This window comes from Hemitrygon akajei, chromosome 12, assembly GCF_048418815.1.
Source record: "Hemitrygon akajei chromosome 12, sHemAka1.3, whole genome shotgun sequence".
Taxonomy (NCBI): Eukaryota; Metazoa; Chordata; class Chondrichthyes; order Myliobatiformes; family Dasyatidae; genus Hemitrygon; species Hemitrygon akajei.
Genome location: NC_133135.1, coordinates 72986079 through 73109862, shown reverse-complemented (window position 1 = coordinate 73109862; position 123784 = coordinate 72986079). Strand labels below are relative to the sequence as shown.

Here is a 123784-nt window from a genome sequence, read left to right as displayed (position 1 = left end):
AAAATGCTATGCTCTAACTAAAAAAGTAAGAATATATATGTAAAATTGATACATCAATCTGTAATATTTCATTTAATTAATCTGAAGTGTTTTCATGAGTACATATTCACAAATCAAATGTCTAATATCCTTTACCTTTCACTTTTTCAAAGCTATTTCATAATAATACAGTAATGTTATTTTCTTCATCTGTCTTTACATTCGTTTCAAACCAAGTTCACATTTCCTGGACATGTTTTCTATTCTGTCCTTACTTTGCTTTCCTTTCTTGTATATCATCATTTATTGCAGCCCCTATTTATTCCATGACTAATTACGCATTTTTGTTAGACTGAAGCTAACGGAAAAATCTATATGCTAACAGGGTACATGCAGAGTTACAGAAATATGTGCATGCCTTAACAACAATAAAACCATTCGTACAATTAAATTAGTTTTTAGTTAGTTAAACCAAAAATTTAGGTCTGTCATAAAACAACAAAGTCAATTACATATCACTTATCAAGGCTTTAAAGAGAATACAGAGTGATCCGAGTACATACAGTTGGCCCTCCTTATCCGTGAATTCAACCAACCACGAATCGCGAAAACCCAGAAGTGCTCTTCAGCACTTGTTGTCTGAGCACGTACAGACTTTTTTTCTTGTCATTATTCCCTAAACAATGCAGTATAACAACTATTTTACATAGCATTTACATTGTATTAGGTATTATAAGTAATCTAAAGATGATTTGAAGTATACAGGAGGATGTGCGTGGATTATCGTGGATTGGGATCGAAAAAAATCGGAAGTTCTCTTATTGAGTAAGTTGGAACAGGTACATCCCGTATTATTCAGTGTCAGTTAGTCAAACGTTTGCATTTGTATATAGTACATATTTTATCTTTCTATGCATATAAAATACTTAAGAATGTATGTTCCAGTGCTGGGCTCGGGATATTCCCGAGTTCAATCTAGTGACAGACCACTACGGAGTGCGCTCTCCACCGTGCTGGGTTGATGTGGAGGATCAAAAACCCAAAACCCCAAAACCCAATAATTAAACCACTGCGTTGCTTAGTAATAATTGTAGTTTTCATTGGGGCACAGCCTTTCTCACTTTATGCTTTAAAATTGTTGCGATCATTGACCGACGTAGCCTAACACTTTTCCAATGACCGATGGCATTTTACCTCTTTTCGATCGCTTTGTTATTTCCACTTTATTTTCAATCGTGATTGTGATTATTTTCGTAAACAGAAACACTGCGGATTCAGATCTCTACTGCTGGGTCCTAATGTCCACCACCCTGAGACAGGTTAAATAAGGTCTTGGGTTCCGCTGGGTCCTAAGATCCACCATTTTTAGACAGGTTGAATAAGGTACTTGAGCATCTGCGAATTTTGGTATCCGCGAGGGGTCCCGGAACCAATCCCTCGCAGATAAGGAGGGCCGACTGTATAAGTACATATGAGAAACGCAGGCGATATTTCAGGTTGAAGACCCTTTATCGGAACTTCCAATGAAGCATTAACTATTTCTTTTTTTCAAGGATGCTGCCAACCTGTTGAGGTTTTCTGGCATTATTGTTTCTGCTTTTATTTCTGATTTCCAACTTCTACAGCGTTTTCAATTTCATTTACTATAACACTTAGGGTTTATAAATAGAGGCAAAGACCATGAAAGTTTGTAGGACCTATAGTCTGGACATAAGGGATACTAGAATTTGGAGAATTAAGAATGAGAGCTCCTAGTCCCCTGTGTCCCTAATCCAGTACACATGGTGCTGTTTTGGCCTGTTTGTAATACAGCAATGGTAACTGGATAAGATTAAAAGTGCCTACTTGGGCAAGGAATATCTGCTAAACACATGGCTCTTCACATCAGTCCAGAGCTTTTTCATCAGTGAAGACACAAATAACCAGGCTCATTAGCAACAACTTTATAGAAACCAGTGATGAGCCTTAAGCATTACATTCATTGAATGAAACTCTCTAGGTGCCATAGTATGGTATTAGTTTCCAGTTTGTAATAGCCTGTAGCATTCTCATCAAGCTGGGAAATATCTGTAACCGGTAGTAGGAAGCAATACAGCTGGTTCGGGTAGAGGATCAGAAAAATAATGCAAGGTAGAGAAGAGGTGTTGTCGGAGGTTCATTTTCTAGGTGAAAATTCAGGGCACTATCAATGAAGAGCAGTCTGAGCCTAATAACTGCTTCTCATAGAATTAAGTAGTCTACGAATGCAATCAGAAAGATTGAGATAACATTCAATAGACAATAGGTGCAGAAGTAGACCATTCGGCCCTTCGAGCCTGCACCGCCATTCTGAGATCATGGCTGATCATCTACTATCAATACCCGGTTCCTGCCTTGTCCCCATATCCCTTGATTCCCCTATCCATAAGATACCTATCTAGCTCCTTCTTGAAAGCATCCAGAGAATTGGCCTCCACTGCCTTCCGAGGCAGTGCATTCCAGACCCCCACAACTCTCTGGGAGAAGAAGTTTTTCCTTAACCCTGTCCTAAATGACCTACCCCTTATTCTCAAACCATGCCCTCTGGTACTGGACTCTCCCAGCATCTGGAACATATTTCCTGCCTCTATCTTGTCCAATCCCTTAATAATCTTATATGCTGCAATCAGATCCCCTCTCAATCTCCTTAATTCCAACGTGTACAAGCCCAGTCTCTGTAACCTCTCTGCGTAAGACAGTCCAGACATCCCAGGAATTAACCTCGTGAATCTACGCTGCACTCCCTCTATAGCCAGGATGTCCTTCCTTAACCCTGGAGACCAAAACTGTACACAATACTCCAGGTGTGGTCTCATCAGGGCTCTGTACAAATGCAAAAGGATTTCCTTGCTCTTGTACTCAATTCCCTTTGTAATAAAGGACAACATTCCATTAGCCTTCTTCACTGCCTGCTGCACTTGCTCATTCACCTTCAGTGACTGATGAACAAGGACTCCTAGATCTCTTTGTATTTCTCCCTTACCTAACTCTACACCGTTCAGATAATAATCTGCCTTCCTGTTCTTACTCCCAATGTGGATAACCTCACACTTATTCACATTAAACGTCATCTGCCAAGTATCTGCCCACTCACCCAGCCTATCCAAGTCACCCTGAATTCTCCTAACATCCTCATCACATGTCACACTGCCACCCAGTTTAGTATCAACAGCAAACTTGCTGATGTTATTCTCAATGCCTTCATCTAAATCATTGATGTAAATCATAAACAGCTGTGGTCCCAATACTAAGCCCTGTGGCACCCCACTAGTCACCACCTGCCATTTCGAGAAACACCCATTCACCATTACCCTTTGCTTTCTATCTGCCAACCAGTTTTCTATCCATGCCAATATCTTCCCCCCAATGCCATGAGCTCTGATTTTACCCACCAATCTCCTACGTGGGACCTTATCAAATGCCTTCTGAAAATCGAGGTACACTACATCCACTGGATCTCCCTTGTCTAACTTCCTGGTTACATCCTCGAAAAACTCCAATAGATTAGTCAAGCATGATTTGCCCTTGGTAAATCCATGCTGGCTCGGCCCAATCCTATCACTGCTATCTAGATATGCCACTATTTCATCTTTAATAATGGACTCTAGCATCTTCCCCACTGCTGATGTTAGGCTGACAGGATGATAGTTCCCTGCTCTCCCTCCCTCCTTTCTTAAAAAGTGGGATAACATTAGCCATTCTCCAATCCTCAGGAACTGATCCTGAATCTAAGGAACATTGGAAAATGATTACCAATGCATCCGCAATTTCCAGGGCCACCTCCTTTAGTACCCTAGGATACAGACCATCTGGACCTGGGGATTTGTCAGCCTTCAGTCCCATCAGTCTATTCATCACCGTTTCCTTCCTAATGTCAATCTGTTTCATTTCCTCTGTTACCCTATGTCCTTGGCCCATCCATACATCTGGGAGATTGCTTGTGTCTTCCCTAGTGAAGACAGATCTAAAGTACTTATTAAATTCTTCTGCCATTTCTCTGTTTCCCATAACAATTTCACCCAATTCATTCTTCAAGGGCCCAACATTGTTTTTAACTATCTTCTTTCTCTTCACATACCTAAGAAGCTTTTGCTATCTCCTTTATATTCCTGGCTAGCTCACGTTCGTACCTCTTTTTTTCTCCCCGTATTGCCTTTTTAGTTAAGTTCTGTTGTTCCTTAAAAATTTCCCAATCATCTGTCCTCCCACTCACCTTAGCTCTGTCATATTTCCTTTTTTTTAATGCTATGCAATCTCTGACTTCCTTTGTCAACCACTGTGGCCCCTTCCCCCCTTTGAATCCTTCCTTCTCCGGGGGATGAACTGATTTTGCACCTTGTGCATTATTCCCAAGAATTCCTGCCATTGCTGTTCCACTGTCTTTTCTGCTAGGATATCCATCCAGATAACTTTGGCCAGCTCCTCCCTCATGGCTCCATAGTCTCCTTTGTTCAACTGCAACACTGACACCTCCGACCTGCCCTTATCCTTCTCAAATTGCAGATAAAAACTTATCATATTATGGTCACTACCTCCTAATGGCTCCTTTACTTCAAGATCGCTTATCAAATCTTGTTCATTACACAAGACTAAATCCAGAATAGCCTTGTCCCTGGTCGGCTCTCGTACAAGCTGTTCCAAGAATGCATCCTGTAGGCACTCTACAAACTCCCTATCCTTGGGTCCAGCACCAACCTGATTCTCCCAGTTCACCTGCATGTTGAAATCCCCCATAACTACTGCGACATTACCTTTGCCACATGCCAATGTTAACTCCCTATTCAACTTGCACCCAATATCCATGCTACTGTTTGGTGGCCTGTAGACAACACCCATTAGGGTCTTTTTGCCCTTACTGTTCCTCAGTTCTATCCACACAGACTCTATTTCTCCTGACCCTATGTCCCCCCTTGCAAAGGACTGAATCTCATTCCTCACCAACAAGGCCACCCCACCCCCTCTGCCCACATTTCTGTCCCTACGATAGCACGTATACCCTTGTATGTTCATTTCCCAGGTCTGATCTCCCTGCAGCCATGTCTCCGTTATCCCAACAACATCATAGTTACCCATTCGCACCTGAGCTTCAAGCTCATCCGCCTTATTTCTGACACTTCATGCATTCAGATATAGAATTTTTAGCTCATTTCTCCTCTCTCTGTTTAAATCGCTGCCTATTGTGCTTAACCCAGCTCCCCGAACTCCCATCGGGCTATACGCTCCTTGAATTTTGTTGTCCTTCCTAAATTTACTTATTCTTTCTGCACATTTAATTCCATGTTCCGTCAGACCATCCCTCTGTACATGTGTCCTCCTTATCACTTGTTCCGCCTCACCTTTCTCTACTACACACTTAATATTCCAGAACCGTGTAGTCCCCACCTGTCCTTTATTCTTCATCTCGCTATCCTCTCTCGCATTCTGGATCCCTGCCCCCTGCAAATTTAGTTTAAACTCCCCCGAGAAGCACTAGCAACCTTTCCTGCAAGAACGTTAGTACCGCTCCAGTTCAGGGATAGGATGATCAATAACAGGGGACACTTGCATCACACAAAGGTCAAACAATGATACCTTCAACAAGATGGAGCTTAATCATCTCCCTCCGATTCTCTACAGTGTCATATTAATGGAAATCCTCACCACACCATTTGGGGGGGGGGGGGGGCAGGAATGACTGAAAACATAATTAGAGTAGTCACAAAATTTTTGCCAGGGTGTTAAGAGTCAAGGGGATCAGACAGGAAAATGGAAGAGAAGCCAATGGTCTGATCAGCCCTGATCTTTTTAACTGACAGAATAGAGAAGAAGAGCTCCTGCTTTTGTTCTGTAGTGTTCTGATATTTTTAAAAAATGAATGGAATAATATTCTATGTATTAATAACCCTATTTTGTTTCATTATATACTGTATGTCTAGTTAAGGATCATGCAATGCTAATACAATTGGCACCTGCAAAGAGAAATTTGATTTCAGAGTTGCTAAACTACCGCATTGTGTTAGTATGAGAGCTACAGTACTCCTTTGGTAAAGTTGATCTTTGCAGTTACATAGCAACACAACCAGCAACAGGCATGTACTTTTCATTGGGATATAGATGGCAATTATATAAAACAAAATGACCTCTATGATGAGTCAAAATGCCATGTTAATAAAGGGAATAAGGAAATTGTCCCTCAGCACAAGAACAATAGGGGTACTCTTTATGCTGATTAACTCTGACATTGGAGGTCATTGGTAGCTGTTATGTTAATTAAGCTGACATAAGATTAATATGTACATAAAGCTATTATGTCATTAAAGTAAAAAAAATAGATCAATTAAGCCAGTTATCTGGAGTGGCTACACTCAGGTTCAGGAATACTTGCAATGCCAATGATTTATATTGTACTGTCACTTAAGTACATGGTGGGAGTTGTGGACTACATTATTGTGCTGTTGAGTGTGATCATTTCAATTTCCAGTGTTGCTTTCGGTGACTAGATAGTGTATTGAAAATGAGCAGAATAACAGTGCTGTCTCTCTCTGTATACTGTATGTGAATGAATCATATATGTGAAAGGATGTTGCAGCAGTATCAGTGCCATCAGCATGTGTTAGTTGTTAGTTTACTCATTTGTTTTTGTCACACATTCTAAAGCATGGCACCCAGAACTGGACACAATACTCTAGTTGTGGTTAAATCAGTGTTTAATAAAAATTAATTAGAACTTCTGTAATATTAATACTATGTCTCAATTTAGAAACCATGCATTCTTGTTTTTATGGAACCATTTTCTTGACTTACCCTGCCACTTCCATTGAATTACAAATTGATCCCTGTTCATATATCCACATTAGAATTGAGACCTGTCAGTTGTATTGCCTCTTCTTCCTCTTCCATCCAAATATATCACTGCTTTTCCTTGAACTAAATTATAACTGCCATATATTTGACCGTTCTACCAACCTGCTTGTTTCCACCCTCTTCCTTGTCCACTGTACTGTACCTACACATTTTGTGCCATCTACAAATCTGGAAACTGCCCTATACATTGATTAATATAAAGAAAAACAATTTCTATTCCTAGTACTGACCTCTGAGGAACTCTAGTGTTGACTTGCATCCATACCTCAAAAATTGCCCTGGATTCTCTGTGTCCTGCTATTTGGTAAATTTTGAATGCATGCTGCTCAGTCCCATGTATTTCACCACCTTCAGAATGTGGCACTTTATCAAATGCCTTTTGGAAGTGTATTTGCCTTAATCACCCTTTCAATTACTTCAAAAATCTCTAACAGTTTAAAAATTATTTTCCTTTAAGAAAAGCCATGTTGTCTTTCTCTTATCAATCAAACCTTCAGCTGTAAATGGACCTTCAATATTGCTTGAATTCTACTACGTTCTACTTATAACAGTTACTAAACTCAGAAATTTCAAAAAAAATGGTGCTGACTGTGTTTAGCTGTGACAGCAAGGAATATGTGTGACTCGTAATGTGTAACTACATATTTATCTCAAATGATGATGCTAAGACATACTATAATCACATGACATATCTATATAATCATATATAACTATATCATAGATATCTCCTCGAGATTAATTCTTTCTATAAGTTCACTATTTACAAGAAGAATCTGTTATTTGAAATGCCATTTGTCTTAAATATCAGTGACTGCATAGAGAGAAAATCCTGCAAAACAATTACTTAAGATAGGCAATGTTATATGAAAAGAACAACCGTATCAGAAACTTAGTGTAACACATTTATTTATATACAAACATTTGTACTTACATTACATTTTGAAGAAATTTCAAGATCTTTAAGCATGCAAATCAGAAGTTCACCAATCTTGCTACACCCTAGGTATACCCTATATGTTTCTATACCCTGGGTTATTTCTAAAGTAAGTACACAGTTCGGCACAGCATTGTGGGCCGAAGTGCCTGTATTTTGCTGTAGGTTTTCTATGTTTATTGCAGTCCTACTGAAAAAGACAGATTAACAGCAATCATAATATTTGTTATTTATATAGTAAATACTTACGTAGTACATAGTAGTACTTACAGGGCTGGTAGATGCTGTCGATGTGGTTTGAGTGAGTAAACTACAGTAAACTTTGTTGGTTACACACACAGCAACCAAGGTGTAAAGGAGATGAAGAGAATTAATACCAATCAAATGGGCTGCTTTATCCTGGGTGAGGCTGAGCTGCTTAAGGGTTGTTGGAGTTGCACTCTTCTAAGAAAGTAAAGAGTATTCCAAGAATTTTACCTTCTTGTTAATGGAAAGGCTTTGGGATTGCAAGAGCATTCTTGACATGAACAGATACTAAAGCATGGCGTGTAGGGTATTAACTTTGTAAACCTTATAAGGGATTTTAAAATTGGTTACATTTCAGATCCAGACATTTAACACTTTTTAACTGGAAGCAAAACCAGATTTAAAGTAGTTCTAGAAAATATTTCATTTTCTTTCGAATAGAAGTACTGACATCTTGTGGTTATTATGGTACATCATCTTATGTAGAAAATTCTTTTATCTACTTAGCAAAAGCCATTGCTCATTCTTTGAGACAATTCATACAGTTCCATATATATGAGTCCTAGAGACCATGGAGGGTCACAACAACAAAGGAAAGTTTAAATGCAAGCAACACACACAAAATGCTGGTGGAACACAGCAGGCCAGGCAGCATCTAGAAGGAGAAGCACTGTCAACATTTCAGGCCAAGACCCTTCGTCAGGACTACTTTTTTAAAGATAGTAAGAGATTTGAAAGTAGGAGGGGGAGGGGAAAATGCGAAATGATAGTAGAAGACTGGAGGGGGTGGGGTGAAGCTGAGAGCCAGAAAGGTGATTGGCAAAAGGGATACAGAGCTAAAGAAGGGAAAGGATCATGGGACGGGAGGCCTAGGGAGTAAGAAAGGGGGAGGGGAGCACCAGAGGGAGATGGAGAACAGGCAGAGTGATGGGCAGAGACAGAAAGAAAAAAAAGGAGGGGGAAAAAAAACAAAAACAAAAAAAACTAAATATATCAGGGATGGGGTAAGAAGGGGAGGAGGAGCATTAACGGAAGTTAGAGACATCATTGTTCATGCCATACAGAAGCATTGTGTTTATGAAAAGGTATTGACTATAAGTACAAGTTATTTATGAATGTTTTGTTACATTGATTTCAGATGTATTGATCTTACATACACTCACCACTGTTGACCTAAAGATGTTCTCCCCTGAACACAGTAGTCTATGAGATTAAGTTCTTGTATCATCTGATTCCTACATTATAAAATCTCAAAGCTATCAATCAAATGCAGTTCATGTAACTTCATTGTAGGTGTGCCAACTGGCTTAAATCAGCTACTTCAATGCCCACCAGAACTTAGTTTGAGACCTTTAACTTAAAAGTATAGTTCAGTGTGTGAACTAAAACAGTAAGAACTGAAAATCCTCAAGAAGTCCAATAGCATCAATAGCAAGAGAACACAATTAAAGTTTCAGGTCAGTGACCAACATACTGGACCAAAATTTGTGATTCTTATGCTCTGAATTTTATTATAAAATATCTTATTTTGCTAAAAGGTATTTCAAATTTATGCCATTACAGTCAAATCTCTTCTTGGATTCCAGTACAATTTTTATCCACAAATGAGTGAGGAGCTGTAATCAGGAAAACTTCATACAACTTGTCGTTGGCACTAAGGCACATTAAGCTAGAGAAAATGAGGTTAATGGAGTTAAAGAGAAAACCATCCATCCAGAGGGTAGAAATATTTTTACTACAATGAGAGAAGGCTGTGGTTGTCAGAGACTAGTCATCCTACCGAAACAAAACTCTCACCATCAACATTTTTGGAGTCACTGTTAACAAAGCATTGCTAGACTGGCAATATTGGTACATCAGGCCTAACACTGAGTAATATGTGATAAATATTTCAGCTAATTATCCTCCAAAAACACACTATCCCCTGTGGATCTCAAATTAGTGAAGAGAATCTGCTGCTGTGGCTAAGGGGTCAAGTACCAAAGGACATTTGGTGAAGAATATTGACAGAAGAGCCCAAAGTACTATGAGGATATTTTCTTTGGCTTGTTTAGTGGTTTTGGTTTAGGATGCACTGCAGAAGTGATAGTGGGGGCAGATTCAACTGTAAAGTTCAAAAGGAAGGAGGGTGCTATTTGAAAAGAGAGATTTTGTAGGGCAATGGGATGAGAGCAAAGAATTGGAACTTACTGGATTGCTCTTCCATGGAGATATTATGAACGATGGTAAAATATCATCTTTTCATGTTGTAGCCATTCCCATTCTATGAAAAAGTAATTTTCTGTTTTATAATTCTGAATTTTATTTTAAAATATCTTATTTATCTAAAGGTATTTCAAATTTACATCATTACAATAAATTCTCTATTGGATCTCAGTACAGTCTTTATCCACAAATGGGTCAGCAGCTGAAACTCAGAAAAGATTCAAGACACTGGAGGCTAGAGAAACAGAAAAGGTCATTCTTCTGGCTAGTTAATGTGATGTCAAGCTACAATGTCCATCAATGTTGTGGCTCAGATTTAGTTGATTTATAGGTTCGTAGGGATGGTTTTGGGGATAGTGTAGGGAGTTAGGGGTCAGTTTAGGGTTTAGGGACAGGAATAAGGGAGAGCTTAAGGTCAACAGCAGTTAGAGAAGAGTCAGGGGCAGGAACTGATATTTGGAGTCCAGGTCAGAGCTCTCTGTTGTCAAAAGTCAGACGTCTCGAAAGTTGGGGCAGCAGGTGCTAAGGAGACCAATGATACCCAGGTTGGCGAGTCCCGTGTCGGTGGTCAGTACAGACGGAAGTCACAAGGGCTGTTGAACCTCTTCCCCCCAGGTCTCCAGGGTCAGTCCTCAAGAGTCCAAAAGTCGAGGTCTGAAGGTCAAACTTATGTTTGGCCAGTCCTGGGATCAATACCTAAAGGTCAACAATGTCCAGAGGACAAAGCTAAAGGTCAAAGTCTAGAGCTCAATCAGTTCAGAGATAGTAGTATAAAGGTCAATGACTGAAATCAGCAAATCTGGGGTAGAGTCCCTGTGTCAGCTCGTTCAGAAGTCAAAGGCTCAATGTCTGCATGCCTAAGCCAGGAAATGGAGGTCGGAGGACTGATGTCTGCAAGTCTGAGAATCTTGGACCAAGGACTGGAAGCCCAGAGGTAGCTTATCTGTGTGTGAGTGGGTGGCTGGGTGGTAGGTTGGAAAAGGAGCTTGTTTTGTTGTTGTTGTTGTTGCTGCTGCTTGTGTTATTCTGCTAAACATCTTGGGCATGCTATGTTGGCACTGGAATGTGTGATGTCACTTGTGAGCGACCCCCAGCACATCCTTAAGTGTATTGGTTGTTATCTCAAACAATGCCTTTCACTAGATGTTTTATTGTACATGTAATATTTGAATCTGAATCTGAGTGAAGCCATAATAGTACTCAACTAGTTCAACTCCAGCCAGGAAAAGCAGCTTGCTTGATCAGCACTCACACCACTGCAACCAATAAATAAGCCTTGCAACATAAACTTGCTATAACTTCAAAATGTACGATTTGCAATGGTCAGTGAAGGAACTTATCAAGTGTACTTCAACAGCAATTCTCTCTCTGAAGTAACAAGGCAGGGATACAATATCTATGAATGCTACCATCTTCAAGTTCCTCTCTAAGTCATTCACCATTATTGCATTAGACTGTATATTCTTTGCAATTTAACATTTATGCCTGCCTGTATTTTATAAAGCTACCTATATACTGTACATGTACATCTTTAACTTGTTCCCCAGTTATCACGGTATGTACCGCATAAGCAAATGATCAGTGTGTCCCCTAGTGAATACAGTTCATTATATCATTCTGGATGCTTCTCTGGTGTCACATTACTTGAATAGGGGTTAGCTGATTGGTTATCTCTTACCTAAAAATTTGAATAGAATATCTTTCATCTATGGGCTATAAGAAGGGCAGAGCCTGGAGGCTTTCCATCTTTATTCTTGTCCTTCCTTTCTCCTTTGGTCTTAGGCTCATGTTATTCCCCATTTCCAATTCACTTTGTTCTATTAGTAGTTAATAAAATGATTGTGAAACAACAAGCTTAAATCACTTTCTTGACTACTGAAAGAACCTTGGCTCAAAAACACCAGAATCCAACAATTTGGCATAGTCAACAAGGATGGTTGCAAAGATTTAAAGACCCAGAACAATCCCAGGTGAAGTGGAAATTTTGGGCACCTAAATTTAAAAGGAGTTAAGAGCTTCCTCAATTTGAAATTGACGAGAGAATTGACTAGTTCCGCTTCAATACACCACCTGGTGGAAGTGTTAGAGTGAGGAAACTACTTTACATTGCTACTTTGCAAAAACATATCTGTAAAAACAGTTGAACCTGAAATTAATATTGTACCTCACTGTACAAACAAGTGGGGTATGGAGAAATAATTAAATATGTACATTCCAGTGGGGTGCAGAGAAATACTTAAAAACATACAATCCAGTAGGATGCAGAGAAATGCTTATACAAGTACCAGCTCATGGGGTACGGAGAAAATTTTCAGTTGCAATTTTATAGTATTTTGAGATCATAGTCAAAGCAATATAAAGCTTAGAAATAAAGTGAGGCAATATTAGAAAGCTCTGTGGGGTCTTCAAGGAGGTGGTTCTGCTATTGATGCTTCTTTTGAAACTTCTCCTTGGGAAACACAACCCTTCTTCTACCAATGTGTATGGCCATACATTTCCTATCACCGTATTCCATCTGCCACCCCTTTGACCATTCTCCTAGTCTGTCTAAGTCCTTTTGTAGCCTCTCTACTTCCTCAAATCTAGCCACCCCTCCACCTATCTTCATATCATCTGAAAGCTTTGTGATAAAGCCATTCTGCCATTCAAGTTATTAACATATAATGTTAAAAGAAGTGGTCCAAACACAGACTCATGTGGAACACCACCAGTCACCGACAGCCAACCAGGAAAGATTCTCTTGATTCCCACTCTTTTCCTCCTGCCAATTAGCCACTGCTTTATCCTTGCTAGTACCTTTCTTGTAATACCATGGGCTCTTAACTTGTTAAACAGCCTCATATGTGGCAACTTTTCTGAAAATCCAAGTACACACAATTCGCCAATTCTCCTTTTTCTATCCTGCTTGTTATTTCTTCAAAGAATTTCAACAGATTTGTCAGGCAAGATTTTCCCTTGAGGAAGCCATGCTGGCCACAACTTATTTATCTGTAACTCCAGGTACCCCAAAACCATATCCTTAACAATCGACTCCAACACTTTCCCAACCACTGAGGTCGGACTAACTGCCCTATATACCCTTTCTTCTGCCTCTCTCCTTATTGAAGAGTGGAGTGACATTTATAATTTTCCAGTCTTCCAGAACCATCCCAGAATCTAGTAATTCTTGAAAGATCATTGCTGATTCCTCCACAATCTCTTAAGCCACCTCTTTCAGAACCCTGGGGTGTGGTACATCTGGTCCAGGTGACTTATCTGCCCTCAGACCCTTTCAGTTTCACAAGAATCCTTTTCCCTAGTGATGGCAACTTAATGTTCTTCTGACCCCTGACACTCTCGAACTTCCAGCATACAGCTAGTGTCTTCCACAGTGCAGACTGGTGCAAAATATTTATTTAGTTTGTCTCCTATTATTGCCTCTCCAGCATTATATTCCAGTGGTCCAATATCTTTTACACTTTATGTATCTGAATAAATTATTGGTATCCTCTTTAATATTATTGGCTAACTTACTTTTGTATTTCATCTTTTCCTTCTTAATTACTTTTTTAGTTGCTTTCTGATAGTTTTTAAAACTTTCCCAATCCTCTAACTTCCCACTGATTTTTGCAATATTATATGTCTTCTCTTTGGCATTTATATTGACATTGACTTCTCTTGTTAGCCATGGATGAGTCTTCTTGTCTTTAGAATACTTCTTCCTCTTTGGAATGTATATATCCTGTGCCTTCCGAATTGCTGTTGGAAATTCAAGCCATTGTTATTTTACTGGTATCCCTGCCAGTGTCCTATTCCAATCAATTTTAGCCAGCTCCTCTCTCGTGCTTCTGTAATTCCCTTTACTCTACTGTAATACTGATACATCTGACTTTAGCTCTCCTCAAATTTCAGAGTGAATTCTATCATATTCTGATCACTTGACTCTAAGGGTTATTTTACCTTAAGCTCTGTAATCAATTCTGAGTCATTGCACAACACACAATCTAGAATAGCTGATCCCCTAATGGGCTCAACCACGACCTGCTCTAAAAGGCCCTCTCATAGGTATTCTAGAAATTCCCCTTCTTGGGATTCATCACCAACCTGATTTTCCCAATCTACCTGTATATACCTTCTGGCATGTAATTTCTATCTCCCATTGTAATTTATAAATCACATCCTTACTACTGATTGGGGGTCTGTATGTAATTCCCACCAGGGTCTTTTTACCCTTGCAGTTCTTTAGTTCTACTCACAATGATTCAACACCTTCCAACCTTATGTCACCTCTTTCTAATGATTTGATTTCATCTTTTACCAACGGAGCCACACCTCCCACGCCTCCTACCTGCCTGTCCTTTCGATATAATGTGTATCCTTCGACATTCAGCTCCCAACTATAATCTTCTTTCAGCCATGATTCAGGATGCCTACAAAATCATACATGCCAATCTATGACTCAGCTATAATACATCTACCTTATTCTGTGTACTATGCACATTTAAGTACACCTTCAGTCCTGTATTCACCCTTCCCAATTTTGTCCACAATTTAAGCTGCAACTCATCATGTTGAATGTAATTTTGCCTTATCATCAGCCTTTGATTGCTAGGAGTCTCACTACACACCGCGTCTGTTTGTAAATCAACTACCTCACCCTCAGCACTATCACTCCCCTGACAAATTAGTTTAACCCCTCCCAACAGATCTAGCAGACCTACCTACAAGGATATTGGACCCCCTCAGGTTCAGGTGTAACCCATCCCTTTTGTACAGGTTGTACCTTCCCTAGAAGAGCTCCCAATGATCCATAAATATGAACCCCTGTCCCCTGCACCTTTTCCTCAGACACGCATTCACCTGCCAAATCATTCTATTCTTATCCTTACTGGTGCGTGGCATGGGCGGCAATCCAGAGATGACTACCCTGGTGGTCCTGTTTTTCAGCTTTCTACCTAGCTCTCTCTTCAGGACCTCCTCACCTTGTTTACGTCTGTCATTGGTGCTAATATGTACCAAGACTTGTTGCTGCTCACCCTCCCCCTTGACAAAGCCATGCACCCGATCCAAGACATTCCTGACCCTGGCACCTGGGAGGCAACATACCATCTGAGTGACTCTATCACACTTTCAGTTTCTCTTCTCTGCTTCTCTGACAATGGAATCTCCAATCACCATTGCAGAGCTTTAAAGGACAGGAACCATTGGAGTTGTTCATTTACTGACTCACACTGGTTCCAATACCTTACTCTGGACCAGTCTTTCCAATTCAACCTCTACCTTTGGTTTGAGGTCATATAGAACAGGTCTTGCCTTCAGGCATTTATGTGTTGTGTCAAGCTTAAAGCCAGCTTAACAGTGATTCCTTTCAAACTGCACGGTTCTCTTTTGAATACTTCTGTGTGTTTCTTCAATACTTCTTGTAGGCCAGTGCTCCCACCAATCAAGTCAACTTCGGACCAGTTGAGTTTGAGGTGCTGCAAACACAAGGGTCCCAGAAGCACTGCAGAACTACCTGTAACAATGTACAGTGGAAGTTAATCGCCACAGTAACATGTACTCCTCTGCTTAATGGATCAATCTCACCGGTATTCTTTAAAATCAACCTTGTCCCTTTTGAGGTGAGATGCTGTAATTTCTCCTTGTAACCTGTCTCTGACACCACCGATACTGCAGGACCCTGCATTCTCACTGTGGCCCCATGCAACCACAGGGTCACCAAATAGCCACCTTTGTGTCATGAAATAGATAAAGCATGCAAAGCTTCTTCCACCACAGAGTGAGAGTCACTCAGTCCATTCCTCAGTTTGCTCCATCTTGTTCACATTTCCTTTTGTTTTTCCAAAGGTCTTTTCTTTATTACAGTATATTTAGTCTTTTTACTTTTACTGTCATGTTCAATATGTCCTTTTTTGCCACAGCTTTGGTGGTCTAAATCCTTGTACCTGTACCTGCGTTCATTGCTGCATGCCCAGTTTTGCCACAGTGGTAATATAGATCACAATAGGTGTCATATTCTTAAAGTTAGTAGAAACTTAATGAATTTTGGAAGATGTGCTTAATAGCTGTGCTTTCTAGCCACCGTCTCCATAAATGGTCTAATCTCAATTGCTTTCTGTAATGTTAATCAGTATTCTGTAAGCAAACATTATTGAATTGCCTCACTACACAGACCACATTTGAGTCTATCATTGAAACCTATCGAGTGTTGAAAAGCTTCGATAGAGTGGATATAGACAAGATGTTTCCTCTGGTAGGACAGTCTAAGACCAGAGGACACAGCCTCAGAATAGAGCGACTTCTGTTTAAAATGAAGATGAGGAGGAATTTTTTTAGCAAGAGAGTGGTGAATCTGTGGAATTGGTTACAATAGGTGGCTATGGAGGGCAGGTCATTGAGTATATTTAAGGCAGAGGTTAATAGATTTTTGATTAGACAGGGCATAAAGGGATACGGTGAAAAGGCAGGAGATTGGGGGTGAAAGGGAAATGGACCAGCCATGATGAAATGGCAGAAAAGACTCGATGGGCTAAATGGCCTAATTCGGCTCCTGTATCTTATGGTCTTATCATGAATTGCGTCATCAGCGACAGCCCAAAAGCTGCCATACAATTGCTTCTGCACTGCCACCAACTGTGAAATAGACTTGCCTTCCTCTTGATTCCTTTTGTGAAATCTAAACCTCTCAGCAATAAGGTTTAAGTGAATAGTGGTCCTGTAAGACTTTACAAACAAGAGAAAATCTGCAGATGCTGGAAATCCGAGCAGCACACACAAGATGCTGGAGGAACTCAGTAGGCTAGCAGCATCTATGGAAAAGAATATAGTCAAAATTTTGGGCTGAAATATCAACTGTACTCTTTTCCATAGATGCTGCCTGGCCTGCTGAGTTCCTCCAGCATCTTGTGTGTGTTCCTTTAAGTCTTTAACTATGTCATCATAAGGCTTAGTGCCGGGCTTAGCAGCTTTCACTGGACTGCGTAATAAATTAAATGTTTTTGCACCCATCACACTCAAAAAAGTTGGAACATGAATTTCATCTGAAATTTCATTTCCCAGTGCAAAATATTCAAAAACTTTCAGTATATGAACTCCATTACTCTGTCATTTCAGTGTACAGCCCCATACTTCCAAACATGGTCGTCATTTTCAAATACAGTCACGTTCCAGAAAAGTTAATAGGTCTTATCCAACTCTCTCTCCTTCTCTTATTTGTTTTATTTAACTGTCCTTTTCTTGTTCTCTCACCTCAGATCCTACAATTGCCACACTTCCTGTGGCTGCATATGTTGTGGTGTGCACTCTGACATTTTTTGCCAAGAGGAACAAAACAATAAATATCATGTTGATATTTTTGTGGCCAGTTGATATGTTTGTGGTACTGGGAAGCAGGGCAACCGTGAGTAACACACTGAGAGACAGAGAGGTGAGGAACAAACTTGTCCCTGTTTATTTTACTTTATCTACCCAGAATGCCCTCTCATATTACATTCAGTATGTAACACACAGGGAAGCTTGACAGCACCCCTTAAGGGTCAAAGTATACATGCGTAGATAACAATAATAATAATAACAATAATTAAGCAATAAGTATTGAGAACATGAAAAGAGTCCATAGTTGTGGAAGCAGCTCAGAAACCTCGAAAGGAAGGTTCTAATCAAGTGCTGTTAATTACTGACTCAGTGGCAAAGGCAGAAGGAAAAAATAAGTGGGTACATGCTAGCCACTGCAAGCAAGCGGACACGGTACCCCATGAGGATAACAACAGCTGTGGCTAGTCATTTCTGACTCAGTGTCTATGCTGCTCAGCTACAGTGAGCAAATCACTAACCAGCCAGAAGACTTCAAATGATGTTAACAACTATGGACATTATGAAGTTTGTTTTAATATTACTCATTGTTGTCATATTTTTACCAATTTTCCCTACTCACAATGTGACAGTTGAGGTGATACAGAATGTATACTTGTGAGTATCGCATGAATTTGCTGATTCTGTTCATGCCTCCAGCTGTAGGTTTCTCAATATATACAGCAGAGGCAGCAAGACACTGGTCCACGGTGAGACTCCCCATTCCATCAATCAGGTGAGTTTACAGCGGAAAAAGGAGGCTGTTTAAAGCATTATTATTATAAATGGGAGAGTTAGCATATCACAGAAGCATGAAGTAGCTTCCTGGGGGTTTCAAGGTATCAGGAGATGCATCCCGTTCCAAAGTGGCAGGGTCATGAACACAGACAGCTTGTATGACCACTGCCTACAGGGAGTGCTCGGCTCCATCAGCCTGACCAGTCCACAAATCAGCCAGGACCAATGGGTCCAGTGTTGATGACCCTAAATGAATCAATTAATGTACATCATAAAAACAGTTGAGAGACTCCTAAATTCCATAGGCAGGTGAGCCAGCTGGGCGAGGATTCCCCTAGCCACTGACACAGCTGCTGAGCTAAATCGTTTGACTCCTTGGTAGTGCAGCTACAGAGAGTGATCTCAGTGGTATTGGGGACAGCTCTGCAACATGATTTTGTTCATCAGCATTCTGGTTTACCTCATTAATTTTTACATGTCTGTGGGGGTGTGCCTCAGAGACATTGTTCTCGTCCCTGTCTGAATCATCATGATACCAGATATCCCCGTCCCAAGAATCTGGGTCCCATTCCTCCTACAGGACCATAGATTGGGCCCTTACAGGATCCACTGTCATACAGCTGTGTTGCATGATGCTTTTTGCAATACAGTGGCCATTTATGCTGAATCCCAGTAAACACTGCCCCTTTAACCCATGCAATCCCAGGCATACAGATGCCAGGTAGTGACGTTTAAAAATATCATTACCCTCAGAATTACATGCCTCTCATTATCCTGGTCCATGGGAAGAACACAGGCCGGGTTTGATCAGCCCTGGCTGGGTCACCTCAGGGAGGATGTCTAATGATTAAAGGATCTCTATGCCACAGCAACTTGTTTAACGTCAGTGCACTCAGCATGTTTTTGCGCTGTACGTGCCATTTCGCTTAAATAGTTCTGAGAACTCAAAGAGGCCAAGTCATACTGCAGATGTTCGTTTTCCTCAGAAATTTCAGCTGTTTCAATATTTAACTGCTCCAATGCAGTTACAAAAATCCATCCTACCTGAGTCAGAGAATCCTTTCTAGAGGGAAAAGCTATATGCTTAAGGCATGGTGAAACTACACATGGAAGTTTAAGGTCAGACAATTCAATAAGTTCCTTCTCCCAGCATCTGAGAGGACCATACTTACTCAGAGCAACAGCCTGCAATCCAAAACCCTCAGAGTTATTCGTCCATGCGGGGACCTCTGTATGGTATCACTCGACTTGCTTGTCCACCTCCACATTTTCCTTGGATCCTGTTCACGGTGCCAACATGTAATGGGTTGGGTTGAACTGACCCAAACAAATCAAATGACCTCGAGATGTGGTGGTAAGTGTACAAGCACAACAAAGTAACTTAAGCCTAATTTATTATTATAAACAGAAAACACAAATAAGCCACACAAAAGACCACGTAGCAAGTCACAAAGATTTCCACAAATGTTTCTGCAAGGCACAAAGATTTCGAGGCTCATGATTCTTAGTCACCATTCGTTTATTGTGTACTCCAAATTCCAAATCACTCTTGAAACCGCCCCTGGGTCTTAGGCGTTGATCGCAATCTCTGGCCCTTGGTGAAATCCATCAAAGTCAAAGTATATTTATTATCAAAGTATATATATTTTATACAACCTTGAGATTCATCAGGCAGCTACAAAACAAAGAGACCCAATAGAACCTATTAAAATAAAAGAAGACCATCAAACACCCAATGAGAAAAAAAAGAGAAAAAACATGCAAACAATAAAAGTAAGCAAATAGCATTGAGAACTGAAGTTTCCAGAAGAGACTCCACAATGTGATAGTTACAGGCCACAGCCACAGTTTGGCGCAGAGATGAGTAAACCTCACCTAGCAGTGATTTGAACTGGCCCTGACATCCTGTTCTTTTCAATTTGGCCCGATGGTTAAATCATCCAGACCTTGCTCTCCAACCTGGATCCTACCACTTTGGTATGCTCTTGGGCTGTTGCTCCGCCACCTCAATACAGCCCATACCCAACTTTTCCAATTCGGCTTGGTGTTTAAATCAATCAAACCTCAGGTTGTTCCCTGCACTCTGGCACGGACCCCGCTGCCTCGATTACGTACGTGCACATCACTGAGCAACCATCCTGAACCTTTGAGACCTCAGTTCTGACCACAGAAATGGCAGGTCGTACAGGTGGTTCAAAAGTTCAGCTCCAACGGGGAAGTTACAGTCTATTGTTTGCCAGGATCGCTTAGCAGAAAAAGTGCAATTAATGAAGTATTTCAATCACAAACAAGGGAAAATCTGCAGATGCTGGAAATCCAAGTAACATACACAAAATGTTGACTGTACTCCTTAACATAGATGCTGCCTGGCCTGCTGAGTTCCTCCAGCATTTTGCGTTTAAAGAAGTTTTTGTTGTTTTCTTTGTTCTATTTGCCACCAGAAAGCAGTCACTGAGGTTCACCAGTGCTATCTTAAACCAAAAGTCTAAGAGGTGTTTTAAGGCAAAACGGGAAAGCACCCCCAATATATTCACAAGACTCACAAGGCAAAGACACACAGAGATATACAAACTCTTTGATCTCTTGTCTCAACACAGCTTGCTTTTTTTTTCAAACACATTCTGTTGTCATTAATCAATTAGCCACTCTAATGGTCACTCCCCATTATATTGCAGCACACAACATTCCTTTGGACTTACATAAGTGGGTTAATGTTTACATATAAATGATAAGCTTGAATCCAAATGAATCTACCAAGCCAACTATCAAAATTCTTGGCAGACATTTGAATTTTAATGGTGCCTGAAACTAAGAAAGAATCCAGCTACTGGTGCCCCCCCTTTACAAAGGTAGAGCGTTCCTATGAAACCTTTCTTAAGCCGAAGTGGTGTACAGCGAAGAACCATTAATTTATATGGGAAAAATTTTCGTAAAAGCGAAAATCCTCTTTGTAATGCGAAAACAGGTTACTAATGTAGGTCTTTTGTAAAAGCAAAGTGGCGTAAAGCGAACATTTGTAAAGTAGGGGAAGCCTGTACTACCAACAAATACACTAGAGACATAAGCACACCCTATATGCTACAAGATCAGAAAGAATTATATTGGCATTTTGATCTTACAGACATTTATCAATGTTTTACAAAATCTAATATAACACAATATACCATCTTGAATTATATCATTTATGTAAATATAATCAGCATGATTTTAGGTATCATATAATATCTGACCCAACTCATGTCTTATCCTAAGATAACTCTATATCTGCACCTAATGTTTATTACAAAGCAATTAAATCTATTAATGTGTTCACTGTAAAAGCTATATTTTGCCTGAGTTCAAAAGGTGCCATTCTTATTTAGGGCATAGTTTATGCAATTATAGTTTATATTGTCCTAAATGGCTAATGACTGGAATTTTCAGTGATGGTATCTATCAGAAAAATATTACAATTCAACAAGGTCCTTGTCAAGTAATAAGAAATGGATGAAGTTCATGTAACAATACATACCTCATGTGCAAAAATGGAGCCTACACCTCTCTTTCATGTAATTGATTAGGATTTTGTTATTTGGGGAATGTCTTTCTGGCCATGAGACACATGAAGAACTGAAGTTTACCTCCTATGTCTAAAAGTGAATGAGACATTTTGGAAGAAGCATGTTTTGTATCAAACTGATTGCATCAGAAAGTATAAGGGAGATTGAAAATGTTGCTGCGGCTTTAGAAAGTGTAGGTAAGACACTGATAGTGCCTTGGAAAAAGTAACAATAGAAATAGTTGCCATGCATAAAAAGGTTCTTCAGAATCATATAGCATTAGATCTTCTCAGCAGTTGGAGGGGAGGGGGTTACATGTGCAGTTATGGGGAAGAAGTGTACTTACATACCCGATGAGACTGAAAGCATAACTGATGTGGTGATCATGTTCATAAAGAAACAACTAAAATACATTAATCTGATGAATGGTATTTTTATAGGATTCAATTAAGTCTCAGAAGCTGGGTCATAATATTTATCCTAATATGCTTAATCATAATTTACATCATATTTACTTGGATAAGAGTGATCATTAATAGAGTAGTTCAAACTCATGTCAGTGCACCTGTTAATCTTCTTAACTATGACATAGTCCTGTTAATACCTTTGATATTTTCATAACTTATGAAGTTTTTTTTCATCATTTTATTCTTTACATAGATACCACAAGTTTTACTCTGAATTTTCCAATGTACTGGATTCTAAAAGTGTGATCAAAGGAGGAAATATTGTATTAGACTGTATAATAGTTATTATCTTTACAGTTTAACATATATGACTGCCTTATTTTATATAACTACCTATAGACATATAAGTCTTTAGTATGTTTCCTAGTGGTCACAATATGTAATTACATTTGTTCAATGTGTCCCTTAATGGTTACAGTTCTTTGTATCATCCTGGAAGTTTCCCTTGTGTTGTATTATTAGAAGGAGCTATCTGACTGGTTAACTCTTATCTACAAATTTGAATGAAATAGCTCTTACTTATGGGGTATACGAGGAGCAGAGCACATAGGTTTGCCATCTTTATTCTTTTCCTTCCATTCTTCTCTGTTTTTAGATTCTCGCATTTCCCCATTTCCAATTCTCTTGGTTCTACTGAAGCTTAATAAAGCAATCCTGAAGCATTAAGTTTTATGCCTAATTTTTGACTTCTGTAGGAATCTTGGATCAAAAATATCTGAATCCAACACCATCTTAAATTGAAACACTATGTCTCCAAGCCATAATCTTCAATATATCCAGCATGATCTTTACTAAATCCAATGTGCAGCTACAGAAGTTCAAAGGAAAGGTTTATTGCCATCTCAGAACAATTTGAACTTGGGAGTAAGTACACCTTTATCAGTTAGATCAGATTCAAATAAAAAGAGCATGTATTTGAAACATGATAATCCAAATTTAATTAACTGTTTTTATAAAACAATTAAAATGAATGCATCCACTATGAAATTATGCATGTGTCGAAAGTGCAATTTATTTCATTTACCAATATTTGGAATCATATTGTTGACATAATTTTAAGTTCATTCAACTAAAATGTTGATATTCAAACAGACAAGGAGTTAGATATTTACATTTGCAGTAAAACTTTAACAGATCAGTTTCAGTCTGTATTTCGCTAGTTCATCACAAGGCTACAAGTCTAAAACTTCCAATTTATCTTTCAAAATGAAACTAACATATTTTGTTATTCTTCTAGGCATGTTTGACAGTTCCTTTGCTCTTCAACCCATGGGTGAGTACCTCTAATTTTTCACAATGATATCCTTTAAAACTGGTACAAAAATAAGTACTTAGTAATTATTCAAGTATCGAACTACATGCTAATGTGCTTAGTATAAATTGTATAGTGCATTGCAATTCCTGTTCATACTTCATTGATTTCATCTCCCCAATTTTTCACTTAACAGTGAATATACCTTTAAAGTACCTAATGTCTCTGTAAAGTACTTTGTGACATGCTGAGGTTATGGAATGCCCTATGAAAATCTAAGTTTTAAATATAGAAATGAGTGGGCATAACTTGCATTGTGTGTTGTGTAATCTTGGTGCACTACAATAGTACAAATGGACAAAAAAAATTTTTTAGAATTAACCTTGTGCAAAGCTATTACCCTGAATGATAAAAAAATATTTATGGAACAGGAGCAAAATTTGGAACAAGACGTAAGTCCCACCAGTAGTACATGGTAAACACTGAAAATAAAGTAGCATTACTTTCATGAAGACCATTAAATTAACAATTAAAAGCATTAATGGTTCAATGGTTCCACTTCATCATAAAAGGAACTTCAGGATAGTTGAGTGTATTTAATTTCCAGGAACTGCAGATTTTCTCTTGTTTAGGATTGTTGTGATGATTTTAACAGAATTTCCAGGAAAATAGAATGATTGACCGTTTGAGGGTTGATCTCTTATCACACAGTTTTAGAATGCCCGATTGATATTGCCAGCATTTGCAAAACCTTTATACTTAACAGAGAAATGTGTTTGAGGTATAGTGATGATATCACGTCTGTAAGGAATGTATTTACAGTAAAAGAAACATTGTCATGTGCTCTTTTCAATCAGGAAAGGGACATTTAGCAACATGAAGATTTAGCAAATTTCCGTGTTAAGACCGTATCCTGGAAAGGTGTGATGAACTGTTGAGAAAAGCGTATTGGCAAGAAAGCTGGCAGAAATAGAAATGAATTCAGAGGATGGTATTTTGAATAAAATCAGATCAGACGCATTGATCTTGTGGATAGTCAGAGGCTTGTTTCCAGGGCTAAAATGGCAAACACAAGAGGGCGCAGTTTTAAGGCGCTTGGAAGTAGGTATGGAGGAGATGTTATGGGTAAGTTTTTTACACAAAGAGTGGTAAGTGAGTGGAATGGGCTGCTGGCGATAGTGGTGGAGGCGGATACGATAGAGTCTTTTAAGAGACTCCTGGATAGGTACATGGAGCTCAGAAAAATAGAGGGCTATGGGTAACCAAAGGTAATTTCTAAAGTAAGAACATATTTGGCACAGCATTGTGGGCTGAAGGGCCTGTATTGTGCTGTAGGTTTTCTATGTTTCTATATTTCTAATATAAAAAAGACACCAAAAACATGGGTATACCAGCAGACAAATGATTAAGAGGCTTGTTCTGATTACCAGCTTTGCTGTATCAATGCAGTAAATAATTTTGGTTGGAATGAATAAAAAGAGACAGATATTTAGTGAGACAATCAAGTGAAGGGGACTGCTTATATCAGTGGCTCAAATCTGTAAATAATATCTTGTGCAATATCTCCATCTGCTGGATAAACAGTAGCAACATCTATTAAAATACTGGGACCAGGAACAAGAAAATGGCAGATACTAGAATTAAAAAACAAAAAAATAAAAATTCTTGAAATTCTCAGCAGGTCTGGCTGCTTCTGTGAGAAGAGAAACAGCTTCAACATTTCAAGCCAAAGATCCCCTAAACAGGGCTCCCTGAATCAAAATGATGGCCTTTCTCATACCACAGATGCAGCCTGATCTGCTACTTCCAGCATTTTTCCTTCTTATTAAAGAAGTACATCTCAGCTGAGCAAATGTTTAGAATAGGCAACAAGTTCCTGAAATATGCACAAAATTCTATGATCTCTGCAGGCCAAAAACGTAATTACACCAACCATCAGAATTTTCATGGACAATCAGTAATAAAACATTTTTTGATATTTTCATTCTATTTTCTAAAAGACTTTGGTATATCTGAGTCATATGTTTTGTTACATAGAGTGTGGGTGTTAGAGAAGGTGATGGAATCAGATACAGTTACTACAATTAAGAGGTATTTAGATGGACACTTAAATAAGCAAGACGGAAGTATGTGGTGCTAATAGCGGCAAATGGGATTAGTGCAGATAGATGAGAGTCAGCACAAATATGCTGCAGCAAAAAGGGTATTTCTCTGCTTTCTAACTCCTTGATTCCATGACAGTGGGTTATTTCTAAAAAGTGACAAGTGAATTTAAAATTGAGGTGCAGAAGCCGTTATTGCAATTAACAAGATAGCAATCAACTTTAGTTGAAGAAGCACTGCCTCAACAATCATTAAAGAATATGGACATTATTTGGCAGTCTTAATGCACAGAGTTGGCTAACCAACATTGTAAAAATCTTTAGGTCGGAAAGTTGATCAGAAAGATTTACATGCAATAGATAAGATGAAAGTTAGGCCCTGTATGTTACCTCAACCTGAAAATAGAACTAAACTTCACTATCATTCAGCCAAGATGGTGCCAGTGAACCACGGTGACATGCTGCAGGCTGCTTTCAAAATTTCTAAATATACCTCTTCTGAATTGCATTCACTGCAATCTGGAAGCTTGTAATTTTTCTTCAAGCATGTATTTTTGATCTACCTTAATGAACTAGTAATTTTGCAATCTTCTGAAGGACTCAGCAGACTTAACTCTCTAGCATGCAGGTACAGCACCTTGCTAACTGGGCAGATAAATAGGTGAAGGTACATTGCCATAGCCAGAAGAGAGAGTGGAGGGGAGGACTCCAAGCCAGGCTTCAAACACTAAACAATGAATGTTCATCCACTAAGAATCTTGTTACCAAATGTACAATTGTGGGAGAAGAAGACTGAGGATCTACGGGCAAGGTTGCTGTATCAGAGGGAATTGAGGCATTGCTGTGTTCCATGTTTCATGGAGACATAGCTCTCTCCAAGCACAGAGGAATTGGTAATCAGACCCGAGAGTTTCTCGATATACCGGACAGACCAAATTGCTGATTTGAGGAAGGCAAAAGTGCGGGTCTGTGTTTCATGATAAACTCTGTGGTGGTCAAATGCAGCAGACTTGGTCTTGTTAAACTTTTGTTCCCTCATTCTGAAAGATCTAATGATTAAGTGCTGACTATTCTACCTATCAAGAGAATTCCTGTCCGCGATCCTGACTGCAGTTTATATACTGTCAAAAGCCAATGTTAATAAGGCACTAAAGTTATTGAATTCTGCCATCACCAAACAAGAAACTGTCCATCCCAAAGCATTTCAAATCATAGTCAAGGACTTCAATCAGGCTTGTTTGAAGAAATCTCTGACCAATTTGCAGCAGCATAAAACCTGCAGAACCAGGGTTCCTGTCACGGTAGATCTCTAGTTTGCTATCATTAGGAATGCCTACTCTTCCATGCCCAGACCCACATTTTGGGAAATCTGATTACTTGGCTGTCCTTCTCCTAGCTGAATACAGGCAGAGGCTAAAGAGAAAGGCACCATAAATAAGCACAACAAAGAAGTGGGTTGTGGGAGGCAGAGGAGCAGCACCAGGATTGCTTTGATTCGCTGGAGTAGGTCATGTTCAAGCACTTTTCAGAAGATCTGAATGAATACACTGTGGTTGTCGCTGACTTTATTAAAGCAGTTGTGGACAAGTACATCCCCACGAAGTCATTCACAGTCTTCCCCAGTCAGACGCTCTGGATGAACCACAAGATCCACAATCTGCTGAAGGCCAGATCAGTGCATTCAGCGTCTGGTAACCAAGTAAAATACAAGAGGTCCAAGTACTATCTCTGGCAAGCCAGCTCACATGCAAAGTGGCAATTCCAGACTAAACTTGAGTGGCAACTCGACAGCTGTGTCAGGGCTTGAATGCCATTACTTCTTACAAAGTGAAACCAAATGACATAGGTGACAACAAGTCTTCACTCCCAGATGAGCTCAATGCCTTCCATGGTCACTTTGACCATTGAAACATGGAAGAACCTTTGCAAACTCTTACAGCCCTCAATGACCCTCTGAGACTGATGTGAGATCATCCTTCAGGAGGGTAAACCCACAGAAATCAGTCTGCCCAGATGGGGTATCTGGCCGAGTACTAAAGACATATCAACTGGCTAGAGTGTTCACCAATATTTTTAACCTCTTGCTCCAGCGATCTAAGATGCCCACCTGGTTCAAGTAAGCTTCAGTTATATCACTGCCAAAGAAGAAAGTGGTAACCTGCTTCAATGATTATTGTCCAGTAGCACTTACATCCACTGTGATGAAGTGCTTTGAGAGGCTGGTGATGAAAGATATCAACTCCTGCCTGAGAAGCGATTTGGATCCACTCCAATTTGCCTATCAGTACAATAGCTCTACAGCAGATGCTAATTCATTGGCTCTTCACTCAAGCCTGGAACACCTAGACAGCAAAGATACATATATCAGGATGCTCTTTATCAACTACAGCTCAGCATTCAACGTGATTATCCCCTCAAACCTAATCAATAAGCTTCAAGATCTTGGCCTCAATATTTCCTTGTGCAACTGGATCCTTGACTTCCTCACTTGTAGACCCCAGTCAGTTTAGATTGGCAACAACATCTCCATTAGAATTTCCATCATCACAGGTGAACCACAAGGCTATGTGCTTAGACCCTGCTCTACTAACTTTATATTTATGACTGTGAGGCTAAGCACAGCTCCAATACCATATTTAAGTTTTCTGATGATGCCACTGTCATTGACCGAATCAACGATGGTGATGAATCAAAGGAGGGGATTGAAAATCTGGCTGAATAGTGCCACAACAACAGCCTCTCTCTCAAAGCATCATAACACAAAATGCTGGAGGAACTCAGCAGGTCAGGCAGCAGCCATGGAAATAGGAACTAACAGTAGATATTTTGAGCCATTTCTTCAGGACACACTTAATGTCAGCAAAGAGATAATTATTAACTTCAGGAGGAGGAAACCAAAGGTCCATGAACCAGTCCTCAACAGGGCATCAGCGGCCGAGAGGGTCAGCAACTTTAAATTCCTCAGTGCTATCATACCAGAGGAACTGTGCTGGGCCCAGCACATAAGTGCAGTTACAAAGAAAGCATGGCAGTGCCTCTATTTCCTTAGAAGTTTGCAAAGATTTGGCATGACATCTGAAACTTTGACAGCTATCTATAGATGTGTGGTGGAGAGTTTATTGACTGGTTGCATCATGGCCTGGTATGGAAACACCAATGCCCTTGAATGGAAAATCCTACAAAACATAGTGGATACAGTCCAGTCCATCACAGGTTAAGCCCTCCCCACCATTGAGCACATCTACATGGAACACATTCGCTAGGAAAGCAGCATCCATCATCAATAAACCCCACAACCCAGGCTATGCTCTCTTAATGCTGCCATCAGGAAGAAAGCACAGGAGCCTCAGGTCTCACACCAACAGGTTCAGAAACAGTCAATACCCCTCAAATATCAGGCTCTTGAACCGGGGGGGGGGGGATATAACTTCACTCAACTTCACTCACTGCATCAGTGAACTGTTCCCCCAACCTATACACTCATTTTCAAATTCTCTTCCTTTTATGTTCTCAATATTTATTGCTTTATTAATTTATTATTATATTATTCTTCTCTTTCACATTTGCACAGTTTACACATTGTTTTCTTTTGTCTGTCCTGCCAGGTGTGTCTTTCATTGATTCTATTGTGCTTCGTCGATTTATTGTGTATGCCGGCAAGAAAGCAAATCTCAGGGTTGTATGTGCTGACATACTGTATATGCAATTTTATAATAAATTTACTTTGAAATTTGAAACTGTCATTAATTACCAACTAAGTATTTTCAGTTAAATAAACTTTGGGGCCCAATCAGTTTATAAGATCTCTTGGGGGGCAGGGGGAGGAACAAGAATTTTCCAACGATTTATCAAAATACTGAATACATACCGGCTCATAATAATGTGTTATCTTGTTTTAAGTTTGGCAATAAAAGAGGAGAAATGTAAAATTCTACACGTAATTTAAAATTTTGGCTACAATAAAAACAAAGCAAATGCATATGTATATTTGCAAGTTTAAAAATAAACCTTTACAGAAAGAAGTCTTTACAAAAGTAGTCATAAGAAAGAAAGATTCAATTAATTGAAAGTATCAAACAGAATTTTTTTCAGAGGAAAATAAAATTAAGGGTTAAAATAAGGAGAACCATGTGGTTTAAAGGGAAGAAATATAGAATGAGTAAATTCTCTGTTCGAATAATGTTCAGGAAATATAAGAAATTGTTGAATCTGTGCAGATCTTGTGTGGTTTTGGCTGCTTAGGTGAGCATAAAACCCAAATATTTTTTATAATACTTGCACGTAATATTTTTGCTATTACCTAGTCAATTATACATAAGCTTTATATAATCATAACTAATATTGAACTTAACCTTTTTCTTACATTAGAATGCAGCCAACCTGAACGAATTAAAAATGCAGCGCCTAGATTGAGCACCAGAAATAATCGTTATCCTCATAATTCTTTCGTAACTTATCAATGTGATTCAGGATATGTGGGTATTTTACGATTCATGTGTGTGGATGGACAATGGATCAAAGACAATCCAGACCTTGTTTGCAGTTGTAAGTGAGACTAAGACATAGATATTTATTTGATTTCATTATTCTACTTAAAAATAATTTGTTAATTCAATATGTAATACAAGGTAGTGGCCTAAGCTGCATAGATGCAATGCATCCTCTGGTGGTTTCATGCTGTTTAAGATAAAACTTGGGAAAAATAAAAAAAATCCTGTCCTGTTTCCAAGAACTAATTTTGCTAGTTAACAAGATCATGGCTAATCTGAATGTACACTCAACACTGAATCTCATTTATCAAACAATCAACTGAGAATGATATGTTAATTTTTTTGTATTTAGCAGTAAACAAGATAATTCTAAATTTCTACTTGTAATTTAATATTTTAGTTACAATAAAAACAAAGCAAAATGCTAAATGTATACATAAGCTTAAAAATTAATCTTTACAGAAGTAAGTTTTTATAAAAAGCTGTCGGGATTAGAAAGGATCAATTAATTGAAAGTGTAAAATAGACATTTTTCACAGTAAAAATATTTATTAAATACCTATCGACTTCTGTCCTAAAAGTACTCAAAGACTCTGCTTCCACAGCTCTTTGTGGACAATAGTTCCAAAGACTAAAAGAATTTCACTTGAGCTCTATCTTAAAGTGATGACCACTTGTTCTGGATTCTTCCTCAAAGGGAAATCATTGTCTCCACATCCTCTCCATCAAGACCCCTTATGCTCTTATCATCCCCTACCATTTTCCTAAACTCCAACAGATATGAAGACTAAGCTGCACAGTCTTCCTCACAAGGCGGTTAACTCATTCCCAGTGCAACCTTTTCCAAACTGTTTCCAATATACTAACACTCTTCCTGATGTAAGAAGACTGATACTGTACATTCTGCACCAGATTTGGTATCACCAGAGACTTATGCAATTGAAGGAAATCATCACCACTTTTGTATTAAATTCTCTTAGCAATAAACCATTAGAACTCTCTTAGCTTTCTTAATTAACTTCTGCACTTGCATACAAGCCTGCTGAGAATCACATCTACAGTAAGACGGACTGATCCCTATGCAAGTCAGATTTCTGAAATCTCTCATTATTTAGAAATTTTTCATATATTTTGGCTTTCTTGTCAAAATGTAGCATTTCACATTTTCTCATACTCCATTTTCAAAATTGTTGCAGACTGTATAACCTCTCTATAGCTTCATTTTGTCCTCTTCACAACTTACTTTCCCAACCGTGTTTGAAGTCAGCACATTTTTCTTTGGACCTTTCATCCAATTCTTTCATATAAATTATAAAATGTGGAGACCCCAGGAATAAGTCCTGCTGCACATACAGTAACTCATTACATCTCACCAACCAGAAGGTGGTTCATTAATGGCTACTCTGTGTTTCCTCTTAACCACTCAGTCTTCTTTCCACAGCTCTATGTTACATCCTATCCCTCCAACTTCCTTTCCTACAGCACCTTCAAATGTGTTCTTGAATCCTCTGGGATAGAACAGTGATGCTGCAGATGGTGCATCTTCCTCACGCATCCAACTGCAATCACTTGATAATATGCACCAGTATTGTCTGCTGTTTAAGATTACCTTGAGGGCCAGCATGGGTACCTTGGCTAAATGGCATCATTTAATGTCATAAGGAAAAATGGAAATTAAAAGCTGTGAAGAGGACTCTGGTTAATTTTTCTTGCCGTAATATATATCCCCTTTAAAGGACTTTAATTAGTACTGGACAATTTCAATAATAGACCTCTGCATGTTCATATTATGTTTTTTTCAATACTAATATATTGATCATTTATTTAATAAATAGCTAAGAAACTTAACATAAGAACATAAGAACATAAGAGATAGGAGCAGGAGTAGGCCAATCGGCCCCTCAAGCCTGCTCCGCCATTCAACAAGATCATGGCTGATCTAGTGAAAACTCTAGTTTTCACCGAATCCCACAAGGCAACAGTGCCAACCAACAGGGCACCATGCCGCCCATTTTATTTTATTATTCATCCCGCCCAAACCCATGTGATCACCCGGGGGGAAAAAACCGAGTTACCAATTGAGGAGAAAAAATCTGGAAAATTCCTCTCCGACCCATCCAGGCTATCGAAAACTGGTCCAGGAGATCACATGGCTGATCTAAACCTAGCCTCATGTCCACTTACCTGCTCGCTCACCGTATCCCCTAATGCCATTTTTATCCAGGAAAGTGTCTATCTCTGTTTTGAATTTATTGAGTGTAGTAGCTTCCACAGCTCTCTGGGGCAGTAAATTCCACAGCCCCACTACCCTCTGAGTGAAGAAATTTCTCCGCATCTCAGTCCTGGAACGGCATCCCCTTATTTTAAGATTATGCCCCCTAGTCCTAGTTTCACCCATCATTGGGAACATTCTCCCCGCATCCACCCGATCAAATGATTTTTGATTAATGATTAATCATTTTAACTTAAATGATTTTTTTTATTTAGAAGACTGGGGGTAATCCTATTGAATATAAGATCCTTGGTGGGTAGGTGGGGATGGTGCTGACTGCTGCTGTGATGTTTCCACTAGGAGAATCTTGAACTAGGCGACAGAACATTGAACCAAGAGTTAGGGGTAACATAAAGGAGGTGATAAATATTTGAAAAAACAGCAAATTGAAAGGTATGGAAAAATTGGCACAAAAGAGGCCTAGAATGGATTAGCCATAAGCTTATTGAACAGGGCAGGTTTGACGGACTGGTGGCCTACTCCTGCTCCTATTACCTTGTGTTCTTTTGGTACTCATTGCAATATTTTAATATGCATGATATTAGATAATAAATATCAAATTCTATTGACTATTCTGTACTGATAAAACTGCCAATTAATGTTCACGACTATTTCAAACCCAATGTCAAACATTAGTAAAGCGTTGTGGAACTCCAGAAGATGTTTTACATGGATCATTTAAACTGATACAAGGTGAAGATTTGGTGTTTGGCGCACGCATTGAATACATGTGCGATGAAGGGTAAGGAGTAAATTTTAACAATCTGATTTTATTGCTTTCTAGGAGAAAGAATGGGTACACGTGACAACGTAATTTCTATGAAGGGAATTTCAATAATACTGGCCAAATATTGAAGGGCCTAGGTAGATGGACATAAGAGGATATTTCCATTTCTGGGGCAGTCAAGGACCAGAGGGCACAGCCTCAGAATACAAGGGCAGACATCCCACCTCTCCCAGAAGTTCCGGGACTCTCCCGCAAATTGATAGTAGCTCCCTGACACCCACAAATGATATACAAAATCCCGGAAATCGATTTTTGGGAGAGCGAGAGTGAGGAAGCAGGGGAGCAGAGGAGTGGGAGAGGGAGAGGTGAGTTTAACAGGCGTCATTCGTTCATTAGCATAGCTAACGTTATTTAAACTAGCTGGTTAGCTGCTAAGGAGCCACTCTGTTGCAGACATCTCACCTCTCCCGGGAGTCTCCCACAAATTGATGGCACTACCTCCCTGAAATGAGTTTTTGCAGGGTGGGATGTCTGCAAGGGCGTCTATTAGGACAGAGGTGAGGAAAAATTTCTTGAGCTAGAGGGTGGTAAATCATTGTCAAAGACGGTTGTGGAGTCTAGATCATTTGATACAGTTAAAGCAGAGGTAGGTAGGTTCTTGATGAGGAGGAAAGTCAAAGGTTATGGGGAAAAGTCAGGAGAATAGGGTTGACTGGGAAATTACCAAATGGCAAAGTAGACTCAATGGGCTGATGCCCTAATTCTGCTCCTGTTTTATAGTCTTTTAGACCTATGGTCTCTTATTACTATTTTGATGAATTGGTCAATGAATGTAATATTATCCATTCTATTGTACATAGAACATAGACTATTACAGCACTGAACAGGCCCTTTGGTACACGATGTTGTGTTGACTTTTTAATCTACTCTAAAATCGTTCTAACCTTTCCTTCTTCCAACACTGTCCTCCATTTTTCTGTCATCCATGTATCTATCTATAAGTTTCTTAAATGTCCCTAATATATCTGGCTGTACCACCAGCCCTAGCAGAGCTTTCCACACACCCTCCATTCTCTGTGTGAACAACTTACCTCTGACACCTCCTTATACTTTCGTCCAGTCACTGTAAAATTATGCCTCTTTCTATTAGACATTTCTGCCCCGGGGAAAAAAAGTCTCTTGCTATCAACTCTATCTATTGCCTCTTTTCACCTCTATCAAGTCACCATCAGGTCACTTTGTGCCAAAGAGCAAATCCCAAGCTCGCTCAACCTATCTTCATAAGACATTCCCTCTAGTCCCTCTGGTCTAAATCTCCTCTGCATCCTCTCTAAAGTCTCCACATCCTTCCTATTATAAAATGAGCACAATATTCCAAGAGTTGTCTAACCAGGGATTTATGGAGTAGAAACATTATCTCCTGGCTCTTGAACCTAAGTGACAGCTAGCAGCTTTGAGGGATTTATGGACATGGATCTCAAGATCCCGCTGCTCTCCCACACTGCCAAGAAACCTGACATTAATCCTGTTTTCTGGCTTCAAGATCGAGCTTCCAAAATTAATCAATTCATTTTTTTTTCAGGGTGAATTGTATCTGTGATTTATCAGCCAACTCTGCATCCTGCCAATGTCCAATTGCAACCTACAACAACTCTCCACACTATCTACAACTCCACCAAATTTTGTGTCATCTGCAACCTTATTAACCCACCCTTTTACTTCCTCATCCAAGTCATTTATAAAAATTACAAAGAGCAGGGGTCCAAAAACAGATTCCTGCAGAACACCTCTGGCCATTGACCTCCAGGCAGAATACACTCCATCTACCACCCTGTGCTTTCTATGGACAGCTGTGTCCATGCAGTTTCCTTGTATCCCATGGCTTCTGACATTCTCAATAAGCCTACCATGGCAAACCTTACTAAAATCCATATACATCACATCTACTGCTCAATCTTCATCAATGTGCTTTGTCAAAGAATTCAATCAGGCTCGTGATTGTCCCTCTTTCAAAGCCATGCTGACTGTCCTTAATCAGGCTATCTTTCTCCATATTCTCATAAATCCTGTCTCTAAGAATCTTCTCCAATAATTTGCCCTCCTCTGATATAAAACTCATTGGTCCATTACTCCCAGGGTTATCCCTAACTCCCTTTATTGGACAAAGGAATAATATTGGCCACCCTCTAGTCATCTGGTGCTACTCCTGTGGCCAGTGAGGATGCAAAGATCATCACCAGAAATGCAGCAATCTCTTTCCCTACAACCAGTAGTAATCTGGGATATATCCCGACTGGTCCCAGGGACTTATTTATCCTAATGATTTTCAAAAGTTCTATCACATCCGTTTTCTAAACATCAATATGTTCAAGCACATCAGCCTCTTTTACAATGTATTCACAAAGCTACAGGCTCCATCTCACTGGTGGATACTGATGCAAAGTATTCATTAAGGACATCTTCTATCTCCTCCAACTCCATGCACATGTTTCCTCAACTATACCTGATCGGACCTACCCTCAATCTGGACACCCTTGAGTGCTTCACATACATGTAGAGCACCTTGGGATTTTCCTTAATTCCACTTGCCATGGCCTTCACATCTCTTCTAGCTTTCTTGTCCATTCTTCAGTTCCTCCCTGGCTGCCTAGAGCCTCAGAGCCCTATCTGATCCTTGCTTTCTGAACCCTAAGTAAGCTGCTTACTCTCTCTTGTCTAGATGTTCCACATCTCTTGTCAACCACTATTTCTTCACCCTACCATCTGTTCCCTGCCTCAATGTGACAAACCTATCCAGAACCCCCAGCAATAGCTCCCTAAACAACCTCCACATTTCTGGTACACTTATTCTCAATTTATGCTCCCCAGATCCTGCCTAAAAGCAATATGCTTCCAACTCCCTCAAATAAGTACTTTCCCATACTATCTGCTTCTATCCATCTCCAAGGTGAAACTAAAGGCCAGGGAGTTGTAGGCACTAAACAAAAATGTTCAACTGACGACCAACTTGGTTCATTGTCCATCACCAAATCCAATATGTGTTTCCTCTAGTCGGCCTGTCTACATATTGAGTCAGGGATCTTTCATGGACACAACTAACAAATTCCATCCAATCCAAAACTTTTGCACTGAGGAGGTACCAATTAATATGAGGGAAGTTAAAGTCTCCTGTGACAACAGCCCTCTTATTTTTTGCATCTTTCCAAAATCTGCCTTCTGATCTGTTCCTCAGTGCCTCTGTTGCTATTAGGGAGTCTATAGAATACCCCCAATAGAGTGATTGCTCCTCTCCTCTTTCTCACTTCCACCCATTCTGTTTCAGTAAATAATCCCTAGTAAAGTCCTTCCTTTCTGCAGCTGTGATCCTATGAACGAGGCACTGCACAAGATCAGGAAAAGCTGCAGAAAGTATATCTAACACAAGAGGGCACAGTTTTAAGGTGGTTGGAAGTAGGTACAGAGGAGATGTCAGGGGTAAGTTTTTTACACAGAGAGTGGTAAGTGCGTGGAATGGACTGCCGGTGACGGTGGAGGAGGCAGATATGATAGGGTCTTTTAAGAGACTCCTAGATAGGTACATGGAGCTTAGAAAATTAGAGGGCTATGGTATCCTTAGGTAATTTCTAAGTAAGTACATGTTCAGCACAGCATAGTGGGTCGAAGGGCCTGTAATGTGCTGTAGATTTTCTATGTTTCTATATTTCTAAAGCAGTAAACTCAGCCAGCTCCACCATGGGCACTACCTCACTATTTTTCTTCTACCTTTTCTCCTACTTATTTTATTTAATTTTTTACAGTATATGTATATATATATGTGTGTGTGCGTTTTTATATATATACGTTTATATATGTTATGGTAATTTATAGTCTTCATTTAATTATGTATAGCAATAGCAATGTATTACTGCTGCAAAACAATAGATTTCATGATACATGCCAGTGACATTAAACCTAATTCTGATTCTGATCTACCTGTACGTCAACTGCTCCATCCTCTAAACTGTCACTTTGGATCCTATACCCTTGCCAAACTAGTTTGAGCCTTCCCCATTAGCTCTAAAAAATCTGCCACAAGGATTTTGCACCTCCCCCACAAGTTCAGGTGTAACAATTCCATATTTTTAAAAAGCCATACCTTCCCCAGAAACCTTGCCCCTATGCACCAATTCCTCAGCCACGCATGTATCTGCCAAGTCATCCTATTCTTACCCTCACTGGGAGGTAGCAAAGGCAGAAATCCAAAGATGACTCCCCTTGAGATCCTGCTTTTCAGCTTCCAACAAAACTCCCTATATTCTCTCTTCAAGACCTCATCCTTTTCCTGCCTATGTCATTAACACCAATATGTACTATGACTTCTGGCTGCTCAACCTCCCCTTTTAGAATGTTGTGACCCTGATCTGAGATGTCCCTAACTCTGGCACCTAGGAAGCAATATACCATCTAGGTGTCTTTTTCATATCCACAGAATCTCCTGTCTGCTCTCCTAACTACTGAATCTCCTATCATCACAGCACTCCCCTTCTCCCTCATTCCTTTCTGAACTACAGAACCAAAGGACCTGGTGTCTGTGGTTTTCCCTGGTAGGTCACCCCCTCTCCACAAGATTAATATCCAAAGTGGTATACTTGTAATTGAAGGGAATGGCCACAGGGATCCTCTGCACTGTCTGCCTCTTCTCTTTCCCTCTCCTGACAGTCACCCAGCTACCTGCTTCCTGCAATTTAGGGGTGACCATCTTCCTGTAGAGCTTATCTATCTCTTCCTCCTTCTCCTGTATGAGCCATGGGTCATACACCTGTAGCTCCAGTTCCTTAACACAGTCTGTAAGAAGCTACAGCTGAGTGCATTTCACACAGATGTGGTTATCAGAAAGACTGGGGACTCTCCCAGAATTCCCACATCTGACACGAAGAACACTAAACCTGAACCCATTTTCACTGCACTAGCTATACTCTAGTATACTCAAAGAAAGATAAATTCAAAACAATCATGTAATTAATCACAAACATCTGCAGAAATCTGCAGATGCTGCAAATTCACAGATTTCTCTAACTTCCGTTAATACCCCCCTCCCCTTCTTACCCCAACCCTTATTTATTTATTGATTATTTTCCCCATTTTTTCTTTTCTCTCTTTTGTCTCTCTCTGTCCCTCTCACAATCACTCCTTGCTTGCTCTCCATCTCCCTCTGGTGCTCCCCTCCACCTTGCTTTCTCTCTAAGACTCCCATCCCATGATCCTGTCCCTTCTCCAGCTGTGTATCCCTTTTGCCAATCAGCTTTCCAGCTTTTAGCTTCATCCCTACCCCTCCTGTCTTCTCCTATCATTTCCAATCTCCCCCTCCCCCTCCTACTTTCAAATCTCTTACTCTCTCTTCTTTCAGTTAGTCCTGACGAAGGGTCTCGGCCCGAAACGTTGACTGTACTTCTTCCTATTGATGCTGCCTGGCCTGCTGCATTCCACCAGCACTTTGTGTGTGTTATGTAATTAATCATTTTGTTTTACACTGAGATGCAGATTGTGTTCTGTCTGAATCATAATTTTGAGTATACTTTTACATTGGCATTTATCATGGAGATAACCTATGTAATTTTTTGTTGTAATACCATATATGTAAATCAAATAACAATGAAAGTTGATTCTGATATTTACAATGAATGTAATACATCAGCAGTTTTGTCTTCATAAATCATACTTGAATAATCAATTTGGTGCTATTTGAAAGAAAAATCCTGCCTTTTCTCAGTAATTACAATGCATAATCCCAGAACAAGCTTTAAATATGCTTATGAAAAAGGGCTATATATTTCACAGTAACCTTTTATTTATTTCACCATTTTCAGTGAGGTTTTTGATGTTTTAATGACTGAATTGCCAGTGTCAATGTTTGGTCTTGATGTTCCTGCTGAGTTATAACTTTTAGTTGAAGCTACATCCTGGAATTGAACATATAGTATGTATCTGAAAACCACTGGCCCTATTATGCTAGTTCTACCAACACCTTTTCCTAGAATGTTTTTCAAAATCACATGGACAAAAAGGTGAATTTTTTTCAAAATTGCAAAAAACTGGGAGATATATAAGAATGAAATTGACTCATTGAGGTCTTTTATTTATTCTGTATGTTTGAAGCTGAGAGATCATTACTCCAGTGCAGTCAAATCCAGTGAATTCTTTCTTGTTTCTTTAAAGTCCAACAAGACTTTCTTCAAGTGCTTGTCAAACACATTGCCAACCACAGTTCTTCCAAGGGCAATGGCAATTAACTCTCCAAAGTTGTTAATCATGGCACCAAAGGCTATTCTGTATCATCTGGTGATCATCTATGTACTTGATCATTCAACATTACACTTTACATGAAAGGAAAGGGAGTCCACACTCTCAGTGTTCAGCTAGTAATGATCACTTAAGTTGAAGCCTACTATTCTGGAGGCTTCATGCTACTATGCAGCATCCTGGTTTGATAAGTCAGTTTCATCCATCAATGCAATGAAATGAAAGTCCACTAAAGGCTCATTACTCGACTTCCCAAGTTATGTACACTTGCCAAGCACCACCAACTACAATTTCTTTCCTCCCAAAGATGCTGATCAAGCTGCTAAATTCCTCCAGCAGATTGCCTGTACCTCCAATGTCTGAATACATGAAGTTGCGATCTTTCCCAGCTTTCTCTTTCTTGCTTTATAATGGTTATAAATATAATGGTTGCATAACAAACAAAAATCAGCCACAATTCATCTTCTCTATATGGGGAATAATATACCTTAATTTCTTTGAAGTCACTTTAAGCCACACAAGACAGAAGTGTTCTTTTGCTCAGTACAGTTGAGTATTGAAAGCTAATGCATGTAAAAATCAATGAGCTAGAAAGCTAGTCAATGATTTGATAATGTAAAGTCAATAGTAAAAGTCTTGAACTTCTCACTTAAAGTTGTAGACTTGTCCTTTCCAACTGTACTCAATTATAGTTCTATCTTGCAAAGGAATTAAATCTCTGACCCTGTGTCAGTTTAGTCCTGGTGCAGAATCTATGAGCCCATTGACTTCAAAGGAAAGTGGTGAGAAAAGGGTAAGAGAAGATATTAGACAAGAAGATGAATTTCTATACAAGAAAGTTCCTTAGACTAAAAAATATGGATAACAAATTTCATTCAATTAATCTTACATTCTTAATGTTGAAATGACTACTTTCAAGCTCAGACAATTAGTTGCTGGTTTATTTAATGGAGAAAGAAGAATTGATTTCAAAATCCTAAGAAAACCAGATACATTGCTGGAAATTTTAGCTTTTGCACATCACTGCTTTTGTTACATCTTAAGAAGATAATTTCTATGAAAAATGATATTGGGGATTTGTAGTTGAAAATGGCACCTGTAGCCAGCCAGTCCATTGCAATACAATTTGCAGCTCGAGTAAGGTTGAATAATTGCCCTTTCTGTGTTTCTCTGTTGATACCTTATAATGACATCCATCCACTTTTAAAGAATGAAATATACTCACTATTTATATCTGTCCTTTTAAAGGTATCAGCTGGTGGGTACAAGAAATTACAGTGATTGTGAGCTATCTGGCTGGAGTGGTCATGCCCCATATTGTGAAGGTAAAGAAAAGATAAATATTAAATAATGTCACCAATAATTTGTAATGGATTATTACTATGAGATAAAACACTGAATAAAATATAGCAATCTCAAAACACAGAGCTTGCAAATTCAGTCCTTTATAGAGTGGAATGTGACTAACATAATTTCTTTGTGAAATTACACCACTCTAGAAGTGTGGGTATTTTCAGTAGTAAATTCCTTAAGAATGGATGTATAGTTTCCATGTCATGTATAAACATTCAGGTCTATCTTTCCATGCAGACTAACAATCATTTTGCATTTTCAAATTTCCTCTTCAAACCTTGATGAGCAATGGAAAAGGAAACAGTCGACACTCTTGGAATATTTTGCATTTGATGTGAAAATAGTAGTAACGTTGCCTGTGTTTTACAGTAAAGACCTGTCCACCGGTGAATAACCCTGAAAATGGAAGGATTGCAGAACCAGGCTTTTTTGACAATGATCATGATTATCCTTTTGGCTCCTTCCTGAGATTTGAGTGCAATTCTCCTGATCTGGAAATTCATGGGGCTAGCCAAATTTATTGTTTACAAAATGGAACATGGAGTAATCCTGTACCCAAATGCAAAGGTAAGATTCAGTGTTCATCTGTTGACTAAACTTCACTAAAGCTTCTTATCTGACATTCACAAAAAGGAACCAAACCTCAGAAATGCAAGCAAGATGAATTTATACTATTATTCAAGCTTGCTCTACCATTCCATGAGATCATAGATGATCTTTAATCATGCCCTATTTTCCTTTCTATATATCTTGATTCTTAACAGGGTAAAACATTTTGATGATGCACTGCCACCTGAAACTGGAATCTCATTTATCTAAGTTCTAAATGCTAATCTTTTCTTCCTCAACCTCTCAATAATCCAGCAAGAGAAAACAAGTTTGAATCATCTCCCCAAAAAATCCATTCATAATAATGTATTCATATTTTTTCCAAACCACAGCAAGAGTAGATGAACTTTTCCTTACAAAAAATCCTTCATCCCAGAAATCAATCTATCCAATCAAAACTGCAACACATCAAAATCTTCTATAACTATAGAAACCAAAATTAGTGTTGGATGCTGATGTGAGCCTTCCTGTAGGAGAAAATCAAATTCAGAACAACTCAGTTTTCAAATCATGATCTGTCCTCATCAGTATATTACTAGCCATTTCTTATGGGAAAATATCAGAAATCCTGCTTGGAGATATTTCTCTCCATACTCATCATTCACGTTTAAGACTCCCACACAAGCATGGAAGTTCCAGATTTACTGGCCACATCATTGGCAGAATTTACAAAGCTGATTCTAGGGATGTCAGATACAAAGAGAAATTGATTAGACTAGCCCTTTATTTTCTACAATTTTGAGAAATGAAGGAATGTCTTCTTGAAGCGTTAAGATTTTTTACTGAACTTGACAGGCTATATAAGCACAGAGATTCCCCTATTTGAGGAATCTAAAACCACAGTCTCAGAATACGGGAATGTCAGTTTGCACTGAGATGAAGAGGAATCTCTTCACTTAGAAGATGGCAAATACTTGGAATTTTCTATCCTAGAAGACTACGAAGGTTCAGTTGTTGAGTTCATTCAAAACCAAGATCAATAGATTTCTCCATTATATAGAAAAACAAAAGATCTAACATTTAGAATTGGGATGAATTTGAGCAGCATGTTGACAATGGTAGGTCTGTAAAAGCCAAGTTAAGACTGAGGTAAATTATCAGCAAATAAAGGCAGTTTTCCACTAGCAAGAAGTTCTCTATGATTCTATTTTATCCTGTACACACAGAGTTGAGGACCTTAAACATTTCTATGCCTAAATTATTCCCTCTCATGCAGCAATGGATCTTGGTAACTTAACCAACAATTTTCATTTAGAGATAGCCCAATCAATGTAATGCAATTTTTCTTTCCCAGATATAGCATAAGCCTATTAAAAATAAAATTGGTATTTCATGGATGTTTCCAAGTCATTTTGCAGCAGACATTTGTTCGATTTAACAAAAGAAACTCATAACTAGGTTAAGGAGAAGAATAAGGTCAAACTTTCTTAATTACTTGGAAAAGTTTTGTACAAGGAAATTGTAATTCAACATGAAGACGTAATAGAACCAAAACATTATTCATTCCAAACAAGAGCGACAATGTTTTAACAATACCACTTTTGCTGTTTAAACTACACACATTTTGATCTTTTCTATTGAATAATCTTATGAAGTATTCTTGTTCAAAGTGCAATCATTCTGTAAAGTCACGTGGATCTGCTCAGTATACTTTTCATACATGTCAAAATCCAATTCACACCAGATTTTTGTAACCAGGTTAGTGCAAGAGCAATGGCAAAGCTTTTTCAGGTTAATACATTTAATAGTCTGGACTTATGAAGGGTTATATGAAGAACAGAATTGTATTTCAATTTAAAAATCTATTTGCATACTGTTCTTGTTGCCCCATTATAGGAAGGATGTCAAAGCTTTGGACAGGGTGCAGAGCTTTACGAGAATGTTGTGTGCTATAACAAGAAGTTGGACAAACTTGGGTTGTTTTCTATGGAGGCTGTGGGGATATCTGGTAGAGGTTTACAAGATTATGATAGGCATAGGTGGAATTGACAAGGAGTATCTTTTTCCCAGGGTTGAAATATCTAATTCCCGAGGGTATGCATTTAAGGTGATGGGGGTAATTTTAAAGGAGATGTGTAGAGCAAGTTTTTTTACACAGAGAGTATTGGATGCCTGAATTGCATTGCCTGGGGCAGAGGAAGAGGCAGAAACATTAGGGACTGTTAAGAGTCATTTAGATAGGCATGTGAATGGGAGGAAAATGGAAGGATATGGACCTTATGTAGGCAGAAGAGATTAGTTTAGTTGGTCATTTGGTGACCAATTTACTTGGTCTGGCACAATACTATGGGCCGAAGCACCTGTTCTTGTGCTGTACTGTTCTATGTTCTATGTGCTATGTGCTAAGGTTAGTATTTATGGTAGAACTATTTCGGTTGGAATGCGACTTTGCTTTGTGCATTGGAAATGTGGAAACTGTTCAACAAGGACAGACCTGAAGGAGTAATACCCTGCAGCTGATCTTCAGCAAGGTTAGAAGCACAATGAAACTAGTAAAAGTTGTTGCCCTATTTCATGAAATACCTGGCTGAAGCAACCTTTAGCTATCATGCATATGTAAATAAGGAACCTAAATTTTCAGGAACCTTACAGTAGTTGGATCCTTGCCCCACTAGATCCCCTCCCCCTCCTAGCTGCCCATTCCACCTCCCCTATTTGGTTCAATGATCGATTTTCTTTCTTTCATCAGATTCTATCATCCATAGCACTTTGTTACCACCACACATCACCTTCAACCTCTGTTGCTACTTCCAACAACAGAGTTGTTCCCTCCTCCACCTGTCCATCACCCTTCCTCACCTGGATCAATCAATCACTTGCCAGCTCTGCTCCACCCCTTCGCCTCATCGCATTTCCCCCTACTCTTTCAGTTCAGTTGAAGGATCTTGGCCAAGCATGTCAACTGTCCATTTCTCTCCGCAGATGCTGCCTGAACTCCTGTGTTTGTCCAGCTGAGCTTTTTTTTTTAGGTTGGACTTAGAGGCTGGCTTCACTCTCAATTTTTCAACTGTACCTTTGGCTTTTACAGCAGTTGCAAGAAGAATGACTGTTTTTATGACTATAACACAGTTTCTGTGAGGGCGATGATACTGTGGTGAATCTGCAACTCTTTCTAAGGGTAACTGCCAGCTTGCGTTTGACCCTTTTCCATCACAGTGTTTATATTTCATATTTCCTCACTGCACTGTATTCCCATCAGCCCATCAGGTCCATGACAGTGCTCAGACTGATCTCATTCTCATTTCCCTTACACATGCTCTTTCATAGCTGCCTGGTTTCACTTTTACTCATCTATAAAATGGTCATTTTCAGTGGCCAATTAACCTAACAACCATCACCTGTTTAAGTTAGAAGCATGGAAAACAGTAGCAGGCCATTCAGCCCAGCTGGCCTACTGCACCATTCAACATAATTAGGTTGATTATCCACTTGAGCTCCCTGTTCTTGCTTTCTTCTGTATTCATTGATCTATTCAGCATTAAGAAATATATCAATGGTTCAATTTAATATCGGAGAATGTAAACAATATATAACCTGAAATTCTTACTCTCCACTGACATCCTCAAACAGAAGAAAAAAACCCAAAGAATGAATGAACGACAGAAACAAGATGTAAGAACCCCAGAGCCCCCGCCCCCCCACCATGTACAAGCAGCATCAGCTCCACCCCCCCACCCCCGGCTTATTCCAGCATAAAGCATCAGCATTTTCACCACCCAACATGCCCCCAAAAAGAGACCATGGTTCTACAGTCCATCAAAAACTAGTTGTTCACTGCAACATTTCAACATCCCACAGGCTTTCTCTCTCTCACTAACAAGGGAGAGGCAGATATCGTTGTTTCCACAGTCGACAGTCGCTATTTTGATGTTAGACAGTTTGAAGCGTTGCTTTTTATTTCAAGTTCTCCAACTTGAGAATCAGCAAATCAATTACTAAGTGCAGAGCCCTCTGACATCCACTCTCACTGTCTTCAATGTTATGGCTCCCACTACATTTCAGTTTATGACACCAGTGAGAATTCGTGTCCACAGAGCCACTCAGGTCCTGAAGTTGTCTGACTTCAGGCCAAACCTGGATATATCGAAAAGCGGCCAGTTGGCGAGCTCCAAGAACAGGAATAGGCCGTCGTGCAAAACCACTGTTTTTGAGTGTGACTGTAGATCAAAGATTCCGATAAGACCCTGACAACCTTGAAAAGGAAAATAGAGACATTACAACAGGAAGAATGTAACTGCTTCGCTGATGAGCTGGGAGAAGTTGCCTGCTGGCACCATCTTTAGCTCTGCCCTCACATGATATCAACCTGATCCTTAAAGATACATGATGAATTGCTGAGCACTAAACTCTGTCAAAGATCTCTACAGGTTTACCATCCTCTAGGTGAAAAAACTTCTCCTGACTTCAGTCCTAAATAGCTTTCATTGTATGCTGAGGCATGAACCCAGGATATGGACTCTCCAGCTGTAAGGCACTTTCTCCCTGTCTTTCTTGTCCTGTCAGAATTTGACAAGTTTATATTAGATTCTTCTGATTCTTCTACCGTCTAAAAAACACAGGATTGACTAACTCACTCTCTCTCATTGTCAGTCCTGCCATCCCAGGAGTCAGTGTAGCAAATCTGTGTTGTACCGTTCTACCCACTCCCCAAGGAATATGCATTCTTCCACAGATCAGGAGCTTGTGTGAAGAGGGGTGGAAGGGAAGCTTTGGGGTTTCGATGTTTCTATCATTCATTCAATTGGGTTTCTTGTTTCATGGATATCTGTGAAGAGTATGAATTTCAGGTTGTATACCATATACATTCTCTGATATGAGATGGACATTGAGACTTTGAAAAACTATACAGATGGGTCTCACCAATGTCCTCTGCAGCTGTAGCAAGGCATTCTTGTACCTACACTCAAATTCTCTTACAATGTAGGCAAATATACAGTACCGTACTGCCTGTCTACATTCTCAGTCCTGATGGAGGGTCTCAAGCCAAAACAGCAACTATCCCTTTGCCTCCCCAGATACTTCCTAACCATTGGGTGTCTTTTCTTGCTTCAGATTCCACTATCTGCATTCTCTGGGAAACCTCTTGATTTCCTAACTAGTCACTGCACCTCAACATGTGGTCGCAGTTGTTGGTATGCAAAGACACCAAGAGCTCATCATGTCTGCCATTTCCCCCATGTTATTACCTTTCAGATCATCTGCCTTTCTCTTCTAAGAGTGATAACCCCATACTTATTCACATTTAACTACATCTTCCCACTATTTCAACTTTTCTAATTCACATTCAAGATAACTTGCACTCTCCTCACATCTCAACCTCTCCTCAACTCCATGTCACCTGCAGAACTGGGAGATCGTGCATTTAGTTCCATCATCCAAATTATTAACATCTGTTGTGAGTAGAACAGCATCAGTGCTTGGCACTTGAAAATTCACCCATTTTTCTTGTCAATCAGTTAAATGTCAATGAATTCAATTTAATGCATCAATTCCATGTGCTTTAGTAACTTCTTTTGAGGAAACTTATCAAAAACTTTTTGAAAATCCAAACACACCACATCTTCTTGCTTTAACTTATCTATTTTATTAATTCCATCCTTAAAATAACACAGCAGACTGATTAAGCAGGAATTCTATTCCAGAAATCCATGGTGATTTTTGTCCAATTCAATTAAAATCTTTCTAATTGTTCTTTTAATTGTGTGTGTTTCTTTAACAGATTGTAGCATTTTCTACTATTTGCAGAACCACTTGATTTAGAAATCTGGAACAAAGGATATGAGGTTTTCGGGATATGCAACTTCCATTAATTACTTAACACTATTTCTTTGGTAATAATTATTGGCTTCATTTTCTCCCTGCCTCTAAATCCTTTGTTCCATGACATACTGTACCTAGGAGAGTACTTATCTTCTAGGTGAAGACAGAACTAAAGTATAAAGAACTAAAGAACTGTTCTGCCATTTTTTTATTTTCCCTGTTTCTTATTGTTTGAGACTCGTAGGGCATTTTGCTAACTTCAGGAGAAAATTTGCAAACTTTGCTTTGCCCTTTCCTCCTGCCATTGCCTCACTTTTTCTCTAACGACTCTTCATCCCATTGTGCATCGTGCAAAAATGAAACCCAAATTGTGGGCAAGCGAACATTGGAATAATGAGAAATGCTCATCCAAAAAATCAAGAACAAAGTTTAAATCAGTCTTGCACCTCACAGCTGGTCACATTGAAATGCCAAAAACAGTATGTGATAAAATTTTAGTTCTTTGCCTTTTTTTGTGGATAGATTGATCAGAGATTGTTATAATATAACAAAGAGGGTACTCCTCCCCCTTTCCTTTCTTCCATGGCCTTCTGTCCTTTCCTATCAGATTCCTCCTTCTTCAGCCCTTTATCTCTTTCACCAATCAAATTCTCAGCTCTTTACTTCACCTCTACCCCCTCCCTCCCCCCCCCAGTTTCACCTATCACCTACTACCTTGTATTTCTACTTCTCCTCTCCCCATCTTCTTACTCTGACCCCATCTTTTTTCTCCAGTTCTGATAAATGGTTTTGGCCTGAAATGTTGACTGTTCACCCTTTTCCATAGATACAGACTGGCCAGCTGATTTCCTCCAGCATGTTGTGTGTGATGTTATAATGGAAACTTTTTTCAACTTTACACGATTCATATTGTTATTGCAAACCCATTATGTTTTTGGAATCAAAGGGAATGATATGAGTAAAATGGATACATTCATCACTGACATGCCCATTCCCTTTTTTAACATACAATATAGTTATTACTTTGGTTATAATATTTTCAAGAAATTGCAATAAAAACCAGAACAAAATACTTTTAGTACTTTTGAATTTTTAGAATTAAAATGTAAGAGACCAGATATACCCAATGCAAATGTGATGACTAAGCATGAGGAATTTAGACATCTCGAGCAGTTATCGTACACCTGCAATCGCAATTATAAGCCTTCTGGTCTTCGATCAACCACGTGTACCCAGAACGGATGGAGTCCACCACCATTATGTACACGTAAGTAGATTCGGTTTTATAATTGTGTGCTTATTTCAATTAATTTATTTGTCAGAAGACATCATTTCTTGGACTATAGATAATATGGCACTTGGCCCTGAACTGTACAAAGGCTCAAAGAAAATGTAAGTTTTATTCTGCACCTGGATACAGTACTGATCCTAGTCCTTCACCATCCTGTCCTCAGTCCCACAGAGCCTTATGATGCAAATGAAACAAAGTGGTGACTTTACATTTAATGCCAATATTGCCTTAACAAAGACAGCAAGTTATGGCCTTTAGCAGAAGTTGCTTAACTTTTGTTTTCAGTTGTTCCAATAGTGAAACAGACCATGTAGAAGGTAATTTTTTCTTGGGATCTGGTTCTTAAACTGTAATTGAATTGCAACACAGATTGGGTGGCAAAATAATTATAGGTAGGTCAGAGAAGAGTATGGCTTTGCTTGTCTATCTGAACCATCCATAGACACCACCTGCTTACATACACCTGGTTTGCCAGTGATAAGTGGCAAATGACACCACTGCTGACATGGGTAACACCCAGAGTTGGGGCCAAAACATTCACTGTGAATGTCATGGCAGAGAGCCCAATATTGGAGTACTTGCATTGCTTCCATAGATCTGAGTGATACATAGATTTATAGAACATTACAGCACTGATAAAAGCCCTTCAACCCATCTAGTCCATGCCAAACAATTCATCTGCCCAGTCCCATCAAACTGCACACAAACCATAGTCCTGCATACCCCTCCCTTCCATGTACCTATCCAAATTGCTTTTAAATGTTGAAATTGAACCTATACTCACCACCTCCACTGGCAACTCATTCCACACTCTCTTCACCCTCTGAATGAAGAAGCTCCTCCTCACGTTCTCCTTAACCGTTTCAAAACATGACATCCAGTTGTAGTCTCACCAAACCTCAGTGGAAAAAGCCTGCTTGCATTTACCTATATCTATACCTCTCAGAAACTTGTATACCTCTATCAAATCCCCCCTTGTTCTCCTATGCTCTAGGGAATAAAATCCAAACCTATTCAACCTTCCCTATAACTCAGGTCCTTAAGTCTTGGCAATATCCTTGTAAATTTTCTCTGCACACTTTCAGTCTTATTGACATTGTGGTGAACTACATATACCTGTCTGGACTGCTCCTGTGGCTCCTCCCACAGACCCCTGCTGACTGCTCCTGTGGCTTCTCCCACAGACCCCTGTATAAAGGCGATTGAGGCCTGAGCCCGGCCTCATTCTCCAGGATGTAGTGTTGTTCATTCTTCCAGTCAATAAAAGCCGATACCTCGCTTCTTACGTCTCAGAGTGAGTTATTGATGGTGCATCAGACATCTTTCCTGTAGGCACTGATTGCAAATTCTGGTCCTTTGTTGACATCTGATGAACCCAGTGTCCAGATCTTTCCTTCTCCATAACTACCTTGAAACTAAAGCCATTATGATCACTTGATGTAAAATGTCCCCTACACAAACTTCTATCACCTGCCTTGTCTCATTCCCTTACAGGAAGTCTAGTATTGCATTCTCTCTAGTTGGTACCTCTGTATATTGATTAAGGAAACATTCCTGAACACACTTGACAAACTTTATCCCATCCAGCCCCTTTACAGAATGGGAATTCCAGTCAATATACAGAAAGTTAAAATCATCTACTATCACAACCTTGTTTCTGGCAACAGTCTCCAATCTCTCTACAAACTTGCTCCCCTAAATCTCTCTGACTGTTGGATGGTCTTTAATATAATCCCATTAATATGGTCATACTTTCTTATTCCTCAGTTTTCCCCCTCAGTAGACAAGTAGTCAAGCCTTTCCTGCCGGAGCACTGCCGTGTCATTTTCCCTGTCTGGTTATGCCATGCCTCCCCTTTAACATCTCTCACTCTATCATGTCTAAAACATCGGATCCCAGGAATACTGAGCTCCAGTTCTGACCCTCCTGCAACCATTTCCCACAAATAGCTACAATGTCCACTTGCTGATCAATGCCCTAAGCTCATTCTCTGTAATTCTTGCATTGAAATATACACAGTTCAGAACATTAGCCCCACAGTGCTTAACCTTTTGATTCCTAACTTTGCATGGAGGCTTCACAACATCATTGTTCACAACCACTCCACTATCTGCTCTACTGCTCTGGTTCCCATATTTTATCATTCCGTGTATTTTCTCTGTGTATGTGCCTAGTATAACCTATTTAATTTTAAATGTTTACAGTTGTTTTCTTCATAAAAGCTTCCTGTGAAGTAAAATCTAAATTTATCAGTGAAAATTCCTAGTAGGCATCAGTCGGGCAATGGGGGGGGGAATAAGAGCCAAATCAAATCCTTTGACACTAGTTAGCCAATATCAAAATATTACTGTAGCTATTTGACTGAATCATTGTAATTATTGTCACATTATTAAATAAACTGCTGACTTCAACTAGAACTTAAATCTAGACCAGTGTAAAAAAGATTGCTGATTTCCTTGCATTCATTTTACACAAAGTTTTAGTTCCTCCCTCAGTGTTCTATCACAATATCTTCTAAATAATAGCAGTGGTAACTGAAAATTATTGTAGTCAATTATTTTACGTATTTGTCCTATTGATTTAATGAACATCCATCAGAGCAATTTTTATTGCCTTTAATCAAGATGATCAAAAGAAATGCAAATGTTCAGATACTACTGCCAGTTTCCAGTTCAAACCCTGACATTCTTGTATTTCAGCGATAGTATGTTCAAGACCACCATTAGAAAATGGTCATTTTGAAACCACCAAGTGGATATTTTCTCATAAAGAAGAAGTGCAATATGTTTGTGATGAGAATTATAAACCTCTACAATCAAATAGAGTTCGGTGTGAAGATCAAGGATTGACACCAAATCCAACCTGTGTAGGTAATTAACTTTTAACTTTTATTTATTAATACATCACTAAATAGTCAAAATTAACACAGGTCATGTGGCTTGCCCACATTCCATAAAATACATTACATTATTACATCAATTTATCAAGATGTGTATTTCATCAGATTAACTTAAAAATAAATATCTTCCACAATATGCAATGATATATTATGCTAAAATATTTGGTGTAATATGCTGAAGAAAGTTATTTTAATGTAAAAATGGTAAAAACAGACTCTTCTGAGCGTTGTCCACCCTGTACCATTTACATCAATTGACATCTATTTATCTTGGCTTTGGATTTATCCAGGTGACAAGATAATTGATGATTTCATATTCTGTAAGAATGCTTTAATCAGTTATCTGAAAATAATTCTCAAGATTTGAGTAAATCTGCACAAAGATATGCACAAGAGAAAACTGTTGTGGTTGTTGAAGGTCAATCAAGACCTAAGACTTGCTCCCGGACATTACTGCAAGACAGTCTCATTGGGCCATCAATCTTTAGCCAAAATGTCAATGGCTTTCATTACAACATAATGTCAGAAGTGAGAATGCCCATTGATGTTTGCACTCCTTTCCTAGATTGCTGTATTAAATTTGGTTGTATTTATAATTATGTACAAATGGAAGTGCTGAATAAATGACCCAACTTAGCTTGCTCCTGAGATTTCATCAATGCAGTCTTCTGCTGTCTTGAGTTATTCACCTGTGCACTTCCCAAGTCCTTGGCCTTTACCATAAGAAAGAACAAGAACTGCAGCTGCATATCATCACCACCATGTGCAGGTTATCCTACATTTTTAATGCATTGGGAATAACCCTTCATTTATTGTGCATTCTGCTGTCTAAATCCTGAACTCCCTCCACAAAAGGACTACTGAAGTATCTTCCCCAGAAGACCAGTGCAGTTTGAGAATGCAGCTCAACCACCATCTTTTCATTGGCAATAAAGACTGACCTTTCTAAACATGAATTGATTTCAAACTTGAATAAATGTCAAAATAATTAGGTAGGCACCAACCTAATAAATTGGTTGAAAGATTAATTAGATTGCATAATTGGAATCAGTATCCAAACAATATGTCACAGTATCTGCAGGTTTAAGGTGAGTAGCATTTAATTTATTTGCATCTCAAAATAAAAGTTACAGAATATCATTCATGCTGTTATCGCACAAAGCCTTGAGAATTGTAACACTTTGTGCATGGAACAATCAGACCATAATCTGAAGGTTCGTGCAGAAGAACCATATGCAGTAATTAAAAGGCTATCCATCCATATCTGGCACTAGAAAATATCGCTTAGTGCCATCCAAAGTTTCACTACCAGAAAGGATTTGTTTGATCATAGAGCATTTTAATAGCACAAAAGACCACTGTTTCTTTGCCAAGTAAACTAACCAAATCTTCTTATGTGGTGTGATGAAGGGCTTACTTCTGTTCTGCACAACTACGTGCCTTCTTTTTTGATCTAACCGTTTGTCTTAGACATAGACGTCTTTGTTCCTCCTCAATATTCAATGTCCTCTCTTGTATTTCTTTATCTGATTACACCTTCTCAAATGTATTAGTAACTTCCATTCTTCTTTAGCCACTTTTCTGCCTAATTGACTGAACCATCAATATTTTCTTACAACCTCAGGCATTTCTGCTCACTTTCAAGCACGGCACATTTTTTTGCATCATCTGCAAATTGTTTTATCATTCCCATTAAAACATCAGCATATATTTAAAAGTGCAATGGAACTCCATTGTCAACAACTTTCCACTCACAAAACATTTGCTCCTTGCAATGAATCGTTTTTGGATCTAATTTGTCACTTTCCTTGGATCCTATTTTAACAATCTTCAATGTGGCCATTTCTCAAAAGCCTTGGTAAAAATCCATGTGCATTATTTCAAAATCATTACTCTCACCTACACAACTTGTGAACTCCTCAAAGGGTATATGAACCACTTCTCCTTAATAAGTCCATGCATGATATGTATTTCCTTAAATGAATCGCACAGTGCTTGAGAATTAACTGTAACCATTTGCACCAATGAAGTGAAACTGACCTGTGATCTATTCCTTTTTATTTTTGTACACCAGCATATTTGCATGTCTCGCATCACTGCTGCAGCCTGCCATGATTGAAAATCTATAATCGGTGTCTAGATAATTTTGTCCATTTCATATGGATTTATTCACAATCAGATATCATAAATAACTTAATAATTTGTTTTTTCATGAGCACATTGCGGAACTTCCAGGCTCATTATCGGATTCTCCAACTTCCAATAATTTGCTTCCTTTATCTGTATCAAAGTGGCTATTTCATCATATCAGCTCAGATTTCTTCCCCTCTCTATTTGACATTCTGAACTGCTATTTGCATAAAACAAGACAGATACTTGTCACCCTCCAACTGCCCCATTTGCAACTCATTCTCATTCCTATCCTGGCCCTGACAAGTCACAGATCAGCCCTCTCCTTTATCTGTCATTCCTCCCTATCAACCTTGTCTCTGCAACGTAAATTTTTTTTCTCCTCCTAGTCCCAGTTCTCATGATGGGTCTTGGACGTGAAATGTTATATCTGTCTCCCTTTTCACAGATGCAGAGTGTTTTCAGCATTTCCTAGTTTTGGTTCAGATTTACGGACCAACAGATTTTTATGTTTTCAGTTTGTCAGCTATCATTTTTATCCCATGTAGTGCTTTATCGTTGTTCAACATAACTGGTACATTGATATCATTCACCCTTCTGTGCAGAAGGATACAAAATGTGCAATGACAATCTTGCGTACATCCAGTGCCTTCATATGCATGTCCCTTATAACTTACAAGTTTTCAAATGCTCCATCACTGACAGTCATGACGAGACCCAGAGCTCTTGAAATCCTTTCCAACTCTTCTCTTCATTTCTTAAGATTATTTTTGACACTATGATCTGATCAAAAATTTCCCATTACCTTCTTGTATGACTTGGTATCAAATGGTGATAGTGACTTTTCAAATGTTTTATTGAATTAGAAACATAGAGGGTTATGGGCTGAGTGCAGGTCGGTGGGACTAGGTGAGAGTAAGCATTCGGCACAGACTAGAAGGGCCGAGATGGCCTGTTTCTGTGCTGTAATTGTTATATAGTTATATGGTTATGGAGAAACATAGAAACCTACAGCACAATACAGGCCCTTCGGCCCACAAAGTTGTACCGAACATGTCCCAACCTTAGAAATTACTAGGCTTACCCATAGCCCTCTATTCTTCTAAGCTCCATGTACCTATCCAAAAGTCTCTTAAAAGACCCTATCATATCCAACTCCACCACCGTTGCCGGCAGCCCATTCTATGCACTCACCACTTTCTGAGTAAAAAACTTACCCCTGACATCTTCTCTGTACCTACTCCCCAGCACCTTAAACCTGTGTCCTCTTGTGACAACCATTTCAGCCCTGGGAAAAATCCTCTGACTATCCACATGATCAATGCCTCTCATCATCTTATACCCCTCTATCAGGACACCTCTCATCCTCCATCGCCCCAAGGAGAAAAGGCCAAGTTCACTCAACCTGTTCTCATAAGGCATGCTCCTCAGTTCAGGCAACATCCTTGTAAATCTCCTCTGCACCGCTCCTATGGCTTCCATATCCTTCCTGTAGTGAGGCGACCAGAAATGAACACAGTACTCCAAGTAGGGTCTGACCAGTGTCGTATATAGCTGCAACATTACCTCTCAGCTCCTAAATTCAATTCCACGATTGATGAAGGCCAATACACCCTATGCCTTCTTAACCACAGAGTCAACCTGCACAGCAGCTTTGAGCGTCCTACGGACTCGGACCCAAGATCCCTCTGATCCTCCACACTGCCAAGAGTCTTACCATTAATACTATATTCTACCATCATATTTGACCTACCAAAATGAACCACTTCACACTTAGCTGGGCTGAACTCCATCTGTCACTTCTCAGCCCGATTTTGCATCCTATCAATGTCCCGCTGTAACCTCTGACAGCCCTCCACACTATCCACAACACCTCCAACCTTTGTGTCATCAGCAAACTTGCTAACCACTCCTTCCACTTCCTCATCCAGGCCATTTATAAAAATCATGAAGAGTAAGGGTCCCAGAACAGATCCCTGAGGCACTCCACTGGTGACCAACCTCCATGCAGAATATGACCCATCTACAACCACTCTTTGCCTTCTGTGGGCAAGCCAGTTCTGTATCCACAAAGTAATGTCCCCTTGGATCCCATGCCTCCTTACTTTCTCAATAAGCCTTGCATGGGGTGCCTTATCAAATGCCTTGCTGAAATCCATATGCACTACATCTACTGCTCTTCCTTCATCAATGTGTTTAGTCACATCCTCAAAAAATTCAATCAGGCTCATAAAGCAGGACCTGCCCTTGACAAAGCCATGCTGACAATTCCTAATCATATTATACCTCTCCTAAATGTTTATAAATCCTGCCTTTCAGGATCTTCTCCATCAACTTACCAACCACTGAGGTAAGACTCACTGGCCTGTAATTTCCTGGGCTATCTCTACTCCCTTTCTTGAGTAAAGGAACAATATCTATAACCCTCCAATCCTCCGGAACCTCTCTCTTCCCCATTGATGATGCAAAGATCATCACCAGAGGCTGAGCAATCTCCTCCCTCGCCTCCCACAGTAGCCTGGGGTACATCTCATTCAGTCCCGGTGACTTATCCAACTTGATACTTTCCAAAAGCTCCAGAGCATCCTCTTTCTTAATATCTACATGCTCAAGCTTTTCAGTCTGCTGCAAGTCATCACTACAATCACCAAGACCCTTTTCCATAGTGAATACTGAAGTAAAGTGTTCATTACGTACCTCTGCTATTTACTCTGGTTCCATACACACTTTCCCACTGCCACACTTGATAGATCTTATTCTTTCACGTCTTATCCTCTTGCTCTTTATCAACAAACCATGATGAAAGATTCTGGAAATTAGTACATGAATGATTTTTTTTAATTGAAATTCTATTTTTAATGGTGAACATAAATTAAGATTGGAAATTGCATCTCATCTCTCTCTCTCTCAGTACCAAAGAGCCTATGTTTTGGGCATACACTTCTACCATTGTCAAGTACTATGTGGATGGTCTGCAGTGCAGGTCACTGAATGAGCAATGATACATGTCCTTACGCTTATACTAATCCAGAAAATTTTGCTTGTTGTGCTTTTGATATTTCTCTGTTGTTTAAATATACCCTTCTTATTTTTACTGCCTCCCTTTAGATCCATTCCAAACCAAATTTTGTCTAATTTACCACCTTTCTTTAAGATGGGCAGCCTGTTTGAAGGCGTTAAGTGTTACACCCTCAGGTTATTAATCATGTTTTTTGAAGCTTCATGTTTTTTTAACAGTTTCATTGTTTTTATTTCTTGATTAGAGTATTAATGATTATTTTGCTTCAGACTGTTGCTGTTGTAATGGTTTCTGATTTTGTTTTCCATAAACTCTTGCCATGACCTTGCAGGTGTTAAATTTAATAGCTTCGGGTTTTTTTTGGCTGATGTTTTGTCTTTGTATAATTGTCATTTAGTTGGGGGCTTGTTGGCCTGGTATTGGGCCTTCATTAACTTGTACTCTTGTTTGACTTTTAGGGTTTATTGCTTTGTCTGATGTTTGCGGGTTAGTTAGTAGGGCATAAATTTTTTCCCTCTCCCCTCAGTGCTCAGCCAATGTTGACTCTAGTTTGGAGCTTTCCTGATTGAGGTTTTCTGTTCTCTGTGTCCTTGCTTCATTTGTTTAATTAAACACTGAATTGAATTTCAGTTAGTCTGAATCTCTGTGTTTTCCTGCGGCTGAATACAGGCATGAACCCTAACACTCAAGCGCCGGAAATTTGCTGATTCCACTTGGCGAGTTCCAGTTATTATTAAAATTCCCTTTCATATATATTTAGAAGACTGGTTACCTTAGTACAAAATCTGTGCCCATGGAGTGCCATGGTTTCCTACAACCTCTTCCTAAATACCATTAGCACTTCTTGTGTCATATCCCATGCTAGCATTCTCCCTCATCTCAAAGAAAGTAAAAGGCAGAGCAAGAAGAAAATAGCAAATAGAAAACAGAGAAGTAGAATGAGATGGTTAAGAAAACAAACTCATACACATTACACACCATGAGCAAGTGGCCATATTTTTAATTTCAACTTACAAAATAAAATCCCCCAGGAAAGAATGGTAATTACACCATTATCAAATGATGCTTATGACTGGGTTTGTTCATTTCTGTTTTTATTTTACTCTGTATTCTAGACATATGGAATTTCTGGAGTATTTATAGGAGAAGTTTGAAGATATTCTTAAGCATAATCTCATTCAGAGAATAGAAGTTGTGTTTTTGACAATGGGAGGATCATTCAATTATTAGACTTGTTCTGGTTGCAATGCCACAAACAATTTCAACAATAACATTTGATAATGTCATATGACTGTCCTCAGAAATCAGATGCAACATACAAATAGCTGCAACTGTTTACCCGAATCCATGGACAAAACGAGTTGGAGATACAATAACGTATTATTGCAATTCTGACAGAAGGAGACACGATTCTTCATGTACAGCAACTGGATGGAATCCCCCTCTAAAATGCACTGGTATGTGTCCTCTTTTTTTCATTGGTCCATGGGAAATGATAAGATAAAATAAATGATTTTTGAATCTGGTATAAACAAATGTATGATATTTCACTGAATAAAATCTTAATCTTCATTTCTTTATCAATCTTTTTATTAATTAAAAAAGTACATATATATAAACAAGAGGAGAATTATCTCAAATATCTATATTGATAACAATTCATATAAAACATTCATATAAAAGGTAAAATAAACATTAGCATAAGTATTAATCTAATAGTATACAATAAAAAATAAGATAATCAATTCTCTTATCATTCCATAAAAAGAAGAAAAAAGATGAAGAAACTTTTATAATTTTTATATACATAAAAAAACCCACTAAACAAAAAAACAAAAAAAAACAAAAAGAGAAAAAAAAAGGGACTGGGCAGCCCATGCTGAGAGTAAAAGCAAGAAAAAAGAGAAACTTTCTGAGTAAATCCAAAGTTTCGAGAAAGTGACTGGAAGAGCAATAAATCAAACCATATGAAAATATTAAATAAAAGGTCACCAGGTTTCTTCAAATTTAAAGGATGTATCAAATGTCCGACTTCTTATTTTCTCTAAACTTAGACAGGACATAATGGAGGTAAGCCAATAAAAAACAGTAGGTGGATTCGAGTCCTTTCATTTAAGCAAAATGGCTCTCTTAGGCAATAAAGTTGTAAAAGCTATCATCTGTTGAGCGGAAACAGGAATATATCCTGCTTTCGGTGGAGTGATCCCAAAAATTGCTGTAAATAAATTTGGTTGTAGGTTCAAATTCAAGACTTTTGATTAAGTTTTAAAGGCATCTTTCCAAAAATTAGCTATCTTGATACAAGACCAAAACATATGAGTTAAAGTAGCCACCTCAGTATTACATCTGTCGCAAATAGAATTGATATTGGGAAAGATACGGGCTAATTTATCCTTTGACGTATGTGCCCAATGTATTACCTTGTACTGTATCAAGGAATGACGGGCACAAATAGATGAAGTATTTCCCAAATGAAAAATTTTATCCCATTGATTATCTGAAAATGACACTCGAAATTCCAATTCCCATGCACCTTTAATTTTATCATTAGGTACCTTTCACAAATTCAATAACCATTTATAAATTATAGCTATCAGTCCTTTTTGAAATGGTTTAAGCTGAAAAATGGTATCTATCTTATTGGGTGAATAAGCAAAGGGAAAATCTGGAAGTAAACTACGTAAAAAATTCCTCATTTGTAAATATCTAAGGAAGTGTGCATTAGATAAGTCATATTTCTCCACTAACTGAGTGAAAGACATTAAACAATCCCCCAAAAGCAAGTCTAAAAAAGTTATTATTCCTTTGGTTTTCCAAATTAAAAAGGTCTGATCAGAAATTGATGGTTTAAAAAAATAATTAAGATGGATTTTACTAGAAAGAACAAAGTTATTAAACTCAAAAACTCTATGAAACTGAAACCAAATTCTTAATGTATGTTTAACAGTGGGATTGAGGTCTCGACTACCAATCTTAGAAAGTAAAAAAAGAAGAGGAGCTCCCAGTAAAGAGGCCAATGAATACCCCTTCACAAAGTTTTTCTGCAAATCCACCCATAAATGACAGTCATGTATGTCTGAATAATGAATCCAAAACAAAATATATCAAATATTAATTGCTCAGTAATACGTTCTAAAATTTGGCAAAGCCATACCACCATGCTCTTTTAATTTCTGCAATAGAGGTTTACTCAATCTGGGATTTTTATTATTCCAAATATAAGATAAATGTTAGAGTCTATTCTATCAAAAAAACAGTTTAGGAACAAAGGAATGAATTGCTTGGAATACATAGAAGAACTTCGGTAACACTATCATTTTAATAGCATTAATTTGATCAATTAATGATAATGTCATAGGAGATCATTTAGAAAGTATTTGTTGCGTGTATTCAATTAATGGAAAAAAGTTGTATTTATACAGGTCCTTAAAATTTTTGGTAATTTTAATACCAAGATAAGTAAAGTTATTTTTAGCTGAATACTAAAAGGAATTTGATCATATTGATCCAAGTAGTTATTAATAGGAAATAACTCATCTCCATGTAAATTTAATTTATATCCAGAAAAACTGCTAAATTCAGAAAATATAGATAACATAGAAGGAATAGATTTCTTAGGATCTGAAATATAAATTAACAAGTCATCTGCATACAGCGAAACCTTATGCACTTTATCTCATCTCTTAATACCTTGAACATTGTTGGAGTCGTGAAGAGTAATAGCAAGAGGTTCTAAAGCCAGGTTGAATAACAGAAGACTAAAAGGACAACCCTGACAGATACCTCTGCATAGCCTAAAATAAGGAAATTTTTGATTGTTAATTATATTTGTCGCCATAGGAACTTGATATATCAGCTTAATCCAGGAAATAAAACCTGGACCAAAATTAAATCATTCTAAAACCTCGAATAAATAAGACCATTCTACCCTACCAAAGGCTTTCTCTGCATCAAGGGAAACAACACATTCAGATTCTTTAGATGGAGAAGAATGAACAATGTTCAATAATCTCTGAATATTAAATTATGAATATCTATTCTTAATAAATCCAGTTTGATCCTTAGAAATAACCTTAGGCAAAATATTCTCGCGCCTGTTAGCCAATATCTTAGAAAGAATTTTAGAATCCACATTTAATAAGGAAATTGGTCTGTAAGAGGCACATTCAGATAAATCTTATTCTTTTTTGGGAATTAATGAAATTGATGCCTCATAAAAAGTTTTTGGGAGGGTCCCGGAGGATATAGAATCAGTGAAAATCTGGCATAAATGAGGTGTAAGTATTTCAATAAACGTCTTAAAAAATTCTACCATAAATCCATCCAGTCCAGGAGCTTTACCTGATTGATAAAAGGATATAATGCTTGCTATTTCCTCTCATTTTATAGGGGCATCTAATGTATTCATATCCTGAATAGAAATTTTGAGTATATTCAATCTTTGCAAGAATCTATTCATAAAAGTATTGTTATCTGGAAAATCAGATTTATAAAGGTTAGAGTAAAAATCCAAAAATACCTTATTAATTTCCTGACAATCTGATGTTTCAGTTCTATCAGTTCTTCGTATTTTCAAAATCTGCCTTCTAGCCATAGTTGCTTTAAGTTGACCAGCCAACAATTTACCTGACTTATCCCCATGTATATAAAATTGACTTTTAGATTTCAAAAGTTGCTACTCAATGGGAAAAGTCAAAATCAGATCATGCTGTGTTTGAAGTTCCACCCTTTCCTTATATAGATCTTTACTAGGTGTTACTGAATAAACTTTATCTATTTCTTTAATCCTGTTAATAACCACTAAAAGCTCCACTTTAGTTTTCCTTCTTAAAGCTACTGAATATGAGATTATCTGTCCCCTAAGAAAAGATTTCATCGCATCCCAAATAACCAAATCTGACATACCCTCAGATGTATTTAATTCAAAAAATAAAGAAATCTGCTATTTAATAAAACTTATAAATGCTAAATCACGCAGCAGTTTAGCATTAAATTTCCACTGAGATGCATTCCGTATATTATCAGGGAACTTCAGTATTAGTTTCGTGGGTGCATGACCCGACAATGTAAAAACGTCATACGCACAGTCAGCAACAAAAGGCACCAACCGTGTATCGAACAAAAAATAATCAATTCTTGAATATTTATGATGTTTATGTGAAAAAAAATTCCTTATCTTTAGGATGTAGAAATCTCCAAATATCGACCAAACTGTATTCTAATAAAAAAGAATTAATACACGATTCAGCCTTATTAGGAAGCCACGGATTAGTTGATGATCTATCAATTGAAGGATTGAGACAACAGTTAAAGTCACCGCCCATGATCAACTTATATTCATTTAAATTCAGCAATGCAGAAAACAACCTCTTAAATGATTCAGCACTATCTACATTAGGTGCATACACACACACCAAAGGCCCCTTCTGACCACATAACAAACCAGTAATGATTAAGTATCTTCCAATTGAATAAGTGACAGTATTAAAATGTAAAAGAATTTTAAAATTAATAAAAATAGATACCCCTCTAATTTTAGCTACTGATGAAGAGTGAAATGGAGAGCCCCTCCAAAATTTAAAAAACGGTTTTCATCCTCACTACGGATATGGGTCTCTTGCACAAAAGTAATATCAGCTTGGAGTGTTTTTAATTTCTTAAAGATCTTTCTACACTTAATAGGTTGGTTCAAGCCATTCAGGTTCCAAGAGATTATAATACTTTTATTAACATCCATAATAAGGTTTTAATTTAAGATTTTATAAAATAAGTTAGTGCACCATCACAGACCAAACCCGCAGAGAAGAACAAATTATGGATTTGATCAGAGAGAGAAAAAACAACATGATCGACAGAAAAAACTCTCAGGACTGCCCAGTTGAAAAAGCCTAAACTAATAGCCCCACCCCTCTCCCCGCAAAGCCCGAAAACCATCCAATAGGCGGACAGCATGCTCAACTAAAATCCCTAAATCCCTGTCTCCAATAAGCAGACTCTTTTTAAAAAGTTATATGCTAACACCGCTAACTGAAGACACAACAACAGATACATAAAGAAATAAACAAGTTCCAAATATTTAGATATTATGTCTAACAGAGGTTAGAACATAGTTAACAGTGGCCATCTTAAATTCATTTAATAAAAATTGATCATAAAGATAGATCCAACCAAATAATATGTTACGACTAGTGTTAAACTCTTACAAATCCTAAAGGAAAAAATAAGCCAGCAAAAACAATGTCTGGGCGAACATAAAACGTAGGTTGAACTTTCAACGATCCAGCTACAAATGACCCCCAGCTAAGGATTAAGTGTTTAAGTTGCTTTCAAGACAGGCTTAAACTCCTTTATAAATTTCCAAGCCTCTTCTGGGGAGTCAAACCATTTTGGGCGAGTGTTAGGCGGGGAGATTCTCAAACGAGCTGGATTACGCAAAGAGGGACGACAGTTCTTCTTATAAAGTTCAGCCATCACTTCCCAATATTTAATTCATTCTGCATAAACCTCTGGGGCAAAATCTTCAACTATACGAATCTCTACTCTGTTATAAATTAGCTTCCCCTGCTTCCTACCAGCTTGAAGAATTGCTTCTTTAGTAGCAAAGTAATGGAAACATAAAATCACCGGGTGGGGTTTCATCTCTACCGACGGCTTCGGGTGGAGGATTTGGTGAGCTCTGTCTATCATTGGAGGATCTTCAAATATCTCACTAAAAAGTGAGTGTAGCATATTCATAAAAAACTTTAGTGGCTCACTGGTTTCCATGTTTTCAGACAAATCCAGTATGCGTAAATTCATCCTACGACTTCTGCTTTCCGGATCAATCATTTTCTTCTAAATTCTTGATAATTCCAAAGAAACCTCAACAATTTTCTTTTCCATAGTAGATATCTTTAATTCTTGTTCTTTAATCACTTGATTCACTGTCTCCTGTTCTCTTCCGATTCTATTAGTGTCCTTTTTAAGCGTCTGATATTGAAATTCCAGATTCCTCAAAGATTCCTGGACAGCAGGGACGGTTTTCTCAAGCTTTTCATTAGCATTCGTCAGTTTATCAATCTTAGTGCCCACCATTCCGATCTTGGTGTTAATATCTTGCATCAAAGAAAACATTCTTTCTGAAGTAGAGACTTTCTCTGCCTCCTTTGTTTGTTCAGCTTTGGAAACAATTTTGCCACCTCTTAAATCGATTCCATTTCAGGTTCCATCCACCATAATTAAATCGTAAATCCTTCACTAAAAGTAATAAATCTTCAAAGTTTAAACAAAACTAGCAGTGGAAAGTAAGTTGTAGAAGGAAAGAGTAGTGCCAACACGTATCTTACTCCATTAGCTGCCGAGAGGAGACTCCTGAATAAAATCTTAATCAGTCCACTTGCATAAAACTGTTGGAGTCCTTCAAATGAGGGAGTAATTGGCACATTGTCAATTAAAAGAAGATGTATAACTTAAGTTATCCCTAATAATATATACGTAGGAAATAAAAATATCTACAGAATCTTATTTTTTAATTTCTAGTTATAGAGTCATAGAAATGTTCAGCACAGAAATAGGCCCTTCAGCTCACATAGTCCACACTGAACTATTTAAAGTGCCTACCCCATTAATCTGCATCAGGACCATAGCCCTCCCTACCCCTATCATCCATATCACCCTATCTAAACTTGTCTTAAAAGTACAATTGAACTTTCATGCACGACTTGTGCTGGCAACTTGTTCCACACTCTCACAAACCCTGACTGAAGAAGTTTCAAATGGTTCCATTTCAACTTAATATCAGAGAATGTATGCAGCAGACAGTATACCCCGAAGAATGAATAACAGGAACATCAGAACCCCAAAGCCTCTTTCGGCCCTCCACGCTCAATCAGCAGCAGAAGTATCGACCATACCCCTCTCGCCTTCCCCTCATATTCCCTTTAAACTTATCACCTTTCACCCTTAACCTATGACCTCTAGTTGCGGTCACACCCACCCTCAGTGGAAAAAGTCTGCTTGCATTTCCTCCAGCCATACCTCTCAAAATTGTGTATACCTCTATCAAGTCTCTCCTCAATCTACTCTGCTCTAAGGAATAAACTCCAATTGTTTCTTATAACCCAGGGCCTCCAGTCCCGGCAACCACCATTCTCTGGCTCCTTCCACGAAGTCAAGATCTAATCCAATTTCCCTACATCATCTTGAATGCTGAGTGACAGAACCTTCTTGACTAACCTCCCGTGGGAAGCTTGTCAAATACCTTATTAAAGTCCATACAGACAGCATCCACTGCTTTGCCTTCATCAACTTTTCTGGTAACTTCCTCAAAAAACTCTACAAGATCGGTTAGACATGATCTAACACACACAAAGTAATGCAGACTATACCTAATCAGTCTTTCTCTATCCAAATACTTGAATATTGGATCCCTTAGAATATCTTCCAGTAACTTTACCATCATTGGCCTAAATTTCCTGGTTTATTTTTAGAGCCTCTCTTAAACAGCATAACAACATTAGCTATCCTCTGATCTTCCAGTACCTCAACTATCAGTAATGATGATTTAAATATCTTTGCTAGGGCCCCTGCAATTTCTTCACTAGCCTCCCACTAGTCTGAGGGAACATCTTATCAGGCCCTGTGGATTTATCTATCCTAATTTGCCACAGGACAACAAACACCTCTTCCTCTGTAACACATTTGAGAAACTCTATCCCATATAGTTCTTTTACAGTACAAGAGTCCCAGTCAATATGTTGGAATTTCAAATAACCTACTATAACAACCTATATTTCATGCAACAGTCTGCATCTCTCTACAGATGTGTTCCTCGAAATCCTGTGGACTGTTGAGTGGTCAATAATATAACCCCATTAATGTAGTCATATCTTTTTATTGCTCAGTTACACCCATGAAGACTTACTAGACAAGCTCTCCAGTCTGTCTGGACTGAACACTGAGTCGTTTTCCCTGACTGGTAATGCCACCTCTCCGCCCTTTAATCCCTCCTGCTCTGTTGCACCTAAAACAATGGAACCCCAGAATATTGAGCTGCCGGTCCTGCCCCACCTGGAACCAAGACTCACAAATGGCTACTAATTCAATGGGTCGGTCCCTGAGCTCATCTGCCTTTCCTACAATATGTCCTGTATTGAAATGTATGCAGCTCAGGACATCAGTCACACCACGCTCAACCTTTTGATCCTTGACTTTGTCTGAGGTCTTAACAACATCTGTCTCCACAATCTCTCCACTATCTGTTCTGATACTTGGCTCCCATCCCCCTACAACTCTAGTTTAACCCCCTCCCTCCAGCCCCCCATCATCATCAGCAAACCTTCTTGCTAGGATATTAGTATCCTTCCAGTCCAGGTGCAAGCCATCTCTTATGAACAGGTTGCACCTTCCCTGGAAAAGAGCCCAATGGTTCAAAAATCTGATGCCCTCTCTCCTACACCTACTCATGCACCACATGTTAAACTGTATAATCTTCCTATTTCTGGCCTCACTACCACGTGGCATGGAAGCAGTCTTGAGATCAGAACCCTGGAGGTCCTGTCCTTTAACTTTGAATTCACTTTGCAGAACTTCATCTCGCTTCCCATCCACATAATTTGTATTTACATGGACTGGCATTTGCTTTTATAAATTATTCCCAATTGCTGAGAGTTTCATAATGCAGTACTTAAGGAAATGCACTTGGAAATTTTCACGAACACAGCATTCAACAATTTTTAGGCACTCTCCGAGAGCTTCAATGTCCATGGCTAATGAGGCTGAACTTAGTGCAAGAAATATGCTCACTCTAGCCCTTTCTTGATTTGAACCATAACTATTACTCTTTCACAGAAATGATAATGGATTATAATGATGTTGAAAATTCAAAATGAGAATTATTAAAGAGGTCTGTTACACCTGCTGCATTAGGCAGTGTGCTATGTCAGTGGAACAGTGACATTTATGAAACATAAGCTGGATAGCAGATTGTCGATATGTAGGTTGCACTGTCAAGCAGAAGTTCCACAAGACAAGACTTCTGATGTTCAAGTACAGACTGATAGGCTGGTCACTATCTAGGTTGAATTTGTCCTGCTTTTTGAGATGAGAACACCTGAAAAATTTGCCACATCTTTTGAACTAGAACAACTTGGCTAAATGTACATGTAGTTCTTCAGTTTTATGGTGAGTTGTTGTCTGTTATGGGTGTGTTTGATGCATCTGAACTCTTGCCTACATTTTGATATCTCTTGGATTGGAGACTGTCTTTGGCACTATCTGCAGAAATGTGAAATGGATTAGCCGTTCGGCACTCCTGGATGAACGGAAATGGGATGATTGATCCTTTGCTTTGGCACTTGCAATGCTGGGTCTCACTTCATTGAAGAAAGCAATATACCAGGAGCCTCCTTCTCCTGTTGACTATTGTTTATCACCATTCATGAGAAGATGTTCTGCAGAACTTTGATCTGGTCATTTGGTTGTGAGATTATACGGTTCTGTCAATGTTCTCCTGTTCCTACAGTTTAGTCTACAAATCTCTAACATGACGGATTCACAAGGCTGGTATCTCATCTTTAGTTCTGCATAGTGCTGCTCCCAGTAAACCTTTCTGCACTCCTAGATTGATCTTCTGGCTGGATAACAATGATAGAGTGTGGGATACAGCAGTTGTAGATTGTGTTAATGTATTTCTCTGCAGTGACAGATGGTCTGCAGTGTTTTGTGGATCTCCAGTTTAAGATGGCAAATCCATTCTAATTCTATGCCCTTTAGCACTTATGGTATGCCACAACACAATGGAAGGTGTCTTTGGAGTGAAGATGGGATCTTATCTCTACAAGTGCTGCACAACTTGTCATTTTTACCAAAGCTCTCATGGACAACTGCACCTTCCCCAGATAGACTGTTGAAGAACAAGACAACTGTTTTACCCCTTGGTGTTGGTCGAGACACACTCAAGAAGCTACGTCTTTCAGCACTTGGCTAAGTTAGACTGGTGTTCCTGCCTAGTCACTCTTGGTGATGAACATTAAACACCCCATCCTTGGTACCATCTGAATCCTTGCATGTTCAGTGCTCCTTCCAGTGTTGTTCAGCTAAGAGAAGTATTGATTCATCAGCAGTTGGAGGAGGAGGTTGGCTTGATCATGTTTAACCCAGTGGCGCAAGATGTCATGGAGCTACCATCAACACTAATGACTTAAAGCGTTCTCCCTCATACCTGTACACCACACAGATAATTATAAAGCATAATTAGTCCCAACAGAATCATTGACTGTCCATTTCACTCCATAGATTATTCTTAGAGTCCTAAAGTCTTAGAACACTACAGAACAGTAACAGGCATTCTGGCCCATCTAGTCTATGTCCAACTATTATTCTGCCTAGTCACATTGACTTGCATCTGGACCATAGCCCCCCCCCCCCACAGTATATCTCTTTTATCCATGTACCTGTCCAAATTTATCTTAAGTGTTGAAATCAAACCCACATCCACCACTTCTGCTGGCAGCCCGCTCCACATGCTCACCACCCTCTGAGTGAAGAAGTTCCCCTTCATTTTCCCCTTAAACATTTCACCTTTCACCATTAACTCATGGCCTGTAGTTTTAGCCTCACCCAACCTCAGTGGAACAAGCATTTACCCTATCTATATCCCTCATAACTTTGTATATCTCTATCAAATATCCTCTCATTCTCCTATGCTCAGGGGAATAAAATCCTAACCTATTCAACATTTCCTTATAACTTATGTCCTCAAGTCCTGACATCTTATAAATTTTCTCTGCACTCTTCCTATCTTATTGATATCTTCTCTGTTGGTAGGTGACCAAAACTGCACACAATACTCCAAATTAGGTCTCACCAGTGTCTTATTCTTGACATGCTGAATTGGTCTATCAGCTTGTTTTCTGCTCCCCATTCCAGCAGCCGCAGTCTCTTGTGTCTCCATGATATTGAGATGACTCCATAGAAACATAGAACAGGCTCTTTGGCTCACACGTTGTGCTGACTTTTAACCTACTCTAAATCAATCTAACCCTTCCCTCCTACATAGCCTTCCATGCTTTTTTATCATCCATGTGCCTATCTAAGAGTTTCTTAAATGTCCTTGTACCCACCATGCACTGTATATAAAAACATACCTCTGACTTTGCTCCTATACTCTCCTCTAATCACCTTAAGTTTATTCCCCTTCGTAGTAGCCTTTACCAGCCTGGGGTTGGGGGGTGGGGTGTGGGTGGAAAGAGTCTCTGGCTAACCACCTGATCTATACCTCTTTTCATCTTGTACACATCCATCAAGTCTCTTCTGATAATCCTTCACACATAAAGGAAAAGCCCTACCTTGCTCAGCCAATCTTCATAAGACATGCTCTCTAATCCAGGCAATATCCTGGTAAGTGTGAAGTCTTATGCTGGATGTTCCAACTATAAGTCTGATTGAACAAAGATATGTGCAATTTGCTGAGGGCTAGATCAGTGGCATTTAGGTCTGGCAATCAAGGAAGATACAAGAGGTCCAGGTATGACCTCCGGAAAGTAATTCCAAATGTGAAATTGCAATTCCAGATAAAATATGAAACACAGAAAACTACTCAACAGCTGTGCCAGGGCTTGAATGCTATTTGAAAATTCAAAGTACATTTATTATCAAAGTATGCAGGCAGAATACAACTCTGAGATTTGCCTTCCTCACAGACAGTCACGAAACAAAGAAGAACCATGGAACCCACTGAAAGAAAAAAAATCCACCCACCAACTCCCCCTATGTGCAAAAGAAACAGAACACACAGACTGCAGCAAAACAGGAGCAAAAACACAGAATATAAAACATAACATTAAAAGGCATATTCAGTTCAGCTCAGTGTTCATTATCTGCACTGATAATAACTCCCTAATTCAAAATCACCCAAACTAGCAACAAAAATAGGAGCGACCTGTAAAACTAGAAACACATCATACATGAATTCAAGTCCACAATCCACAAACCATGCTGATTAAACCTTGCTCCAGCATCAACCTCCAACAGTATCGAGGAGAGAAAGACCATTTGAATGGAAGGACGTTCCCTCGGGAGCAGCAAGAGGAACAGAGAGACCGTCACACACAGACACCGTCCTCCAACAGCAGCAAGCGAGAAGCTGACAGATGCCACTGAACATCTGCTCGCCCTTCGCACCCACTTCGATTACCTCAATCTTCCTTGTTGCTTTAATCGGTGAGAGACAGAGTTGAAAGTGGGCTCATCCCTGCCTCTTGGCTTCCTGGCCTCCAGGCCGCATGCTTTGGTCACAACCTCGTGGAACCCTTTCAGAGACAGCGAAGCACCAGGTCACCCGATTGTTCCGAAAACTCAACACCAGAATGTAGATAACAGGCTTCAACAGTAGCAGAACCACATCTGAAGTAAAAAGAAGAGAGAAAGGAAGCCTCCTGTGAAGCAAAACCAAGCAACATATGTGACAACAAGATTTCGCTCCCAGACGGGCTCAATGCCTTTATGCTTGCTTTGACCAACAAAACATGGACACACCTTCAATAACTGTGATTTCAGTCTGTGAGGCCAATGTGAAAGCATCCCTCAGGAATGTGGAGCCAGACTACATACCTGATCGAGTACTGAAGACCTGACCTAATTAACTGGCTGGAATGTTTTCACTTCAACATTTTATTTTGGCAGTTTTTAAAGCAGGCTTCAATCATGCCCAAGAAGAGCGTGGAAACCTGACTCAATGACTATCAACCAGTAGCACTTACACCCACTGTGATGAAGTACTTTGAGAGGTTGGTCATGATGTATGTCAGATCCAGCCAGAGGAGTGACTTCAATCCTTTCCAACTTGCCTACCATCATAACAGGTCAATATCAGATGTTATTTTGTTCAATCTTCACTCAGCTCTGAAACATCTGGCCAATGAAGGTGTATACATTAAGCTGCTCTTCATTGGTTACAGCTTTGTATTCAACACTATCATCCCCTTGACACTAATCACTAGGCTCCTAGACCTCGGCCTCCATACCTCCTTATGCAATTGGATCATCAATTTCCTTACTTGTAGACCACAGTCATGTTGCATTGGCATCAACATCTCCTCCACTATCATCATCAACACAGGTGCACCACAAGGCTGTGTGCTTAGCCCCCTGCTCTATCTGCTTTACAATTATAACTGTGAGACTAAGTACAGTTCCAGTGCCATTTGTTGACATCACCAGTGTAGTTGGGCAAGTCAAAGGTGGTGATGAATTGGCATATAGGAAGGAAGATGAAAATATGGTTGAATGGTGCCACAACAAAAATTTCTCACTCAAAATCAGCAAAACTGAAGAGTTCATTATTGACTACAGGAGAAAGAAATGGGAGGTAAACGAGCCAGTCCTCATTAGGGGACCAAAGGTGGAGAGTGTCAGTAACTTTAAATTTCTTGGTGTTATCATCTCAGAGGATCTGTCCTGGGATTGGCACATAAGTGCTAATACAAAGAAGGCACGGCAGCAGCTCTACTTTCAGAATCAGGTTTATTATGTTGTGAAATTTGTTAACTTAGCAGCAGCAGTACAATGCAATAGGTGATAATATTGAACAAAATAAAAGTAAAATAAATAAATAGACCAATTACAGTAAGTACGTAAAATCTGCAGATGCTGGAAATCTGAGCAACACACACAAAATGCTGGAGGAACTCAGTAGACCAGGTTGTAACCAAGAAGAGAGTACAGTTGATGTTTTGAGCCGAAACCATTTGGTAGGTCTGGAGAAAAAAGCTGAGGAGTAGATTTAAAAGGTGGGGACAGGGGAGAGCGAAACACAGGTGATAGGTGAAACCCAGAGGGCAAAGGATGAAGTAAAGAGCAGGGAAGTTGGTTGGTGAAAGAGACAGAAGCCTTGGAAGAAAGAAAAGGGGGGGAGAAGCACCAGAGTGAGGCTATGGGCAGGCAGGCAAGAAGATAAGGTATAAAAGGGAAAATGGGATGGGAAATGGTGAAGGTGGTGGGGAATGGGGGGCATTACTGGAAGTTTGAGAAATTGGTGTTCATGCCATCAGGTTGGAAGCTACCCAAATGGAATACAAGGTGTTGTTCCTCCAATCTGAGTGTGGCTCATCACGATAGTGGAGGAGGCCATGGATGGGCATATTGGAATGGGAATGGGGTGGAATTAAAATGGGTGGCTACTGGGAGACCCCACTTTTACTGATGGATGTAACAAAGGTGCTTGGTGAAGTGGTCTCCCAATCTGTGTCACGTTTCACTGATATACAAGAGGCCTCACTGGGAGCACCAACAGCACAGTATATAACTCCAACAGACTCACAGGTGAAGTGTCACCTCACCTGGAAGGACTGTTTAGGGCCCTGAATAGTAGTGAAGGAGGAGGTGTAGGGGCAGATGTAGTACTTATTCCGCTTGCAAGGATAAGTGCTCAGAGGGAGATCGGTGAGGAGGGACAAATGGACAAGGGAACGATCTCTGTGGAAAGCCAGGAGTGGGGGGGGTGGGGGGTGGGAGGGAAAGATGTGCTTGGTAGTGGGATCCCGTTGGAGGTGGCGGAAGTTTTGGAGAATTATGTGCTGGATGTGGAGTCTGGTGGGGTGGTAGGTGAGGACAAGAGGAACCCTATCTCTCGTAGAGTGGCAAGAGGATGGGGTAAGAGCAGATGTGCATGAAGTGGAAGAGATACGGTTGAGGGCAGTGTTTTTGGTGGAGGAAGAGAAGCCCCATTCTTTGAAAAAAGAGGACATCTCCTTTGTTCTAGAATGAAAATCCTCATCCTGGGAGCAGATGTGGTAGAGACGGTGGAGTTGAGAGAAGAGGATGGCGTTTTTACAAGTAACAGGGTGGGACGAGGTACAGCCCAGGTAGCTGTGAGAGTAAGTATATATATGTACATTAGATAAATTAAAACGGTGCAAAAACAGAAATAATATATATGAAAGAAAGTAAGGTAGTGCTCATGAGTTTAATATCCATTTAGGAATTGTATGGCAGAGCAAAAGAAGCTGTTTCTGAATCACTGAGTGTGTGCCTTCTGGCTTTTGAACTTCCTTCCGAATGGTAACAATGAGAAGAGGGCATGTCCTGGGTGATGGAGGTCCTTAAAAATTGATGTTGCCTTCTGAGGCACCACTCCTTGAAGATGTCTTAGATACTATGGAGGCTAGTACCCAAGATGGAGATGACTACTTTTAGAAATTTCTGTAGATTCTTTTGGTCTTCTGTGGTACCAACTCCTCCATATCAGATAGTGATGCAGCCAGTCAGAATGCTCTCCACAGTACATCTGTAGAAGTTTTCAAATGTTATAGGTGACAAATCAAATCTCCTCAACTCCTAATGAAATATAGCCACTGCCTTGCCTTCTTTATGGCTGCATCAATATGTTGAGACCAGGTTAGATCCTCAGAGATCTTGACACCCAGCAACTTGAAATTGCTCACTCTCTCCACTTCTGATTCTTCTGTGAGGATTGGTTCACATTCCCTCGTCTTACCCTTCCTGAAGTCCACAATCAGCTCTTTGGAATTATTGACATTGAGTGCAAAGTTATTGCTGTGACACTACTCAACTAGTTGGTATATCTCACTCCTGTACACCCTCTCATCTCCATTTGATATTCTACCAACAATGGTTGTATCATCAGCAAATTTATAGATGGTTTTGAGCTATACCTAGCCACGTATTAATGGGTATAGTAGGCTATGCACACACCTCTGGGGTGCGCCAGTGTTGGTATTCAGCAAGGAGGAGGTATTATCACCAGTCCGCACAGATTGTGGTCTTACAGTTAGGAAATTGAGGATCTGATTGCAGAAGGAGGTACAGAGGCCCAGGTTCTGTCGCATCAATCAGGACTGTGGGAATGATGGTGTTAAATGCTGAACTATCATTAACAAACAGCATCCTGACTTAAGTGTTTGTATTATCCAGGTGATCTAAGGCCATGTAAAGAGTCATTAAGATTGCATCTGCCATAGGCCAATTGTGGCAATGAGCAAGCTGCAGAATTGCAGTGGGTCCAGGTCCTGACTGAGGCAAGAGTTTATTCTCACCATGACCAACCTCTCAAAGCATTTCATCACTGTAGATTGATCACAACCTCTCAAAGCATTTCATCACTGTAGAGTGCTACTGGGTGATAGTCATTAAGGCAGCTCATACTACTCTTCTTAGGTACTGGTACAATTGTTGCCTTTTTGAAGCAGGTGGGAACTTCTGACCATAGCAGTGAGAGATTGAAAATGTCCTTGAGTGATCCTGCCAGTTGGTTGGCACAAGTTTTCTGAGCCTTATCAGGTATTCCATCGGGGTCTGACACCTTGCAAAGTGGGTGTCCTTAAAAACAGCCTAATATTGACCTCCGAGACAGAGATCACAAGATCACCAGGTGCAGCAGGGATCTTCACAGCTGTAGTTACAGTATATGCTCTCTTTCAAAGTGGGCATAGAAGGCATTGAGCTTATCTGGTAGTGAAACATCACTGCCATTCATGTCATTGGGATTTGCTTTGTAGGAAGTAATGTCCTGCAAACCCTGCCAGAGTTGACGTGCATCTGATGTTGCCTCCAACATCACTTGGAACTGTTTTTCATTCTTGAAATTGTCCTTGAAAAGTCATGTACAGACCTGGGTAACCGGACTTAAATGCCACCAACTTAGAGGTTTGCGTAAATTCGGCATTGTCTTCAAAATCTTTGACAAACTTCCATAGATGCACACTGCAGAGTATCCTGACTGGTTGCATCATGGCCTGGTGTGAAAACACCAATGCCCAAGAATGGAAAGTGGTGGATACAGCCCAGTGCATCAAAGGAAAAACCTTCTCTGCCATTGAGCACATCTACAAGGAGCACTGTCACCTGAAGGACACCCCCACCACCCAGGCCATGCTCTCTTCTTACTGCTACCATTAGGAAGGAAGTACAGGAGCCTTAGGTCCCACACCACTAGGTTCAGGAACCATTAGGCTTCTGAACCAGTGTGGCTAACAACTCTACAACTCGTGTACTCAATATTATATATTTACTTACGTAATTTTTTTTTGTATTTGCACAGTTGGTCATCTTTTGCATACTGTTTGTTTGTTAGTCTTTGTGTTTAGTTTTTCATTGAATATATAGTATTTCTTTGCTCTACTGTGAATGCCTGCAAGCATCAAACCTCAGAGGAATATATGGTGACGTATACCTACATGTATAGTAAATTTACTTTGAACTTTGAAGTGTGCTCTAAACAGGGTTTTATTGAGCTGCAACATGCCCATTGGAAAATTCAACAAAAAAACTGCTTGCAACAGGTTAGGCAACTTTCAGCGAGTTCTCTTCCCTGGTATTAATTGAAAGTGATGGATGTAGAGATTAAGGTAAATATTTATATCTTACAATCTTTTTTTAAAGCATTTGAACATTTTTGAATGCTGTTCAATTTTTTTAATATTTAAATATTATCTCTTTATCGAAATTATATAGGCTTGTTTTATACATGTTATTAAATTTTTGTAGCATAGGAAAGTTTTTCAAAATGTCAGAAACAGCACTATACTTTGACAAATTTACTGTATAAGCCCATTTGCTCAGTGAGCATAACTAAGCCAGTTGTCAAAGTCTGGTCAACATTTTGCTGAGCAGAGCCTATTATGTCCCACACCTTGTTTACACTGGGAAGGTTCTGTCACCATGCAGACCCTTGTTGTTGCTTTTGGAGCTTGCTTTTTCCAGAAAATGCTCATTGGGGTCTGCTAAGAGTTAAAAGAGAACTATCATCAAAAAATAACAATATGTTTATAATCTTGCCTAATGAAAATTAAATCAACTATTGTTTCATCAGGTCCATGTTCAAACCCAAATATTCCCAACACGATAACTGTCAGAAAAATTTCATACAGAGATGGAGAACAACTGACTATTAAATGTGCTTATGGGTTCAGATTGCAAGGAGATGATGTAATCACATGCAAGGATGGAGAATGGTTTGTCGACCGATCTTTTCCAACTTGTATTGGTAACTTGTCTATATTTATTACTAAACTTAAATGAAAATGATGAAAGAAATATGTCAATTGGCAAAATTACTAACATTTACTGTAGACACAGGTGCAACATGTTGTAGGTACTCCACTAATTATAACGCTTTCAAACAGTCTAAGTGTTTTATTCAAAAAGTTTGGGTTCACAATATTTGGTTTTACATATTTGTTGGGCAATATTACTTAGAAAGACAAGATGACCTGATATAATATAATCTCACATATCAGGAGTGGCCATTTTTAGCTCTGCTTCTATGTTTTTGGGTTTATGCTCATTCCTGAGTAGATTCTTGTTAAATCTGTTTGTGAATCACATATAGTCCAGTTATTACCTCTGAACAATTGCAATACTCCAGGCCATCACAATGCAGAGAATGAATCCACCACCAACAAGACAAAAGTCCCATTTTATACTATTCAGCTATTCTCAGTTAGGACAATTCTTGCAGAAATTGAGGTGTTTGTGCTTGTTGGATATCAACCATCTCAACAGGAAGACATTTCTATGGCAATTTCATCAACCAAAACAGTCACTCCTCCCATCAGCAGCTCAGTTTTTCTGTAATGTGTACCATCTCCAAAATGCACTGCAGTAATTAATCCAAAGCTTGTTCATCAGCTCCTCTCGAACTCTATGGTTGATCTTTTATTGTCTTGAACTGTTATACTTCAGATAATGACTCAGAATTTCTCAAGGGAATTCAGCCTCATTGGCTCATTGATCCATTCATGACTTATGAAAACAACAGTATTTTGGGATCAAGCACCAAGTTCTAACTGTTAACCTTTTCTCCAAGCAAACAGCTCTACTCTTCCCACAATGCAATGTTCATTCAATCAAGCCACAGCTTAATGCTCAGTTCGTCAGACCACCTATGTATCTGCTTCAGATATCAATTCAATTGCCCCCTCCCCCCCTCAGGGATCAATGTGTCTCCTCATGGAACATGGGGCATACACTAAGAGTGTCTTTTTAACTTACACTAAAGCATTTGCTACTTTTGTCCAAGACAGTTTGAGGAGGACAATAATTTTATTTATACAATTATTTTTATGGCACTGAATATCCCCCTAAAAAACCTCAGAACCAAGAACATTTGGGATGTCATACTGTAAGTGCCAAGGCCCTCTCTGCCTGTGGTTTCTGTGGTTCTGGCGAGTACCTCCTTGTCAGCAAAGTTCATGAGCTGGAAAATACAATATTTTGCTGATATGATGATGTTGTAGGTGAGAACACACATAATTATGTGATCTCATGATCTGGTGGAAAGTGAGATAATAAAAGTGACAAAGAGGGAAATATTAAGATTTGATCATTCATGATGTTGTCCAGTTTTCAATGTGAAAATTTAAATGGTCTAATTTAAATGACTACTCTGCAGAACAGGGATGTGCGCCACCACCAAGGATAACAAATGGAAAATATACTCCTCCTCGTCGTAGTTATGCTGAAGATGAAGTTGTGACTTACTCTTGTAGTAAAGGCTATGAACTTTTTGGAGTAAGTCAGTTGCGATGTATTTCCAATAGATGGACACGAGTACCTATTTGTGTTGGTAAGCAAAGTTTTTTATTCTTCAGTCACAAAGCCCATTTAAAACAATACCAAAGCAACACACACAAGGGAAGTAGCTGGAAGCCAGAATAAGATGGTGGGAGGGGGGGGCAGTGGAAGATGTGACAAAGTGGGCAAGAGTGGTCAGGGAAATGACAAAGGGAATACAGTGTCAGGAAATGGTTATGCACTTTGGTGGAAGGAATAAAAGCAAATAACATTTTCTAAGCAGGGAGCAAATTCGGAAATCAGAGGTGCAAAGAGACTTGGGAGTTCTTCTGCAGGATTCCCTAAAGGTTAATTTGCAGGTTGAGTTAGTGGTGAGGAGGAAAAATACAATATTAACATTCATTCCAAGAGGACTAGAATATAAAAACAAGGATGTAATTCTGAGGCTATATAAGACACTGATGTCACCTTATTTGGAGTATTGTGAGTAGTTTTGGATCTCTTTTTTTAACAGAGGGTGCAATGACTTTGGAGGGGTTTCAGAGAAGGTTCACAAAAATGGTTTTGGAACAAAAGGTTTGTCATAAGAGGAGGGATTGATGGCTCTGGATCTTTATTCGCTGGAATTTAGAAGAATAAGGGGAGACCTCATTGAAACCTATCAACTGGTGAAAATTCTAGATAGAGTGGATGTGGACAGGATGTTTCCTATCAATAAGAACTCTAGGACCAGAGGCACGCCCTCAGAATAGAAGGACATCTCTTTAGTACAGAGATGAGGAGGAATTTTTTGAGCCAGAGGGTGGTGAATCTGTGGAATTTGTTGCCACAGACAGCTGTGGTGGCGAAATCATTGGATATATTTAAAGTTAAGGTTGATACGTTCTTGATTAGTAAAGACATCAAATGTTATGGGGAGAAAGCATGTTGTTGAGAGGAAATGGATCAGCCATGATGAAATGGCAGAGCAGACTTGATGGGCTAAATGTCTGAATTCTGCTCCTATATCTTATGGTCTTAAGTCTAATCTGGCAGGAGTGAAAGGGGAGGTGGTAGAAATCAGGTGGGAAGGTACCAGCCTCATTTCTAATGGCATGAACATGGATTTCTCTAACTTACGGTAATTTCACTCTCTTGCTCTTCTTTCCTTTTCCATTTCCTATTCTGGCTCCGTTCATACCCCTTCTCTTCTCTTCACCTGTCCATCACTTTCCTCTAGTGCCCTCCTCCTTCCCTTTCTCCCATGGCCCAACGTCTGCTTCTGTCAGATTCCTTCTTCTTCAGCCCTTTATTTCTACCAACTATCACCTCCGAGCTTCTTTTAAATACATGCTTGCGGCAGAAAGCACTGTGAAGAGAGAGCCTTCATTTCATATACTGAATGTATTTAAATGTCTTCAGAATCTATGATGTTACAGTTCTATTCCATGTCTATAATTCCCCCCTGCACTTTAAATCTAATTGATTTAATGGACCTGTAACAGGTATCCAGCATCTTGCAATGTTTATAATAAACTAATTTCTAGAGGTGTTCACTCCTTGAAATATCCTTCTCATAATTTACTTGAAGCAGCATTTTCAAAGTCTAACATTTGTCTTTTCATTTGCTGCAACTTCTTCGCAGCCTCTGTTTGTACATCAAAAGTCTTATTTCCACCTTCTATGTCCATCTCAACACTCATCTGATGCAGCCCTTAATTTCATTCCCTTGAATTTAGGGGATGCAGTTTTGAACAGATAGTGCAGACAATGAGTTTAATACCATAAGATATAGGAGCAGAATTAGGCCATTTGGCCCATCGAGTCTTCTCAGTCATTTCATCACGGCTGATCCAATTTTCCTCTCAGCCCCAATCTCCTGCCTTCGCCCCATATCCCTTCATGGCCTGACCAATCAAGAATCTATCAATCTCTGCATTAAATATACATAAAGACTTGCCTCCACAGCTGCCTGTGGCAGAGAATACAACAGATTCACCACTCTCCTGCTAAATAAATTCCTCCTCATCTTGATTCTAAATGGATGCCCCTCTATTCTGAGGTGGTGCCCTCTGATCTTGGACTCTCCCACCATAGGAAATATCCTCTCCACATCTACTCTAACAAGTCCTTTCACTATTCGATAAGGTTCAATTAGGTCACCCCTCATTCTTCTGAATTCTAGTGAATACAGACCCAGAGCCATCAAATGCTCTTCATACCGCAAGCCGTCAATCCTGACATCATTTTTGTGAGCCTCATTGAACCTTCTCCAGTTTCAGCACATTCTTTTGAAGATAAGCTGTCTGAAATTGCTCACAATACCCAAGTGAGGCCTCACCAGTGTTTTATAGACTCTCAACATTACATCCTTGCTTTTATATTCTAGTCCTCTTGAAATGAATAGAAATATAGAAAATAGAAAAAATAAAAAATAAAAAATAAATATGCATCACATTTACCTTCCTAACCTCAGATTCAACCTGCACAGTAACCTTTAGGGAATCCTGCACAAGGACTCCTAAGTCCCTTTGCACCTCAGTTTTTTGTATTTTCTCTCCATTTAGAAAATAGTCGATCATTTTATTTCTTCTACCAAAGTCCATGACCATACACTTCCCGACACTATCTTCCATCTGCCATTTCTTTGCCTGTTCTCCTAATCTGTCTAAGTCCTTCTATGGCCTCTCTACTTCCTTAAAACTACTTGTCCCTTCTCCTTTTTTGTATCATCTGCAAACTTTGCAACAAAACAATCAATTCCATCATCTAATTCATTGACATATAACATAAAAAGAATTGGTCCCAACACCAGCCCCTGTAGAACACCACTAGTCACTAGCAGCCAAACAGAAAAATCACCTTCATTCCACTCTTTGTCTCCTGACATTCAGCCACTGCTTTATTGATGCTGGAGTCTTCCCTGTAGTACCATGGGTTTGTAGTTTAATAAGTAGCCTCATATGTAACACTTTGTCAAAGGCCTTCTGAAAATCCAAGTACACAAGATCAACTAATTCTCCTTTGTCTATCCTGCTTGTTATTTCTTCAAAGAATTCTTACAGATCTGTCAGGAAATATTTTCCCCTGAGGAAACCATGCTGACTACGGTCTATTCTATCATGTCGCTCCATGTACCCTGAGACCTCATTCTTAATAATCAACTCCAACATCTTCCCAGCCACTGAGGTTAGACTAACTAGCCTATAGTTTCCTTTCTTCTGCCTCTCTCCCTTCTTGATTAGTGGAGTGTCATTTGCAATTTTCTAGTCTTCCAGAACCATTCCAGAATCTAGTGATTCTTGAAGGACCATTACGAATGCTTCCACAATCTCTTCAGCCACCCCTTTCGAAACCCTGGGTGTACACCATCTGGTCCAGGTGATATACCATCAGACCTTTTAGCTTCCCAAGAACTTCCTTCTAGTAATGGTAACTTCACACACTTCATGGTTCCTGACATCTGGAACTCCCACCGCACTACCAGTGTCTTCCACAGTGAAGATTGATGCCAAATACTTATTCAGTTCATCCACCATTTCTACCTTTCCAGTATCATTTTCCCATGGTCAAACATCCACTCTCATATCTCTTTTACACTTTATGTATCTGAAGAAACTTTTGGTATCCCTTTAATATGACTGGCTAACTTACTTTCATGTTCCATCGTTACCTTCTTAATTACTTTTTAGTTGCCTTCTGTTGTTTTTAAAAGCTTCCCAATCCTCTAACTTCCTACTAATTTTTACTCTATTATATACCCTCACTTTGGCTTTTTAGGTTGGCTTTGATTTCTCTTGTTAGCCGCAGTTGTGTCATCTTGCCTTCTTCCTCTTTGGAATGTATATTTCCTGTGCCTTCTAAATTGCTGCTGGAAATTCCAGCCATTGCTGCTCTGCTGTCGTCCCTGCCGGTGTTCTTTTCCAATCAATTCCGGCCAATTCCTTTCTCATGCCGTTGTAATTCCCTTTACTTAACTGTAATACTGATACATCTGACTGTATCTTCTGCTTCTCCAATTTCAGGGTGAATTGAATCATATTATGATCACTTTTACCTTATCTCTCTAATTAATTCTGACTTATTGCACAACACCCAATTCAGAATAGCTGATCCCCTTGTGGGCTCAACCATGAGCTGCTCTAAAAAGCCACCTTATAAGGCATTCTAGAAATCCCTCCTCTTGGAATCCAGCACCAATCCAATTTTCCTAACCCACCTGCATATTGAAATTCCCTGTGACTATTATAACATTGCCCTTTTGGCATGCATTTTCTATCTCCCATTGTATTTTGTAGACCACATCCTTTCTACTGTTCGGGGGTCTGTATACAACTCCCATCAGGGTCTTTTTACCCTTGCATTTTCTTAGTTTTATCCATGATGATTCAACACCTTCTGACCCAATGTCACCACTTTCTAATAACTTAATTTCACTTTTTACCACAGAGCAACACTACCCCCTCTGCATTCCTGCCTATCCTTTTGATACAATATGTATCCTTGGACATTAGCCTCCAGGATATAGTCTTCTTTCAGCCATGATTCAGCGATGCCTACATGTCAGTCTGTAACCGTGCTACAAGTTCATCTATCATATTCTGTATTCTATGCACATTCAAAAATAACACCTTCGGTCCTGTATTACCCCATTTCAATTTTGCCATCCCTGCAACTCATCCTATTGACTGCATTTTTTATCCTGTCAACAGCCTCTCCTCACTGCACATAGCCTCTGTTTGTAAACCAGCTACCTCATCTTCAACACTATTATCCGCCTTTCCTACAATACTTCTTGCATTGAAATACCTGCAACTTAGGATACTCATCACACCATACTCACACTTTTGATTCTTAACTTTGTCTGAGGTCTTACTAAAATGTGCCACCACAACCTCTTCACTAATGGTTCTGGCACTGTGGTTACCATCCCCCTGAATTCTAGTTTAAACCCCACCGTGCAGAATTAACAAACCCTCCTGCTAGGATATTAGTCCCCATCCAGCTTAGGTGCAAACAGTCCCTTCTGTACAGGTCCCAACTTCCCTGGAAGAGAGCCCAATAATCAAAAATCTTAAGCCCTCTCTCCTACACCAACTCCTTAGTTATGTATTAAACAGTATAATCTTTCTAGTTCCAGCCTCATTAGCATGTGACACAGGTAGTAATCCTGAGATCAGAACCCTGAGAGGTCCTGCCCTTTAACTTCACACCTAACTCCCTGAATTCCTAATTCAGAACCTCCTCATTTGTCCTACCCATGTCATTGGTACTTACATGGCCCATGACCTCTGACTGTTCACTCGCCCTCTTAAGAATGCTGAGGGCTCAATCCAAGATATCCTGGGCCCTGGCAGCCGGAAGCCAACATACCATCAAGAATCTTGTTCTCCTCCACAGAACTCCCTGTTAGTTCCCCTAACTAATGAATGTCTTATCACCATGACATACCTTTTCTTCCCCCCCCCCCCCCCCACCTTCCCTTCTGAGTCACAGAGCCATACTGAGTGCCGGAGACCTAACAACTGTGACTTTCCTCTGTTAGGTCAACCCCACCCCCCAACAGTATCCAAAATGATATACTTGTTGAGGGGTATGAGAGGTGCTCTGCACTGCCTCCTTAACTCCTTTCTTCTTCCTGACTGTCACCCAGTTTCCTGTGTCCTATACCTTGCTATAATTACCTCCCTATATGTCCTAACCATTACTCTCTCAGCCTTCCAAATGAATCGGAGTTCATCCAGTACCAGCTCCAACTCCTTAATGCAGAATGATAGAAGCTACAGCAGGATGCACTTCTTGCAAATGTAGTTGTCAGGGACACTGGACTATGTGCCTTCCCACATCCCACAAGAGAATCATTCCACTATCCTGCCTGACATCTCTACTGCCCTAGTTCAGCAGATATAAAGAAGGGAATGGAAAAAATAACTTAACCTTGAGCTTTTTTTTTCTTTCCTTTCTCTGATTGAAGCCTCAAAGAGCTTAAGCCTCAAGATCACCATTTTGACTGTTCACTCCGATGACAGCCGCTGTGACGATGGCCACTGCACTTGCCCTGCCTTCCTTTAATTTGCTTTTGCTAATCAATCTCAAACACAGATTGGTCACTGGTTAAAGCTCCTACTCTATCTCCCCTCTTACTTTTTGCAAACTTATCCTGTTCCACCAGATCCAGCTCCTCTTCTTCTTATTCTGAGTCAACTATGAACCACCCTAAAATCAAAAACAATTTCTAACTAATTCAAAAACTATTTCTTAAAGGCAATTCAAAATATGAAATAAATGCTGGTCTAACTTGTCCATTTATTCCCACCTTCTGAAATGGAAATAAAGCTTGTGGATAACATTATTTCAAATTGGTGTATCCTGTACCATGTCAATTGATACCTTACTTGACATTTGTTGGCAAAAAAATACAACCATTGATTTAGAGGACAATTTCAATATGGTTACGTGTTTTACAGATGTGAAAACTGTCTGTTCAGATCGACATCCATCAGTAGAACATGGAGACATCAGTTTTATGGGAGATTACAAAGTAATTTATACATGTCGTGCTGGATATACTATGGACGGCTCAGAAGTGGTAATGTGTGTTAATGGAAAATGGTCAGACCCTCCAACGTGCAATTCTCCTCCAGGTGAAATAAGCGATCAAAATGTGACAACGGGAGTATTTAGGAATGCAATATGTTTGATCATTACAGTGGAAGAATAGCAGTGGGGGAGAGGGGTGTCCATCATCAGTTTTCTGTAAAGATACTGAAATAAGTGAATTGATTTGATAGACCTCAAATGTAACTTAAAAGATACTGGTGTGAAAGATTTTGAGGCCTGATGATAAGCCAGACCATCCTTTTCTCTGCAGCCATTCATTTATTTGACACTTCCTCATATTCTGCACTTGGCTACCATAGTGATATTGGGTACTTTTCTCACTCTCAGTGAAATAGATAAGAACAAACCTAATTAATCATCTACAGCTATGATCCGCTGGCCATCATACATCAAGTGTTTAACACATGTACATAAGCAGCCTTGTAACAAGCCATCTGGCAATTTCTTGAAATCGCTTAAGACCAGAAATGATAAAGAATGCACTTGTATCTTGTCCATTAGATCCTCGTCAAGTCTGTGATCTTCCACCTCACGTAGAAAATGGAGACACAGTGGAAATCACTACACCACCGTATCGTCATGGTATGAAAGTAACATATCAGTGTCAGAATTTCTACATCATGGAAGGAGAAAGAGAAGTTACCTGTTCTGGTGGAAGTTGGTCAAAACCTCCACACTGTCTCGGTCAGTAATGTTTTATATTCGTTATAATCCTCAATAGCTACAGCTCTTTTTCAGCCATTTATTTAAAACAAAATGGCAGAAATCACTTCAGAAATATGGTTAGCATGAGTATCTCGATTCCTACAATGGAATACTGAAATGTCTTGGATCATATGGGTGCATTAACTTTAAAACAAGGCTCCCCTTGACTTGCCATTATCCCTCTTTTGTAAGTATATGACAACCATTGAAGGACAGAATTTCACAGAAGTTAGAGTTAAGTTTCTATAAACTTTCCAGTGTAATCTTATTAATTTATATGGCAAAACAATGTTAAAACTACCAAAATAAACTTTATAACAATGAAAAGGAATTTCTCTTTGGAGTAAAACTGCAATGATACAGCACTTTTGGGACTTCAGTGGAGCCTGGTGTGCAGATTTTCTGGACAACTGAATGTCTCTCCTATTAAAACAAACACATTTTTATTTTACTTCTTTTACACATTACACAGACATGTAATAATATTTCCAGTGAATCAGATGGGTATAAAGACTGCGAGAAATATACAAGTATTCTAGATTCCAACATTTGTTGCAAACCCTCCCATTTTCAGGATCACGTGTCTTTCAGATCCCAGATCCTGTTCCAGTTACACATGGAGCCTACAATTCAGATTCCAGCACAGCTTTATTATGAGCTATGCCTTGGGTTGCACACCCTGCTGACATCCTGGAATGCGAGTTCACATTAGGGACCAATAAATGCACCAGACACTAGACCATCAGAATTTCCAACTGTCAATCAATTCCAGGATTCCAGATCCTTAAAACACTTAACCAAAACACAAAAGAGGCATAGCACTCTTAGACAATATGCATTCAGAAAGACAAAATCTCCTGAGGAGCTTCACAACAAGTAGCGCAACTCACAGGGGAAAAAGGTGGGGGAGGGGTGAACCCCCTCAGCATGTGTACAAGCTTCTACTCAATAAATAGCAGTTCTCCTCATTGGAAATGGTGGAAATTTACTTCCATCACAGTAATTCATTCACAGTCCGCTCTCAAACCTGGGCACTGATTACAGTTCTGCTGGCACCTAATTTCCCAAGTTTCTGATCCACTGCTTTATCAAACCTAAGGTTCACCTCAACTATCACTGACATCTGCCTTCAGTGTTTTGAAATAACCAATGTAGGGCATTTGCAAAGTGTCAGCTCTTCTCAAGCAGTTCCATTGTGATATATCTACATAATTCTGCCTTGACTTTGACTCCTTTTTATAGATATTTCTTTCTTGGCAAAAATATTCATTCTCAACAACCGATGTTTTTTAGATGTAGTCTTGTTTAATTCTATATATCGCATATAACCCAGCAGTAAAGAGCAGATTAGCATTTATTGATGGTGATGAACAATCTGGTGCAGTCCCACAGTGTTGTGGGGCATTAGTTCCCATGATTTATAACAGCAACAATGAAGGAATGACATTTATTTGCAGTCAGGCTGGTGTGCTTGATGCACTATCAATAACTCCAAAAGACTGGAAGTAGAGTAAATACTGAAAGGCTTTTATTATCAGTAAAATGCAGCACATCCATGCTGGATGACTGTGGGAGGAGCAGAGACACAATCACCTTTATACAGGGGTCTGTGGGAGGAGCCACAGCAGCAGTCAGCAGAGGGGCGTGTCCAGTTAGATAAACATGGTTTACCACAGTGCTATTTAGAGGGAATTCATAATTCAAATGTATTCTTAGATTCAGTTTTATTTACCATGTGTACATCAAAACATACTGTGAAATACATTGCTTGCATACGCAACCAATGCGCCCAAGGGTGTGCTGGGAGCAGCCCACAAGTGTTACCACACATTCCGGCGCCAACAGAGCATGCCCACAATGTTCAGCGGAACAACACAACAAGCAACAAAACAACAACAAAACAAGCCCTGTCCCTCACAGCCAAGCCACATACACAGCCCTTTAACCCCAGGTCAAGCCACCAGTGGAATCAGACTTGGACTTGGGCCTGCAGCCATCGTGCTTTAACTTCCCCAGTGGACTCACAGTTTCACAGACTTGGCTCTGGCAACAGGCCTCAACTAACGGAGTTCCGATTCCACCCTCAGGCCTTAGTCCTCAGCTTCGATCCCAGGACATACTAATCACTGAACACTAAGCCTCGACATCCAGACTTGCTGATAAAGAGACCTCAGACACAAGCCTTGAAGTTCGGTCCCTCTGATTCACAAACCCAAGGGTCATCGGAAATCTTTCCTCTTGGCGACACGGAACTCCAACTCCAGAACCTGCTGACCTGGAGATGCCCCTTGTCCACTTTCTGCTGGCCCAACATCTGGCCACGAATGTCCCTCATCACCGTCACTAGCCTTTGAATGTGGAGTGGAGGCTTAACACCGGCCTGACTACTTCTCTCACATCATTGTGCCTGAACTGGGCCTACCCAAACCAGAAGCCTTGGATAAATAGTTCAGTGCGTGTTGCTCTCAGCGCAAGGGATAAAGCCAATGAGACCTGCATCTTGGTCATCTCCGAGGCTGAGGTACGTAGAACATTCCAACATATCAACAGCCACAAGGCAGCGGGGCCAGATGGCATCCCAGGGCAGGTCCTCAAAGTGTGTGCTGAACAGCTGGCTGGTGTGTTTACGGACATTTTTAATTTCTCCCTCTCCCAGTGTGTAGTGCCCTCCTGTTTCAAATTGTTCATCATTGTCCCTGTACCTAAGAAAACCAAGGTAGCATGTCTGAACAATTGGCACCCTGTCGCACTCACCTCAATAATAAGCAAATGTTCTGAGAGGCTGGATAAAGACTACATCTGCAGCATGCTACCACCCACAATGGACCCCCTACAATTTGCCTACTGACAGAACCAGTCTATCAATGACACCATTGTCATAGCATTACACACCATCCTCACTCATCTGGAGAAGAGGGATGCACACATTAGAATGCTGTTCCTGGTGTACAGTTCAGCATTCAAAACCATAATTCCCTCCAGACTGACAGGAAGCTCAGAGACCTCAGCCTGCACCCTGTCTTGTGCAGCTGGATCCTAGACTTCCTATCAGATAGATGACAGGTGGTAAAGATGGGCTCCCTCACCTCTGCTCCTCTGACCCTCAACACAGGTGCCCCAGGGTTGTGTTCTGAGTCCCCTTCTCTACTCCCTTTACACCCACGACTGTACTGCCACACACAGCTCCAATCTATTGGTCAAATTCGCAGATGACACAACTTTAATTGGCCTTATTTCTAGAGGTAATGAGACAGCGTAGAGAAGAGATATTGACACTCTGACACTGTGGTGCCAGGATAACAACCTCTCCCTTAATATCCAATAAACAAAAGAGCTGATTGTGGATTACAGGAGTAACAGAGACAGGCTCAGTCTAATCAACATTAATGGATCTGCAGTTGAGAGGGTGAGTAGTTTGAAGTTCCTCGACATACACATCACCGATGATCTCACCTGGACTGTACACACCGGCGCTGTGGCAAAAAAAGCACAACAGTGTCTCTTCCACCTCAGGTGACTGAAGAAGTTCAGCATGGGTCCCCAAATCCTCAAGGCCTTCTACAGGGACACCATTGAGAGCATACTGACTGGCTGTACCACTGCCTGGTATGGAAACTGTGCCAACCTTGATTGCTGGGCACTACAGTGACTGGTACAGACAGCCCAGCACATCTGAGGATGTGAACTTCCCTCCATTGAGGACACTTACAGCAGCAGGTGCAAAAAGAAGGCCTGGAAGATCATCGGGGACACCAGTCACCCAAACCATAAACTGTTTCAGCCGCTTTTGTCTAGCAAATGCTACCACAGCATTAAACCCAGGACCAAAAGGCTAAAGGACAGCTTCTTTCTACAAGCCATGAAGATTTCTAAATTCTGTGCATTGCAACAGAGTCATAACACAAAAAATTTTACTCTCTTACATTGTGGGATGAACGTAAGATTTAAATAAATTCTAATTCTGACTCCTAAATCCCGTCTCTGTACCCAAATCCATCCTTACAAACCTGCAATAAACAATTAAAAAACAACTAACTCTGAGCCGCAACTCAACCACTGTCCCAGCTCAGTGCCATCTTGAATCTCAGCGGTGGTGGTGGTATTCCAAAAGATTTGCAGCTGAAGTAGTTTTAGGTGATAAAGGTTATATTGACAGAATAGTCTGGGCAAGTAACCTTTAGTAGAAAACAGGATTAATGGTGATTAAGAGAATGGATGTTTATGATGAAGAAAGGGAGTCATTCAAGCACGTTTGCTGTGGATGGTGCTTTGAGTAAAAATAATTCGATGCTTCATATATGCCTTGAAGATGGTGAAAAGGCTTGCTGTGTCAGGAGTTGAAACACTCATTTGGTCAGCTGTTATAGCCAAGTCATTTATATGGCTGGTCCAGTTGCATTCCCTATCCACAGTAATGATGAAATGAACTATGTTAATTCCATTGAATATTAAGGGATAGTTTGGCACTCGTATCTTGGAGATGGTCAGTGCGTATCATGATGCAAATGATGGAAGCCACTTTTCCAACTTTGGTGACATGGATGGTTTCAATAGAAATGAATATTCAAAACTTGTCAGCATCCATTATGATTACTGATTTCATGATGAAAGGCAGAAAATTGATGAAACAGGTGAAAAATGGCTTCAGGAACTTCCACGTGGAACTCCTGTAGTGATGTCTGAAACAGTAAAAACTGCCTTCCTTTGTGCAGGATGTGGCTTTGACCATTGTGATCTACTTCCTTTGATACCCATGGGTTTCATTCTTACCGCACTCCTGATGCCACACTCGGTTAAGTGCCAAACCGAGTGATAAAGGCAGTAACTCCTCGGCTTTGGAATTCAGGTTCTGTGAGTTTGCTGGCAGGTGGGCTGATTCTGAAATACTTTAGCAAATTCAATTTGTCCTCCTTCCAGACTGGGCATATCTGGATAGTTTTCCATTGTTTTACACCCATGCTTGGATGGTTCTGGTGCGCAAATCTTCAGTGCTATACCAGGTTGCGTTCTGGTCTCAGAGTATTTTTGCTATCCAGTGCCATAGAGTTATGTCACACAGAGAATATGCCATTAAATCCACTGAGTTCATGGCAACTATCAAGCATCCACTGACACTTAATTAATTTAGTCCAAGTCCCCATCATAGGGTTTCCCAGACTCTACCAATTATCTATACATCAAAGATAGTTATTCTACCAGCCTGAGCCATGTTGAGAATATAGGAGCAAACCAGAGCACCTAGAAGAAATCACTGTGTGCAAATTTCACGCAGACAGTTGTAGATACTGCACCATTGGGGTCCCTTCTGGGGAAAGAATGACCTGTACAGAAGGGATGGGTTACCCCTGAACTTGCGGAGGACTAATATATTTGTGGGTAGTATTAAAAGAGCTGTTGGAGAGGGTTTAAACTAAACTGGCGGGGGATGGGAACCAAAATGATAGGTCAGAGGATGGGGCAATTTAGATGCAGCCTGTAGAGAGACTATGAGAAGGTAGGCAGTGGAAAGGGCATAAATGCAGACAATTGGATGGGTTGAAATGTGTCCATTTCAATGCAAGAGTTATCAGGAACAAGGGCAATGAACTTAAAGCATGGGTCAGCACACGTTGTAGCCATTATGGACATTTGGCTGTCACGAGGAATGGCTGCTGGATGTTCTGGGGTTTAGATGTTTTAAAAGGGACAGGGAGGGATGTAAAAGAGGTGGGGGAGTGGCATTGCTAATCAGGGATAGGATCACAGCTGCAGAAAGGAAGGATGTTGTGGAGGGATTGTCTATTAAGAGTGTGGGTGGAAGCCTGAAAAACAGGATCTCCATAGAACACCCCCCACTCCGCATAGCAACAGAGACACTGAGGAGAGGACTGGTAGACAGATTCAGATTTTGGAAAGCTGCAAAAATAACAGGGTTGTTGTCATGTGGGAACTTCTATCCCTAATATTGATGATCACCTCCTTAGTAGAAAAGGTTTAGATGCAGCAGAATTAGTTTGGCGTGTCCAAGAAGGATTGTTAACACTGTATGTAGACAAGCCGACCAGAGGAGAAGCAATACTGGATACTGGCAATAAACAGACCTCTCAGTGGCAGGCATCTTTGAAATAGTGACCGTACTCCATGACATTTATTATAACCATGGACAAGGATAGGAGCAGTCAATATGGGAATGTTTTAATTGGGGGAGATCTAATTGCAAGAGTATTAGTCGGGAATTTGGGAGCATAAATAGGGAACAGATATTTGCAGAGAAATGCACAGCAGAAATATGAAGCTTGTGTAGGAACCTCTTGCATGGGGCTCTGGATAGATTTATCCCACTGAGACAAGCAAAGGATGGCAGGATGATAAAACCATGGCTGACAAGAGAGGTGAAGAATTTAGTCTAGAGGAAAATGGAAGCATATTTAAGGTACAGAAGCAAAAATCAGATAGGCCTCTTGAGGATTATAAGATAGCCAGGAAAAAGTTTAAGAAGAGACTTAGAGCTAGAAGGGGACAAGAGAAGGTCTTGGTAAATAGAATTAAGGAAACACCAAGAATTGTGGAGAACCCGAGGATGACTAGTGTGAGAGTAGGACTACTTAGGGATAAAAGGTGAGAAAACATGCCTGTACTCAGAGGAGGTAGGGAGGTACTTAATGAATACTTTGCTTCTGTGTTTACCAGGAAAAGAGTCTTTTACAAATGTGGTCAGTCTCAAACAGGCTAATGTGCTGGGACTCATCAAGGTTAAGAAAGTGGCAGTGTTGGAGCTTCTGAAAAACATAAGAACAAGGAACAAAGTTGATGAACAGCACATGGCTCAGTTTAAGAAATAATGACTTTGTGGCTATTACAGAGACTTGTAAACATGGTTAACAAGAGTTGTTGAACATCTAGACAAGAGAGAGAAAGAAACTTACTTAGGGTTTAGGAAGAAAAGATCAGACAGGGCCCTAGAGAGTTACAAGGTAGCCAGGAGGGAGCTTAAGAATGGACTTGATGAGTTGGAGTAGGAAAAATGGAAAGGCTTTCTACATGTACATGAAGAACAGGAGAATCGCTAGAGTAAGAGTAGGACCAGTCAGGGATGAAAGAGGAGAAATGTGCTTGGCATTGGTAGGGGAGATAGTAACTGAATACTTTGCTTTAGTATTCACCACTGACATGGATCTTGTTGACTGTGAGGTCAGTGTACAACAGGCTGATATGCTGGAACATGTTGACATTAAGAAAGAGAATGTGCTGGAGGTTTTGGAACACATTAGGATACCTAAGACCCAGGGCTGAATGGGACATATCCCAGATCACTATGGGAAGCAAGAGAAGAGATTCCCAAGCCTTTGGTAATGAGCTTTGCATCTTCACTGGCTACAGGAGTAATACCAGAGGATTAGAGGGTGGCAAATATTGTTCCTTTGTTCAAGATAGGTAATAGGGATAATCTTGGGAATTATACACCAGGGAATTGTACATCAGTGGTGGGCAAACTACTGGAGAGGAATCTTTGAGACCAGATTTAAGAGCATTTGAAAAAGCATAGTCTGATTTGGGGTAGTCAATATGCTTTTATGAGGGGTAGGTCAAACCTTACAAGACTGATTGAATTCTTCAAGGAAGTGACAAAACAAATCAATGAAGATAGAGCTGTGATTATGGCATATATGAATTTTAGTAAGCCGTTTGACAAGTTTCCCCATTGCAGGCTTATTCAGAAGCTCAAGAGGAATGAGATCCAGGGAAACGGCTGTGTGAAATCAGAATTAGCTTGACAACTGAAGGCAGAGTCTAATAGCTGATAGAACGTATTCTGCCTGGAAGTTGAAGACCAGTAGTGCTCCATGGGGATCTGTTCTGCGATCCCAGCTCTTCATGATTTTTATAAGCAATGAAGTGGAAAGTTACTTTAGTAAGTTTGCAGCTAACACTTAAGTTAGTGGTATTACAGATGGTGTAGAAGTTTGTCATAGGCTACAATGGGACATTGATAGGACACAGAGCCGGGCAAACAAGTGGCAAATGGGACATTGATAGGACACAGAGCTGGGCAAACAAGTGGCAAATGGGACATTGATAGGACACAGAGTTGGGCAAACAAGTGGCAAATGGACTTTAATCTGCTAAAGTGATACACTTTAGAAGTTCGAAGTTCAAGACAGAATACAGGTTAATGGTAGGATTCCTAAAAATGTGGAGAAACAGAGAAATCTTGGGGTTCACTTCCACAAATCCCTCAAATTTGCAGCACAAGGTAAAAGGTTGGTTAAGAAGGCATATGGCATATAGGACTATTAATCAGGGGATTAAGTTCAATAGCTGTGAGGAAATGTTGCAGCTCTGTAAAAGCCTCGTAAGACCACACTTGGAATATTCTGTTGAGTTCTGGTTGCCTCATTACCAGAAAGGTGTAGAATCTTTAGAGAGGGTGCAGAGACAATTTACTAGAATACTGCCTGGATTAGACAACATGTCTTATGAGGATAGGTTGAGCAATGTAGGGCTCTTCTCTTTGGAGAGAGGTGACTTGATAGAGACATACAAGATGATAAAAGTGGACAGGAAGAGACTTTATCCCAGGGTGGAAAGACTAATGAAAAATAACGTAAGTTTCAGGTGTTTGGAGGGATACAATTTGTAGTGTTTTCTTACACAGCAAGTTATATGTGCGTGGAATGTGCTACCAGGGTTGGTAGTAGGTGCAGATACATTAGGGACATTTAAAAGACTCTTAAATAGGTACATGGAAGAAAGAAAAATGGAGGGCTTTATGGAGGGAATGGTTAAATTGATCTTGGAGTGGGTCAGAGGATTGGTGCAACATTGTGGGCTGAAGGGCCTGTACTGTGCTGTACTGTTCTCTGTTCTATGGCATAGGACATCAGTTCTAAATGCAGGTCACTGAACCAGTGAGGCAGCAACTCTATCAGCTGCACCAGCATGCCACCCCAAAGTCCTGTCCACTTTCCTTTGATAACGTGTGGAATGAATTCAATTGGCTGGAACTTATTTTTAGTGTTTCTCAGGAAAAGGTTAAGGTACATCATCCATTCAGCGCTTCTAAACCATAGCTGCATAGATGGCCTTCACTATCAGTTTGGGGAATTTTACCTAGGCCAGCCTGAAAAAGATCATGAAATAATTACCATCAATAAAACACTTTTAGTACCAGAGGAAGCAACACACTGGACTACTGTTACATCACCATCAAGAAAGCCTACCATGCTATTCCACACCTTCACTTTGGAAAGACTGATCACCTAGCTGTATCTCTACTCCCTGAGTATAGGCAGAGACTGAAGACTGCATTACCTGTAGTGAGGACCAAGAAGGTATGGACAAGGGAAGCACAGAACTGCTTTGAATCGGTGGACTAAATAGCATTCAGGGATTCATCTTTGAATCCGGATGAGTATGCTGCAGTTGTTACCAACATCATTAAAGCCTGTGTAGATGAGTGTGTGCCTATGAAAACTTGCTATACATTCCCAAAATAAAGGCTGTGGATGAACCAGGTTCATTGTCTGCTGAGGGCTAGATCTGTGGCATTTAAGTCTAGTGACCCAGGTCTGTACAAGAAAACCATGTATGACTTACAGAGGGCTACTTCAAGAGCGAAGAGACAAGTCTGAGTGAAGCTGGAGGTAACATCGGATGCACATCAACTCTGGCAGGATTCGTAGGACATTACTTCCTACAAAGCAAAATGCAATAGCATGAATGGCAGTGGTGTTTCACTACCAGATGAGCTCAACACCTTCTAGGCCCACTTTGAAAGGGAGAATATAATACAGCCGTGAAGATCCCTGGTGACCCTGTGATCTCTGCTTTGAAGGCCAATGTCAGGCTGTCTTTCAGTAGGGTGAATCCTCGCAAGGCTGCAGGCTCCAAAGGAGTACTGAAAACTTGTGCCAACTAACTGGCGGGAGTACTCAAGCACATTTTCAATCTCTCACTGCTACAGTTGGAAGTTTCCACCTGCTTCAAAAAGGCAACAATTATACCAGTGCCCAAGGAATGTAGTGTGATGCCTTAATGACTATTGCCCAGTAGCACTCACATTTACAGTGATGAAATGCTTTGAGAGATTGGTCATGGCCAGACTGAACTCTTGCCTCAGCAAGGATCTGGACCCATTGCAATTTGCCTATCGCCACAATAAGTCTACGGCAGATGCAATCTCAATGGCTCTTCACATGGCCTTAGATCACCTGGACAATACAAACACCTATGTCAGTATGCTGTTTATTTACTATAGCTCAGTATTTAACACCATCATGATCGATAAGTCACAGAACCTGGACTTCTGTACCTCCCTCTGCAATTGGATCCTTGGCTTCCTAACCAGAAGACCACAATCTGTGCGGATTGGTGATAATATCTCCTCCTCGCTGATGGTCAACACTGGTGCACCTCAGGGGTGTGTTCTTAGCCCACTGCTCTACTCTCTCTGTATTCATGACTGCATGGCTAGCCACAGCTCAAATGCCATCTATAATTTGCTGATGACACAACCATTTCTGAGAGAGCATATGGGAGTGAGATATACCAGCTAGATGATTGGAGTTGTAGTAACAGTCTTCCACTTAACATCAGTGAGACCAAAGAGCAGATTGTGAATTTTGGGACGGTTAAGATGACAGAACACAAACCAATCCTCATCAAGGTGCCAGAAGTGGAGAGAGTGAGCAATTGCAAGTTCCTGGGTGTCAAGAACTCTGAGGATCTATAAAGAAGGCAAGACAGCGACTATATTTCATTAGGAGTTTAAAGAGGTTTTGTTTGTCATTGTCAGTACCTCCAGTTGAACTCTGGCTTTTTGTGTGCTTCCCCCCTAGCTGTCAATCTATGGTTTTGTATTGCCATGTGCTCTTGTTTGTTTTCATACTCCATATTCTCATGTCCCCACTCCTGCTCTCCTCCGGCCCCTGTATTATTGAGTAGTCCATCTCTCACCTGTTTCTCATTATTACCTGTTTTGCTACCACTTGTGTCTCATTGTGCTCCACCTATCATCTGCCTCTCTGTTCATTGCTCAGTGTATTTTAGTCCTGTGTTTTCACCTGTTTGTTGCCAGATTGTGTCAGTGGATTTTCCTGAGCCTTTCCAGTATTTGTATCTGAACTCTCTCCGTCTGAATATTGACTCTGCCTGTTTCCCGATTCTGGAATTTTTGGATATCTCTGGAATTTTTTTTATCTTCGCCTGAACTTTGAAGCTGACTTTGTTGCCCCCATCCCCTGGATTTGCTACTCAGTAAATATCATAGTGTGCATGGTCTACAATTGGGTCCTTGCTTCAGCGTCCTGATAGTCACTATAAAAAAACTCAAAAATCACGGAGAGCATTCTGACAGGACTGCATCACTGTGTGGCATTTTGGGAGGGAGGGGGAGGGCTACTGCACAGGACCAAAATAAGCTACAGAAAGTTGTAAAATAAATTGGCTGCATCTTGGGTACTAACCTCCATATTATCCAAGACATCTTCAAGGAGCGTCTGAAAGGCAGCGTCCATTAGTAAAGACCCCATCACACAGGACATGCCCTCTTCTCATTGTTACTGTCAAGAAGGAGGTACAGAAGCCTGAAGGCACACACTCAGTGATTCAGAAACAGCTTCTTCCCCTCTGCTATCCGATTCCTAAATCGACATTGAGCCCATGAACACCTTTTTTTTGTATTATTTCTGTTTTGCACTATTTTTAATCTAACTATTTAATACATATATATAGAAATATATTTACTTCAATTGATTTACTTATTTATTTCTTCTCTTTCTATATTATCATGTTTGCATTGTACTGCTGCTGCTAAGTAAAGAAATTTCATGACACATGCCAGTGTTAACAAACCTGATCCTGAAATAACTCAACTTCTCTCACCGTAGATGCTGTAGGCATTGAGGATGGGGATTATTTTCAATCAACTGTTTTATTGACCACCATTCTTTATAATTAGACATGGCAGGCCACAAACATGTAATGATTTGGCCTGATGGATGTGGGAACTCAAAGCTCTATCTACTGCATGCTACTTTTGTCATCTGGCACAAATACATAGCTCTGTGGTACGAGGCAACAAACAAAATATTAGAAGGAGTCGGCAGGTCAGTCAGCATGTATTAAGGCCAGAAACATTGGCTGTTCATTCCCCTCCGTAAATGCTGCCTGACTTGCTGACCACCTCCAGCACTTTGTGTGTTGCCCTGGATTTCCAACATCTTGAGTCTGTAGTACAGTTTTGACAATTGCTACTTCATTGTTAGGTTAACCCAGTGCTCAAACCTCATGCCTCTCTGCATTTCTCATTGAACTAGGATCATCTCCTTGCTAGATCGTAAAAGTAAAGAAGTGATCTTCTGAACCATAAGATGAAATACATTGTTGCTTCTGCTTGATAGTACAAAGCTTTCACAGATGCAAAGTCCTGTGCCACCCCATATGGCACCACTGTAGTATTATGGAGCTTTGCTTCAGTGAGGAATGAGATTTTCTCTCCATAAGGACTATGTGGTGATCCAGTGTTGCTCTAGATGGATGCATCCTTCACAGATGAACTTGTGAGATGGTAAAGGGATTGATCAATTCCAATGTCCATGTAATGATACTTTTGAAACCCTTTCCGAAGATCTAGAATAGCTAAATGCAGTCTGTTGATTGGAATCTTAATTAATGAAACAAGATATTTATGAGGATATACCAGTAATTTTCATGATGTCTTGTACTTCTCTAGATGTCTCCTAATCTTTCATTTTTTCCTCAGTGTCTATTTTTCCAGTTTCAATCTGTTATATTAAGGCACTTTGGAAACTTGCTTAGTGGCCATTCCACCAATGATGTTTAGGACAGCAATGAAGGTCCTCCATCTCTATCTGTCCTTGGCTATCAAAACCAGTTTTGCTCTTGGTCTTGGCAGTGCTCAGAGCTTCCTTCATCATGCCAGCTTCCTCTGTTTTCACTGCTGTCAGCCATCCACATCCTAGGTGGAGATTCAGGAATAACTTCACACACAGACATAGAAGGATTCTTCATTGCTGTTTCCATAACAATTTTGTTCAAAAGTAATTCCTTGCAGACTGAGATGCCGTCAATGTGTTCTTTTGTTATTTTCAAACAAAACAACTGCTAACTAATCCTGCCAGGATTGTGTGCATCGATATCATGAGTTTTCATGTGGCCTCTACTACATCCAACTTGGCAGAATATCCCTCAATGTTAAAGCATCTCGAGATTATTCACTGGTAGTCTGAATAGGCATATTGTCAATAAAACTGTTGAAGTGAGGATTAAAGGCTTTAACCCAGGGGTTCCCAGCCTTTTTTAATGCTTCCTGACCATTAAGCAAGGTCCTCAGGTTGAAAACCTCTGCTTTAGTATCTGCTACTCATAAACACAGTTGAATTAGATGTTTATTGACACCTTGCTGTGGAAGGAATGATATTAGTCTCTCCCTTGTTAGTGAGAGAGAACGAGAGCCTGTGGGATGTTGAAATGTTGGAGTGAACAGTTTGTTTTTGATGTATGGTAGGCCATGGTCTCTCATTGGAGTTTTGCTGGTTCTTACACGCTGAGTGGTGGGAATGCTGATGCTTTATCCAAGAATAAGTGGGGAGAGGGGGAGTGGGAGGATAGATGCTGTTTGCTGCTGCATGTGCATGGGTGAGGGGAAGAGGCTTTGGGATTGTACTTTTTTCTCTGTCATTCATTCTTTGGGGTTTCTTCTCTTTCAAGGATGTCTGCGGAGAGTGAGAATTTCAGGTTGTATATTGTATATATTCTCTTATATTAAATGGAACCTTTAAACCATTGAACCTGATGGGCTTCCACAATAGAGCGTGGGGCAAAAAGAATGAGGCATATCCTTTGTTGGCTCTGCTGGTGCATGTAGTATGAATGCACGGAAGATTGCAAATGGGTCACTATCTCTTTGGCTCTCATTGAATCTGTCACAGTGTCCCAGCATTCTATCATATACTGACACCCTCCAAGAAAGTCTGCTGATGCCATGATTTGTTGTAAGGTTGTGGCCCAGGCTTCCTCTGTAAGTCTTTGGCCATCACCAATAAAATGTCCCATTGGAAAAGTCTGCTGTCCGACCAAGGGACAACACAGTTTCCTGAAGCTTATTGTAATTTTTCACTTTATAATTTCATTTCATGATTTCAACATCTCTGTGAGATATTGGTTGTAAAAACAGGAAGTAGTATTTTAATCAAGTAATTTAAATATAATTCACAGGATTTAGTCAATATAAATTGATATTTTATGAGAATTGTTGATGTGAAAATAATGCATTTCAACTGTAAATGTCTTACTGATACTTCCCTGTGATTTAGCACCATGCATTTTGACAGAAGAAGATTTTACAAGTAAAGGTGTAGTATTAAAATGGAAATTCCAAACAAGAATAGATGTGAAAGACGGGGATGTTTTAGAATTCAGATGCCGTGAAGGATTTGAAATTGAACAACCAGCAAGGAGATACTGCCATAATGGACATTTGGAAGTTCCCAGGTGCATTAGCAGTAAGTGAAACTGATCAATGTAAATAAAACTGAACTGCCTTTTAGCTTTTTATTTAACCACTATCTCAACAAATAACTTAATTTTGCATTATTTGTTAAAGAAAACAATAGAGGAATTTTGCAGCTGAAAATAACCCCTGTAAGTGAGAGACAGGTATCTTTGAGAAAGAGGTGCTTAGAACAATGTTTCCCATGATTTCCATTTAAGATATTGTGGATAACAGCAAACAACAAAAAAAAGCCATTAGGATTTTCAGAATGGATTTTGAATAAGTGAATGAACTTCAGTTAAATGTAGTACACCATAAACTCAGGGTTGGTAGGTTAATTGGCTACTGTAAATTACCCTGATGTGATAGGATATTCAGGATGAAGTTGATAGTCATGTGTGAGATGATAGGTTATAGGGAGTTAAACAAGGGTATCAGCTAGTTATCTGAGTACAATAAAAGAATGCAAGTTTATTCCTTACTGGATAGGATGGGGCGGGTGAATCCTTCCTCAGGGAAAGAGAAATCTCAAGTGTGACTTAATAAAGATGTTTTGCTAAAATGGAGACCGTTTGCTTCAGCAAGCAAACTAAAGCAGTGGTCATCAATGTGATTGTTGCAAAATAAAAATGACTTTGAAAGTGTTTACCCACAGAGCGTTGCAAATGTGGAGTTCACTTTTAGGTGAATAGCTCAAGAATCTGAACAACAGTTGACAAAAAAGAGAATAGAGGATCGTGTTAAAGCAGATTAAAGCAGATAAACTGCTTTAAAGCCGATTAACTGTGGAAGAAGCTTATTACCTGCCACGTAAGCAGAGCTATCGACAGTTTAGACTTGATGCCCAATTCCATGCTGAATTTTCCGTGTCATGTATTTACAGAGGGGTAGAAATGAAGATCAAAGAAGTTGTGTAGAACACATAAAATTTAGTGAGACCACATTTGGAAGTCTTAAAAACAGTCTGAGTTTAAAAGATCCTATTGCTGAACATCCATATTTCAGCAACACTGCAAACATTATTTGCCATTTAGTTCCAGTATGTCATCTGAAGTGCAGTATGGGCATTTTACTGTAGCGCTGCTCAAATGACAGGAAAAGGTTTGGACACATTGTTGTATTCATCGGCCATAAATACATTAATCTTGATGTTAGTTTGTAAGCATCACTGTTTAAGATCAGCACTCCCAAAACGGAGCACAATATTGCATTTAATACATACATATAGCACTTGTGGAAGATTGTGTGTTGTGAAAAGGACTTATCCATCTAGTTAAAGAGATCATTGATCTTTTGGTTAGTTTCTGATTGATTTATAATGAGTGCTTTTTATGCTTGATGCTTATAAACTGCTTTGAAATTGACAAAGTCCACAGGCCACAGTTGCGCAGGAGCTGGTGGGCTGTGTCTTGACATCAGCAATAACTATATATAGTTATAACAGACCTATGTACATACAGGCATTCCTCTTGGAGTGCACCATAAATAAATATATAAATACAAGACATCCTACTCAAAGAAGAAAAAGGTGAAAGGGTAAATGTACTCTCACTAGAAAGCTACAAGGAACAATTTTCCTGTGTACATTTTAGTGAAGAACAATGTGTTCAATGTGCGATTCTGTAAGTGGTTCTCAATGAGATGTGCTCCATGCATCGACCAAAGTCATTAACATCATTGTTGCCAAAACCATTAAAGCTACTTTCTGTCTGCATGGATTAATTACACAACACAATCTATAGATGTTGTTAAGAGAATGTAGTCGTACTAGAAAAGATGAAAAAACTATTTACTAAAATGGCAATGGAACTGAGCCAGCAGATCTATCAGGAAATGCCGATTCTCTGGAAAAAATGTCTCAGATAGGAGCTGATAGCTTCAGGTTTATACATTAAAGATATAAAGGCTAGTTCATCCAGCTAATGCGGCCAGAACTAGAGACCTGAAAAATGAATCATTTATAACTGTGATCCAGTAGAGATCAAAAGGTGAATGTCACTAGCTTGAAAGTAGTTTTTAATTTAGAACTAGGTAACAGGAGAAATGGTGGAGCAAAGAGTAATGATGCACTGAGGTTACAAATGGGAGAAAGGAATGGAAGCTTTTATTCAGGAGGTTATAATGAGTTATTTGTTTACACTACACAAGAGAAAACATATTAAACATTGGTATATTGGGCTAAACATCCTGTTTCTATGCTGTAAATAAGATGTAACTCATTGTCATTGACACACTTTTGAACATAAGTATTATTTTGAATGTAACAAATTTCTTTATTGAATCTATGATATTACATTTCTACATTTGTTGACATTAAGCGAGTGCATCGAAGTTATCATATTAAAAGTAATAAGTCACAAAGGAGAAGATTTTTATTGGAGCATTGGTACCTGTTATTATTATTGGCTGTTGAGTTTCCCGCATTTTCTAAAGCTTCCTGGATTTAATATTTAATAATAGTACTTTTGAATTCTTTTGCTTTTAATGTTTAACTTTTAGTACCATCTTTAAAATGTCTTTTTTTCTGCAGATGAGAGGAGTGAATGCAGACCTTTAGAATATTTTGCTTGCCAATCATGTGCAATTGACGAAATCTGTATTGAATATAATTCAAAAAGGGTATCAATAACAAGACCAGGTAATTCTTTTCCCCAATGTCCCTTCTAGTAAAGTACAGCAATTTATTCAGGTGTGCAATAATAATGCATAAATATTAAATGGGAAATATCTGTGGCACCTTGTCTAGTCTGGAGCAACCTTGTTGCAACTGTCAGACAGCAAAGCAAGGATGAACCTGCAGACCAGCAGCTGAACACGTCTCCCATCTTAACTTCCATTTGTTAAGCTATATTTCTGTAGTCATAAGTTAAACTACATAAAAAAATTAAAGAATCTTAAATGCCTCAAAGTTAAAAATCGGTGACTCTCAATACCTCTTCAGAAATTTAACAAAGGGGGTTGTAATGATCTCTTCATCTTTCCAAGCATCTGGGAGTGGATAAGAATATGATTTCCATCTGCTTATATCTTCTTAGTGAGAACACATCTCAATTTACCACAAGGAGCTATTTTTCATATATATCCAGAGATTACCTTTTGGTATTTAAACACAAAGTACACTGCAGATGCTGTGGTCAAATCAAGATGTACAAACAAGCTGGATGAACTCAGCAGGTCGGGCAGCATCTGTTGAAAGGAGCAGTCAGCGTTTCGGGTCGAGACCCTTCGTCAGGGCTTAATTGATTTTGGGGAAAAAATGTTATTTATTGCTTGTTAGTTATTGCAGTTTTTGTTTTGTAGAAATAAAGGAATTTATTTTGATTTTATGCATATTTTCTATTCTCTCTGATTTATCTGTAAATATCTTGTTTTAATACATAGATCAGAGCACAATTTTATTAGATGGCCGCAGAAGAGAGAGCAATGCTTTGTTCTCAGTGAAGACTAGCAGAGTACTGAGAGGAAGCACTTTGAAGTTTTTTATAAAAGAATCCAGCAATGCAAAAATGAAAGTAATATTTGGCACAGAGCCTCAAAGCATACTGTATGAACAACCTGCAGTAGGAGAGTACTGCTTTCCATTCTCCTTAAGTAATACAGTAAGTATACACATATGCACTTCCCTCTATATAGCATCATAGCCTTTAGGAAAGCTATGAATTGAGATTTCAGAAAGTAATTACATTAACTTTCACAGTACATTATCCTCCAGAATAATTTTGTAAGGATACTGATCTGTACTTCCCTTTATAACCTCACTGCCTTTGAGATTGTGGTACCTGGAAAATGCAGAAATACTTCTATTCTGTCCTCTGGTGAAGTGTATGTGCCTGCATAAGAGCCTCTTAAATGTCCCTAATGTATCTGCCTTTACCACTAAACCTGGCTTGCAGTCCACACATCTACCATTCTCTGTGAAAAACTTAATTGCTGGAGCATCACAGGCACACAGAACTATATAAACAATATTTTAAAGAAAAACATAACTTATACAGAAAACATAAATAATAGACAATATTTACAAGAAAAAAATATTGCAATTGCAACAGAAAAACAAAGTCCATTTTAGTGCAAAGTGTTTAAAGTGGTCACAGTCAATAAACTGAAGTGACTATGATTTTGTCGGTTGGCTCAAGTACCAAATGCTTAATGGGAACTAGTAGTTCTTGAACCTAGTGATATAGGCCTTCAGGCTTCTGTACTTCCTGCCCAAATGGTAGCTATGAAAAGATGGCAGGGCCCAGTTAATAGATCTCTTTGATGATGGATGTTTTCTTCCTGAGATGCTGCCTCCTGTAGGTAGTACTGATGGTGGGGAGGAATGTGCCTGTGATGTATTGGGCAGAGTTCACTATTCTCTTCAGTTGCTTATCTTCCTGCACATCTGAATTGCAAAGGGTAGATGGGTTATTTTTCAGATGGAGGGCTGCAGCTTGTGGAGAGGTGTGGGGGTGGGGGGGGCAGCTGGTTCATCATTTATACCAGTAATTTGTTTGAATGCATTAGGTATACTATCTGCATCTTTTCTGGTGATAGAAAACTGGGAAGTATGTAGGTTGTTAAGAGAATGCAGAAAAGCTTCAAAAGAAAATGGACAAGATATATGAATAGCAAAGTAATGGAAGACAGGATATTGTGCAAAAAAACAGAAGGGTGGATATGTCTTTAAATGCTGAGAGATGGAAATTGTGTAATGTCCTAGCCTTTAATGTGCAAAGAACTGAGAAGAGGAGTAAAGATGTATTTCTGAAGGTATTACTGGATTGAGTCCTCGGATGATGCAGTTGAATATGAGAGGAGATTTAACAGACTGAGATGGTACTCTTGGTTGTCTAGAAGAAAGAGAGGGGACCTCATTGAACCATTCATTGTTCTTTCAGGTCTTGACAGAGTAGTTGCAAAGATAATATTTCCCTTGGCTTGAGTGTACAGACCCAGGGATCCCTATATCAAAATAAGGAGATGGACATTCAGGACTAAGATCAGAATTTTTTTCCCCACCCATGTAGGGAATTTTCAACAATCTTTTACCTCAAGGAGGCTGTCAAGCTCAGTGACTGAAACCATTCAAGACAGATCAAACAGATTTTCTTGGGCACAAGTGAATCAGCGATACAGGATTAGTACAGTAAAGGGTGCTGTGGGAAAAGATCAACTCTTAGCAGATGGGGGAAGGCTTAATGACAGAGTCCAGCATCTGTTTTTAACTGTTTTCTCAAGATGTCTTCATTCTTATCTTAAAAGGATTTTGTTTCCAGCTTGAGTCCATTATTCTTCATACATTATTTAGAAGACTACTCATTGGGCATAATCCACACTCAGTTGTGAGAGAGAAAGCTCTTGGGTGCTTATTTGGTGACAACTGCTGGATTTGACATTACTGTTATTTTAATTAGGATGCTGGGTTTGTTGATTCTTGTACATGGGCAAAAAGAAGTTAATTTCACTACTCAAACAAAAGGTGCACAGGAATTCACTGTGTCCTAGCCAGTGTACAACTCTCAGCAAACAGCACTGAAATAGTTAATCTGGTCAGGCATATCTTTTCAATTGGTGGGGTTTGGCTGAGCAGAAATCAGTTGCCACATTTGTCTGCATAAATTACATAACTGGCTGCACAGATATCTGGTTTACCTCAAGGGCATACATTCAATAAAGTGCATCTCTCCCTGACCCCCACATACATTACCTGATGAAGGGTTTCGGCTCGAAACGTTGTCACTACCTCCTCCCATAGATGCTGTCTGGCCTGCTGAGTTCTGCCAGCATTTTGTGTTTTTTGTATATGTTTTGGAAGAGTCGTTTGATGTACATTTATAATTTTTGTCTTATAGGTCACTTTCAATGTTACATTCACTCAAAGTTTCAGGATTAGATTTGATGAAAAGAGTCAATATCAAAGCTAAAAATTTGAAAGTTGAAATGGTAAGTGAGCATATTGACAAAAAATATATTTTTTTCTGGTACAAAATAACTTTCTATGAAAGTCAAAATCAATACTTGATTACCAAAATTGACTTGTTCTTAAGACCATAGTACCTTTAGACATAGGAGCAAAATTAGGCCATTCAGTCCATCAAGTCTGCTCCATTATTCGGTCATGGCTGATTTATTATCATTCTCAACCCCATTCTCCTGCTTTCTCCACATTACCTTTGATATCCTTACTCATCAAGAACCTATCAATCTCCCATTAAGTACACCCAATGACTTGGCCTCCAGAGTCATCTGTGGCAATGAACTCCATAGATTCACGAACCTCTAGCGAAAGAAGTTCCACCTTATCACTGTTCTAAAAGGATGTCTTTGTATTCTGAGGCTGCGTCCTCTGGTTCTAGACTCCCCTGCCATTGGAAGGACCCTCTCCATGTCCACTCTATCTCGGCCTTTCAATATTTGATAGGTTTCAATGAGATCCCTATTTATTCTTCTAAACTCCAGCAAGTGTAGGCCCAGAGCAATCAAACATTCTTCATACAAGTATTATTATATCTTAATATAATAGATTCTGTAGGCAATACATACTGCATCCAACATATTCTCATGTGAGAAGGTGGTTATTTGGAGCATGGAAAGAGTGCCAGTTGATAAGCACTGAATTTCTTTAGTGGGCTGGAGCTCCACCATGTGAGGTGTCACACTTCAGGTGCAAGGTGAGAACAAAATGAAAATCAAATTTATTATTACTGACATAACATGAAATTTGATGTTTTGCAGCAGAAAAGTCCAAAAGCATAAAAATATATAAATTAGAAAAATAAATAAATAATGCAAAATAAGGACTAACAAGGTACTGCTTATGGACAATTCAGAAATCTAATAGAGGAGAAGAAGTAGCTGTCTCTAAATCACCGTGTGTCTTCCGGCTTCTGTACCTATTATCTGATGGTATTAATGAAAAGAAGGCGTGTCCTCAACAGTGAGGGTACTTACTGATAGATGCTACCTTCTTGAGGAATTACCTTTTGCAAATTACTTCATGGTGGGCAGGGCTGTGCCCAGGATGGAGTAGCTGAGTCAATAATCTCAGCAGCCTCTTAAAATCCTGCTCATTCGAGACTATACCAGGCAGTGTCTCCACCACGCATCTAGTAATTTGTGAGAATGTTTGGTGATGTACTACATATCCTCAAAGCCTTAATAAAGTAAAGCTGCTGATGTGCCTAATTCATGATTGCATTGATGCATTGGGCCCAAGATAAATCCCTTGAGATGTTGACATCCAGAAACTTCAAACTGCTCACCCATGCCACCATTGAGCCATCAATGAGAATTGTATGTGTGTTCCCCTGAATTTCCCTTGCTGAAGTCCACAATTAGATCACTGGTCTTGCAAATGTTGAGTGTGATGTTGTTGTATTAACACTACTCAACCAGCCGATCTACCCAACTCCTGTAAGCCTCTTCTTTACCATCTGAGATTCTACAGACAGTGGTATCATAGGTGAATTTATAGATGGCATTTGAACTATGACTCATGAGTAGAGCATGGACTAAGCACACATCCTTGAGATGTCTGTGTGACATGCTGCATTTGGGAAAATAATCAAGGGTATTACTTTCACAATGAATAATAAAACCCTGGGGAGTGTTGTAGAAGAGAAGGACTGAGACATAGAAGTACACGGTTCCCTGAAAGTGGAGTCACAGATAGGCAGGGTAATGAAGACTTTTGGCATGGAAGCCTTTGTCAGTTAAGGCTTTGAGTATAGAAGTTGGGTTGTTACATTGATTTTGGATTTCAGTTTTGGTCACCCTATTATAGGAAAGATGCCATGAAGCTGGTTAGAGTGCATAGGTGATTTACAAGGATGTTGCTAGAACTCGAGGAACTGAGTTTTGGAGAGAGGTTAAGATGGCTGGGACTTTTTTTCATTTAGAACCTAGGGGAAATGAAGGGTGACCTTGTAGAGCTGTGTAAAATCACAAAGAGCAGAGCTGGAATCAACGTGCACAACCTTTTTCCCAGGGTGGGAGAATTAAGAGCCAGAGAGCATGAGATAGGAAGGGAGAAATTTAACAGGAACCTGAAGGACAACTTGTATAGCAGAGGATGATCAGTAAATGGAGTGAACTGACAGAAGTGGTAGATGCAGTTGCATTAAAAGAGACCTGGACAGGAGAGGTGTATATGAGGCAAATTCAGACAAATGGGACTAGTTTGGGTGAGAATCTTGTTTACCATGGACCAGTTGGACCATAGGGCTTGTTTGCAAACTGTGTGACTCTTTGAATCTACATAGCCAGATCAAGGGTATTTAAGGAGGTTTGAGCGAGTCACTGGAGTTCTAATGCTAAAGCACACTCCACAATTCAAATCCCAACCACAGTAACAGTAAGGCTAGATTTTACTTTTCCATTCCCTTTTCTCAACAGATCAGCTAGGCTATTGCTACAGCACTTGTGACTCAATGTGTCTATTTCTTTACCATGTATTTATTGACCAGTGTAGACCACAGCATTTTGGGGTGGGTGGGGGGGGGGGGGAAGCAGCCAGATGTCTTGGTACAGATTGGTACCAATGTCATAGGAAGGAAAACAAAGAAGCCCTGAAGAGAAATTTTAGAGAGCTAGGCAGAAAGCTGAGAAGCAGGACCTCCAGGGTAGTAATTCCTGGATTGCTACCTGTGCCACACACCAATAAGGGTAGAAACAGGTAGATTTAGCAGATAAATGATGGCTGAGAAGCTGGTGCAGGAGGAGGGCTTCAGGTTCTTGGATCAGTGGGATATCTTCTGGGGGAGGTACGACCTGTACAATAGTGAAGGGTTGCACCGGAACCCAAGAGGGAGGGACCAATATTCTCACAGGCAGGTTAGTTAGAGCTGTTGGGGAGGGTTTAAACTAAATTGGCAGGGAGGTGGGAAGTGGAGTGAAGGGATTCAGGATAGGACGGATGGTAAAAAAGCTAAGCTGGCGTGCAGTCAGACTGTTAAGAAGGACAGGCAGATGACAGGACAAAATTGCAGCCAGCAAGGTGAGTATTAGGAATGCAAAATCAAAAAGGTACCAAATACAGTATCAAAAGTGTTATATCTCAATGCACAGAGTATAATTAATAAGGTGAATAATCTTGTTGCACTTTTACAAATTGTTGGGTATGATGCTGTGGCCATCATTGAATCGTGCCTGAAGGATGGTTGTAGTGGGAGCTAAACATCCAAGGTTACACATTGTATCAGAGGGATAGGAAGGAAGGCAGAGGGGGTGTGATGGCTCTACTGGTAAAGAATGGCATCAAATCAGTAGAAAGCTGTGACATGGGATCAGAAGATGTTGAATCCTTGTGGGTTGAGTTAAGAAACTACAAGGGTAAAAGGTCGCTGATGGCAGTTATATACAGGCCTCCAAACAGTAGCTGGGATATGGACCACAGATTACAGTGGGAAATAGAAAAGGCATGTCAAATAGGGAGGGACCAATATTCTCACAGGCAGGTTTGTTAGAGCTGTTGGGGAGGGTTTCAACTAAATTGGCAGGGAGGTGGGGAGTGCAGTGAAGGGATTCAGGATAAGACGGACGGATAGGCGTGGGAAATAGAAAAGGGGATCTGATTGAAACATATAAGATTATTAAGGGATTGGACACGATGGAGGCAGGAAGCATGTTCCCGATGATGGGTAAGTCCAGAGCTAGAGGCCACAGTTTAAGAATAAGGGGTAGGCCATTTAGAACAGAGATGCGGAAAAACTTTTTCACCCAGAGAGTGGTGGATATGTGGAATGCTCTGTCCCAGAAGGCAATGGAGACCAAGTCTCTGGATGCTTTCAAGAGAGAGTTAGATAGAGCTCTTATAGATAGTGGGGTCAAGGGATATGGGGAGAGGGCAGGAACGGGGTACTGATTGTGTATGATCAACCATGATCACAGTGAATGGCGGTGCTGGCTAGAAGGGCTGAATGGCCTACTCCTGCACCTACTGTCTATTGTCTATTGTCAAAAGGGCAATGTTATGATAGTCATGGGAGATTTTAGCACCCAGGTAGATTGGGGAAATTACGTTGGTAATAGATCTCAAGCGACTGAATTTGTTGAATGCCTATGAGATGGCTTTTTAAAACAGTTTGTCTTTGAGCCTACTAGGGGATCAGCTATACTGGATTGGGTGTTATGTAATGAACCAGAGACAATTAGGGAGCTTAAGGTAAAAAAAACCCGTTAGGAGCCAGTGATCGCAAGATGATTGAGTTCATCTTGAAATTTGATAGGGAAAAAGTAAAACCTAACATAGCAGTATTTCAGACGAGTAAAGTAAATTACAATGGTATGAGAGAGGAGTTGGTCAAAATAAACTGGAAGGAGATGTTAGCAAGAAAGACAGCAGAGCAGCAATGGTGTGAGTTTCTGGGAAAAATGAGGAAGGTGCAGGATAGATGTATTCAGAAAACAAAGAAATACTCGCATGGGAAAATAATATACCCATGGCTGGCAAGTGAAGTCAAAGCTAATGTAAAAGCAAAAGAGAGGGCCTACAACAAAGCAAAAATTAGCACTAAAATAAATGATTGGGAATCTTTTAAAAACCTACAGAAAAAAACTTAAAGGATCATTGGGGGGAGTATTAAATAGGAAAACAAACTAGCAAACAATATCAAAGTTAAATAGAAAAAGCTTTTCCAAGTATATAAAAAATAAAAGAGAGATGAGAGTGGATATAAGACCACTAGAAAGTGATGCCAGAGAAATAATAATGGTGGATTGAAATAATAATGAGTATTATTAAATAACTAAATGAGCACAGTATTTTGCATCAGTCTTCACTGTGGAAGACACTAGCAGTGAGCCAGGTGTTGAAGGGTGCAATTAGATTAGATTAGATTCAACTTTATTGTCATTGTGCCAAGTACAGATACAAAGCCAATGAAATGCAGTTGGCATCTAACCAGAAATGCAAAGAATAGTGTTATTGACAAAATAACTGCGAATAAAAAGTAAGTGCTACAGCACACAAATATAAAAGTACTGAGACAGTACAATATGGGTGCAATACTGCTTAGTGCTGTAAGGGAAGAGAAGTGAGTACAGTTACTATTACAAGGGAGAAGGAGCTCAAAAGGCTGAAAGACCTAAATGTACATAAGTCACCCAGACCAGATGAGCTGCACCCAAGGGGTCTGAAAAAGGTAGTGGCAGTAGTAATGATCTTTCAAGAATTATTAGACTCTGGCATGGTGCCAGAGGACTTGGAAAATTGCAACTGTCACTCGACTCTTTAACAAAAGAGGCAGGCAGCAGAAATGAAATTACAGACCAGATGGCCTGACTTCAGTGGATGGGAAGATGTTGAAGCAATTGTTAAGGATGAGGTTATGGACTACTTGGTGACCCGGGACAAAACAGCATGGTTCCCTTAAGTGAAAATTTTGTCTGATGAACCTGTTGGAATTCCTTGAGGAGATAACAAGTAGATTAGGGAAAGGGGATGCAGTAGATGTTCTAATTTTGAATTTTCAGAAGGCCTTTGGCAAGGTGCCATACATAAGGGTGCTTACTAAGTTAAGAGCCCATGCTATTACAGGAAAATAACTAGCATTGTTAGAGAATTGGTTGATTGGTAGGAGGCAGTGAGTGGCAATAAAAGGATCCTTTTCTGGTTGGCTGGTCATGACTAAATGTGTTCTGCAGGGGTTGGTGTTGTTACTGCTTCTTTTTATGCTGCATATCAATGATTTAGATGAATAAATGTTTTTGTTGCCAAGTTTGCAGATGATGTGAAGATTGGTGGAGGGGTTGGTAGTGGTGAGGAAACAAAAAGGCTGCTGTAGGACTTAGACAGATTAGGAGAATGGGCAAGAAAGTGGCAAATGAAATACAATGTTAGAAAATGCATGGTCATGCAATTTGGTAGAAGAAATAAATGTCCAGACTATTTTCTAAACAGGAAGAAAATCCAAAAATCTGAGATACAAAGGGACTTGGGAGTCCTTGTGCAGAATACCCTGAAGGTTAACCTGCAGGTGGAGTCAGTGGTGAGGAAGGTAAATGTAATGTTAGCATTCACTTAAAGGGGTCTAGAATACAAGAGCAGGGATGTGATGCTGAGGCTTTATCAGGCACTGGTGAGGCCTCACCTTGAGCATTGTGAACAGTTTCGGGCTCCTCATCTAAGAAAAGATGTGCTGGCATTGGAGAGGATTCAGGAGAGGCCCACAAGGATGATTCTGGGGATGAAAGGGTTATCATATGAGGAATGGCTCTGGGACTGTACTCACTGGAATTTAGAAAGATGGGGGGGATCTCATTGAAACCTTTTGAATGTTGAAAAGCCTAGGTAGAGTAAACACAAAGTACACTGCAGATGCTGTTGTCAAATCAAGACTTACAAACAAGCTGGATGAACTCAGCAGGTCGGGCAGCATCCGTTGAAAGGAGCAGTCAACGTCTTGACCCGAAACGTTGACCGCTCCTTTCAACGGATGCTGCCCGACCTGCTGAGTTCATCCAGCTTGTTTGTACATCTAGATAGAGTAGATGTTTTCCATGGTGGAGGAGTCTAGGACAAGAGGGCACAAACTCAGGATAGAGGGGCATCTATTTAAAACAGAGATGTGAAGAAATTTCTTTAGCCAAAAGGTGGTGAATTTGTGGAATTTTGTTACTACAGGTAGCTGTGGAGGTCAGTTTGTTGGGTGTATGTAAGGTGGAGATTGATAAGTTCTTGACTGGTCACAGCATCAAAGGTTACGGGGAAAAGCCAGGGAGTGGGGCTGAGGAGGGGAGAAATAGGATTGGCCATGATTGAATGTCGTAGCAGACTCAGTGGGCCAAATGGCCTAGTTCTGCTCCTGTGTCTTATGGCTATATGGCTTCCTGCTGAATATTTCCCACAGTTGCATATAAATGTCAGAATTGTTCAGTCTCTTTTTCCTGTCTCCTGTCACTTATGGTGCAACACCATGGAATACTTGGTAAAAATCAGTTGTGCACTGAGGACAGCAGTCTGAATGGCTGACTACTGTCCTGATTTTAAAATACAGCAAATTTTAAATATGAACGTTAAATTAAAGTACCCTTGTACCACACAAATCACAGTTATCTTAAATGCTGTTGCCTGTTTTGTATTTTTGCATTCTCTTCTTTAATGCACAAATGATAAATAATCTTTAGTATGTGTTTCCATCAATAACAGCTGCAAGATGTGTTGTTACAAACTTCAAGAAATGACGACTGACCGCTCCCAAGTTTTAAAGATTTGATTACTGAATAACGGATATTAATAGGATAGATCATTACACGTCTATTAATTCTGAAGCAAAGTATGAATTATGCTGGAACATCTGGAGAATGTTTCTTGAAAATTCATTTGAATTTAGGAAATATTAGAATTTTCGAAGACGTTACTTTCCTTTTATGGATTGCCTTAATTATCATTAATGGAAACAATCTTTTAAAAGATGAGACAAGCTTAAATTAATCAAGTTACTTTTCAGACTTCCTTTCTCTGTTGTCAACTATATTGTGTAACTATAGAAAAGCAACTAGTGCATATTGTGTATTCATTTCTTTGTATCAGGAATGGATGAACAGGCTCATTTAATATATGATGAAACTTTAATTATAATGCATGAAAATATTGTTGGCCATATAATTTATTGCAGTACAATTAGTTACAAATTTTATTAATACTTAATTAAAGGTTTTATGCTGTTCCTCTGTTTCTGTAACTTGTTTTACAGTAATGAAACTTCTGTATGCCCTGGTTTTAGTGTAACTGCAAATTAAACACATCTTAAAATTTAGCAATACTGTATATGTCTGTTTTAATGAGAACTGTAATCACACCAAGATTAGAGCCTTATATTTGGTAATCTTTATCTTGAGGGTTGAAACTTTGGAAAAAAAAATCATTGTCCTTGTTTCAGCATGGTCTGGTCAGAAACATTATTAAAATTCCCTTGTGATATACTTAACATACTTAAACATTCCAATTAACGGAAACATTGTTAAAAAGGTTGCAGATCAAACAATATATTTACAATAAGCCTTAGTAATAGTGGAAGGAGAAAATTCTGTCATGATGGAGAGATTTTGTGAGACAGTTTCATTAGTTGACAGTAAGGGCCCTGACTTACAAATGCATGACAAGTGCTGAAAATAGGACTGAGCAAGTGGCCAGAATTAGCGAGATGCACAAACCATGGACGTCATATGTAACAGAAGGGAATAAAGAGATTTAAAAATCAATTGAAGCTTTTAAAAACAGATATGTCAACATCATCATCAGTCAGGTGATGGGTGAACTAGACTTGACACTATATGGAAGGACAGGAAGTTTTTGTATAAGCTCGTATTTAAGAAAGAATGAAGTAGAAGGTGAGCCTAGAGTTTGCTGAAATAGTCAAAAGTTCAATTATTCCATGTATGTTGCAAATAGTCTCAATTGAGAAGTACTTCATCATGGTTATCAGAAGTGATAACTACCAAATGATGACTTTTAAAAATGCAGAAGTGGGCTTCCTGGGGAAGAAAGAGAGTAAAATTAATCCAAGAGTGAAAAACATAGGGTAGACAATATTAATACTGTTACCTGGAGTGGATTCTTCCCTTCAGTGACTTGCAACTGAACACCAGATCTATCAAAATGTGGCATTGAAGGCAACCCAGAAATGGTCTCAACCCAAAATGTCAGCTGCGCCTTTCCCTCCATAGATGCTACCTAACCCACTGAGATCCTCCAAGTTATTGTGTTGACTCCAAATCTACAATTTCTCCTAATACCACAAATATCCAATTTTATTAGGAACAATCAAAATGTCCCAGTGAGCAAAAGTAATGGGGTGGGTCATTCATTTCTCTAAAATCAAAGGCCATATTGTTTCTTGTAGTATGCACCTGGGCTTTTGCTGGGGAGCTAGCTTCATCTTCATTAGTGTGAATCAGTGAGGCACAATGTTACATGGGCCTTTCCCAGTGCATGTGACCAGCCATGCTTTCAGAAAGATTTTAATAGCCAGTAGCAATGTCACTGAACTGATTGTTTGCCTTTGCCTTCACAAACTGGAAGCATTAAAAATTCAGGACTATTTTGAAAATTTCAAAAAAATTTAAAACACCAACACACATTGAAAAAGCATATAATATATTGTTTGATACTGATAGGAGGTTGAAAATAAACATGAGATTTTTAAAATTAATTTTTACTATCCAGATTTCATTGGCAGGCCCAGCATTTATTGCCCGAGTCACATTTGCTTTGAGAAAATGATGGTTGCCATCTTATTGGATCCTGCACTGCTTCTGGTGAAGGTTCTCCCACAGATCTCAATGAGTTAGACTAAGCAATAAAAAGAAGCAGGCATTATATTTCTCATCAGAACTGTTATGTTTTTCAATTTCAAAACATTAAATTAATTCAAATGGAATCTGAAAATACAGGTGTAGATTGAGTTTATTTTAAGCACAAGGCAAGTACCACGTGCTAGCATGATAATGTATGCAATTAACATACTTTTTCATATACACTCGTAATTAATTATTTAAACAAACAAGAATGCTTAATCAACCAATATATATGCAAGATTACTCAAATATTATTGACATTTCAAATACATAACAAGAGTAGTGTGCAAATTGGAGGGAAACCTTCAAATTACGATCTTCCCATGTACCTACTGTTTTGCTGTTCTTGCTGGTGGAGGTCACATGTTTGCCAAGTGCTATGAGAGTAGCCTGGGCTGCTTCGGTTTTATAATTGGAACACACTGCAGAGGTGGTGCACCTATGGGTGAAGAAATGAATGCAGGCTGGCAGATGGGTGCAAGTCAAGCAGGCTGTTTTGTGGTAGATGGAACTGAGCTCTTGACGGTTTGTTGATGCTACATCCATCTAGGCAAGTGGAGAGTGTTCCCTTATATTCCATGCAGGGTACAAAGACTGTGGGGTTTCTGGAGCTGAATCAGTTGGCACAGGATAGCAAGTTTCTAATCTGTTCTCATTGCCATATTATTTATGTGGTTGGGTTTCTGGTCATTTGTGACCTAGCAGATATGGATGATTGGAGGACTCAGTTATGCTATGTCAGGAGTATGTGGTTAGACTCACTAGGGAGAGATGCTCATTACCTGGCTCTTCCGTGACACAAATCATGAACCCAAGAAGTTCCTCAGATGCTGTAAATCCAAAGTAACACACAAAAAATACTGAAGGAACTCAGTAGGTCAAGCAGTATCTATGTTGACTGTCCTGAAGAAGGGTGTCAGCCCAAACATTGACTATTCATTTTCATAGATGCTGCCTGACCTGCTGAATTTCTCCAGCATTTCGTGTGTGTTGCACGTCTCTCAAGTGTTACTTTCCACTAATCACATCAAGGTTGAATGTTGTCTGCAACTTGCTGTATGAACCACCTCACTTTGCTAGTGGAATTGATGATTGTGCAATCATCAATGAACATCTCAGTATGGTGGCAGGAACTAGCTGAAGATAGTTGGGCTATTACCTTGACCAGCTTCTACAACGATGATCCGAAGCTTGGATGATCAATCTCGCTCAACCACAACCAGTTTTGGTAATGGTAGGTTGGATTCCAATAACTGGAGTTATTATACATTGATGTCAGTTCGCTTTTATAAGGCTGATTTGATGTCACATTCAAGTGAATAATACTTGGAAATCAAGGGCAGGAGGTCTCTCCTCACCTCCGGAATTCAACTTCATGCTTAGCCCAAGGATGTGACATGGTCTGGAGCAGAGTGATCCTGGTCCAACCCAAACTAGGCATGGTAAATTGGCAAGTTAACATTAATAACAGTTAATAGCATTGGTGCTGCTGATGATGAATAGGCTGAGTGAGTAGTAATTAACCAGAATGATTTAGAACATAAAACACTACAGCACAGTACAGCCCCTTCTGAGCTGTGGACCTTTTAACCTACTCCAAAATCAATCTAACCCTTCCTACCCACAAAGTCCTCCAATTGTTCTTTCACCCATGTGACTATGTAAGATTCTCTAAACTGTCCCAAATGTACCTGCCTCAATCAGCACCTCCAGCAGTGCAATGCACTACTGCTCCGGAAAAAAAATTACCTTTGATATCCTTGCTTGACTTTCAGCCAATCACTTTAAAATTTATGTCCTTATCTTATTAGCTACTGTCAGCCGAGGAAAAAGGCGCTGGATAGTCACTCTGTCTATGCCTCATGTCACCTTACTCACCTCATCCTACTTCACTCCAAAGAGTAAAGCTCTAGCTCACTCAACCTTTCTTTCTAAAACAAACTCTTTACTCCCAGCAGGATTCAGATAAATCTCCTCTACGCTCCTGTTCCTCCCTAGAATGAGACAACTAGAACTGAACGCACTGCTCCAAGTGTGTCTAAGCAGAGATTTATAAAGCTGCGACATTACCTCATGGTTCTTGAACTCTGACTAATGAAGCCCAACACACTGCATACTTTCTTAACAGCCCCATCAACTTACAGGGAAAATTTGAGGGATCTATGAACATGGACCCCAAGATCCCACTGTTTCTCCACACCGCTAATCCTGCAAGCAACGTTGTACATTTCTATCCTGTTCAACCTTCCAAAGTATATCACTTCAGACTTTTCTGGATTGAACTCTATCTGCCACTTCTCAGCCCAGCTTCACATTCTGTCAATGTCAACTTTTAGCCTACAACAGTCTTCTTCACTATGCAGATTTGGTTTGCTTTATATGAGCAGGTCACACCTGGGCAATTTTCCAGTTTTGGCTATATTCAGTGATTTTAGATATTCCTTCAAATCTTGTGAAGTAAATCAATTTCACTAGTGATAGACTTTTATGGTGATGAAGATTACAGGAATAAACTTATTGTCTATCTGGACAGTGAAGAACAGAGTGATTTCTCCCAGCTGCCTCGTTCTTCATTGTAGCTCAGAATGAATACAGAACATTATGGGCAAAATTAAATGTGCATTCAGAAATTCAATTATTGAACAATTTTCTCTTTGAGTAACATGCAGCAGGCCTTTAGGTGGTAATGAAGGATTTTCTTGTTGGAGCTTTTGCACACCATCCATATGTGACTTGCTTGCTAAATGATGCCTCAAAAAGTCAAGTTTCCAGATATCACTCCACTTCTTCCCACTCCAGAAACTTTTGCATTGCGACAATACACCCAGGTAATACCATTTTCTGTATTGTACATAAATATTTCTCATAGCTGCACATTCCTGACCTCATGAGCTTTTGGTGTAGCAGTTTCTTCTGTTTCATTAAGCTATTCTGTTTTAAAAGAACTAGAAGTTCTTTTGTGCTTCATGCCTTTTGCTTTTTTGGAATTCGACATAGTGAATCAATAATTTCTTCAATAAAAAAATAAGCCAATTCTAAAATCTGCTGACAAAAAAATCGCAAACTCCATGTTGTCAAAACTGGCCACATCAGAAACTGGAAAAGGAAATCTGATACAATCGTGAAATATACTTAACATGCCAACGAGGTAGGGAGCAACAAGTTTTAGTGTGCAGTTTAATTTCCTTTGTGCTCTGGTTGCAAAAGATGTGTGTAAGACTTGCCCTCACGTGTCCTCCCAAAAAGAAATACCTCACTTTTGTCTGCATTAAATTCATTTGCCATTTTCTCAACGGGCCAAGATCATTTTGCAAGCTTTGATAGCCTTTATCACTGTTCACTAGCCCCCAATCTTGGTGCCATCCACAAGGTTGCTGATCGAGTTTACTACATTACCTTAATTATTAATTTACAAGATAAACAAAATGGACCCAGCTTCCATTCCTGCGGCACAGCACTAGTTACAGGCCTCCAGTCAGAGAGGCAACCATCTCTCTGGCTTCTTCCACTAAAACCCAGTGTCAGATCTGATTGGCTACTTCATCCTGAATGCCAAGGAATTAACCTTCAGCACCAGGCTCTCATGCAGGATTGTCAAAGACCCTGTTGAAGTCCATGTAGACAATGTCCACTGACTTTCCTTCATCAACTCTCCTGGTAAGTTCCACAAAAAATCATTCCTGGCAACCTATAATAGTGCATCAAAATCATCTACTTTTTCTTATACTCCACACATTGAGATACAATACCATGAGTTCTGTATTTGCTACCCTTTTTGGCTTTGCATCCCTCATGTACTGATGCCCACCCTGTTGGCTGTGACTATGTCCCATCACCTGCCTGCCCTTCCTGACAGTCTGACTGCATGCTATCTTTACTTTTTTACCATCCATCCTATCCTGTGTCCCATCACTTCGGTTCCCACCTCCCTGCCAAATTAGTTTAAACCCTCCCCAAGAGCTCGAGCAAACCTGCCCGCGAGAACATTGGTCCCCCTTGGGTTCAGGTGCAACCTGTCACTTTTAAACAGGTCATACATCCCCCAGAAGAGATCCCAGTGATCCAAGAGTCTAAAGCCCTGCCCCCTACACCAGCTTCTCAGCCACAAGTTTATCTACCAAATCATCCTGTTTCTACCCTCACTGGCATGTGGTGCAAGCAGCAATCCAGAAATTACTACCCTGGCAGTCCTGTTTCTCAACTTTCTGCCTAGCTCCCTAAATTCTCTCTTCAGGACCTCTTTGATTTTCCTTCCTATGTCATTGGTACCAATTTGTACCAAGACATCCGGCTGCTCTCCCTCCCTCTCCAAAATGTTGTGGACACGATCTGTGACATCTCTGACCCTGGCACCTGGGAGGCAACATACCATCTGGTGTCCAGTTGACATCCACAGAATATCCTGTCTGTTACCCTCACTACTGAGTCCCCTATCTCAACTGCTCCCTTCTCTCTATTTCCCTTCTGCACCACAGACCCATGCTCAGTGCCTGTAACCTGGTCGCCGTGGCATTCCCCCAGGAGGTTATCCCGCACAGAAGTATCCAAAGTGGTATACTTATTTTTGAGGGGAATGGCTATGGGTGTGCTCTCCTCTAACTGCCTATTGATATTTCCAGTCCTCCTGACAGTCACCCAGCTACTCGCCTCCTGCAACTTCAGGGTGACTACTTCCCTGTAACTCTGATCAATTATTTCCTCGCTCTCCTGTAAAAGCCAAAGGTCATCCAGCAGCTGCTCCAGATCCCTAACACGGTCCTCAAGGAGCTGCAGCTGGATGCACTTCACGCAGATGTTGACTATCCCTAAATAGGCTCAGTCTATCCAAAAAGATCTACTTTGTCCATTATAGTCTCAGGCTCACTGGCATATAATTGCCTGAATTTTTTCTTAAAGCCTTTCTTGAACAATGTTAGCTAACTGTCAGTTCCTTAGCACCTCCCCCATGACTAAAGAAATTTTAGAAAATATCTCTGCCAGGGTCCTTGCAATTTCTGCACCAACTTCCCATTCAGTCCAAGGGAACATCTTGATCTTGGTATTGGGTTAATATTGTCATATGTACCAAGACACAGCATAAAGCTTGTCTTGCAAACAGTTCCATCAGATCAAATGGCTGCACAGTGCATTGAATCAGTAACAGTGTAGAATAAAGTGTGGGAGCTACAGACGGAATGCAGTACAAGCAAATCATAGAGTGCAAGATTATTACAAGGTGGAATGTGAGGTCATGAGTCCATCTTATCATACAAGAGGTCCATTCAAGAATCTGACAACAGCAGGATAAGAGCTATCCTTAAGCCTGGTGGTATGTGCTTCCAGGCTTTTGTATTTCCTGCCTGAAACAGGAGAAGGGAGAATACCTTGGAGTCTTTGATTACACTGACTGTTTTACTGAGGTGGTGAAATGTATAGACAGAGTGATTGAGGGAAGGCTGGTTTCTGTGATGTGCAAAACTGTGCCTACAATCCTCTGCAGTTTCCTGTGGTCATGAGCAGAACAGATGCCTTACGAAGCCATTATGCATCCAGATAGAATTCTTTCTCTGGTGCATCGATATAAATTTTCCTGAGGAAGCAGAGGTGTTGGTGAGGTTTCTTGGCCATCACATCAATGCGCTTGGACCAGGACAGGCTATTGATAATGATCCCAACTAGGAATTGAAGGTCTCAATCCAAACCTTGAGGATTTATCCACCCTAATTCACTTCAAAACAGCCAGCAGCTCCTCTTCCGTAAACCAGATAAAGTCCATGATGTATTTACACTTTTGCATCAGTTGTGTAGTCTCTGTGTCCATCTACTAAGTAAATATGGATATAAAAAATGTTTTAAATCTTCCCCATCTCTTTTGGCACGATGCCTAGATGACCATGCTGCTCTTCCAGAGGATAATTTTGTCCTTTGCTGTCCGTTTGGTTTTAAAATTTCTTCAGAAGCTTTGGGATTTGCTATCACCATGTATGCTAGGACAACCTTATGCCTTCTTTTAGCCCTCCCAGTTTCTCTCGTGTTCTGTTATATCGTTTAAACACCTCAAGCACCCCTTTGATCCTGACTGTCTTTGCCTGATATGCTCCTCCTTTTACTATGCCAGGCCCTCAGTAACCAGGGTCCCTTGAAGACTTTCAGCCTTCTCCTTTTGCTAACAAGAACACCCAGATTCTGTACTTTCAGAATTCCATCTATGCAAGACTCCCACTTGCCAAGCAGCTGTTTGCCAGAAAACAACATATTCCAATCCATGCCTTTCAGAGCCCTTCTGATGCCATCAAAATTGGCCTTTCTCAACTTAGAATCTCAACCCAAGAAGCAGTCCTATCCAACAAAACTGTCTTGAAACTAATGAAATTATAATCATTAGATACAAAGTGATCCGCTACACACACTTCTGTCCACCTGCTATGTCTCATTCACTAGTAGGAGGTCCAGTATCTCATTCTCTATAGTTGGGTCCTCTATGTTGATTAGAACATAGAAAGTGGACTATTCCAGCAGAGGAACAGGCCCTGCTGCCACCAGTGTTGTGCCAAACCAATTAACTTAGTAATCAAATAACCAACTGAACTAATCCCTCCTTCCTACACAATGTTTCCTTCCATGTGCTGACCAGCATGTGCACTGGAGTAATACAGAGATCGCTACCATGGAGGGCCTGCTCTTCAGTTTCTTTCCTAATTTCCTAGACTCGCTGCACTTGACCTCTGCCCCCTTTCTGTCTGTGTCAAAGGTGCCAATGTGCACCACCACTTCCGGAGATTGCTAGGTACCCTGAGAATCCATACCTTACAGGAGGATTAAGGACACTTTCCTGAACACAGTTGACAAATGTTGCCCCATCCAATCCCCATACAGAATGAAATTCTCAGTCAATAGTTAGAAAGAGAAAATCATCTATCACAACCTTATGTTTCTGGCAACTGTCTGCTCTATCTCTACAAAGATGTTCCTCTAAATCCCACTAAGTATTGGGAGGTCTACAGTATATTGGGAGGTCAGTTCCAACCATTTTTTTCTCAGAAGATAAGACCATCAGTGTGTCTTCCCTGAACACTGTGTGACATTTGCCCTGATAGGTAATGCCACCCCTCCCTCTCTATCATGCCTGGAGCATCGGAACTCCGGAACTCTGGGGCCAATCCTGCCCTTCCTGCAGCCAAGTCTCACTGATACCTACAACATCACAATTCCATGTGCTTAGCCATGCTTTAAGTCTATCTGCCTTACCTGCAATACTACTTGCGTTGAAATAGACACACCTCAGAACATTAGTCCCACCATGCTCACCCACCAGTCTATTTGTGTCTTTGCTGGTTGGCTTAATACCTACTTCCCCCACGGCCACTTCACTTGCTGCCCTGCTGCTCAGTTCCCACACCCCTGCAAATCTGCTTTAAACCCCCCTCCCACCCCCCAAGTCCACAAGGGTATTAGCCCCCCAATTCTTGTGCAAATTGCCCCATTTGTTCAGCTCCCACCTGACCTGAAAGAAGCCAATAATCCAAAAATCTGAAGCCCTGCTTCCTGCACCATCTCATAACCATATGTTCAACTATCTCTTACCTCACTAGAACATGACATGGGTAGCAATCCTGAGATTACCACCCTGGAGGTCCTGTATTCTAACTTAGCACTAACTATTATGGTTCCTGGGTTTACTAATTATGCCCACAAGAAAACAAATCTCAGAGTTGTATATCAAAATTCCAAGTATATTTATTAGCAAAGTATGTATACTTTATGCAAACTTGAGATTTTTCTTTTCACAGGCAGCCACGACAACAAAACCCAAAAGAACTATTAACAAAAAGAAGTCAGTCAAACACCCAATGTGGAGAAATGTTTTAAAAAACAAATTGTGCAAACAATAAGAGTAAGCAAATAGCATTCAGAACAGAAGTTTACGAAAGTGAATCCACAGACTTGAAGCCAGGCATCACTGCAGCCAATTCAGAAGCAGGCCTTGACCTCAGCTCAGCGCAGAGCCAAATAGACTTCACGGAGTAGGGAACTAAAAACCAACCCGTATCCTGGCCCCAGCCCCGTCAACCTAACCTTTTCATTCTGGCCCAACACTTAAATCGCTAAACCACAGAAGGTTCTTTGCTCTTGGACCTGGGCTCTGCCACCTCAATTCGGCCCACCATGTTGCAAACATACCACACCTTTGAGACTTCAGTTCATACTGCAAAAATGCCGGGTCATAAGGCACTACAACAGCTCAACTCCAAAAGGGAAGTTACAGCCTATTGATTGCAATGATCATTTACAAAAAAGAGTGATTAATAAAGTATTTATCTGTTGTCTTTGTTTTGCTGTTGATGAGTAGTGAGTTCCACCAGCACCATCTTAAGCCAGTGAAATGGTGACATATATGTATTTTGATAACAAATTTACTTTGAATTTCGAACTCCCTGACTTAGGTAGGAAGGATATAGGACCTCATCGCCCTTCCTGCCCATGTCATTGATACTGTTGTGAACCAAGGACTGCTGCCCTTCCCCTTAAGAACTTGATCCAAGATATTCGGACTTTGGCAACTGGGAGGCAAAATACCAATGGAGAGTCTCATTCTCATCTACAGATTCTCCAGTTTGTTCCTCATATCAATCATTCCCCTATCAAAACAACATTCATCTTTTCCCCATTTCCCTTCCGAAGCCCCGTGTCAGTCTCGGTGACAGAGACCTGGCCACTACATTTCCCACTGGTAAGTCATACCCTGCAACAGTATGCAAAGTGGTATTCGTGTTATTGAGGAGAACGGCCACAGGGATATTCTGCACTGTTTCACTATTCCCTTTCCCTCTCCTGACTTAGCTCCAGCTATCTGCACCCCACAACCTAGATCATGATACCTCCATGTAGTTTGTGCCCCCTCAGTCATCCAGTTCTACACCCTAATACGGTCTGTAAGGAGCTGCAGCTGGATACATTTCTTGTCAGTGTAATCATCAGGGACACTGGAGAACTCCCTGACTTCCCACATCCAGCATGCCAATATGTTTACTGCCATTCCCTCTGCTCTATCTGTGCAATATGGAGGATAGGAAATGAACTAACCAGAACCTTACCTTAGCCTCTGCTCACTGACGCCGCCCCTTCATGCCAAAGCCTCAGCTCCCTACTCTACCAACAACCATTCCAATGACTGTTCCTTCTTCTTCTAAATTTTAATGGCAGTTAGCAGACCAGCATATGGTACATTACTGCCACCTACTGAAATGGAGTGTGGAGCAAAGAGATGGGAAGTACACCCACTAAGTTCCCCACTCCCCAGACTCACCAAAACTCAAATAACATCAAAAAGTCTAATGCTTTTCAGAAAGTCAAATTCGCACTTACTGTACCTATATATTTGTTATGATGGCAGTGATATCCATACAAACTTTCCATGTTAACCTGTGTCTGTCCCAAAGATCTAAATTTAGCAAGATGTTTCCTTTGCACCTCATAGGACCTGCATTCAAGCAACATACGCTGAACCATTTCTTGACTAGTGCTCACGACAAATACCCATATCATGCATAATCATTCTGAGCTAGGAATTATTCAACCTAGAATGCCCAATACATCAACATGTAAGTATAACTTCTTCTTTTATACCAATCCTCCAGTTCAGTTCCCACCATCCTCTGAAATGTATATGAATGTTGTCCGTTCTTTTCCGTATCCCAAATTAGTTGCCACCGTGATTGAATACTTTTTAATTAT

The 123784-nt window shown here is 39.8% G+C and overlaps 1 protein-coding gene across 1 annotated transcript; it reads left to right on the top strand.

The window, feature by feature from the left end:
• The first annotated feature begins 23425 nt into the window (after positions 1-23425).
• LOC140737211 (complement factor H-like) lies at positions 23426-112530 on the top strand. The gene is made up of 17 exons (XM_073063509.1): positions 23426-23571; positions 30021-30197; positions 33051-33156; positions 40669-40745; positions 41143-41340; positions 48239-48409; positions 51133-51303; positions 57783-57938; positions 75290-75463; positions 76871-77044; positions 83439-83615; positions 84094-84276; positions 98613-98801; positions 101322-101429; positions 102173-102390; positions 104626-104716; positions 111921-112530. Exons 1-16 carry the CDS (start codon positions 23505-23507, stop codon positions 104695-104697), a joined length of 2418 nt encoding a protein of 805 aa, XP_072919610.1. The 5' UTR covers positions 23426-23504; the 3' UTR covers positions 104698-104716; positions 111921-112530.
• The last annotated feature ends 11254 nt before the right edge of the window (positions 112531-123784 follow it).

What these genes read in the sequence shown, in the direction of transcription:
- LOC140737211 (XM_073063509.1), top strand. Translation starts at nt 23,505, where the DNA reads ATGAAACTAACATATTTTGTTATTCTTCTAGGCATGTTTGACAGTTCC. An exon ending in TCATGCCCCATATTGTGAAG is followed by an intron (nt 40,746 to 41,142) that starts GTAAAGAAAAGA and finishes TGTGTTTTACAG; the next exon opens with TAAAGACCTGTCCACCGGTG. An exon ending in AGTTCCCAGGTGCATTAGCA is followed by an intron (nt 98,802 to 101,321) that starts GTAAGTGAAACT and finishes TTTTTTCTGCAG; the next exon opens with ATGAGAGGAGTGAATGCAGA.